Source organism: Rhodamnia argentea, chromosome 10 (genome assembly GCF_020921035.1).
Source record: "Rhodamnia argentea isolate NSW1041297 chromosome 10, ASM2092103v1, whole genome shotgun sequence".
Lineage (NCBI taxonomy): Eukaryota > Viridiplantae > Streptophyta > Magnoliopsida > Myrtales > Myrtaceae > Rhodamnia > Rhodamnia argentea.
Genome location: NC_063159.1, coordinates 13843216 through 13983192, shown reverse-complemented (window position 1 = coordinate 13983192; position 139977 = coordinate 13843216). Strand labels below are relative to the sequence as shown.

Below are 139977 nucleotides of genomic sequence, written 5' to 3'. Positions count from 1 at the left end.
AAAAAAAATAACTTTAGAAGTGAAAATTCACTTCAAAAGTAAAAATTTCTTTCAGAAGTAAATATTTTTACCAAATGGATTTCTATTTCAAAAGTTAAATTATCAAATGGATTTCTGCTACAAAAGTGCTTCTGGAGCATAAATTCACTTTCAGAAGTGTTATAATGCACACGCTAAATATGGAAAGATCAAGACTTAGGTGAACCAGACACATTTGTTGCCTTTCCGATGATTGGGCATGCTCGAGCCGAGCCCCATCTGTTGTCCAAGTTTTGCCCATCATATGAAACTTAATGTGGAAATATTCGGGTCGAGGCGGAGCATGTCTGAGCCAAAGATGGGCGGGCCAGATTTTCTAACGTAAGAAAAGAGCATTGTCTGAGCCAGTGCTTGGGTTTTGGCCGGGTGGGCTTGGATCACCTTGGCTCAAATTTTTTTTTTTGTGTGTGTGAAAATAGTGACCGAATGGTCATGCCTAAACACAACGTGTCGATTGTTTGTGTTAATTGATTTTGTAATTATAAATAGTTTTCCTTAAAAATAAAAAAACAGGCCTCGGCCTAGACAGTGGGCCGGCCTGGCCCATCATTGTCAAGGCATAAATGTATCGGGCCATGTATGGTCCGGCCCAGGCACTGGCCATCACAATTATTAATTTTCGGGGAGAACAAACAATGTTCGGGGTCAGTTTGAAGCTGCATAAGATTCGAAGAGGCGGATCATACCGCATTGTTTTTTTTTTTTTTCCAAAAAATTGTCCAAAAAATCATAAACATATTGCACTTTTGACCAATTCAATCCAAAATCTTATAACCATGCCAATTGAGTCATAAACCTTTAGACAGTTTGCCAATTTAGTCCATTTGGTCAATTTTGGCCGGAAATTGATGACGTAAATGTTGTTTGTCTTATCTTGCATGGTTGACATTAGAGTGAAATTTTTTCTTTATAATTATTATTTGTTTGTTAATTTTTTTATTTTATTTTCTATTTTATTGTTAAGGACCGACAATGGCTGCCGACCACCGGCTACTGGGTGAGGCCCATGAAGCCCTCGCAGGGCATAGGGCGGGGCTCGCAGCCCTTGCTTACCACCGGGCGAAGGCTCATTGCCCTCGCATGTGACCCTCACTTAGCTCAGAGCGCGTCGGTTGGATGCTAGGGTAGCAAGCCTCGCCAGCTACTGGTGGGGGCTTCACGGCCCTCGGTTGGCCCTTTAGGATAAACAAAGAAAAGAAAGGAATTTATTTAAAATTTCAAAACAATTAAAAAAAAAAGCAAAAAATTTGGGTCGGCGTCGACTATGCCACGTAAGAATTATAATGTCTATGTCAACAATTGGTTGGAAAAACTAAATTAGCAATATCAAAAGTTTTAGAACTAAATTGATATAATTAAAAGGTTTAGGAATGAATTGGCCAAAGTGTAATAGATTTAGAATTTTTTGGTCAATTCTCATGTTTTTTCCGGTCGGGAATTCACAACGCATTCTAAGGTGTTCCCGATTCCAGCGGATCCTCTTGGATCAAAACCTCGTGGAGCATCTCTCATTCGATGCAGCTTTGTTCAAGTGACTCCGTGAGTTTCATTCTCTGCAAAACGGCAAAGAGAGAGAGAGAGAGAGAGAGAGGCATGGGATAAAGGTGAAGCCCTCCCCGGGTATCAGGTGGGACGTACATGCATGTGAGAGACAGAGAGAGAGATGAGCTCGTGAAAGTGGAAAATGTGGTGGAGGTGGTGAGCAGCTCCTTCCTCGTTCTTGGAAACTCCATGCATGGTCTCCTCTCTTTTCTTTCACACATGCCATCAATTTGACTCGCTGCCCTGCCTTTGGAATCCAAAGCTAGCCAGTGTCTCATGCTTCACTAAGACCGGCATCCTCGTACATCGACTCAAAAATCGATAATTCTGTTCGAACGAGAAGATGTTCGGCCAGCCCCATCCCCAACGTACGCGAGCGTCATTGGCAAATTTTTGTCATCAGTACGAGTGTAGTAATAGAACCGGCTATCTATTCATAAACACATTGAACAATGGTCATTTGAGCGGGAGCCTAAGGGTCGAATTAATATTTCCGGGCTGTAATTGACTTGAGCTATTAGAACGAGCACGCATATGTGTATATGCTCTCTCTCTCTCTCTCTTTCTCTCTCTCTGCGCCCGACTATGCCAAAAGAGATAGAGAGGAAGGCTAATTTTGACTTTCGCAAGCTACCCGTTCCCATTAAAGATCAGAGGATGACATTCATGAAGGGTCGCAGTACACTGTAACGAAGCAAGCTATGTGCGCGACGACTCCCGCTTGAGCTTTCTTTTTGTCTCTTTCTCAATGTTGAAACCTGGTTGCCGATTCACATCTCTGACTTCGCTCGTGCTTCCCGTTGACTTGTGACTCCTGACCGGACGACCGAAGCTTGGAGTCGTTCTTCTTCTTGGGCCCGACAATGGCCATTACAGATCACCTCCTGGAGCTAGTGCTGTAGCTGTAGGAAGAGGGCAGTGAGATGGAACGTGTGTAGATGATGGGATGAGCTGGGAGGGATCATTCTGGTCGCTTACTTGTCTTAAATGTACAAACTTTATCTTCCTCAAGAAGATGATAAACTGGTTTCCTATTGTTGGTACAGACTCTTTCAAATACAATTGGCGAATCTTCACGAGGATTTTGTCTTTCCATGCTAGTGATATTGCATATGCTCATTTTGCTAAAGCCTGGCTTCGCGAATATTAATGAGGCCAAATGGGACCTCGACTTTCGGCGCGACATATTTCAAGACGGCACGAAAGCGTTTGTACACGACCCTTATTTGTGCATGAATCTGCGCATTACTTGTTTGATTAACGAAATCGCACACAAACACTCGTTCCCGAAACAAAGATTCAATCCAGGAAAGCAATTAATGGAGATGAATCATCAAAGCAGCACAGAAGGATGATTCAATCCAAGCAAATGAAGGGATTGAAGAAAAGGAAACAGGAAATGGGTTTTGAAAATACTAGGAGCAAATATGCACTCTCTCTCTCTCTCGCTAACGGTCACAGCCTCATGGGCTTGAAAGAACTTTTTCCCCCGAAACGTGACTTCATTTAAACCCAAGGCCTCAACCCCCCCCAAATCTCTACATATCCCGCGCCCTTTCACCACAGAATTCTTGCACTATCACTCTGCTCACTTCACTTCACTTCACTTCACACTCTGCTTATAGAAACAAAAGAAAGATGGACAGCTCAAGAAAATCTCCGATGAAACCGTGGAAAAAAGGCCCGGCTAGAGGCAAAGGCGGCCCTCTAAATGCCTCGTGCTCATACAGGGGCGTGCGCCAGAGGACGTGGGGCAAGTGGGTTGCGGAAATAAGAGAACCCAGGAAGAGGACCCGACTCTGGTTGGGCTCTTTCGCCACTGCCGAGGAAGCAGCCATGGCTTACGACGAAGCCGCTCGGAGATTGTACGGCCCCGATGCTTATCTCAACCTACCCCACCTCCACCATCAACAGCCGCCCAACTCCTCCATTTTCTCATCGAACGGGTCTCTGCATCACAAGTTCAAATGGTTCCCGTCCAAGAACTTCATCTCCATGTTCCCTTCATGTGGCCTGCTCAACCTGAGTGCCCAGCCCAGTGTCCATGTCATCCACCAGAGGTTGGAAGAGCTCAAGAAGAATGGAGGCTTTGGTGGCAGAGCTTTTCCTTCGTCGTCTTCCTCAGACTCAAGAATCGACGTTAGGAGGGGAATTGACACGGAAGTCGGTAAGTTGAAGGAGAAGGAGGTCGAGATTTCATGGGAGAGAGCCGCGGTGACGGGGCATCCTGAAGAGAAGCCTCAGATTGATCTAAATGAGTTCCTTCAGCAGATGGGAGTCCTGAAAGAAGATAGCCAGTCGGAAGAAGTTGTTGACGTGAGTGGAACTGAGGAAGGTCCGTTCAAGGATTATGAACAAATAGTGGCTTTTGATGAGAAGGGATTCAATTGGGACAGTTTGATGGAGATGCATGGTTATGCTGATCAACAAGTTTATGCAGAAGGCAGCACTTGCCAGGTTTGTGACATTACTGAGGAGCTCACTTTGCCTTCCACCATCTGGAATTTCTGAAAGGAGCATCTGACACTGACACTAGGAGAATAGTTTTCATACAGTTCGAAACCAGTTTACAGAGTTCAATGAGAGAGAGAGAGAGAGAGAGACTTCTAGAGTCTTATGATTCGTCGGAATACTGACAGTGTAGAATGTTGATCCCACAATTTCGGCATTTATTTTCACCTTGCATTAAATACTTCAGTCTTCAAACCTAAAGAATTAACAGAAAGCTTCACTAAAGTTGGAATACAGTTACAAAGGTTCTATAACTTTATACTGTCTATTGGGTGAGAAATACATTGGTTGTCCAGAGCCAAAAAGAATCCAAATGCTAAGACTGCCAAAAGAGAGAGATCAGCAACTGGAAATGAACCATCATAGATTTCTTTATAATATAAAGCAATTGCCATCAATGTCTCAATATGCAGCGTTAGATATAACTGTCATTAAATCAAGATAGACTGCTCAGGCTTGGCAAAGCAACCTTCAGATTACCTGGTACACTCGATTCACATAGCATTCTTTCCTCGGGTGTTGAAATTCTAGGCCCTAAAAGTTAGTCCAAAAAACCTGTATGACAAGTACCCCAAAGGACAGCAATGACAAAGGCTTCACCTAACCAGACAGTTTGCTTATTCGTTGCAATACTCTGAGGCACTTTGATACTCGCCATGCTCCTCAAAGTACTCAATTAGTCGCTTTAAGAATCCATCACTACTAACCGTTTCAGTATCACAGATGAGACAACACTGTCTTCTTGCCCGTGTAACAGCCACATTCATTCGCCTGTGGTCACTCAGAAAACCCACCTGCAATGAAAACAGAAGGAAGATGAAAACACGTTTCTCCATATCGGTCCTATGCTGAAGTAAAATGAAGCGGGAACAAAAAAACAGACTCATGGATTATAAACAAGAACTACCTCTTTCTTTGAATTTGAACGGACCATTGATATAATGATTGCTTCCTTTTCCCGACCTTGGAAACCATCCACTGTTGAGATTTCCATATCCTTAAGTTTGTTTTCATTGCCTTTCAGCATCTTCAATAAAACAACCTTCAGGACCAATGAGAGGCATAGTGAGACTACTCTGTATTAATCAAACATGACTTGCATGCAATCACATTATTCAATAGTTGTGGTTTGGAAAAAAAAAATCTACTAAATAGTTTGCAATTTTCAACTTCAATCCACATCAAACGTCGAGGTATCTATGGCAAGATCAGGTACCTGTGCAGCATAAGGTGTTATGACTCCAATATCAGAAGCAGAGACTCCAGAGGAGACAAGTCTTTTTGCATGAGCAATTGCAACCTCAGCTTCGCCCTCGTTCAATGTGCTTTCCTCTTCATCTTTCTTTTCTTCCATGTCACACCTAGAAATCCACAAGAGCAGAGAGAAGTTTTCAGATTGAACAATCTTGCTCAGCATAAGTGACGCAATGAAATGAATAATTTGTTATTATACTGAAACAGCTTCAGTTGTGGAAAAGCTTGTATCGTCGCAATTACTTGTTCACAGTTATGGTGATACTATGATACTAGCTGTCATTTGCATTAGTTCTTTATATTAGAAAATATGTATATATACACAGACACATCTACAAACGACGAGATTGTAACTAACAGATTGCCTGATACCACCAGACAAGTAGATTCGATATTGTGATTTTGAATTTGCAGTAGGGAAATGCCAAACATGGTTTGACCTCTGGAGAAAATCATATAAGCAAGCATATAACAACCCCCATACCCAGCTATGTCAATGAGAAGGAGGGTCGGTTCAGTTGAACTTGATGACTTCACATCCTCAAGATCAAAAAGCCTATGGGCAGCAATGCTGGAATGAGCTTCAATCTGTCACAGATATTCAACTAATCAAAATCAACAACATAAATAATATTGTCCATTCGATGAAATGAAGCCCACTTTCAAAATTCTTCTCTTATCATTAATTGAATAAGCACCTTACTGTCATAGAGCTCCTTCGAAGACCAATTCATGATGAGCTCATGCATGCGGTACTGAACAGTAAGCATGGATGTGACTTCATCTCCATATAAAGTTGCCAGGCGTTCAAAGAGTGTTCTTCCTATACCTTTCTTCTCAGCCTCAACACTTTGGATGGTTGGTGGAAGCTGAAGATGGTCTCCAACAAGTATACATCTAGAACCCTGAGACACCAACACAGATCATATAATGGTGCATGAGTGCCGGCATTCCTAGCACTTCAGATTCAGCTGTTTTTTATTTTTTCACAGTATCTCCTGTCCTTGCTGCCTGAGATTGCTGTTAATTTGGAAAAGGAAAACCGTTCGCTCACCATGAGACTATAAGATCCCAGTTTGAGAGCACGTTCATGAATTTTCGCTTCTATTTCCACTTGAAAATGAAAAATAGTGGTGATTACTTAGGTGACATTTGAAAAATTGCTTTCCCAGAAAATTTCAGACAAGTGTTTTTGGATTTTTCACTCACCAAGTGAAAACAGACTTTAATATTTTCACTCTTTCAGCAGAAAACGAATATCACAACGGAACACTTTCTCACAATTTGCATTCTTGTTGAGACAATTTCTCTCATGGTTCAATAAGATTCTATGCACACAAGCAACCAGACCATAGGAAAAAAAACGGCCGTTATTTCTCCCCCAGAACAATTACAAGAAAACTGTGTTTGACCGCAAAAAAAAAAAAAAAAAAAAATATGCCCTGTCCAAAAACAACACAGGTACTTCTACTCAAGTTAACAATCATTTCAATCACTTACCTTCAGTATAGCCATCCAGCATGCTATCTCAAGTGCCTGAGCTGCTTCATCAATGATCACTAAATCAAATGATGTATTTTCCAACTTTCGAGAAAATGCACCAGTCAATGTTGACAATACCACATCCGCATTCTTAATAACGTCTGTCACAGCAAGCCGCTGTCTCTTGCGCTCTTCTTTCGAAAGAGCCCTAAGCTCCCTCTGGATGTCCCTCCTGGTGTTCTTTTCTTTGGTTTTCAGCAGCTTTCCATTCAATGCCTAAATGAATACCCCCAAAAAAGTTCATAAAATACAATAGTTTGACCGCAAGGTGGGGAAGTAAGAAGAACAAGAAATCCAAACTGAAATGGATTTTAGCATAGATTCAGTCTTGTCCTATTTTCCAAGTGGTTGAGGCCTCAAACCTGAACAACTCAAAAGCTAAAATATAAATGATTTTCCTCCCACAGAAAAAGAACAATGGATTTTAGCATAGATCCAGTCTGTCCTATTTTCCAAGTGGTTGAGGCCTCAAACCCGAACAACTCACAAGCTAAAATATAAATTATTTTCCTCCCACCAACCCTCCAGTGGCCGATTCGGATTTAAGATTCCACAAATGCCCAATGTCTCTCATAATACCATTTGCAAGCTAATAGTGAGTACATAATTAACAAGCAACATCACACATAGAACTTTCATCTGAATTTGTTCATACCTTCATCTCCTTCCGAATGTCATTTGCAAGCGAGCTATTATCTGCTCGAAGGACCTAACAGCAAGAAAGTAGCCATAACAACATGAGACTGAGCTGATGTAATGTATATATTCTGCTGCACCAGCTATACTTCACTAAGGACAAACTAAATGGAGGCAAATGAAGCATAAAGGATCTACAACCAAGGATAGACGTATAATTTGAGCGTATAGGACACCACAAATTTTAGGAGATTGCTACCAGCCTCAAGAACAAGATCTAAGTTAGTTTCCAAGGAGTTAAGCCAGTAGTTGAAGCTCCAGATTATCTTAAGCTTCTCTATTGGAATACAAACAAAGTACCTGTCATGTCCGGTTAAGCCAGTAGTTGAAAACAACTTACACACCTGAGCATCAAGTGCACTATCCAATACTTGAGGCAGCAACCGGGCAGGATGTCCCAACCTCACCAGCTTCACTCTGGTGTTACAAAAGGAAAAGTTCCAGAAAGTAATGGAAGGAAAAGCTTTAGCTTGGTTAATAGAAGTCTCAGAAGTGAAGAACTTAAATCCACAACACTCATAGGGTCTAAAGTATAAAAAATTTACAAAAACACATTGGATGATTTTCCATCAATCAACCGTTATCACTTCTAGAACATACAGAAGATATTGACACTTATCACAAACATTAGCCATCGGGGCTGATCTACGATGGATAGAATTCCTATAGGATGCCAAAAAATTAAAGAAGCTGAAGAATAAAATCAAACATCTAGATAGAGCAGAAAGAAAAATGAAAGTATCACTATATCATGTCTAGCAAAGCATAAAACAGAAAATGCTTGCTTAATGAATCTTTAAACCTAATCTCAAACTTTACATGTGTCTGTGTGTGCGCATGAGAGAGAGAGAGAGAGAGAGATCTCAAGCTGTTAAGTTCAAGATTTGAATACCTGTGAGAAGCAAGTCGCTCAACAATGTTATCCACAGCAATGTTTGAAGCCGCACATGCAAGGATTTTTGATCCACGCTTTACTTCCTGTAAGATTATTTCTACTACTGTTGTGGTTTTCCCAGTTCCAGGAGGACCATGCAGCAAGAATACATTCTTTGATGACAAAGCCTTGGATACGGCATCTTTCTTGGAGAAAAAATTGGAGAAAATTTTTAGTCCAGAAAGATGAAGCATAATGAAGATCAACTATAAATGCATAACATCAATAGAATACCTTCCCACACTGAAGAAAAATGCCCCAACACGAACTTTAAGAAAAAACAAAATAATGACATAAAAGTTGAAAAAAAGCAAAACAATGTTTTCGGCTGCCCTCTAAGACCACCTAAAAAAAGAATTCAGGTACCCATCGGAACTTCTTTAGTCAGATCACACAAGTGGGATCTAAGATACATTCAAGTTAAAATCATGCAAGGAAAGATTTATATCAGCTCCCATATTTTGTTCCATTTTGGAAATAAGTTATAGCTCTTTAGAAAATGCAGTCTCACAGTGCACAAAACTACAACCTGCACGGATGAAACTCAAAAGTAGACAAGAGATGACATAGCGATCGTATTGAGAATATCAACCATATCTTGATGTGTCTTCTTGGTGATAAGTGATATTCATATAATTTTATATACAGCTAATCAACCATATCCAATGAAAATTGATGCTGATGCAAATTGTTGAGAGTATGTGGCCGATGAGGGCATATTTTTCTGTTTTCTTTATTGTTTTCTGAATAGAGCAATAAGGGCAATATTGTAATTATTGGCATTTTTGCTTTAGTATAAATAGATAGCTTGGGGTCAAATTGACCAAACCAAGCATTCGGTTCAGTTTTTTCCTCTCATCATGGTATTAGAGCAAGGGCTGAACTGAAACCCTAACCCTAATCTTTTCTCTATGCAAGCGTTCTTTTCTCTCTATCTCTCTCTCTTCTCGCCTTCAGCCTCTCCCACCACAGTTCCTTCTCACCTTCTTCTTTGCTCTCTTTCACAAGGTAGAACAACACTTATGAGGTGATTCTTTGATTCTAGTGTCGGCCCTAAATCACACCTCTATGAGATAAATTAAGCTTCTTTGCGATCTGCGATAGGTGGTTCACCCTCTTCTACGATGTTTTTGGATCTTCTTATTTGAGATTGTTTTTGCCTTGCGGCCGGCCTACAATTATCTCGTGTGAAGACCAAAGTATTGCAGATCGAGGACTACCATATTTTTTTTCAGATTTTGTGGGAAAAATCAGAATGATCGATTTCTTTTTCAGGTTTTCAAAACCCTGAAAAAAGATTGTTTTTTTTTTGCCTTCCCTCGATCCGATTTGGCTGATTTTTGGAGGACAAATTCAGACTACTACCAGAGAACTTTGTTCCAAGTTTTTGGCCTGTTATGGCAAGGTTTTAGTGGTTGGATTATTCCTTTCACACTTTTCGAGTTGACTTCTAAGATACAATGTATGAGGGTTCGGGGCTCTACAACTACTGGAGATGATCGTATAGATTATATTACTTTTGCTACGATTCTCGTGAAGCTTGATGGCACAAATTATTTGATATGGTCTCGATCGACATTTTTTACCATTGCGGGCCGCGGGCTTACGGGACATATCAACGGCACTTTTGTGATGCCAACTACATCGGGTACTACTCGGAAAAAGTGGATCTCGAATGACCCTTTGATAATGCCCTTTTTGTTTAACTCGATGCAGCCACATATTGCAAAATGATATTTGCTTCTTGATAAAGCGGCACAAATTTGGACAGCTACAAGGGACTTATGGTCAACTCGGGAACGATGCATAGGTGTATGAATTTCAGAAAAGGGTTCATGACACCATTCAGAAGGAGATGACTATAGTCTCAATATTATGCTGAGCTTCGGAGTTTGTGGCAAGAGCTACATCATTATGTTAATTATCACCCAACCAATGATGCGGAACCCGTCATATGGACAAGATCAAAGTTTTGAATATGATTAGATACGTGTCCAAGTCCTTAGCCGGTCTCCATTCCATACTCCGGAACAGTCCTATGTCCTAGTTCACTCTGAAGAAAGCCATAGGATAGCAATGCTTCATCCCTCTACGCTTGATCGATCCGCTCTACAAACCAGGTCTGCCACTATTACCAAATCCGGTTCGTCCTTTCATTCTAATGATGCCTCTAAGAAGGCGGTGAAGTGTGAACATAGTCATAGGTCGTATCATACTAAGGCTACCTGCTGAAAGTTACATGGAAAACCTGCAAATTTTGAGGCAAAAAGGCCACAAAGAAAGGCAAAAAACAAGGCAAATCATATTGAAATTGTTCCTGCTGCACCTACTACCGATATCGTTTTATCCCAGGAAGAACTTCAAGCATTTCGACGTCTACCGAAAGCTTCTACTACTGCTGCCTCCTCCACGGTTGCCAATTCATCTTCTCCTTTTGCTTCAAATCTAGCCACTTCAAGTATCTTATTTGGGGGGTTAAATGCATCTGTTGTTTCCAGCCCGTGGATCATTGATATAGGGGCTACAGATCACATGATAGGTTCTTCTATTCTCTTTCATCAATATACCCCTAATTCCGATAGAGACAAAGTTCGAGTAGGCGATGGAACCCTCTCTTCCAATGCTAGAAAAGAGATTATCAATTGTTCCTCCACTCTTCCCTTGTCTTCTGTTTTACATATTCCATTATTCTCTACTAATCTCCTTTATATCGGTAGTTTGACTCGAGACTTAAACCGTAAAGTAGCATTTTTTTCCTTCTTATTGTGTTTTCCAGGATCTAGTAACGGAAAAGGAGATGGGATAATGGTAGATTGGATGGTGGTCTTTATCTGCTCGAGGGTAGTGGGGTTTCTACTTCCACTTTGTCTTCTACGCCTCATCAAGTCAATTCGGCATTGACGGATCCTCATTAGTGGCATTGCACATTAGGTCATCCCCTTTAGGAACTTCAGAAAAAGTTTTTCCTAATCTCGTTTCAGCTTGTAATAAAAACGAGTTTTTTTATGAAGCCTATGTTTTGGCTAAACAAACTCGTTCAAAATATTCATCTTCAAATAATAAAAGTCGTTTCCCTTTCACATGATTCATACTAATGTGTGGGGTCCTTCCCCGACATACTTTTATTTCCGGTCATCGATGGTTTGTCACTTTTATCAATTGTCATTCTCGTACAACTTGGGTTTATTTGTCGAAACATAAGAGTGACATTTTTCACTGTTTTCAAAATTTTCACAAAATGGTCCAGACTCAGTTCAATGCCACTTTGAAAATTCTTCGCAGTGACAATGGCACCGAATACATTGAGAGTCGGTTCAACAGTATCTCTCCGATCATGGCATTATTCATCAGATCGGTTGTGTTGATATCCTTGCACAAAATGGTGTTGCCGAAAGAAAGAACCGACATTTGTTATAGGTCGCTAGGTCTCCTATGTTTGCCCGTCATGTCCCAGCTCAACATTGGAGTGATGTTATCTTAACCGCTGCCTATTTAATATATTGGATGCCTAAGAGAATTCTCGATTTTCGCACACCTACTGATGTTTTGCGGGAATCAACTTTTATTCTTACTCCAAAAATTTTTGGTTGTGTTTGTTATGCTCGTAACACCACCTTTAAGAGTAAGTTGGAATCCCGTGGTCTCCGCTGCATTTTTCTTGGGTATTCACCTACTCAAAAAAGTTATAAGTGTTATCATCCTCCTTCTAGGTGCACCATTGTATCTATGGATGTGGTTTTTCACGAGTCTAAATCTTATTATTCGGCTCCACCTCTTCATGGGGAGTGTCCTAGTGTAGAGGCGTTCCCCACTCTGGATGCTCCTATGAATATTACTTATCCTTCTTCTCCAATAGTTTCTGATGGTTCTCCTCATTCTCAAGAGTGTTCTCCTTCTTCCCAAGAGGAGAACACGGTTTCTCCCCCTTCCCTAGAGGAGAACGATGCAACACAAGAAGAGTATAGTACAATACCATAGGGGGAGATAACAAAGCAAACTCTTCAGGGAGAGTCTACTCCCACTTCCGTTAGACAAACTATAAATAGTAGCAAGACATTGAAGACATATCATCGTAAGGAGCCCACTACCAACAAGCGGGTTAAGATCACCGATACATTGCATGTTCAATCATCATCTCCGGATTCGGATTCTACTACTCCTGGTAAGGTTTCTTCTTCTAATCTTCCTATTGCACTTCGAAAAGGTACTAGAACTTGTACTCAATACCCTATATCTCGGTTTGTCTCATATGACTATTTGTCTAGCTCTTATCATACTTTTGTGTCTTCTCTATCTTCTGTTTCTATTCCACAAAATTGGTAGGAAGCTTTTGCCGATCAGAAGTGGAAGGCAGAAATGGTGGACGGGATGTATGCTTTGACGGAAAATGACACGTGGGATTCTATTGTTCTTCCTCCTCGGAAACAACCGGTAGGATGTAAGTGGGTGTTTGTAGTCAAACAAAAGATGGATAGTACTATGGACAGATACAAAGCACGGTTAGTGGTAAAGGGATTTACTAAAGAAACCTTTGCTCCTGTTGCCAAGTTGAATAATGTTCGAGTGCCACTTTCGTGTGCTGTTAACCAGAGATGAGATCTTTAGCGCTTAGATGTGAAGAATGTCTTTCTTCATGGAGTTAGAAGATGAGGTGTATATGGAGATTCCTTCGGGTTTTTTTTGTGACAAAATTCAAGGTAAAGTGTGCAAGCTAAAACGTGCACTTTATGGTTTAAATCAGTCACCTCGAGCCTGGTTTGGTAGGTTTCAGAGAGCTATGGTCTCCGTTGGGTATAAACAGAGCAATGTTGATGACATTTTTTTTTAGAATTAATCATGTGCTAAAATCACTATTCTCATTGTCTATGTAGATGACATTGTTGTCATAAGAAATGATAGTGATGAGATCAACCGGTTGAAGAAGTTTCTCGGATAAGAGTTCGAGATAAAAGATCTTGGAAAGCTTCGATACTTTCTTGGAATTGAAGTTGCCCGATCTTCAAAGGATATCTTTCTATCCCAAAGGAAGTATGTCCTTGATCTTTTGACAGAAGTTGGGTTTATTAGGATGTCATCCCTCCGATATGCCTATTGAGGCCAATACTTGTCTTCGAGAAAAAATTGTGATTCGGTGGATAAGGGTCGTTATCAATAGTTAGTGGGCAAGTTGATTTATTTGTCCCACACCCGACCCGATATTGCTTTTGCTGTGAGCTTGGTGAGTCGGTTTATGCATGATCCATACTCTACTCATATGAATGATGTTCTTCGAATCATTCGGTATTTGAAATCTGCTCCTAGGAAAGGGATTCTTTTATCTCCTTATGATGGCTTGAAGGTTGAAGCTTATACGGACGCTAATTGGGTTGGATCTCCAGGCCGGAAGTCTATTTCCGGGTATTGTACTTTCTTATGAGGGAATCTTATGACTTCGCGCAGAAAAAGCGAGAATGTGGTTGCTCGATCTAGTGCTGAAGCGGAGTTTTGTGCGATGACACGAGGAGTTTGTGAGTTGTTATGGCTTAAAGGATTACTTGAAGATCTTGGTGTATCCGTTCATCTTTATATGATGCTATATTATGATAATAAGGCCGCCATTAGTATTGCTCACAATCCTATATAGCATGACCGTACAAAACATGTGGAGATTGACACACTTTATCAGAGAGAAGTTGGAGAGTGGATTAATTTGTATGCCCTTTGTTGAGTCCGGTGATCAACTTGCTGATGGGTTCACTAAAGAACTAGGGAGTAAATCATTTCATCCTATTTTAGTCAAGTTGGGCATGTGTGATATTTGTGGTCCAACTTGAGGGGAAGTGTTGAGAGTATGTGGCTTTATTACCTTTTGAATGGCAGCAATAAGGGCAATGTTGTAATTATTGGCCTTTTGGCTTTATTATAAATAGATAGCTTGGGGTCACAATGACCTAACCAAGCATTCAGTTCAGTTTTTTTCTCTCAACACAACTTAATTAAATCTTCCTCATGTGCTAATGGAACACACCCGAGAATGATCGAGGTCGGTGTTAAAAGGGCGGACTGCAGTATCTTTCTTTGAAAATGAAGGGGGTCTTTCTCCAAAGAGAACAGGAACTAAATCAGCAGCTGGCCCCCGCTGTACACCTTTACTTAATTGTATTAGAGCATCCTTGAACCTTCGGTATGTCACCTGCATGGAAGTCATATATAGCATCAGTCTATAGTGGATTTTGATCTGATTCTACATAAAGGATCTGTTGAATGAGAATGCTAATAACATAATCACACTCCTGTTTTACTGTGTTCGCTCTCCGACAAATTAATTTAGCAGTATTTTAATCATGAATTGTCCTTGAATACTACAAATTAACGAACTAATAGTCCTAAGCAACTTTATACATCCAGGAGATAAATAAGTTAGTACAGGAAATGTGGAATGCAACAGTTAAAATTAAGACTACTAGAAATGATCTCTAATTGAGCACTCTCACCATACCTCATTTGCGACCTTCTCTAGTCGCAGGGGGCTATTTAAACCCTCTTCCGGTATATCATCAAAGGCCACAGTAATTGAAGAATCCTGATATTATTCCCGGCAGTTCACAGAACTAAAAAAAGTCAGACTTTTGTCGACCTTCTAAGACTAAACATTTATCAACACAGCAACCTGTTTCAGGCTGAATTACCTTCAGGCGGTAAACTACACCTTGTCCAAGAGAAGGAGATCCTAAATCAGCCTTGTTAGGTTTTAGAATGACCACGTCATGAGTGCCATACTGCAACCAGTGAAAAGTTAAATAACAAGTTAAAGAAAGAAAATATGGAAAACAAGGACACTGAAGACAAGCTGAAAAAAGGAAGCTTGGCTTGGGTATGCATCAGTACCCCGTGGTTTGGATGGTGTGGTAGGCATAAATTTTAAGATACAAAATTATACATGCAAAGATAATTATTCACTAATCCTGATGCGCAAGATAAATTCCTTAAGGTTCCTTACTAATGTAGCTAGTACATGTTCTTCTGTACTATGGATTCATGTCTTGAACCATGCATAAATAAAAATTGTCCCAACATCCGAAACTTCCATCCAGAAGCATTTGTACTCTTGTCAATGATAAGTTCACAGAGTAATCTAGAAAATTAAATGTGCAATGAAAAGGAATCTCTTATCCACAAAGATGAAAGGAAACCAGATACTAGTACTGTTGTTCTGAAACAACATCGACCAATCAAATAGAATTAGCTCAGATTGGAGAGGATCATGCTCTTCAATATGGGATACCCAATAAAAAAATACACAAGTAGATGAAGATAAACAAAAAATCAATTCCATCTGCAGAAGGCTCACCTTGTGAGCAGGAAGGACATCCCCTTTCGTGGATTGGAATTCAAGAAGCGTTTTCCCCATTAAACCTGTCTATTGAAGAAATGCATTGAATCACACAGCGCCCTCAATCCAGAAAAATGCAATCGCTACACTATTTGCTGAGGATGCACTGGACTACAACAGCTCCCCAAATTATAGAAAACTACCAATAAGGTGCTCGGCTAAACACTTTACCACTCCTGCACCTCGCCGCAGCTTTAAAACACATGTTGCTACAAGCAACACATGACAATGCAGCTACACACACAGCTCAGTTACTGTTACTGCATAGCGACAGCCATACCGAACAGGCTCTAAGATACTAAAGGCAATCAAATGCGGATAATTTCATCAATCCCGATCAAATCAAATGAACATCGCAAAAGAAAAGAAGCAAAAGGACCTGAGCATCGACGCACTTCAAGTTGAGCATTACGGAGCCTTTCCTTTGGGCGGCGTCTAAGCTTCTGGCCGCTCCTGAACTAATTGAGGCCGATATCTCAGCTTCCTACAGTTAGGATCACTACCAACGTGAGCTCCAGCGATCTCTCATCATAACTCGAACGACACGTGAGCGAGTAAAGATTTTCCTTTTGGAAAATACAACAAACTTAGTGCGGGCAGAAAGGGAAGGACCTTCTCCAAATCGATCAAAGGGGACATGGTGGAGACGAACTGTTCGAGAGAAACGGAAGCAGAAGCTGCTTTCTTCCTCGTCTTCCCTCCCTCCATTTGCTTCTTCTTCCTCTTTACGCTGATTGCCTCTTGGAGTGGGAGACGTCCTCGTTCTGTGTCTGGGTTTTACTGGGTGGTTCTTCGTTTTGTGCTCGACTGCTCGTCCGATGACCCTTTCGTCTTCTTTCATGTTCTGTAAAATCCCACTTTTGGCACCCCGAAAAACGCTTTTTCCACTTAAGCCCTTGAACTTTTAATTTCTCTGTCTAAATTCCTCAAAATTACCTAACTTCCGTATCAAGTCCCTCTGATTCCAATTTCGATTTGTTGAGGCTGAAGAAGCCGAGTGCAATTTCGTTCTAAATGATCCCATCAGAGAAAAGTTGAGGTCTTCATCTTTCTAGTTTTCTGGTCGATGCATTAGCTGATAAATCCCCGGCAACAAGACATTTTTTTTCGCATCAAACTCTTACTAGCTCCGACAAATTCGTTGGCTCCGACTAATCGGATTTGGAATCCGAAGCAAATCACTTAGGCTGCGTTCGGTCGTCCGTATAAAACTCGGGATAGGATATGTTTTATCTTATCCCGTGTTTGGTAGGTGTCCCGAATAGTATAATGTCGGATATAACTCGGATAAAAAAATCCTAGGGGAGGAGGTAGGATAAGGTCATATAGGATTTCTCTTATCCGTCATATAAAAGCTAACTTTATTGTCTCATTTGTTTCTATTTTCATTTTATTTATTTTTTTTTGCAAAGAGGTTTGAAAATCTAATAAAATGTGTACATTTTCAAGTTTTTTTTTTGTATGAGAACATTATTTTTATAGTAATAAGATCGGAATATTTCATAGCATCACGTATATGTCATTTATATTGATATATAGTTTCTACCAAATGCGGGATAGGATAGGATATGAGAATATCCGACTTTAAATCCGTAGTTCACCAAATGATGGATATGATATGGCCAAATCCCTAGATTTCTTATCCTATCCTATCTAATCCTATCCTGGCCAGAAATCCCGACGACCAAATGCAGCCTTAGTGGAAAAGGAATTAATATGACCGATGTAAACCAACCTTGCTGACTTGATTAAAAAAAATTGTGCAAGTTGAAAGACTTGATTTGAGAAACTAAACGTTGAAGGACTAGATTGGAAGAAGTATGCTAATTTAGGAATCAAAAGTGGAGCGTTTACAATTTTCCCCTTTTGGGTTTGTTAACCGGAAAAGAAGTGCACTCTTTTTCGTAGTGTCGTGTAATCAATGCTCCATCAAAAGCCTTTGGCTGCGTTTAGTCGTTCGTATAAAACTTAGGATAGGATATGTTTTATCATATCCCGTGTTTGGTAGGTGTCCCGGATAGTATAATGTCAGATATAGATGGGGTATAACTCGGATAAAAAAATTCAAGGGGAGTGGGTAGGATAACGTCGGATAGGATTTCTCTTATTCGTCATATAAAAGCTAGCTTTTATAATGATGACAACTTTCTTGTCTCATTTGTTTTTATTTTCATTTTTTTTTTTGCAAAGAGGTTTGAAAATCTAATAAAATGTGTATATTTTCAAAAAAAAAATTTGTGTATGAAAACGTTATTTTTATAGTAATAAGATCGGAATATTTCATGAGCATTACCAACAAAAAAAAAAATATATTTCATGAGCATCACGTAGGGGCATATATGTCTTTTATATTGATATACGGTTTCTATCAAATGCAGGATATGATAGGATATGAGAATATCCGACTTTAAATCCGCAGTTCACTAAACAGTGGATAAGATATGGCCAAATCCCTAGATTTCTTATCCTATCCTATCCTATCCAATCATATTCTAACCAGAAATCCCGACGACTAAACGTAGCCTTTGTTTTTCTCATTTTGTCGGATTTTATCCCTCTTTCTTTTCTTTTTTTTTCCCCTTCATCACTTCTTATAATTGAATAGGAAAAGTGATTTGCGTTGGTTGTTATTGAACGTCATTATGCTTTGTTTTCGTACTTTGCTTTCAATATTCACTTATTCAGTACTTTCCAATACTCTGATCAAAATTTAGTCAATTTCGCACTAAAAAGGGCAAAACCAAGTGACAACCGCAAGCAACTTATGTACAATCGAGGTATACTAAATAGTTAAATCTATTGCTTGAATATACCCTACTATTAGTTTACTAACCCATAGTGCTCAGAAAAAATTGTCCAAAAAATCATAAACATGTTGTTCTTTTATCAATTCAGCTCTAAACCTTTTAATTTTGTTAATTTAGTCAATTCAGTTAATTTTAGCCGAGAATTACTAACGTGGATGCATGTTGTCTTACGTGACACTCATGTCAATAAAGAAAAAAATATTGATCATATTTTAATTTTTTTAGAATTATGCACTTTTTTTCCTTTTCTTTTTTCTTTTTCCCTCCGTCGATCACCGCCGAGCCTCATCGATGGCCGGTAGAGGTTGTCGGCCTCCGGCAAGGCAGCCCTTCACCAAACAATATAAAATATCACTAAAAATTGCCAATGTTATCGTCGGCCATGCCACGCAAGATGATCGGTATCCACATAAGTGATTTCAGACCAAAATTCACCGAATAGACTCAATTGATAAAATTTGAAATGTTTTAGGACTCAATTGATAACATTAAAAGTTTCGAACTAAATTGGCAAGAATGCAATAACTTCAAAAATATTTGGATAATTTTCCTTGCGACCAGGAGAAAGCAGCCGCCAACAACAGTCGAGTACGCATGTTTCGTGCGTCAAATCCAGATGAGTAAATGCTCCATCGTTTATTTAATCTGCAAAGTTCTGGAGTTTTTGAAGTTTCTGGCTGTTAGCAACTTAGCATTGGGCCGTTGAGCTGACGAGCATGTAATGGATTTGGTCCATCCAAATTTGTCGGTGAACTGCATGGAGCAGCAGGCCTATTGAAAAAAAGTACCTTTCTCTAGTTTGATTGGAAATATTTAAGATGCATTTACGCATTTATCATTCTCTTTTTTTTTTCGTTTTTTCAACGAGGAAGCCCCATCTTAGATAGGTAAACCCCGTCCACAGAAAAAAAACAAAACACCAATCTATGGACTTTCCAAAGAATTACTGAACAGGAAGATTAAACCTCTAGAGAAAAAATGCGGTAAAACCATTTGTAGCATGATCTCTTGGTTGGCTTTATGTTTGCATATCAAATTGAACTTGGGGTCAAAGATGGGAAACCATCGGTGAGAGCGAATCGCTCTTTTTTTCACTCCCTTCTTGCGGAGGTCGAAATAGAAGCAAAGTTCGACCTGAAAAAACGAAGTAGAAGTAAAGACTGAGCAAATCTATCCTCTGGTTTTACATGGTTTGGGCATACTGTATCGCGATTGCGCCTACATACACATTACCATCTTTCTATAGAATGCTTGATCAGCATATCTTCTTGGACAAGAGAAGAAACCGATCTTTTCATCTAAAGACCGGGAACATAGGTAGGAGCATCTGCTGGACTTTTGTAATGCAATAACACGTATTCGGGAGTAAATTACAGGGAAACGCGGAAACTCAAGTAGGTTTACTAAACCATCGTGGCCCCTCAATGGCGATCTTCTGGGTTCAGATGAGGGAGGTTTCCCCGATAAGCAAATTAAGACAGAAAACCAAAAACCAGACATCCAAGGAGGTCACCCATACATAAACCTTCGACTATAACACACACAAACAGATAAGTATGTTACTAGACAGGAACCAGACAATGGGAACTTCAAGAAGGAAAATTGGAAGAAAAAGAGAAGTGTGCAGAAGAATTCTAAGAAGTGGCCTCCCGAAGACTTCAAATAGGGAATTATCGAGGAGTCATTCTACTAGGCCTCACCGATTACATGTCAAGAATCAGTTAGATTCAACCTTCCCACCGAAAAAAAACAAGTCCTGAATAGTTGTAGCACTATCATCAGCCCTATCCACCACGTTGTTCTTCTAATAAGTCGAACCAATAACTTTTCCCAAAATGACTCACATAGGCAGTTTGTTCAAACCAAGTTCTTCTCAGAAATCTTTGTGAAAGCATTCACAAACATCCCAGAAGACAAAAACATCAATTTTTTAAAATAAGTTATCGCAAATGTTGTTTTTTTTTTTTTTTGCAACCCTTACCCAAAAAAAAAAATGTTGTTTTTGCAATTGTCTGGAAGACACTTTGCAAGTCAAGATCATCTGCTCCTATATAGATGTTGTCTACACTGTTTCTTCTCTCTCGCTAATGATTAAGCAAATTATGTGTTAGGTATACCATTCTGTGCAAACTACATCCCACCGCACTTGCGATCTCATAGGAAGAATGCATAATGAGATGATAGAAGGATAAAATAAGTACACAAAACATAGGGTGATCAAACAAAATTCTAAGGCAAACCACAATCAGCAGTACATGCAATGAGCAATAATAGGACATCAAAACGCAGAAAACCTCGCGTAGAATCATCAGGTTTGGGCTATTCCATATATAAAACAGGTTGCTGTCAAACACAACCTTTTCTATTCAAATAAATAACAAAGAGATGAAGCAACTCTACACATCTATAGAATTAAAGCTCCATAATTACAATATTGGAGAATGACAAAACAAAAAATTTATATGTATGCACTGGCACAAAATCATTTGACCTTTCCTTTCCGAGTTTGAGAAATGTGACCTTCCTCAATTTTCCGAGTGACAAGCGAAATCCAATAGTGAGATGCACTCGAGGCAGCGTAGTACGAGGTCACAGTGAGTTGAGCAAACTTGGGGAGGGCGTAAGCTACAAGATCGAAAGAGTAACATTATTTACAAGTCTAATAAGCATGAAAAGTACATTTCTGAAAGGACAGTTCGACGCAGTTGTTGGGAATAATTGCAATTCCAAGAAGTAATTGGCCACTTGCTCCATCCAATGTTCGATAGTCATAACCTCTTACGCTCAATAGAAAATGGCTGTGTAGTCTGCTGCTTTTACTCCTCACTTATTTCAGCATAAATTCCCTTGGGGGGAAAAAAAAAGCCAGGATCTTCCTAGATTATTCTATGCTTTTCCTCAGCAGAAAATCTACATCCCTCTCACCTCAAAAGCAAGAGTTAAATACCAATAAAACTCTGCATTATAAAACCCAACGAAGGGTACGGATAGATCTGGGACTTTGTCAGACCTAATAAGTAACCATTGTCGATAGCCTCGAATGGACAGTTGGACCAAAATGAGGCCGGTGGGCTTTGCTGCTAATAATATTAGTGTTAAAAGGTGAAAGGGCTTTTTTTTGTTGATTACAAGGTAAGCTCAATTTTTTTACGTCAAACTCCAGAACTTCCCCACACATAGCAAATCCCTCATATGCTAATTAGCATCACTCAATATATCCAAAAGTAAATAAACAAATAATAATGCAGCCCACACAACCTGCAGAGAAGGCATATGTGGTACATGTCAACCTATTAACCTCAGCTCTATATGTGGCGACCAAATCATAGGGCGTAATAAGAAGAATCAACAGCTTGAAGAATGCCAATGATTTTAAACATTCTGTAGTCTTTCTGACTGAAGAGATGAAAAAATAGCTGCTGGATGAAAATAGTTATCTTGAAAGCAAAAACCTTTTCTGATCAACCCTTTCAACAACATATTCATTAAAAAAATGTACAGAAACATTTTGCCATGAGTACTCCGACAAATATGCAACAACGAGAATAGATGTGCGGGAGTGCTCTTTGTGGAGGTGCCCCCTAATAAGTAAGACTCTTCAAAAACGCCTTCAAGACACTAGAGACGACAATTTTCTGATGGACCAAGAGAATCAGATTAACAGGACATGATGGACGCAGTTAACTTCTGTTCATAACAGGGATATAAATCTGGGCTCCTCTAACTCAATACGGAAAGTAAGCTCGTTAAAATGAGGGAAACCAAACATTTGCAAATCTAGGTTACTATATCTGTTACCATGAACAGTGTCATAAAAATAAAAGTTCGACAACAGAAAAAATGTTAACAAGGAAGAACGATCTGTGTATGCATTTCCATGTGGTGAAATGAATTTATGGGAAGTAGCATCATCTGGGTCATGACAGTATCTTTAATAGGGATGTATTGAGTAACTTCCACAACTGAAAAATACTAACGAGGAAGAATAATCTGCGTATGTATTTCCATATAGTGAAATGAACTTATGGGAAGTAGCATCATCCGGGTAATGCCAGTGTCTTTAATATGCATGTATTGAGTAAAGCAACCTTCCTAATTGTATTTGGTGGAAAACAAGAGTGGGTGAGCAAAATCTATGCAAACCAAGATCAGCCAATTAGAGAAAGCCCAGAAGAATCTGTTCATACCTCCAAATGCAGCACTGGCCCCTGAAAAGAGAAAAAGCGGGGGAAGCTGTGATAAAAGAAAACAATGCACTCGTTATTCACAAACAATTATGCGGCCATGGCAAGGAAGCCAGAACAATTTGACTTTAGAAAGTACAAAAGTAGACATCCAAGTCTAGGAAGTACCCCGACAACAAAAGGAAGCCATTTGGGTCCTCTAACATGATTCTGTACAAATGGGATTCCTGTTTCAGAAGGACATTAAATGGAGGATAAAATTCAGAACTGAGATGTAAGAAGTGAGGTAGAGAATCTCACATTACCTGTATTAAAACCATGAACAGCACTAAGCAGTGCACCTAGTCCAGAACCAGCCTGTTGAAACAGAAGAGATTAGTGAGAACCAAAAGTAGCTAGAGATGACCATCTAAAGCACCAATCTCCTCAAAGAACATTATGATACTGCTTAAGTGTGCCGAGCCACTTGAGAAACGTAGTGGTACAAGCCTATTTTTTATTAACTATTGAGGAATGAGACCCACTTTATTTAGATTTAACGGCCACACAGTCGATAGTCAACATCTTAATTTGGCCTTCCACGCAAATGGAGTAAAAGCATCATCACGCTTGGCTTCACAGATCAACGAATGTTCAAACAGAGGATCCAAAAGTTCACCATCTAATTATACTTTCCAAAACTTAAAGCTTTATTGGCAGGCTCCCACTATTAATTGGGTGCAAACCACCCCGCAAACTCCAAACTACCGGGAACAACTGAAAAACGTGACATTTGAGAGGACGCAAATGATACAACCGGTGGAAAACAGAGGCCCCCGCATTCCCCTAAAAAATCTTGACACAGAACGGTAATGTCTCTCCAAAAGAGCAGAGGAAAATCGAAACTATTGATGCCAACGTCAAACAGGACTAAAGTTCCTTCCAATTCTCAAAAACACTAGGGATTTCTCACCAGGAATCGAAAACAGCACAAACAACTCCAAATTGACAAGAAAGAAGAGAGAACTGACCACGGCGGTGGTGTCGTGCAGGACAGGAGTGATGGTCCACTCGCCATTCCCCTAAAACACACCCAAAAAAAAAAAAAAACGCACGATTCAGCGAACGGACAACACGCACACAACAGACAGAGGATGTCATGTTACAGCTTGCGGGTTTATGAGGGAGAGGCAGCGAGGGCAACGAGGCGATCCAAGGCCGGGATTGATGGTGGGTTCGTGGTAGAGATTTCCGTTCCTCAGCTTCTGCTCGTACACCTCTCTAGTTCCCATCTCTTTCCTCTCTCTCTCTCTCTCTCTGCAACACCACCTGCGGTTGCAGCGAAACTCACTGCCTGGCCTGCTGCCCGCTTCTGGCTCTCGCTAAAAGCGTACAAAAGAAACTCTCTCCGAAAATAAATAAACCCTCCGAAAGTCCGGTCCGAATGAATGTGCCGAACGAGCCGGCACGGCATGGGCTTTCCACTTTAGACAATGGCCCCGTCACTCGAGAAATCTTTCACATTGATCCACGTAAATCTCATTATGCATGTAAGCAGCTACATGAGAAAATTCTCTTTTTTCTAAAAAAAATTGAAAAGAGGAAAACATGGAGAGAGGGGAGGGTGAAGGTAGCGGAGCCGAATCAATCAAAACCCAAAAACTCTATTGAATCGTAGTGCCTCATATTAGTAATTTTTTCCGTCAATAAAATTAGACAAAGTTAACGAAAGAATTTAATTACACCAATTTGATAAGTTTTGAGACTTAATTATACTTTCCTTGAATTTTAAGACTTTCAGTACACTTAAATTTAGCTAAAACAGAATTAATATAGCCAACATATATAGCCATTTGTATCCGACGTTGCATTATTCATGTTAGGGATGGTACTGCCACTAAGATAGGTTGATCAAGTTATATTACCACCACTAATCAGCCATCAGATGGCTGGTCAAATGGATAATTTACTGGAGCAAGTGGCATCTCACCATTGGAGTTCGCTTCTCAGTCTGAAAATCGATATAAGCCACGCTTGCTCAAAACGCGAGAATGAAAGATCAAATTATTGTGGCTATGTCCTTTGCTCATTGCCAAACAGAAGGAATAGCTGATTTCAGTGACTAAGCTGGACATAACCATGAGAAAGCAGCCACCAGTAAGAATCGAGGGCACATGATTCCAACGTTAAGCCCACATGGGATAATCTTCTTACCCAAGAAAATACAGAAGAATAGTGCAAAATTTTCCTTCAAGTTAAAATATATTTTGCTGTCTTTGGCAATGCACTAATCCAGCATGTTGGGGGAGGAACAGATCCTTCATCATTTGTAAATAAGGGCATCCCGTCCAGGTCCGACACCAATGTAATGGATCGGTATACCCACGAGCTCTTCAATCCTTTCCACGTACTGCCGTGCAGCCTTTGGAAGGTCGGAGTAGCTTCTGACAGAAGAGATGTCACACGTCCAACCAGGTAAAACCTCATACTTCACCTGAACACATGAAAGGAACATACCAAACAGACATTTGAATTATTCTCTAAACTGGACTAGTGTATGCGCTCTACAAGTTAAAATTACTTTATTTGTAGATCTCTATTTAACGCCATAATAGCCTCTAATTTCATTTCAAGTAAGATGATAGGTTGCCTAGTCCATGTTATCGAGAAGGGCACACCCGGGTGTCAAGCAATTAACTTTATCACCTTTCTCAGGCAGACTTGTATATCAACAACTAGCGAATCATTTTTTTTATCGCCCAAGATACAGGACACATCATGAAGTCAAGTGGACAACGGGAATGCTTGCCTTCAATTGCTCAAGGAGACGCAGATCTGCTGGAAAGGATTCGATCGGTGTGCCATCAATTTGTTTATAAGCAACCCCTAACTGAACTTCGGGAAGATCAGATAGAACATCCAGTTTAGTTAAATTTAGAGATGAAAAGCCATTAATCTGACAGCAGTACTTCAGTGCAACAATGTCGAGCCATCCGCAACGACGAGGACGACCAGTAGTTGTGCCAAACTCCTGCCCAGCAAATCTGAGCACGTCACCCCCTTTTCCCAATATTTCCGTTGGGAAAGGACCGGAACCAACCCTTGTTGTGTATGCTTTAACCTGCAAAGTAAATTTGAAGTAACTAATTCAAACTTCCCTTGCAAATTACTGACATGAGCACCAATTCCATTTAAAGGAACGGGATGAAGAGGAAACATTGTACTGCATGGCAACAAATTTGCAGGGAAATGATTATTATTGATAGGTACTCACAACTCCAACTAGATCACCAAGGGCTCTGGGTGCAATGCCAAGACCGGTACAGATTCCACCAGCTGAGGGGCTTGAGGAGGTTACAAAGGGATATGTTCCAAAGTCAACATCTAACATGGTAGCTTGACCACCTTCAACTAATATCTTTTTCTTTTGCAATATGGAATCATTCATGAAATGCACAGTATCTGCTATGAAAGGCTCCAACCTTTCTGCATATCCCTTGTATCTTTCTACTTCCTCCCGGAGCATGTCAGGACCATAATTAAAGCCTTGAAATCTTGAAGCTGCATCTGATAATAAAAGGTCAAGCTTTTGAGGAAAAGTATCCATGTGCCTGAGATCACTCACTCTGATTCCATTTCGAATCATTTTGCTGGAGTAACAAGGTCCAATTCCTCTTTTGGTTGTTCCAATAAAAGATTTAGCAAGCTCTGCTTCTCTAAGGCCATCCACTAATTGATGGAAATCAAATAGCAGATGAGCACGATCGGACACTAAAATCCTTCCCTTGCAGGAGACTCCACTGGCCTCTAATCCGTCAATTTCTTTAAATAATCCAGGCAGATGCACTACAACTCCGTTTCCAATGACACATAGAGTATCCTCATTAAGAATACCTGATGGAACAAGGTGAAGAGCAAACTTCTTACCCTCTGAATTATAAATTGTATGCCCAGCATTAGCTCCACCCTGGTGTAAAATGTTCAAAATAGAAAGTATTTTCACTCCACAAATTCAGTAACACCAGCAACTTAAGAATAAGATAGCTCTTCACTGAATAGATGATATCTACACTCAACATGGAGGAATATGAGCTATACACGCGAGATTACCTGCAGAAGAGAAGTAAATTTATTCCCCAAGAATCAAATTATCAGCTATATTTCTCATTATATCAACCATGCCTCATTAGAAAGACAGCTGATAAAGAGCTGCACAACATATAGGCTCGACCTACTGTGCGAACTGACCTTTTCTGCTGGTCAACATCAATTAGTAGCAGTACCTCAGCCTTATGAAGAAGTTGCTCAAGTAACTTATCTGTTAGGTAACATAAACTTCTCGTGGTTACTGCTACAAAGTAGAAAATATAAAATGGAAGACCCATCATTGCTCGCCTGCTTCTTTCTAATTGATTGAAGGGCTACATAGATGAACACATCAATATTTTAATCTTCAAATTCTGAGCAAGCAACATTAGAGATAACAAATGCCTACCATACGGGCATCCTCTGTATGGCCTTGTTTCAATAAATTATCATCCTAATGGTAGATGGAGATATAAACTCCATCTAACATCCACAATAAGAAAAAGTAGATGTTGTGATGTGACGAGACGGATGGTCACTAGTGCTAAAAAACATATAAGTTAGATGTTATGACGTGACGTGACAAGATGGATGGTCGCTAGTGCCAAAAAACATATAAGCTACCTTAATTATCCAAATGGGAGTGTGGAATGTGAAAACCTTCCAGTTATCTAGTGAATGTAAAAAATATGTGCACGCTTCCCTAAAAAGGAAAAGATATCCACATTCAGGGGTCAGTAGAAAGAAGAAGACAATCACTAGAAATAATGGACCATGAAAACCTTTCAGATAACTATTGTAGTTAAAGATCTTTACAACCTTCTCTAAAACACATAAAAGGTAAAAATATACATATTTAGTGGTCAGGAGAAATAAGAAAAACCATCACTGAAAAAAAAAAAAAAAAATTTAACCCTTGGAGTTGCATAAAAAGCATGAAAGCCATTAGCATCAGTCACCAGATACAACCTTAGTGTCATTAACTCCTCAACAACAGTGCTCTTTCCAAGGTCTGATTGAGTCGAATCAGTCAACCAATTAAGTGCATTTCAGTAGATAGTATGTAGTCCCCTAAAGTCTTGATGCTAACCGACTGAAGTAATCTATCATTGCCATGCCAACAAGCAATCATAACAACAGCACCATCTGGGCATCTCCAGATGCCTCATCAGCGGAACAACATGATGTTGTTAATTTCTTGCATATCGCAGCTGCTGCCACATTGATTAGGCCACCAATCTCAGGACACTGGAGACTGTTTCAAGTTAAATCTTCAAAAAATTTCATGAACCGACTTTCTCGATGCAAGCAATTGCCCCAACCCAGCGATCCTTAGCAAAAGAATTTTAAACTCTGTTCCGAATCCAAAGAGGCAGATGTAGACCACGATTGAGGTCATCTAGACCTCAAGTTCCCTCCTCTCCCCACCCATCTCAATGAACATACCCCTAAATGCTCTGATGTTCTTACACCATAGATTTAATGTATGCCATCCGATTCCCTTCCAAGTTCATCCCCAACTATCTCGAAATTTACTTTTGAATTACATTTTGTAAGCATTCATTTGCTGATTTCCAGAGGTTCCCATACTCCTTATAGTCATTCAAATCATTTCGGACATTGCATACTCAACATGTCAAATCCAACGGCCTGATCACTATCAAGTTCAAACAAGAACAGAATACACTCACATTCCTTTCTCGAAAATACTCGCACATGGACTCCGTGACCTCACTCGAAACACAAAAAGGCCGAGCGTCATGCGCTTGTACGATCCAAACAATTGCAACGGATGCCGTGACTCACCTGGCAACGAGCGACGATGTCGAAATGGCGGGCCAAGATGTCGACGAGCTTGCCTTTGCCTTCGTCGCCCCACTGGCAACCCAACACGGCGGACACCTGGCTCAGGCCTCCGATTCGGCCCGCCGGCGACTCGGGGGCGACGCTGACGGAGGCGGCGGCCCCCGGCCGCTTCACCGAGCAGACAATGACGGGGCAGGTGCGGCGAGTGGAGAGAGAAGGAGGAGGCGGCTTGAGAGGAGTGAAAGCCCCGTGGAGAGGGGTGGAGGTGGGGTTGGAGTCGAACCTGAGAGTGGAGATGTTCATGGTCGCAATGTCGACTCCGGTGGAGAGAGACAGACTCGGGGTGAAAAAAGTGATCTTTTTACTCCGGACTTCGACAGCGATAATGTCACTCGTGGAAGCACGAGCAAATGTAGGTGTGTGTACTTTTTTTTTCAGGGGGTCAAAGAAAGGAAGGTGTTTTGAGAAGGAGAAATTATTACACACATATATGTGTTAATTGTTTCTTTTTCGGTCAAAACATAAATGTTAAATATAGTGCGGCTAAAATACATCTGTTTATGTCGACCCGTCCTGTTAAGTTTAATTTTGTTGAGCATAAATAGATAATTTCATCACACATTTTCTAGAATGATTAATGACTTTTGAGTTGCTACTTCGTTTTAGTTATAAAAAAAAATTATTTTTTTTTTTTTTACACATTAACGTCGATCGTGTCACGTAAGATGACCGTTTATAATAATGATTTCTGATAAAAGTTGATCAAGAGGAAAATCCTAAAAAAGTATAAAAATTAAATTGACGTAATCAAAAAGTTAATCAATAAAAGTGGCCGGGTAATAAGAAATTTAGAAATTTTTTTTGGTAATTTTCCCCATGGTTCGGTGAAGTCAAACCTCTTTGGGCCACCTAAATCCGTTCCTTCATAGATATGGTGAGCTAAAAAAATATCATAGTGTTAAGTGAAAAATGGTCAAATACCTTGAGGGGCTGCAACAAAAAAAAAATGATTTTTTTATGCTGGTTAAAAGAGTTGACCCATGTACGAAAATAAGTTCCATTGGGACGCCCTAAGCCATATATCTTCCGGTTGATGTGAAATCAATCACGTTGTATATCCTCGGTCCTAATGGTCAGACACTTACTTAGCGCAGATCCGACCCATCGGCTAAATTCCTACGATCCGGAGTTCTGAATCACGTGCGAAAGGCGTGTCATCCACGGCTATGATTGCATTTGGCACATCAACTTGGATTTCAAGAAATTGGAGGCCGAGTTGGGGGATGGCGTTGGGCGTACGCTGACTCTATGATTCGTTTTGTAGGGCCTGCGCGCTCTCTGGCTAGGCCTGGCGGAAGGGGATATCCAAAGGGGACCATTTATTGGTCTATGTTCATCACCGGAATTAGATAAGCAATCTCAACAATTTCAAGAAAAATTACAATTATTTTTTTCTTCACACGTTTCAATTCGGATTTCAATTTTCATGTCGAGGTGGTTCGGCATACTTCATTGCCAAGTTCTAGGCAAATTTTAGCCTGCGTAAATTTCTGCTTCGGAAAAGAAAGTTTATGCTTCGGAAGATCCGGCAATAAATGAATATCAGGAAAGAACAGCTTCAGTGTTTAAGCTCAACCGAACCCTTCATTCACTGCTCAACACACAATTGCATAGTATACAGTGTTTGGGATTCTGAATTTCTTTAATCAAATGTCTGTGAAGTTTTTGGGACTACCCTCTGGCTTGGTACTCCCATATAATGGTATATCGAGCAAGGACGGGATATAGCTTTCTAGTTATGATGACTTCTGACTGTGAAAGAACGAATAAAAATATTGGCGTTTCTTAGAAAAATCGACATCCTTTCCTCTAATTACTGATCCTGAAAGAGAATCTATAGATTTTACGTGTAAGAGGGGGAAAAACACCTGTATTTGTGCTCGCCTTTGGTTAGAAAATATGCCGTAGTTTGGCGCCGTCTTCACAAAACTGTGGTTCTGGAGAAGGTGTGAACTGCATGTGCTTTCTTCAATCCGAAAAGTCGTCGGCATCTGTAGCTCATTCGAAGAAGAGTTGTTGCTACTATCTGCAGTTTCTCTTCAATTGATATACACTTAGCTCCCGCAATACCGAGAACTCCGTCAGCAATTGATATGGTTATTCAGGTGGTTTTCATGAGGCACTCTCGTGGCAGCCCAAACTCCTTATTCTGATGATCAACTTGTTGCCTCCATGGATCATGGTGTAACTTATAGTGCAAGACCTTGTAAGGACGAAAATAGACGAGTCATTGTTTTTTTTTTTTTTTTGGAAAAGAATAGACGAGTCATTGTTCATCCATATACCCACCAAGAAATCTTGGATGGCAATAATATGCAATGTACACGGTAACATTTCCATACTCCTCATGATATGGAACTGGAGAATGTTCAAGAATGAAGATCATTGCAGTCTACTAGCAAGCACCATGAAAGTGGATACCACAATCATTTGGGATTGGCCCACTTTGCTTCCACTAATATTGGCACAACTGCTAACGCATGGTTCTCAAATTTGGGAAGTTCAGCTATGAATGGGTTGTGACAAAACAAATAACCTGAGCTAGAAAAGGAGAAAACCTGAAAATTTTCTCCTAGAAAGTTTTGCGGCGGTAGCAGAAGGAGTGGGCAAGTTGTCAACAATGTGCGGACAGAGTTATACAGAGAAATAGAAGCTCAACCCATTTTAACAGTCCAATTGGGCAAAAGGATTTATAATTTGATTTTTCTTGCTTATTTATGCTGTTTTACATCCAAACCTCTTGGTTCTTCTATGAGGAATAGGATCATAACAGTGATTATGTTTCAGACATAAGCTTTCCACGATCTTATGTTGATTTTCAAGCTTTATAAGAACAGGAGTCTTTTGCTAACAGTAAGTTTAGCTAAGCTCGCTAAAGTTGAATGAACGTTTAAAGAAGAAAATAATCACATCAAGAACTAAGCATATTAATCCTATCCACGTTTATTTCCTGCCATGTGGGTACTGAAGATACATTATGTCCTTTTCCCCATTGCTGTCCATGGTGAAATTGCTGTTGCTCATCTATGATAAGCCTTTAATCCACAGGCAACAAAATTGAACATGCAATTGTTTTGTGGTTAATATTGAGACGTACCTGCAGAAATGTAGCAAAGACATCATCTTCACTGAACTGCAGAAAAGCACTTGCCCAGTCGTCCACTCTACCCAAAGCATTTCTCTGCCTCTCAGCCTCAAGCAGAATTGAATCTCGGTACAAGAACCTCTGCCAGATTTTCTGAACATTTGCCAGCTTGAACGTCACTTCTGTCTTGTTGAATCCCTTGTCACATAAATGGAGTACCACAAGTCATCATCAGTAAGAGAAGCATGTCTTTGGAAAATGACGTAGTATTAGTGTCGTTTCTCCTATATGTGTCCCATATAAATTTGTTAGCATGAATTAAAACTATTACCCGTAGAATCTTTATCATGTCAGGAATTTCATCTTCACGTATACGAACGGCAAAGCTTTTATAGTTGAGCACATTCTCATATGGCAAGTATATCCCATCCTGAGGATGAAGAATTTCAAACAAATATAAGAAAAGGATAAATTTCAACTTTTTCACACAAGAATTAGGAAAGGGGACTCTTAATATAGTATATAAATCGTCAAAAGCAGAAAGAAATAAATAAGCAGGCTAGGCCAAAAATATAGGACGAAATTCAACTTGCTCTACTAATAATCCAATTTTGTACTGTATCATCTTCTCTTGTTCATTGTCAAGTGATGGAGAGGATATGATTTAGTAAAATGTGTTCTTAAGGGAACCCATCTTTCAAACAATTAAATCTGACTAGACAATCACTTCATGTTCATGTAGCAACACTAACATCAGATGAAGGAAATCAAATCTTTAAGAAGAACTTAACCTATGACACTAATAGGACATGTTCTGTCCACCCTACTCACCCAGGATCTTCATGCAGAACTACTTCAGTTTCATGAGAAAAGCAATAATTAAGTTTAAGAAAATTATTCTCTAAATCCTCAGTCTGTTGCAAATGTGCTTGGAAAGTGTGCCAGTTAAAGTAAAAACTCTCCAAAAGGTTAAAGCTCCTTTACAGGATAGTAGTCATTACCACTCAAAACCTCCAAGTTGCTTTGACAGGATAATACTCTCTACTATCCCCACCCCCCTTTTCCTTTTCCTTTTCCTTTTTTCCTGGCCAGCAACATTTTCTCTACTATGCCAAATCATAAAACCCATATTAGTACTGTTTTTCAGACCAAATTCAAGATCAGAAGATGCATAATAAGCATTTCCGATCTTGCCAGCCAACCATATACAGATGCAAAGAATAATAGACCCAACAGCCCATGCTACCCCATCTTTTGCATGCTGAAAATACATACTTTACTTAGGCCCGTGTGAAGTATTCTTTAATGTCCACAAGATAGCATCATCAGGAGAACAGAACAAAAATAAATACCTGAATGACCACAGGAATGCATCCCTGCAAAATACTGTCTTCCATTCGACCACTCCAACCATCTCCAGGCAGGACCCCACAGAAAACAGAACTAGCTAAATCCTCATGATAGTTGTCAGAACGCAGGGGGGTCACTATTACATCTTTAGCATGCTGTCTCCCAAGCTTCCCTTCCTTGTTAGGGCTTGATCCAAATTCTTCTGCCAACTTCTGTCTGATACCCATGCTATAGCTGCACATAAGGGGAAAAATGTAGGAAACATGAGATAAAAAACTATGCCATGGAGTAGGCACTTTAAACACTATGTTTCAAAATGAAAAACACCATAGTAAAATAATGGAAGAATCTAAAAAGGTCCTCGGATTACTCACGTGTCCTCCGGCCTTCCATTTGCATAAGCTGGTCCCAAATTTCCATTGAAAAAGAAAAGTTTTTTCCTTCTCTCATAGGGCCTATAAATGATTTGCATTGCTTAGATATAGTAAAATGCTCCTCACTTCTTCACTCAGACAAAACTAAAATGAATGAGAAATCTGATGAAACAGAACCCAAACCTAGCCCAAAGTTTCAAGGTTACAGCATTTGCATCAGGGATCTTCCATGCAGGAAGAACTAGATCTTTGTCAGGGTCAAAACATGGATGGTCCCCCCTTCTATCCGAAGAAATTCGATCCCAGTTATCAGCCCAGTAGGCTGTGGTTGAGTGATTATGCTTTGAATTTGAATTACCCCAGTGAACCAACATCATGCTGTTCCATATCTCCTTGGGGGCATAGCAAGCACCTTCATCCCAGGAAAAAGACTACAAGGAGATACGAGATTCACATGATAAGTGTATGCACCATCAGTCCCTTCCACTCTGTCTTCTTATAGGATAAGGGAAGAGTTTCTTATTTCATACCCATATATGGTCCCTTCCAGATGAACGGGTCCAAAAAGGATATTGGGAAACTATGTGATTGTATGCCTTCTTGTAAAAATCCAAGGTGAGAGAGCTCCTCAAACCCATGTGGTCCTGATAAGCACATACAAAATTGCACAAAATAAGACTATCTATACTCCAGAATTTAAAAACGGAAGCTCCCAAAGCACAGAAATACTCATGGTCAAACAACAAACAGCAGGAGATAATTTCCCATAACAGTCACAAGCTAACCTTAACAAATGTAGGAAAATTAAACTATGCATTATGCATTCATCTGCACATAAATAATATGATTATATCCTGTACCAGATAGGTCAAAGCAACTGCTAAGAAACTGTACCTTCATACTCAAATGAGGTGCATCGTCAGCACGAGTAATTATGCATGAATCAAGAACAGGCACAAAGAAAAAATCGGCTTCTTCACCATTCAGTGTCCTGTGTGGACTAGCTAAGATACTTTCATAGAGAGCCATCTGCAATCGCCAGAATAGAGATAAATGACCGTCACTACTGTGGAAGGATTTAGCTTCGAATAACTGGTCATAAAACTACTGAAAAGGATAGAAATCTCAACTTTTCTACGGATATGATTCGAAGTGTATTATAATGTTTTACCTGGGAGCCATACAACTGATCTGTCCACAGAGTTGCATTCCTGTCATCGTAGATTCTGTTGACGCATTCTAACTTGAAGTGTCGTCCCTGTAGATTCCACCTAATTGTGAGAATTATATGTACGTGATCCAAATATCTCAAGAAAAGAAAAGGCAACTCTCTTTCTCTCTGACCTCGAGAAGTAGACTGTTATATTCTGGGGGCAGATCATACACATATATAAGTGGCCTCTTCCTTCTTAGAGAAGCTTTGAGACTGACAAAAGTCCCCGTGAGATTCTTGTTAGTAGGGACATCAATTTGAGCTGGGCGTAGCCATCGAGGCCAGTCTCCCACAGATGACACAATTGATGGAATACTACAATCAGCTCCATACCAACCATTCTCACACTGGCAATTAGAACACGCTCAGTTATAATTGCAGACCATCAACATAACACGAACAAAATGAACAAGATGTGATATGACTAATTTGACCTGACTAGTGTCATTAAGTTCAACTAATATAAAATGATGTAGAACCAAAATTCAATGATGTTACAGACTATATCTTCACTTCCAACCCATAAATAAAGTATACACAACAACAACACACAAAGGACAAGAAAGAAGTTCTTCCCAAGAGGTAGGGCCCTTTTACACCAATAAGTGTCCTTAGACCACAATGAATGGAGCGGTCCACTTGGAAAGAAATCAATAAAACTCAATTGTTTCAAGAACAATAAACAAGATCCACCAACTAACCATTCTAGAATATCAAGTGGAACTATTAGCACAAGATGCAGAGGATTTTTTGAAATATCAATCATCTCCGATCAAAAACCATTTGCTCTAGTGTATACTTTGCCACTTTGAAATCAGAAAGGATCATCAATCAACTTGTCCTATTTGAATTCGAAATGAAGTTGAATCGTCCTGCACAAGAGAGTGTGAAACTTATACCTGACAGAATCCACCACGACAGTATCCATGTCCAGAGCACTGATTTATACAAGTGCACAGCACTGGCACTTCACAGAACCTACCCCATAGGCCATCATATTTACAGTCACAATCCTCCTTGAAATGTACCTTGGAAGAATAAGCATCAGCTGGATCCACGTTACACCATCCTGGCATGCTACCATTCTTTGTAAATATATTATTGAAGTCAGCTTTTGCCCAATCAGTTACTTTGGGACCTCCATCTTCAGAAGGCAGCCTAGAAGATATTTCCATAAGTTGCCACTTATTTAGTCTTATACAGCATGCGAATCAATGCCCATACAGTCATTTCTTTTACTTACTTCACTTGAAACCCGCACGCCTCAGCCACTGGACGGTTTGGATACTTGGTTCCTTCTCCACAAAAGCACATGGCTCTAGTTGTATCGCAGTGAGCGGAGCAAATTGAGACAACCCATCGCCCATATGGTAGCTCCGATGATGCTGGGTAATTGCAGTCCAGATGCAGTCTCTCAGAGCATCCTTCCCCTGTCGCAGGCAGTGATTACTTTATTGCACAATGAGGCAAATAAAAGAGTCACAGAAACGAGGGGATTTCTATGAACAAAAAATAATTTTGGAATAACTAATCGCAAAAGAACAGGAAATTATCCACATTATTAGCAGCGAAAAACAACTCCCAACTAGATAGAGCATATGTAAGCAAAGACTATAGTGAATTTAGCAACAACAACATATCTTCAGGCATGAAGAATATAACAACATGGAAATAGTTAACTCCAACATCCCAAATCTGTGAAGTCGTGGACATTCCATACGTCTGGATAACGTAAGCAAATCTTGTGAAACATTCCCAGTAAACAAATCTTGGAAATTGGTAGCGTGACACACAAAAGTACTCCATGTTGTCCCAAAAAGGATTGTAGTACTCACAGAGGATATAAAGTGAAGCTACTAATTGTGCCATTTCCAATTTAAGGTAGATCACCAGCCATGAAGCCATACTTTGTTCACACATTCTTCTACCTAGCAAATGTCATAGTTGCTAATACTCTAAATGCGCCAACCCCAGGAATTAGCTAATGCCAGATCCATATGTTATCCCTGTGCCTAAGCCAATGGGCAGCACTACTTTTCAGCAATTTGAGTTCTATTGATAACAGGACAGGAATATGAAAGAAGAAGCAGGACTTTAAAAAACTCCTTCAAATGCTTTATATTTAATTGCTCCGTACGTCCAATATCGTATCCCATGTGATGAATTCCTTTCTCTCAGTTCCCAGGTGATAATTAAGTTGACTGGTTAGGCAGATAGGCCTGCAGGGAAGATTAGTCTTCCATATGTCCTGTAACTTCAGTGCAGATGATATACGCTTAAATTGGACTCTTGGTTAGATCTAGACAATGAGAGAACTAAAACCAAAGGACGGAACGCCAATCTTTATTTGATTAACTCAAACTGGTATTATTGATGAGATTGCAGAATCCTCGAGATAATACTAACCACTGAAACCATGAAAGCAACGGCATTGCCCTAACTCGCGGTTACAAATGCCTTGACCACTACAATCGTCTTTGCAGCTCCGGCCACCTATAACCTGCCAAAACAAGAATAAGTTATAGACAAGAGTACAATAATGCACACCAACATCAACTTCTATCCAGGATCCACATAGAAAAGGAATGTGTTTGCAGTTTCCGATACTCAAGTATCCAAAGATGCCATGCCAACCAAGCTATTTTTGTTTATTAGCTGTAACTGCTAAATATACGCAAGAATTTACTCCTCTAAGCTGAAAATGCTTTAACAAAAAATCAAGCGCTGACAGGGAAAAGGACAATTTTGGTTGTAATTACCTCAACAACATTGACTTCCTCTGTTACAGAATCACAGCCAGAGAGCCACCTACCTATCCTGGCCTTCCAAGGTGCACCACGGTACACCACCGCGTTGTGAGAATCGGCTGGGAATTGATTATCCAGATCAACACGTGATTTTATTCCCTGACCATTTCTTGTGTCTCCTTCACTTGATTCATTTAATGGCAGGCACGAGTTTCGAACTCTTTGAGCACTAAAGTAATCCAGAGAAGGTACAACGGGATACACGAATAGATGAACCACTGAAATCAATGCCACAATAGAAGCAATCACTCCGGCCAAAGACCATGAGAATTTCAGTTTCTCAATATGAAACATCGCTTCAATAACAACTCGGGAACCAAATTCCAGTAGATATATTAACTCAGAATCACCAGTGCTTCTCTATGCACCTGTGACCTGTCCGATCAAAAATCGGTACCTATAAGACCAATACAATGGTTACTAAAAAACAAATCTAGTAAACAATGCTAATAACCTCACATAAGCATGGAGACTAGACATTTCAATCGCCAGCTAGTTCATTACAAAGCAATTTGTAGGTTATGTGGAGCAAAATGTCCGATAGCCCGGCAGTCGGTCACATCGACAACAGCAAGCTATGAGGAACAAAGTAAAGAAAAGGGTGACAACTTTTTCCAACCCCAGATATCGAATAATTTCCAAGTGAAACCAACAATTACTTGCGACACTCGTGTTGAAATGCACAACGTTTAATCAATCGTAAAGCAAGGGGAAAAAAAAGCGAATTCCAACAAACAGATAAAGGTCGACACGAATGAAACTGATGCGATAAGATGAACACGTTCGCCGTAATCAGTCCATTGGGGACGCAGAGCAATCAAAGCTGAGCAACTTCCAGTGATTGAAGAGAATCAACTGACCGATACTATGAGATCTAAAATGGAGTGAAGCACATATCAAACTCAGCTCACGACATCCCGAGCACGAAGAGGAAGAAGAAGATGCTGAATCAACGTGGCGAGGCCCTCAAACAATCACATGAAAGAAAGTCACAGAGAGAGAGAGAGAGAGAGAGAGAGAGAGAGAGAGAGAGAAGAGCTAGCCATTTGTATACTCGCGCAATTTGCATATGCCACCAAATTGCTCCCGAAAAACAATTAAATAGTCGACGCCAATGATCGCCATAGATGTCAACTGGTTCCCAGATGGAAACAGAGAGGGGGACCAGAAAAATTCCTTCTTTTTCCACCGAACGACCTCGAGCGAGGGGAGCGGAATTACCGCCAATACCCCTCTCGCGCTCCGAAGATGGAAGTCCCGAGTTGACCTGTACGTGAGGGAGGAAGCCGTTGAATTTGGCAGCAACTGACGAGGGTAGAATTGTCAATCCCTACTTGTCTAGAAGCCGAAGGCTGCGAAACAAAAGTGCGTTTATAAAGAGGACGGCTTTTTGGGCTTTCTGGTTTGAGCTCGTTTACCATTACGTGCAAGATTGACCATCAAATTGATAAAGTACGAATTTCAAGTGACAATTTATGCAAATAAGCTTTATTTCTTGCATTTTTAGCCATGATATTGAAAATGGTCATGACATGGTTAATTATGATACAACAAGTTATCCCTTTTTTATTTCAATTAAAGTTGTTTTGCATTTGATTAAGTATGTGGTTCGAATCGGATCAAAAGGTAAATATTTGTATCAATTGGCCGACAACGTTCTAACCCCTAAAGAGATTAGGCCAAATAGGAATTCACCATTCTTGGCATTGAGCAATAGGCTAGAGGTCATTTGTTCATCTCGATTCCATCATTTCTTTGTTAAAAGTGTGTGAGTGAACTTCTCTCTATTTTTCAAATAAAAAGAAATCATCTCTCTATTTGTGTATCATGTGCTTGTTTTTTCTTTGTTTTTAATTATTTAGCAAAAAGGAGTTTTCTTACGAATTACAATCAAGTCGGGCAAAAAGATTAGTCCCGAGATAAGAATTAAGGTAAATTAGGTGTGATTAGGAAATGGAAATCCTATTCTTTATAAGATAACACTGTTTCTAGGGGTGTCAACGAGCCGAGTCAAGTCGGGTCTCGGCCGAGCCCGAGCCGGCTCGAAACTAAACAGTACCTAGCTCTAGCCCCCCGACCCGAACCCAAATTACATATGCCCCAACTTTTCAAGCCTAGTCGGGTCGGGTTGAATTCTTTTTTTTTTTCCCTTTTTGCTTTTTCTTAGAATCAAAAGCACTTGACAAGTATGTCAAATGAAAGAATATAAAAAAAATGAAAAGAAAATAAATTAAAAAGAAAACATGGGTGTCAAAAAAGTTGGAGCCGGCCCCGCTCAACTCGACCCAAGCCTTACACCGACACTACCAAAGCCAGGCCCAAAAAGGGCTGAAAATTTGGTGAATTTTCGGGACGGGTCGGGTCGGGCCAGCTCAGGCTTTTTTGATGCCCCGAATTGTTTCTTGTTCTGCCAAATTGGTCTCTTAATGTTGAGGATTTTGGGTCTAGATTAGGGAATAAATCCATAGGTTTCCCATCTTCCACGGCGTTGATGAGTAGTCAGATAAGGAAAAGACAGTTGCTACTCATAATTGGTAGTTTTAACTTTCCCTCTGAAATTTTATAATAGAAAAACTTATTTAAGACTCAGCAATTATGGAAATTTTGAAATACGATTATACATGCCAATAATTGAATATTCCAAATATTTGAAGAATCTCGGGTTAACTAAAAGCCAGACTATAAAAAGTTAAAAAGAGAAGTCACAAGAGACGGGCCAAATGGCCAAAAATAAACATATTTTTAAATCAATGCCATCGGTAATTGGCCCAAAAAAAAAAAAGGAATATATTCACTGGAAATCATAAATATTGTCACCAAAATGCAATTGAGTTCTAAAATCTTTAAAAAGTGCAATCAAGTTCTAAAACTTGACAAATCGATGCAATTGAGTCCTTCCATTAACTCCGTCCAATTCGGCTAACGAAAAATGCTGACGTAACATATTTTTTTACTTTCTCTCATGGACTTATCTTTCTTGCTTTAACCACGTCAGCACCATATAGGAGAGAAAGTAATAAAAAAAAATGCCACGTCAGCATCTTCCGTTAGCCGAATTGGAAAGAGTTAATGTAAAGACTCGATTGTCCCAATTTATCAAATTTTATGACTTGATTGTACTTTGTGAAAGTTTTAGGATTCAATTGCACTTTGGTGACAAGTTTTAAGACTGCCAATGAACATATCTCAAAAAAGAAATTCCTTCTCTCTTGCGGACGTAGAGTTTGGTGGTGGGCCCCACCCCTAGCTCCAAAAATTTTCTTATATTTCGGGGGGTTGGGCAAAAAAAAAATCAAAGAAGTTACATATATATGACTTTAACGAAAAAAATTGCATCTCGTCCCTCTAAATTCAAATTCTTGGTCCGAGATTGTTCATTGCAAAACTAGCCAATACTAGTCGGGCGACATGGATATGGACATTTTGCCATACTATGGATGGTCCTTCAAAAATCTTCTAAAAGAAAAAGTTCTAAGGTATAAAATAAATGTACAAACACTAAACATAACTGCGTAACCTAGAATTCGTGATGAGATTTTTCTAAGGTTTTGGTTTACACTAACAAGCCAAGTCAAAATCTGCTTGATTACAAAAGTACAAGCTCCTCGATCCTTTAGGACACCATATTCGAACAGGTGTCACCTGCATGCTAAAGTCACCGGGTATAGGGATCATAGGATTGGGCATATCGACCTAACCTAGGACATGTACCATTGTTCAATCTCCTACCATAATAACAGTGCACGCATGGCAACACTTCTGCTTTTAATCAGAAGTTGATTTTTTCAGTTCCGCTCTAAAAGTTGATTTATGATAAGAGAAAGACATATGATAACAGGACAAAAAATTCTACTTCTAAAACAGAAATTCGTTTCATAATGATTGAAAATTTCTACTTCTAAAACATTATTAACATAAAAATTTTTACGAAAAATTATTGATCCTAACCTAAAATGCATGTTATTCGAGAAAAGTGAAATGCAAATATTGACGGATTTATGTGTAATTTTTCATTTAATTATTTATGCAAACGACGACCAAATTTAGTGGGAAAATTATATTAATGAATATCCACGCTAATTCCGATGCTTCCTCGCTGTGCTTAGATGGAGGGAATGCATCCCGATACATACATAGCGAAATTACACGAAATGAATAAACCTTAGAATCATCTCGAATCACCGATTGAAAAAGTATATCCCGCAATTGACATACCTTGTTTTCTATGGATTAAATGTCTCCGAAATGCGGCCTTTGCGAGAATTCATTGTCACTTCGAGTACAAGGGAGATTTGAGAGCGTATGTTCTTAGAAAAAGAAGAAGTGAAAACAACGTAAGTTTTCCTCCTTTTATCCAAAAGCAGTAATCGCTCTAGGAAACCTCCAGTAAGTAACCGCTCAAGGGAACCACCGGCAACAATCCTCCGATAACCATCATTTGGTTTAGCCCATTATGGGCGAATCAATTAGTTCTAATTAATTAATTCCAACACTATGGTGGGTCGGGTTGGGTTAAATATGGTCCAACTCATATTGACCTATTTAACCCTTTTTGATCTATTTTTGTATAGTACAAATTTAACAATACATACCCGACCCGACCCGTATTATCTAAATATTTCCATATTTTACCTAATCATAAAATATTTATTTCTAATAATTTATTAAGAAAAATAATATTGTTAAAACACTCTCATGCAATTGATTTTTTTATTTTTTAAGGAATATTTTTTTATTAATAAATATTATTTACTTAAAAAAAATATTATTATTTATTTTTCACTCCGGCAGCCGGAGACGACGAGCAATGGGTGGTGGTCACGGCGTTGGCCACGGCAATGGTGTTCGGCAATTGGTGGCGAAGGCGTGGTTGGGAGTGAGTTTATACAACGATTCGCAGCGAAGAGAGAGAGAGAGAGAATGAAAATATGCCGAAGTGAGAGAGAGTTGGAGCACAGTGAAAGAGATTGATGTTTAGATATTTCTATTTCCGAAAAAGAAGTAATTTTTTTTTACTTCTGAAAAATGGGTCGAAAATAACTTCTAAAGCGAAAAATTACTTCAGAAATAGAAAAATAAAGTTGTGTAACCAAACGAATTTGTACGTCAGAAATGTTGTAATGCGCGGCTAGAGAATGCCATTTGGGCCCGTGGGCCCGGAACCGGGCCCATGGTTCCGAACCATAAAAAAAAAAAAATTAAAGGGCCATGGGGCGGAGAGCCCAACGGCTCTCTGCCCTAGGCCCCGCCCCTCCCCCCCCGGGCCCTCCCCCCACAACGGCTCTTTGGCCGTTGGAAAAAAAAAAGAATTAATTTTAATTATTGCTTATAAATATATATGCTCCCCCTTTCATTTTTCTCACAAATTCTCCGAACAATTCTCTCAAAGCCTCTCAATTCGCTCGAATTCTCTCAATTCTCTCAATTCCGACTCAATTCTCTCAATCAAATTTCCGATCAATTCTCTCAAAAATAGCAAGTGGAAGCAGAAATGCCGACAATGGCAAGATGACTATGGGAGATTCCAAGCATCCCATTCCTAAATATGATCCTCGTGAATATGCATATTGAGAAGACGACGACGATAATATCAACTATGTCCCGATTCCGAACGTCGAGCACATCCCAACACAAGAAAGTCTTCATCCTCCCACCGATGTCGAAGAAACGTCAACGGCAAACGAGCCGGAACGGAAGGGCCGAGATAATACATCCAACTTGTGGCTACACTTCGACAAGGTACGTGATGAAGGCGAAAGTAAGTATAATATAAAATGTAAATATTGTTCGCAAGTATATAAATTTACGAAATGAGATGGATACGGAACATTCCGTCGGCATTTGACGAAAAAACATCCAACGCAAGCGGGGATCGACAATACGCAACAACAAATTTCCGGCTACGCCACTTCTAATCCTCATCCTATATTCCGTTACACCGATGCACTTTATAAACAAACATTAGCTGAATATGTTGCCCTTGATCATGCTCCATTTAATACTGGTGAAAATTTTAATATGAAATATTTGATAAATACTGCGCTGGTTCCGCAAGCGCCAACTATTCCAAAAAATACTCTTAAACGCGAAGTTTTTCATCTTTATAAAAAAGGAAAAAAAATCTTTAGCAAAATTTTTTACGAAATTCAATTGACGTGTGCATATAGGTAGCGATATTTGGAGTGATCTTTAGCAAATTTATTCTTATATGGGTGTCACGTGTCATTGGATAGGTGACGATTGGACTATTCAAAAAAGACTTATTGCATTTCGAGTTTTTGATGAAGGACATTCGGCTCACAATATTTATAGAATAATTAGGCAAGTTTTAGAAGAATATAATTTGATAAATAAAGTATTTTCAATTGGTTTTGATAATGCCGCCGTAAATACCGCTTCTATTCCAGAATTAGAAAATATTTACAAACCCACTTTTGGCGGACAATTTTTTCACATTAGATGTGCTTGTCATGTTTTAAATTTATGTGTACAAGATGGTTTACGAACTCTTGACACTTCTCTCGCCCCAATAAAGGGTGCAATTAAATTTTTATGAAATCGTCCCCATTTTATGAAATCATGAGGAAAATTTTGTAAACAAAATGGGAGAAGGGCAAGAAGATTTTCAAAAGATATTCCAACTCGTTGGCATTCTACGTACGAGTTGCTTCGACAAAATTTTGATTATAAAGATTTATTATTTATGTTTATTTCATAAAATATTCCCGAAATTACTTTACTTCCTCAACATTAGGACGTTTGCAAAAAAAAATTTAGAGTTTTTGAAAATTTTTAATGATGCTACTAAGATTTTATCTGGTATTTATTATCCTACTACGCATTTATTTTTAATAGAGTGCATTAATATTGGTAATGTTTTTAGTGAATATGAAAATGATACCGAATTAGCTCGAACTATTTTAGTAATGCGAGAAAAATAGTTGCATTATTATTTGCAAATTCCTCTTGTCTATTTAGTTGGTATTGTTCTTGATCAACGTATTAAATTAGACGGTTTACTAGATTATTTGAATGTGTATTATCATGATTGTTTACATTTGGAAGATGCAATAGATATTTTAAATAGACTAGGATATGTTAAAGAATCTATAGTAGTATTATATGGAGAATTTTGTAGTAGATATGATTTAAGTGATTCTGGATCTTTACAATCTACTGTCTCACGTAGCGAAGGTAGTAGTTCACTTAGTAGAGGGAATAATATGCTCAAGAGTAGATAAAAAAAAGGGGGGGCAACATGTAGTATTTCTGAATTATAAAAATATTTAATCACTCAATTTGAGTTTCGTGATTCAGAATATAGTACAGATTTCGAAATCCCGAAGTGGTGGAAGAGTCACCAAATCGATTATCCAGTTCTCGCCCTCATCGCTCGTCAGATATTAGCAACCATTTCTTCAACGGTTGCAGTTGAACAAGTATTTAGCGTTGGAGGATTAATTTTGGATTATCGCCGTTCAAGATTAAGCCCGGAGTCTGTGGAAGCTCAAGCTTGTGTTGACGATTGGACGAGGGTGAAATATCGACACAAAGAGCCGGATCGTGAACACGAATTTTTTAGCGATGATATTGGAGATACCACTGCCACGGGTACCACAACGGGTAGTGACGATTGACGATGAGGTAAATTGGGGTTATCAAAGGTAAAAGAATTACATGAGCTTTGATTCTTCTATCTCCAAGAAGATATGTAGGCGCTTAATGATAATTCATTAAGTTCAAGCCCATTCCTCATCTCTCTCTTTTTTCTCCATATTTTATTACAATGTACAATTTGATTCTATTTTATATTTTATAATTTATTATATTTAATTTATTATTTATTATTTTAAAAATTAAAATTAAAAAAGGAATCGGAATGAACCGCCGATTCCGAACCGGAACCGGAACCCGGCCGGAACCGCCGGTTCTCGAACCAGAACCGGCCACCCCTATGCGCGTCCATAAACATTGGAGTCCTTATAATCCTATGAACTAAGAGTCTTCAAAGTCCTTTTAGTTTATTTATGCTTTTTAACGATGCAGGGATTAGTCAAATGCAGTGTATTTTTTTGTACATCAATAGCGGGATGTTTCTTGCGAATCCCGTGGTCAATTAGAGAATTTCGATAGTCGCCTGTTTTTAAATAAATTACCAATTTGGTCCGAGGGGGGGGACTTTTGGAGAAATATATTCCAAAGGTTTGGATTAATCCATGATGTCCATTTCCTTCCTTGCATGTGTAAACTTTGAATTAGTTTCGACGTAAGTATTTCTGTGGGAGTGAATGAGACTTTTCTTGCCATTCGAGCAAGGGAAACATGGGTACCATATGGATTTCCTTTCAGATAACATTTTGGAAGAAACACTTTTTTCGATATGTATTCGAAAGTTCGGACATGGATATTATCACGAGGGAAAAAAAACGACGGTACTTTATATATGTGCTAACCCATATGCTGCTCTAAGCCGAATAATTTCACTCATTAACCAATATAAAATCAGTATAGACCTAATGCAGGGTGAAGGAGTCATATAGAAAATATTGATAAATGACAACACGTATTTTTTTAAAATAACACCAAGCACCAAGCAATCCAGAGGGGCGACGGCTCTCGTTATATAGTCGATTTCATTATTATTAGTTAAAAAGGTATATTGGATTTGGAACCAACGGACCCAATAAATCCGAAAGGCCCATTGGGCTCGTCATGGCCCTTAGCAAATTACCACTTTCTGTCCCGATGTTCAAAGATTGGGTCGAAACACGAATGTTTCATCTTCCTTGGGAAGCAGAGACATGACCCAAGCCAACGAACTAGGCCTTCCGGTTCAAGTCCGGTTGGGCCGAACCGCGCGGAATATGATTATGAGGTCGCGACCTTTTCCCTTATTGGGAAAAATTTACAGAATAAAAATGTTTAAGCTTTCTCCCTAACAATAATTCTCTCTCTCTCTCTCTCTCTCTCTCTCTCTCATCATCCCTTTGACTATACTCTACATCCCGAATCTCAAAACCTATACAAAACCCGTCTTGTTCGAAAACTCACTTTGCACCCTCTACTGTTTAAATAATGCGGGTCTATACGTGCCCGACATAACAAGTATATCATCCATCGTGGCCGATCAGCAATTATGTTGAGGCCGCCAAGTCGCATCTATTTATATGAGCAGCTCGAGCTTGCGTCAAGTTGAGTCGCCGGCACATGCACATGCACGTGTGAACTTCACACAATGATTTCCTTTTTTTTTTTCGATGACTTTTGAATTAATATACACTTTCTGAGTTTCCCCTAGCAACTTGCTTCGATGGATATGTTAGCAAATCTCTATTTCCAGTGTGTATGCTTGTTGGGTATTTTGGTTTGACATTGCCTTACACCCAAAAAGAGGGGAGCTATTTCTGAGTTTAACTTGGAGATGAAAGTCGTCTTTCATTTATGGACGGTGAAATAAGAGCTTTTGACAATGCCCCTCTCGCATGGTGACATGGGGGTGAAAAAGAGAGAGGGGGGATGAGATTTCTTTTGCTTTTGACATAGCATGCCCTGATGGAACGCCCACACTAATGGGTCATTCTCCCAGGGAGGGCCAAGTTTTCTTCGGCCACAATGAAGGCAATTTGCCTTATTAAACAAAAGAGGCTAATCGAGAGCCTAGTTGTTATGTATATTATCCGTTATTGACCTAGGTTCATTGATGACATCGGTGTTTTGTAACGAACGATAGAATAGAAGCAGTCCAACTTTTTTTTTAATCTAACCATACTCTATCCTTATTCCACACTTGATTCCAATGACTAACGCAATGCAAGACTTAAATACGACACAATATTGACATTTTATTCAGCAACGAGAGGGAAAAAAAAGAAATATGGGCTTTGCACCTTTTCCACGTCACAATTTGGACCGGAGAAGGCATTTGATACCAATTGCACATGGCACGATCTAAATTGGAAAGCCCCGTTTGAAGTTTGTCCCTAACCTAACTATAGTCAACATTAATTGTTAGCCGTTGGGGTAGTTGAGTTCTTCTCGGTCATATCGATGGTGATTGAACTCCATTGGATTTCAATTGGAAAAACTAGGAAAGATAGGAGAATTCGTTGGCCAAACCGAGCACGATGAAGTTCTTCACAAAGGGCGTGATTTAGAGAGAAGATGTAATTATTTCAAAGTTATGGTTGCACCTCCTAACCAATTTCCAACACATCCTCTTAGATGTTGACTAAACAATTTCATGCGAAGGAAGGAGGTTGTCCCACACTTGTAATAAAAAGGGAAAAGTACAGAAAAGAAGTACCAAGTCTATTGCATTAGTGGTGCCAATTCGGTTATAAAACTTTTAATTGTGCCAATTTAGTTCTAAACTTTTTGTATTTGTGTCACCTGAGTCTATCCGGCCAATTTTGAGTAGAAATAACCGACGTGGACGTTGACCGTCTTATGAGGTGTGATTGGCGTTGATGTGGATAATTTTTAAGATTTATTTTTAAAAAATTAGTTTCTCTTTTTCACGTTCATTTTGGTCCGTGAGGGCCCGCACGGCGCAAGCCCTCTCCCAAAGCCGGTGGGGCTGCGAAGGCCCTCTACGAGACCACCTAGGCCTCATTGGCCGCGGACGAGGCAGCCCTTGCTCGGATCCGGCGAGGGCATGCGGGCCCTTGCCAATCAAAATTAAAGGAAAAACGATAAAAAAAGAAAAGATAATAAAAACTTCATCTTTTTAAAAAATGTCCACGTTAGTGCTGATTACGCCATGTAGGATAAATAGCATCCACGTCAGCGATTTTCGGCCAAATTAGTCAAACAGACTCAATCGGCACAAATGCAAAAAGTTTAGAACTAAATTGATACAATTGAAATGTTTAGGACTGAATTGATATCAATACAATAGGTTTAGACCTTTTTTTATACTTTTTCCTAATAAAAGCAATACAACATTGATTTTTTTTTTTTGGGTCGAAATACAACGTTGATCGGGAAAAGTAAATCGTTTCAAGTCTTCACTAGGATGCGATGAAATGAATAAGCAAATTGCTTCCCCTAACCTCGGTGAAGGGATTTATCGAAGCCGAATCGGACGATCACACGTAGAATCGAGAAAAATTGAAAGACGCACGAGATTACCCAGGTTCACCCCAAGATTAGGGCTACGTCCCGCAAAGAGATTTTCACTATCTTTTTCGGTTTTCTGCCAATTCACATATTACAATAATAAAACCGAGCAAAATATATATGCCCAAAAAACGGGCTAAAAAACCTAAATCTCTTAATTCCACCATACGGGTCAGCTTAAATAAAAGCCCAAACCCGTAGAGGTTTTGGGGGCGCTGCCCCCGAACCCCGCCCCTCTGACCGGGCAGGGACACCCGTGTCGGGGGCGCTACCCTCGAACCCCCGCATCCCGCGCGTAGGGGTCATATGTCGTTGGGTAACACTTCGGTTTCCCTAAGCTCACGTGGGCGTACCCCGTGTGAGAAACAAGGGTCCCCGAAGTATTCGCCAACTCCAACACTCGGGAGCGGATCCATTGAGAATTCTTCCGAACGCTGCAACTTTCTAGGATAGGCATGACGCGTCCACCCGAGACGTAGTGTCAACATAGGTTTCTTCGACAATGCTATCTTATGTTACCAGAAGAAATCAAAGACATAAATCATAGTAATCATCAAATCCATCCGTGGTTTTTAAAACACAACATGGTAGGAGTGGGCCAGTTCCAGGATAAGTCCACGTTTCATCCAGAACACGGAACTTACTCTATAGACCCTGAAGTTAACCAATTCCTTTTTTTTTTTCTCTTTATCTTTAGTCAAGCAAAATGAAAATTAAAGCAACAATTCCCTTACAGATAAAGTTTCATCGACAAGACAAGACTACTTATCCCAAACAAAACCATTTATAAGTGAAGTAATATGTCCAACTTGATAAGAGAAGTTGCATTATGTCGTTGCGTAGAGTTAATGAAAGGGGTTGATTCAAGAGTAAACATGTGATGATCAGTTAATTTTGAGGTTTCCAAAGTGCATAAGATACTGTATTTCTCCTGTAATGCATATACATATATGTTGTAGGTGGATTTTAACGGGTACATATATTCCACCTACACCAGAGCAAATTTATAACAAATCCTAGTAATATCGTAACGAAATGGTATTCCGAGTTATGAAAGTTTGATGCTACTAGTAAGAAAATTGGTGAAAAGATCCACCGATACTACTGATTTTAGGGTTATCTCGATTCGATTCGGTTCTACGATTCTTTGTGTGGTTTGTACTTTTGATTTGGGAATCGGATCTCACAGTTCCAATTTCGAAAAATTTGGAATCGGGAACCCGACCGAGGAGTCCGAAAACAGGGAACTAACCAATTTTTAGGGTCGGTTTGATCCGATTTGCAGTTCTACTTGAGACCCATGCTCAACCCTAAGACATGGTAATGAAAAAATGATCTCCACCTTACTCCGATGAGTACATTATATCGATCATTAAAGTGTAAAAGTTTACGAAATTAATGATAACCGTTCAAGAAACTTAAACCGTCGGATAAAGACGTGATTCGTTTCTTTAATTATTCTAACACTTTCTCCGTTTGTATAGGCTGGATTTTGGCTTAAAAGTAGGCATGGAGTTATGTATCATGAAGACAAATAAAGTTTGAAAAGATTTGAATTCAGCTCTCCCGCTTTAATACTGTTAAAGTTAGATGAAAGCATCGTTTGGGATGGAAACACTCCAACACAAATTTCCTCGATGATTCAAGACACCATTAGTTGCATTAATGACGGGGATGGGAGCCAGATTGCGCAAACATGACAACGACGCACATTTGCCTTTCCTGTTTTTCTTTGCCTTCCTTTTTAAGTAACATTAGTGCATAATAATATAAATTAACTTCAAAAAAATGACTAGACTTTTCTTATTTGGAGGTACGGTGACTTATTTTCTTTCATATGAAATGAAAATCAACCACATCATCTCATGTCCTAATCGTAAAATATCTAACGAACTCATGATGTGGATCGGATGTTTGTGTTAAAAGTCCATCACGATGAAAATATGATCATGAATGTTAGACACATTGTATATATCGGGATTATGGTTTTCCCTTTAGTGTATATATTTATATTTATACGCTTCTTTATGTGTATATTTATATCGGTCTTGTGCCTAATTATAATTAATCATTCCATTATCTATTTCTCTAGATCTAATAGTGAAGATGTTTAATGTCTTTTAACGAGTTCTCAAGTTCAAACTATAGTACACTCGCGAGCAACATAGCTGCAAGCAATGGCCCTTGCCTTTTGCGATATCATGACTACAAGGACCACAAATCGAGATCGCGTGGACACTAGCTATGGCGCAAATTATCCAATTTGCAGTCGGTACGAGATGCCTACGGTAGCAAGTGGCAGCATCGTACCCTTTTTGCATCAGATTAAGTTCATCCTTCATTGATCTGATCAAAGGCGGCAGATTCGCGTGGAACTATTTGTTCGTGATTTGACCCGAGCAAGAATGCTGCGTAGGAAACGGCACTTTGCACGTCAACGCCGGTCATGCAATATAGGATGATCGGCATCTACGTCGGCGATTCCCGATCAAAATTAATCCGATTGATTCAATTGATAAAATTAAAAAAAATAATGATTAAATTGATGAAAGTATAATAAATTTAAAATTTTTTGGATAATTTTTTCGAAGTTGCGCGCTTCTCGAGGCGTGAAATCCCGGCCATTAAAATCTCAGAACCGCCCATTATGTTTGGTGGTGCCGGCAGTGTCAATGGGGTGGTCAGTTGTGTCTCTTACCGGTCCACATCGGACGCCATTTAATTAGGCATCGCATGTCGACCCAAAAAAAAGATAGGCATCGCATCCAAGGTGGCCTTGCCCCGAGAAAAGTCTCCTTCTTTGTCCATCTAGCACGGTTTACTTCTTTCCTTCCCTTGATTTGGGAAATAGAAGAACAAGGCAGGTAAGAAATTGACGTCGTGTATTGTTAACATATAGTCTCGATCGCATTAGTGATAAGGAAACTTTCGTTTGATTATTTGCGTCGTTATTTGGTCGGAAATTACCGACGTGGACCCCGATCGTCCTATGAGACACAATCTAACATTCATGTTTTTTTGTAACTTTTAAATATTTTTCCTTTTTTCTTTTCTTTCTTTCTCTGCCGGCTACGACGAGAACCGACGACCGGCCACGGGCAAGAGACGAGCCTTGCAGTCTCGGGAAAAATGATGTCATTTTTTTTCAAAAAGAGGAAATCATTCTCTTCGCTATTGAATGTGCCTTTTTCATTGGTGGAAAACAAATGTTTTCTTTGACTAGATTATTTTTTATGAAAGAAAATCCGAAAATTATTTTTTTGGAAGTTATTTGCTATGAAACAAACAGCTGCTGAATATTTAAAGCTAAGGAAGGTAAAAAAAAGGTAACTAAAAGACAATTTTTTTAGAGAAAGTCTAGTTTTGGGATAGATTTGATGCGATTTTGAAAGGTGAGGATTTATTTTGATAAACAACAATGATGGGGATGAAATTGAAAAAAGTAGAAAATGCGAGGACTTTGTTGCTAATTTGGCATTTTGGAGACGCATGAGGTTTGCCCCCTCCTCGAGAGATTTGGGGCTAATGCCGCTAAGGGATGGCATTCCTCACATTTAATTATGGCAGCCGATTTGTATTTAAAAATAATCTCATTTCAATCTCGACTCGATAAGATTCATTTCTATTTGAGCAAGACAATTATACGATTTCCCGATATGTACTTAAAAAAAAAAAAAACTAGCCATTAACCCATTTTGCCACCTTTAACAATAAACCCCAACGATGGATTAAAAGTTCATGTGAATCGGATTTTTTCTTCGCACTGCCATTCATGCGAATTTGATTGATCGGGTAGATCTCAACATGCTTTTGCAATTTTTTTACCCTTCTAGTCATAATAGGACCGATGTGGCTATGGATCGAAAGGGCAAAAAAAAAAATTTTAAATAAGGACTTGAAGTGCTTTATTGTTTCAAGAAAGGCTTGGTCAATGGTATTTTTTTCATTTATATTTTTTCAAAATTTTCCTTTTTTTTCCTCCCTTTTTGTCGATGGCCGGTTTTAGGCAATGTTTGGTCACCAACGAGGGCTGGGCGAGGTTGCCCCTAGTCGGGTCCCTTGCGGGCGACCCCACCGGTCGTAGCAAAGAAAAAGAAATTGAGAAAAATGAAAAGACAAAAGTAAAAAAAATTAAAAAAGTAAGTTATGAAAATATCTTTAATCAGGTCATTTTTCAAAATAATGAACGTACTTTAAGTCATTATTTGAAATAAAATTTAATTTAAGCATTTATTTAAAAAAATGACGGCATTTCATACTTTTGTTAGGAATTTTAAAAAATAATTGAAATGGAATTCATTTCTAGGGGTCAGCAAAATGGAAAATGGATCCACCTGGCTATAAGACAGACAGAAAGATTAAAGAAAAAGAGAGAAATGAAATTGCGATCTTCTAGTTCTATTACGACGCCTGAACTGATAATAAATTGAGGAATTGCTCTCCATCGTCGTCGTTCCTGATGCCTCCTCGACAGAGCAGAACAGAAACGCTGTTGCGTTTAAAGACCGGGGACTCTCTGGGCTTTCTCGCCTCTTCTTCGATTCGGTCGTCCGTCGTTGATCTGACGAATCGCACCTTCTTCCTCACTCGTCACTAAATCGTATCGCCTGCCGAACCAGATCGCTCCCCCCACCCACCCTCTTTCTCTCTCTGAAATTATCCCCACTTAATCCTCTCTCTCTCTCTCTCGCTGAATCCGTCGTCTACGGAGGTGCGGTGTGGGGAGGTGTTCGCGCCATGGCGGTTGCAGCGGCAGCTGTCGTCGTCCCCTTGAGCATCCTCTTCTTCTTCTCCGGCCTCGCTGTCAATCTCGTCCAGGTGACCTCACTCTCCACCTCGGTGTTCTCGCCAGATTCAAGCTTTGCTCGATTGCCTCGCCCCACTCGGAGCTCGTCTCGCGAGGCCTTTGAGCTTGCTTGAATCCCGTCGGTGCTTTGTCCGAGGCTTCCTCCTTTTTTCGTTCGGACTGCGATTGCGTGTTGGGAAGTTGTTCGTTCCTACTGTGTTGAAGGAGATCGATTGGGACATGAGCTGCTTCTTGGCGACCGCTTTTGATTTGCTCTTTCGTCTGTCACTACCCGCTGTGTTTGTGTTGTTTCAGTGTTGCCGCTTTCTTCATTTGATCGCCTGTCTGTTTGATTGCCGTGAAATTGCTGGCCGAATGATTGGCTATTGTGCATTTGTCGTTCCACTTGTTTGGCCGGGAAAACGTTCCCCTCTTTCCTTTCCTTTTGAAGTTATTCGCAGTGCATGTAACTCCTGTGTGGTTTTTGTTTCAGGCAGTGTGCTTTGTTCTTGTCAGGCCGCTGTCCAAGAATACGTATAGAAGAATAAACAGAGTGGTGGCCGAACTGTTGTGGCTCGAGCTCATATGGCTAGTGGACTGGTGGGCAGGAGTTAAGGTATTGGCACTTTCATCAATCTCTGTTAACTTGTTTGGTGAATCTTTCCCTATTGACCAGTAAGGATGGTGTGGAAAAAATGCTAACGCTGGTAATGCAAATTAGTAGAAAGCAGCTGCGAGAGTTTATTGTTCTTCCCCCTTTGAGGTCATTTTGGGAGACCACTGGAATCCCCTCATCGGTCAAGAGTGAAGGGGGTTGCAGAAAAGTTCTTGCATAGCTTTTCTAATATTTTTACTTTCTATTCTATACTACTGCGTACAAAGTTTGCTGGCTTTGGATCATCTGTAATGACTGAGGAGGATTACGATACTCAACTTTCGGACTGCTATCTCACTACGGAAGGCATATTTAGGATAGATTATCCAATAAAATGGGCTTATTTCATGAACATGACCCTGAATATTACAGATATACTTCTCCTTTTCCTCCTAGAATTGTTGGTTCATTTCTACTATTGCTTCTTGTCGGTCTCAACTGGTGTCTGTTTTAAGTAATATTTGCTTCTTGGAATTTGTGCCTTTATGCGGATTGGCCATTCTTGGTTGGCAGTATATTGAGAATAAGTTTTAACTTCTCTCACTCTTCACCTACTAAGAAACTGTTCAAGAATTAGCTCTCTCCCGTCATCCTCATCTTTAGGTACGGCCATGGTTTTCTGCGTGCTGTGTTTGTGAAATCCAAATGCTCCAGCATATCTTTTTATTGAGTTCTTCTTTTGGCTTTGATAAATAAAGGTTTCTTCAGGAGGTGCCAAGCATGGTAAAGCATATATTCTATATCTTTAGCTGAAACTTATTGCCTGCTTACTTGTCCTCTGAATGCTGTCTTGACAAGTGTTATTGGACAAATTGTGTGGCAATTCAATAGCAGTCCTCTTTTTGTCTTGTAATTCTTTTGTCATTATTCTCTTTCTCCGAGATGCTTTTGCATGTTCATCACTGCCTAGTTGAGGACTTTGAAATAGATCGTCTGGTTAAAATGATCATACGATTTTGTGGTAGTATGCATTACTCTGTTTTGTCTCATATGTACCATAGTACTGATTATGTGAGTCTTTATTTTTTTATGTAGATCCAGATATTCACCGATCGTGAAACCTTTCACTTAATGGGTATGATTGAGACCAATGGATTGCTAATCCTATTTTTATTTTTATCTGGAAGAAACTGGATAGTTTCCTTGCTTCGAAAGCTATAAATGGCTAATTTTATTTCTTTGGTTATTACAGGCAAAGAACATGCGCTTGTCATATCAAATCACAGAAGTGATATAGATTGGCTGGTTGGATGGGTCTTGGCTCAGGTGAGTGTCGGTCATGAAAATTATTGGAGACATATCTACTCTTTGTTTACATAGGAATTCATGCATCTGCACAGTGCGTGCTTGTCAGATCATCATTGAAATTGGGTACATATCATTGGCCCTGTAGTGAATTAGGTCTCTGACATACACATTTTCTTTTCATTATTTTCCCTTTTTGCTGGTTTATTACTTCCATGGCTTTTTTCTTTTTATTTACCATTTAAAGTCAGCTTACATAATGATCTGCCGTTTTTCCATATTGATTTATAAAAACTCATCTGTATACAGCGATCGGGTTGCCTTGGCAGCACATTAGCTGTGATGAAGAAATCATCAAAGTTTCTTCCGGTATGTTTCCAGTATTGCTTGCACCAGAGCTAACATATTTTGCTTACTGCGGAAGGTTAACAATTTAATCGTCACTTCTAGTGGCAGGCCCAACATGTTCACGGCTGTAACTTGCTCACATGCATATAATTTAATTCATGAAGTCTGGTGTTTTATGGAGCAAACTGGCTTGTAATCTTGAGGAAAGAGATGAGTTGGCTTTACTTTTCTGAGAATAGGACGTGTCTTGCAAACTGATTGTTTCTGTTGCCGTTACTCTTCTGTCATACCACACCTTCATCATTTGATTTTATATATAATTGGACAATGTGATCTATGGCGGTGAAAGATGGAAAGGACTGACATAAACACACATTTTATGTCAGTTGCTTGATTCCTCCTTATTCTCCCTCTTGCCCAAATGAGGATGAATCAAGTCAAGTAGGGAAGCGAGTCTTCTTATTTCTCCTTCTTAAGGAGTTAAGGAAGCCCTTATGCAACTCACTAACCTCAGTCTATAGCTATATAGAGTAAAGGCAGTTCAGTCCCATTAGCATAATTAATTGAATAGGAGATGACTCCATGTCAGGAAAAGTAAGCCCCACTTGCCTTGAATGAATTTGGCTTCGCTGCATCAGGCTCTTCTCATAGGAGTAGGGATGTGACTTTGACTTTCTTGTTGGAAGGACTTTCTTTTGAAAGAGCAATGGGCATACATAATGAAGTTAAGGGCTTTTGCCTACTAATGCCACCGAACTAACCTTCCATTTCCATTGAAGAAAGAGAAAAATATATAGATATAGGGTTTATCCGATTTCTCAAAAGCAGGATCGGGATTATCAATGCTTGCAGGTACTAGGTTGGTCAATGTGGTTTTCTGAGTATCTTTTCCTGGAAAGGAGCTGGGCAAAGGATGAAAGCACCTTAAAGGTACTAAAAGGAACCTTATGTTATTTGCTCTCTATAATTTGTTACCCATCTAGTTAAATAAAAATGCTTTTCTGATGACCATGTAAGCATTTATACTTGTGGAGTGCATTAGTTGATTGTTGGTTTTTGTGGTTTGTTTGCTGCAGTCAGGTCTGCTAAGGCTAAAGGACTATCCCCTGCCCTTCTGGTTGGCGCTTTTTGTTGAAGGAACTCGCTTTACTCAGGCAAAGCTTTTGGCAGCTCAGGAGTATGCAAATTCAACAGGACTTCCTGTACCTCGAAACACTTTGATTCCCCGTACCAAGGTTACTTTCAGCCCCTCCTCTCTTTTTTGGCTAGAGAAAATCGATGAAATTGTTTGCCTTTCTCATATCCTTCTATCTTTTCCTGCTTTTGGATGGGATTGGCTGGGGTGGCTTTTTATTTTTCATGTACTTCTCAGTTAATATCTTCCATGGACTGAAAGCAGAAGTCTCTTTAATAGGCAGTGGCGGGAATGTCAGTTTCTGCCTAGAGCGACCTGTGATGCAACAATTGTCACTTGAAGCATAGAAATGTACATAAAACCTGATTGTATTTCATGCTGTTTTATTCTATATGTTAAAAACTAGTTACCGTCGGTGATCGCCAATGCACCAAACATTGGTTTTGCTATCCAGAAAGCTGATGACATGGGGAACCATCACAATAAGACAATGATCATATCAAACGCTCCATTATTATGTATGCATTAGCCTGAAAGATCTCTCCTCTTTCTTTGCTGTTGGAGCAAGCCCTTTTTCTTAGATCTATATTGTGTAGTACATGACCAAGGAAAAAAAAGTTTGTGGAAATGCCCCATTTCATAGTATGGGTAGCCTGCATTGTTCAATTTTTGGGGTATTGATGGGATTTGTGATAGCAAGATTGTCTTCATGTATACTTAAGGTTGGTGGATAGTGTTCCCTTTGGCTGAAAAACTATTGTTCTTTAGTGTTTGTATTTATGGACGGCTGAAGAAAGCCAACTGGGGGTCTCGCTTATTTCACCTATTTGAACTATGCTAGGTAAAGGAGGAAATACCTCCAAAGATGGCATTCGTACTTTCTAAACTGCCATTCATCTTCCCCACAATATGGCTCATCATTTATAAAGATGTTCAGTATGTGCTAGTGACTTCTAAGCATTCTCATTTGCAATTCTGGTCTGCTAAAGGTCATTGATTACTGTCTCATGCATTTTAAGTGTGGTTGCAAAAAACGTAGTGCTAAATTTGTGTATGCAGAGTAGTAGATTAGTAGCATTTGATATAACTACCCAACCAAAATTATATGATAGGTGTAGAAATATCCAAAGATTCTGCAAAGGCTTTATTTGAGTTCTCTACTTGAGTTAAGATTGAAATCTCGATGCTAACTACTGGATAATAAGTGGGTTTGATCTACCAAGTTCTCTTATATCTGTTGAATCATTGAGGTACACTGTAATCATAAAATACATCCCACAAACAAATGTGCCTCATCGAAGTTTGTCAATTTGTTGTTGGTAAACTCTTTCTGGTCTTTTTTTCTAGTTTCATTAGGATCACTGCTTTATTAGAGTGGTAGGATATTTTGATGACAGTGGTATAATCAATTATACTCAGAATGGAATATCTTCTAAACTATTTCTTTCTTTCAGGGTTTTGTTTCTGCAGTGAGTCACATGCGTTCATTTGTTCCAGCCATTTATGATGTCACAGTGGCCATTCCTAAAAATTCGCCTGCACCTACAATTCTAAGACTTTTCAAGGGGCAGTCATCGGTGGTAAGTCAAGTCTTTCAGTTGAAGCTGAGCTACTGTACTCACTGCTTAAATGAAGGATGCTGAATTGGCATTCCTCAAAAGCTCTAAAAGTTTAAACAGCAATAATTTTGTGGCATTCATTTGCCAATAGTGCATTTGATTTAGACTTGAGTTTTATAATTACTGACAATTATGCACTGCATGTTTGCTTGTTCTATCAACGTCATCTTGTCTAAGACCAACCCATGGATGTCAAGTGTCATATCAGTACCATCTTGATACTTGGATCAGGTTTGGAATTGGAATCGGAAGTGATGGATGTGTTTAAGAAGTATGTAGTTATGATGCTAATGGCTTTTTGGAAGTGGCTGTAATCACTTATTTCTTTATCAGCCCGGTACAGATCAACTGTTTCTTGCTCCGTCAGCTTATGGTGTCCAGCTCTAGAGTTGGTAGACAATGAATGTTAGTTGTAATTTCCACATGGTACATCTACATATATTAATAAACAGAATCTCACTGAAGGTACCTGAACGCAAGTAGCCTATCTTTTGTGAAATTTCCTGAATATTCTATGGCTGCGAAAACTTCCTTTACGGTGTAAATTGTTCAACCACTGCAGTTAGTTGGATACTGGTCTATGGGATATGATGACTTTCAGTGATGAATACATATTTCTTAATACAAACGACCATCGCCTTCCTGCAGGTCCATGTGCGTCTCGAGAGGCATTTGATGAAGGAATTGCCTGAAACAGATGATGCAGTTGCACAGTGGTGCAGAGATATATTTGTGGCTAAGGTGACAGTAACTTTGTATATCGGTCGAGTAGTGTTAACCTGATGTGTAATCCGACTTTTTAGACTTGGACTAAAGAGGCAACTATGCTTTATCAGTTTGCTTGTCTTAATTACCATTTGCCCTTTTGAGTGTAGGATGCATTATTGGACAAACATGTAGCCAAGGACACATTTAGTGACCGTGAATTGCAGGATACAGGCCGGCCAATAAAGTCACTTCTGGTCAGTTTTTTCATTTAACAGCGAGCAATATTCTTGTTCATGACCAAACTATTGACTCGACGTTCCATTCTTTTTTGGATAAACCCTCAATTTCTGTTTTTGGCATAGGTGGTCATCTCTTGGACATGTTTGGTTGCTTTTGGGGCTTGGCACTTCCTTCGCCATACCTCATTCTTATCATCCTGGAAGGGAATCGCATTTTCCTTAATCAGTCTGGCAATTGTTACCGTTCTCATGCACATATTAATCAAATTCTCACAGTCCGAGCGATCCACACCTGCAAAGGTTGCACCATCGAAGCAAAAGACCAGAGGAGAGTCCTCAAACAGAGTAGAAAAGAAAGAGAAATAATGGACAGATGCTCCAGTACTTTCATTAGGTCGGAGGCTTCGTCGACAACCCTTTTTTTAATTGCTGATACGTGTAATTTTTGTTTCTTTGGGGTTTGTGTTATTCAACCTTTTACCCCCTCTCTATAGTCCTTCCATTTTGTATAATGCACGCTTGTATGGATGCCGATTTATTGTTTGCTTACTCTCGCCAAAAGTGGAAACCTGCTTACTGCCATTTAGTTTAGTCTATAGTTTCTGCAAATTATGTAGAAATATCATAAGCGATTATCAGCGAACAGCTATATCGAATATATTTACAAGCGATTCAGGGAACCTACTAGCTGCAATCAAATGGAAAGACAAAACTTGTACATCTGAGATCCATGAGTCATGAGCTGGCCTAAGCTTCAAAGCTTTCATCTTTTGCCCTGTTCCCTTGGAAATTCATCATTTCGATATTCAAAAGACGAGACAACTTGGACGGTCCAACGCTGGCAACTTATGTGCACTTCGATCCGCAAAGAATGTGATTGTTCTGACATCAACCAACTTTCTTTACACAACGGAAAACAGTCAGGCCCCCTGTTAGTGGATTTGCGAACTAATGCAAGCTTAAGCCCCAGGTTCTTTCCCATGTCAGCATGGAGACCCTTCTGCACCGTCATGGAGGGCACAGCAAGTAGTTGCTTTATGATGTCCTTGATACACCCTGATATCCTCACCGGTTGACATGGACCAGAGTCTTGCTGTTGTATCTGAGGAAGCTGCACGCAGAAAAGAAAAAAGTTCGGATGAACTCTGGAAGGAAAAGAGAGAACAAATTAAAGGACCACCTCTCCGTGGAATGACACCGCATTATCCTATTCATTCAGAGACTGGTCGCTGGGCTCCAGATCTTAAGTAGGATGAGATGAAGAAAGGATTCTTAGCAAAGGGATTTAAAGATTTTTTAGATATGATTCAAGTAGTCACTTGCCAGAATAAGTCTTTTTAATGACAGATGCTCATGCTGATCTAACATTCACAAACCAATTATACTAAACAGATGCTCATGCTGATCTAACATTTGGTGATACTGCAATATGGTAAGCACCACAAGATACCCATGAGAAGATGATGCTAATCACAATTGTCAATTTTACATTTGCATCGTTCATGATTTCTTTTTCTAGATAGAGTTTTACTTCTTTGGAAAATTCAGCTCCCTCCCCTTTAGCCCTATGTCCAGCCCAGGCTGTGTATAGGAAAATAGAGGACTGAAAAGGTGGCAAATCTCAGCTAAATACCTAATTAAGTTGGATACCCACCATCCCATTATCACTTGGAAGCCCTTCTTCTGACACATGAACCCAGAATTGGGAGAACAATAGTATAGTATAATGCAAGATAGCCCAGGCTGTGTATAGGAAAATAGAGTACTGAAAAGGTGGCAAGTCTCATCTAAATACCTAATAAAGTTGGATACCCACCATCCCATTATCATTTGAAGCCCTTCTTCTGACACATGAACCCAGAAATGGGAGAACAATAGATATAGTATAATCCAAGACTAGTCCCATGTCACTAATTTCTAATGTTTAAGCACAGCTCTAGCCAACCAACTGGACAGTGATCAACTATCAACCTCTTCCCAGGCATTCAGGGATCAGGACCAAAATTTACTTGCCTCCCAGAAATATCTGCCAGGACAGCCCAAGACAGGAGTCACTTACCTGTTATAAGATAAGCACCATCTACTGAGAAAACACAGTCCCACACCCAGCGTTGATGTCCTAAAAAACAAGCGAAACAAGGAATCAGCTAGGCAATTGGTTCATCACATTGGTTTTTTCCGAATGTGATTTTAAATGCAAATGGAACAAAACAGAGGCGGAGCGAGTTCCAAAGGTACCTATCAAAGTCTTTTCTAGAGTGAAACCCTCAACATTCCAAATCTTGACGGTATGGTCAGAAGAAGCAGTAGCCAAATATCTGAAACATAATTCAAGTCCCATTATGCTATTAATATCAATATATAGGTCAGAATTGGAAAAAGGGCTCCCAGATAGGAAAAGAAGCTAGCCTGAGGGGATCACAGAACTCAGGTGAAAGAAGACATTTAAGGATACATCCATTATGTGCTTGTAGCTTATGAAGTGGCTCAAAGTTGGTCATTGTCTGTAGAGATAAAAAAGACATGCTACATGTGAGGAATGAGTAAAGGGGAAAAGGCAGAAACCATGGTGTTTCGTGGCATAGTTTCATCACCTGAGTCCCACGCAACAAGCGCCAAACATAACATGTTCCATTATTATTTGCAGCAACCACCAAACTCCCATCCCACATAACTGTTAAGGATCTGACTGCCGTATCCACCTCTGGTACCTAGTTCACTCTGGAGAGGTTAATAAGTAATCCACAGCTACTCAAACAGTATCTGAATGTCAGCAGTGTTTCAATGGAAAAAATTTCTCTTTTACAAACATCACAATCATACATTAGACATACCAACTCACAGCTGCATGAATTCGCTGTCAAATCCCATACACGGATATTTCCATTTTGGTCTCCAGATATTAGTTCAGTCTGGATAATCAAACCGTGAACACTAGTCAATTCACAATGTACAACCAAAGCTAGACTGATGATCACCTAGTTCAATTACAGGTGGAAAAAAAAAAAACCAAGTATATAACTAGAAGGTGATAATGAATAATAAAAGTCCTAAAACTTGTGGGGAAAGTACAATTGAGTTCTAATATTTTCAAAATTTGCAATCAAGTTTTAAACTTATCAAATTGGTGAAATCATATCTCTCCTTTAACTAAGTATAATTTAATAAAAATAGAATGCTAATGGGGCCTTTTCTATAATTTCTCTCCTACGTGGTGACCGTTAATGTTAACTAACGAGCACAACGAACGAATCGACACTGTTTCCCGCAAACCTTATATAAATTTTCCAATTCGTAATAAATTGGATTAAAAAGTAAAAGCAAGCTAAAAAGGTAAAAGGAAAAAAAGAAGACAGAATAGAGACTCAAGCGGGGGAGGGGCAGGTTGGCCAGTGGCCACTGCCCCCTACTTCGCCGGCAGGGGCCGGTGTTGTCCGCCTCTAGACCAACCCCAGACTACTCCCTCTCTTTTCCTTTTCCCTTCTTATTAAGACATTTTCCTTTTAACTTTTATCAGTTTTCCTTTCTGTAATTTTTTGCCTTTTTCCCAATGCATGTCTCTTCAGAAAACATTAAAATATGCCATATTAGCATTTTTCGTTAGTCAAATTGGACAGAATTGACGGAGAGACTTGATTGCACTGATTTTACAAGATTTAAGATTTGATTGCATTTTTGAAAGTTCAGGATTCAATCACACTTTCGCACCTAATTTTAGAACTTTAGGTGCACTTATCCCTCGTCTAGAAAGATTCAGTTACGCATCACAACATACAGGATCCCCTTTAAGCCGAACAAGAAACCATATATTAACTACACATGTCACCAGTTTTGCACGAGAGATTTCCCTGCCTTATGATGAAAGCAAGATAAAGTTGTGATTTTAATCCAATTGTTTACGTTCATTAGAATAACCAACCAAAGGTCTTAAGCTATTAGTGAAGAAAGATTGCCATTAGAAACCATTTATTTGAGGGATGTAGGAAACTGAACTTTAGCAAACTTGACCAAAAAGTAAGGAGTAAGGAAAAACTGCAGGCGAGTTCAACCAGTCTTAAAGTACAAGATACTGTACACTAAGGATTAGTGACATGAAAAGAATTTTGGAAAAAATAACTTTGACATTAATCCAACTCAAACATGGATCAAAATATGCCATTTCTTTTTTGTCTTGAGAAAAAAAGGGGTCTGATAGTCCCACTAAGGGAAGGAAACTGTACAGCATTTTTCTTATAGATGTCCAGAAACCCGGTGCAATGAACATCTGACCTGATTTGGGTGCAAAACAACTGTATTTACCGCTCCACGGCTCTCATATTCTCTTTGGCAACCACGGGCCCTACATTTTGCATCAAGAAAGAACAAGAAACAAGGTTCTCACTACAATGTATATCATATCACACCAAATTAACTTGAGTACTATCAACAATTTCAGCACATTTTTCTACCTCAGGTCCCATATTCTAACAGTTCCATCTTCAGAGCCTGAGTACATCCAATTCCCATCACACTGAAACCCCACAGCCATGACATTATTTGTATGGGAGTCGAAATTCATCACCTGCCATGGATTTCATGAAGTTCTTGTAAATTGAATAGAACATTCTAAATCAGTACGAGTTGAAATCACATAACATGTATCAAGAAGGGTTAAGAGATATACTGGTTGAGGGCTGTTTGAGTTGACATCAAACAATCTTATGCTGGGATTTCCAGCCGCAGCCAGGAACCGCTTATGTGGAGTTATCTCCAACCGGTTGACTTGCTGCACGCAGCGCACAAGGTCAATTCGCTCAGAGTTTCATTTCCCATGCTAAGGATTTATACACAAGGCAAGTAAAAGAATTCATCTTTGTATTAACGCACGGCTTTCACTTGCTTCGCGGAACAAATTCAGCATTATGAAGTGACCAACTCCACGAATTTAGCAGGGGAAAAAAATGCATTTTGCGCCCACAAAACGGAAACATAAAGTTGACATTCCGGGCGCAAACACAACTCATGAAATTACACCCAACTAAACCTTCCATTTATCAAACGGGTTAACTGCATAAAAAATCCTCAACCGTGCACTCACACTCACATAGATCTCTTTTAAGTTACAAACTTACAAATTACACATCTTCCTGAACTCACACGAAGAACATTGCAAAACCCAGCTAAATACTACGTTTAATAATCGCCGAGATAAGCAGACAGACCGAATCTGGGTACTGGATCGTTCTGTAGCATCGTCCGCTTTTGGCCTCCCAGAATCGAATGGTGTGATCGTAGCTAGCGGTCGCGAGGATCACCGACGGCTGTTGACTCATTCTTAAACCCTTCCTGCAACCAAATCAGATGAAACCGAGCAAGACTAATCAACAGCTGCAATCGCCACCTCGATCGCCAAGACGACCGACCATGATCGGACAAATGAACATGATTAACGACAACCGACTGCCTTTGATCCCGTCAAAGAGAGAAGCAAAGGTTAGAAGCAAAAGTTGGGGTTTCGAGTGTTTTTAAGCCTATTGGGAAAAGAAATATTTTATGAAAAAATTCCAAATAACACCATTATTACCTTTTTGTTAAACAAGCTCCACTTTTTTAATTTTAAAAAAATCCACTTTATGCTTTTATTTAAAAATAAAAATAAAGGCACTTTCATGCCTTTATTTAAAATTTTCTCTTATTTTTTTTACTTTTTAATCCAAAATTTTAAAGGATAAATATAAATTTTTATATTTAACAAAACAAGTTATCATACGTGATTATACATAAAAAAATATGGCAATTAACAAATCACTCCAAACAATACTAATTCATTCCCAAATCTAATTATTGATGTTAATGTTTTGATATGCAAAAGTAAGCTACAACGTGGAATAAACTTTCAAGGACAAAGGTATATCTACCGTTACATGAAGCAAATACGATTTTATACTTTTAAAAGATCTCGATCTCTTTTTTTTTTTTTTTCAAATATCCTAAATTACTTACTTTACATATATTATGTCACTTAATGCCTAATGGTGACCGGTTCAAGCCAGTCAATTCCCGTCATAGAAAAGGGAACCGGATTGAATAGGGTATGTGCCTAATCTGTGGAAACAAGAACAATCAAGAAGTGATCCTATCCATCTTGGAATTGGCAGTGTTATTGTTCTTATGCTTTTTTTTTTTTATATAAATGCATTTTCTTCAATTTTTTTTTTTAGTTTCTGCTAATAATATGAATATATATTAGTAGTTTAGGCTGGTTCCACCGGTTTGGTTCAATCGGTATGATTCCTCCTCGGGACTCGGGCACCGAAATGGTTAATTCTAGTTTCAATTTTCTGAAATTGGGAACCGCATCGATTCCCCCGAAAACCTTCCAAAATTGACCAGTTTGGTCTCGATTCTCGAGTTGGGCCGGATCGATGCACACCCTTAGATTACCCTATATGCTTAGTGGCTTCGACAATTTTGCCCTTTTATTGGTAGTTTCCGCAAGAAGAGTCATTTCGAGTTATGCTATTATTATTTTTTTGGCCAAAGTTCGATTTAATTTTATTTTTTTGGGTCGGAACAGTTACATTATTTATTAGGTAATTATACGGGGTCGCTATATTTCCACTCTAATTTTGACTTTGACACTCCTAAAAATAGTAATTTTTAACCATCTTGCCACTTTGTCATTTATGCTTCGGTCGAATTTTACCTTCCCTTTCGTTTATTTATTTCCTTTCTTTTCCTGCGGTTCCACATTCCTCCTCCTTCCTTTTATTTTTTTCGCAAAATCTTCGACAATAACAGCTGGAAACTTTTAACTCCTGAACCTCCCGTACAACGCCTTGATGGACGGCAAACTTCCATCCCACCCACCGCCGGTTACACGGAAACCGTCTCCGCAAGTCGATCGAAATGCTCAATGAGGTTCGGTGCTAGCTGCCCAAATTGCCGGTTGATCGTGCAGGCGACGCATGATGAGGACGTCCTTCCGCGTGCGATGAGGACGAGGATGAAGGCGATGCCGACGAGGAAGATAATGAAAAGAACACTATTCGCGAAGAAATGAACGAGGCGAAGGGGAGAGGGAAAGTAATAATCAATCGGATATACAAAATGGAGGAGAGAACAAAAACGAATACGACGAGGATGATGCGCGATGGAGGCGGCATGACATGCTCGGGCTCCGGATTCGATACTTTGCGACATGTTGGGATTTACCATCGAAGAATTCGACTAACCTTTATTAATATTCAATTGCGGAATTGCCCAAGAACTTCGTTGAATCACCGACGCACGGTCCAAGATCGAATCTTCAACCCACGATGGTCCCAATATAATCACAACGGAAAATATTCATGCTCCACAATGTAAATGCCGATCATTTCTTAAAGTAATGATAGATTGGCTTTCGTTTGTTTGTGTGTGTTCTTGAGAGAGGGAGAGAGATTAAAGAACGTACGTTGATTCTTCTGTCATCTATTTTCTGAACGTGCCTCTTTGGAAATTATCTTTAACTTCCTTATAGATAAGAAGATGGTGCCCTTTCAAACGCACCTCTTCGTGGTGCCTCTCAAACGATGCCTCTCACTTTTTCATCAATACACTCCATCATGGAAGTAATATTACACAACGCAAGCTCAATGCGACTGTGATGAGATTGTCAATTGGGCTAAGATTTTTATGGGATTGGATGATAACTCCATCAAATCGAGATTGGAAGTACTTGAATCGGACTGCTACATAGCCATTTTGGAGGGATTATGCGGACGACGCTAGGTACCAACTATTGCTACAAAAACACTGGAAGAAGAGAAGCTCCAGCCGCTTTGGAGCTTCCAATCGAGGAGATCAAATCCAACGACGAAACTTTGATGTGTGGGATCTATAAGGTAACAGTGATTGTTGGTGAGATGACGAAGAAATTGCCCTGTGGGCATGGTCACCATGGAGATGGCATTGTGAGAAGAAAATGAACTTGAATGCAGTGGGGGCGGGGGAGCTCGAGTTTCCTTGTCCAAGATTCCGCAGAAAATAGAAGAAAGAAATGAGATGAAGTAACTTGGGTCCTGCAGAAAACAAAATGAATAAATAAATAGAAATGGAGGAAAATTTGACCAAAGCATGCATACAAAGGGGTAAAATGGTAAAAACACTATTTTAGGGAGTGTCGCAGCTAAAATTAGAGTGAAAATAGCGCGGCTCGTGGTATGTATACACACTTCTGAAAATTCAAAACATAGCAAACTGAAATAATAAAAGGAAAGAAGTACAGTCAGGAAGTAAACGGCACGACGAAGGACGGGCCCCTTGACTTGGAGCCCGACAGGCGACGACCTCTTCGGAGACGCTGAGAAGCACCGCGCATGCTCTCGCATCCTCCTCTTCAGGTTACGTGGCCATTTTGCTCGTCCTCCGCCGCCCTCTGGACTCGGCGGTCATCACCTTCGTCGAATCATTCGCGACTCCAGCGGCCGGCGGATATTTTTGGTCGCGCCGACGGGCTGGGTCGGGAGGAATCGCAAAAATCGCGCCCCCGACACAGAAAGCTGCGAATGCCCGTCGTTTGAGCCTCATCCTTTCCTTGTCCTTACTCACTTTGCTTCTGTAAGGGGATTCGATTTTGGTTGACGTTTCTGGCGAGATATTCCGCTCGCCGATCTCTGCTGCTCGGCGCGTCGTCGGATCGTTAGACGATGCTGCGTTGTACTCTAGCCACCTCGGAAATGTGGATTTTAGGGATTGCTCTCTCTGGATTGAGCTTTAGTGAAGTACTGTTCGTTGCTCTTTGGAAGATCTGGGGTATCCAATGGAGAAAGATCGTGCGAAAAATTAGTTATAGAAGTCGAGGGACTTGAACAGCGGGAGATGCAGACACTTCACACTTGACATCAGGGGGTGCCAGGTGAACAAATTTCACAGGCTCGGAAGAGGGGGGAGATATTAGAATTGTGATTGAATTTCACCGGCTCTTATTGTGTATGACCGCTAAAAATGCGCCGAGCACCAGCCGGCTAGGGTTGAGTTAGGGGCCCTCCAGCCACTCCTTCAGGTCCTTCACTGGACTATAGTAAGAAAATTCCTCCCAGACAGAGGGTACGATGTAAATGTGTCATTGTGTCGATGCAGATTTATAGATAATATGTTCTATGGTTAGATATCATGTGACTCTGCTTGCACTCGATCTTTGAATTTTGCTTCCGATTTATAGGGTGTGGTAGATGAGACATTCTTTACGCTCATTGGAACCGGAGACTTCGTTGCTTGAGATATAATAGTTTTGTCAATATGGAAAATGGTCCGGTCAGTCACTGTAATGCCAGGAACGGTTCATATCTGAAAGTTGAACGGCACTAGGAATAAATGGTCATTTTGGTATTAGGCGATTCCGGGGAGGTGGAGGTAGTCATCTTGAACTGCCAATTCCTTAGGCAGCAAAAATACCTTAGGCACTATTACTAAAGGAGGTTCGGCCCAGGAATTCTTACTCGTGCACTAGATAAGGAGCCTCAAGTTAGCCAAGTTGGCACCTATTAACTATGTAGGAATTCATCCAAATAAATATGCAAAAGAAACATTCTTGTTCTTCGTTACTTCTGGTTAAGACAATCATGTATACTGATGTGTCCTTTGTATTCTGTTGGAAATGTGTCTGCTCATCTATTTTTCTGGTTTTTTGCTTGTAGCATATTGCTTACTGGTTGCACTTTTGCCTGGTGATGTTGTGCCATTTTGAAGGAGGATCTTTACTGAATTTTACTTCGAATTGTTTCAGTCTCTTCATTAATCTTGATCCCTTTGTGGCTATATTCCTCACTATGTTAAACCTTTGGTCAGGAAGCTCGAGTTGGCAATGTTAGAATTGTTCATGGACCTTATGATGCAACTTTCTGTTTCACAACTTGCGTTGAGCTGAAGGTTGATCACAGTGTCACATTGGAGAGCGTGGTTAGAAAATCATAGCCTGTCTCAATCATCTTGGATTAGATAAGTAGATCATGGCATGGAAGTAAGCGCAAGAAAGAGGATCCAACAGAAAATGACACGCCAAGATACAGAGGGCAATAGGGCAATCAGTTCTTGAACCAGGGATGGATGGTTCATATTGGCCAGTTATTTGACATGTATGTTCTTTGAGTACTATGACTAATTTCCAGAGAAAAAGTGCGCAGCACTAGGCATTAATGCTTATTTGTTCTACGAACTTTAAAAAATTGTTGCAACACGAGAATAAATTAACCTTCCATCATGATAACATTGAGAGTATTGCTGACGGCGACGTCTGTGACTTCGAATGCATGCTCATGGGCGACGCCTTCTTAATGCATGCGACAAGGACATCGATGTATCAAGGGGGATGTCGGCAGAGGTTGTCACATTTCCATCTTACATTATATCGTTGGAAATTTGTCTCCATAAGTTAGTTCTTAGTTGGATTGGGGACTGTCGAAAGTTTTTCATGGCTACTATATTGTGAGGCTGGAATTTGTTTCATCACCGTTGTGGTTGCCACCAATAAAGTATCGCTTTTCAGATTGGCAATGCAATTGTGGATGGTGGAGATGGTTCAAGCTGGACAAGATGCTTTGCTGGAGATACTATTGCCTCAGGGGAATAGGACTGAGAATTTTCGAAAAAGGGTACCCGGGAGACTATTGGATTGTCTCAGGGGCACTCATGACTCAGCGTGGTTTACATTGGATTCTCCGGAACTACGGTTTGTTCTCACGTTTCTTGCTCCTACAGTGTTATCTGTCATAGTTCAGACCAGGTTCGGACTAGCTGTCTAGTTCATGATCTATGCTTGTTCGCTATCATGTGGCAGTACACCCGGTTTTTTTTTTTTTTTTAAAATATATCATGAGAGTGATATGTGCCTTTCGCCTGGCTTTTTGCCCCAATGACTGGAAAGCCTGTAAGTGGTCATTCTTTGGAGGTTTCACACCTCCGCCCTAACGGCATAGATCTCTCAAGGCCTCTAGTCGAATGATTAACCCAATCTTAAAGGCTATTTATGAGTTAAATGAGAGACAGAGTACCGAAATGATGAGATCGTTCTGATGACTGTATGAACGTCGGACTTTCCATTGTTGAATGAAAGAAGAAATTCCTAATCCCCGTATCTTCTCCCCCCTTCCTGATTGCCACATCTTTGTGGTTGAAAACAGGGGTCCAATGCGACTGTGCGCTACAACGATGCTAATTGTGGAACCTTCATTTAACCTAAATTGTGTCCATTTTCTTGCTGAAGTCGATGCGAGACTAGTGGTGGACCCTTCTCACGGAATTCGCAAAGCTGCCGGGGCTGTGGCCCGCCGCGCTAATGTGTGGTTACTCCGCCGATTGAGGAATATGTAGCCAAGATCTCAAGCATGTTATCAGCAGTCGCCTTCTTGCCTCACGGCTCTCTTTGGGAAGTGGATTGCTCATGCGGGTCACCACCGTGCTTTGAATGCCAAGGCAATTTTGAGTCCATGATCTGATACAGGTTAACTTGTGCTTCCATATCAGTGATACGGGAGCTTTCATGCTCTCTTATTCTCCTTAAAGCCTTTGTCTACTGTCATAGGATTTTGTCCCATCCAATCTGCTCCGGTCAGTGATTCAATATGGATCATTTGAAGGGAACTTAACAACGAACAGGTGCGTTTCAAGCCACAACTTTGTTCGAAGCTCCCATATTGTGGGCATCATATTGGAAGGTGTCCTGGCCTCTGATGAATGGAATAGTTACAGCATGAGAAGCAGATGGTCTTTTATGGCAGAGTACAGCGCGCAGGGCCGAATTACGCACCTCCTGCGGATGGTTATACGGGGCCAGAACGGAGGCCCCTCGTCGTTAATCAATGTGGGAACAGAAGAGAGAAAGGGACTTGAAGAAGGCATTGACTCTCCGGTGATGTCACGCATTTCCATGAACAGTTTCACTCAATCATCGTATTCGTGTTCTCTTTCAACTCACTTGTCTGTCCTTCTCTCTCTCTTTCTCTCTGTGTAAGCTGTGGCTACATTGGAGATAAAAAAAAAAAGCTGTGGCTACATCCAGATTATGGACGAGAGGTTCATCGTGTCCATTCTGTACTTTGGTGCCTAGAAACCTCTATATTTCAATAAATTGGCTTTAGGACTTGTCCCTTTATTTATTTATTTATTTATAACCGAGGTGTTCGGGCCAGCTTGCGCTCACTTCGACTATTCCTCGGAGGAGACTAGCATAACAACTCATTGCTATGACCCCCCACTTAGGACTTGGCCTCTTTTGCTCCACAAATATCTATAAAATGACACGAGGGCCTTGTTTTTCCTTTTCCTTCTTGATTCCACATCTTCCCTTTGATTAAGCAAATTTTGTTGCAGCATAGCCTCCTGACATACAGGAGAGGTGAGGCCAATCGGGTTACGTTCTCTTCGTCTCTCTGTATAAAACTTTGTTGACTAGCTCGGGTTCCTCATACCAAACTTGGTCGAAAACCCAAGCATTGATGCCAATGTTGGCCTGCTATTTTACACCCTTTGGTAAATGGGGAGTAGAGGCACTAGTGCTTCTTATTAGTCCTAGTCTCGATATATTCGCCATGCATTTGGTGTTCAATGGATCGGGATGGGGTTCTTCCGTCACCTTAATATGTCCTAATTTGTGTCATCTCGACACTTCGTTGGGTATGAGTTGAACTATTAGAAAATTGACTGGCATGTGCAATCGTACAATGCCGGACGACATAGAGGGTATCGATTAGCTTGGAGTTATGATCCGCTCATTGTCCAACCACATTAATTGCTCACTCCTCTCTCTCTTGCCTCCTCTTAGCCTTGTGCACTGTACAGCCTTCCTTCTTTCATTTCGTTTTTGGGGGCAAGCGACACGCGTTACAAATTATGAATCGTAGAGCCTAAATGACCGTTTAACAGTTTTTGGCCTAGGGTTCATGGGGATTTGCCAACGCAAGACACGGACAGGGAGACACAAAAAGCGGGGGTCTTATCTTTTGCACTAAACGTCCAACACACTCGTGCCGTCTCGGAAACTCGACATGTTTTCATCGAACGAACAAAGTCAGCAGAAATGCTCCTCGTGCTAAATGCTCGGTTTTGTCCGTATCGACCCCTAAAGCTTACGTTATTGATTCTTGGAAAAGATATTCACGTCGCACGAGTCTCCTAGACCTTATTATAATATGTCATGTGCCATTTTTACACGAATCGCGAACCCAAATGCATCCTCCTAGTGCTTCCCCCTTCATGTTACCGATGAACCCGAAAAAAAATTAATAATCTTGCCTGTCGGACTTCCTAAGAAATCGCTGCCATATTTACAAATCCCAAAGATATTCCTTTTATTAATTGGAAAATGTCGCGTGCGCGCGAGAGAGATTGCGCAAATGGGTACTGTATTTGACTTGTCTAAGTACGAACCGTTTTATTGTCGAGCGATGAGAAGATCAGCTTTCCATCAAACGACATTTCCATTCTGAAAACTGACCTTCGAGATGATACAGGCCAGAAGCGTACATGGAAAAAAATTCTCTACTGGGACATCTAACTGAAGAAGATGGAAGGATCTGAAGGGGCGCTGTCCGTGGTTGGCTTTTTTCTATTTGGCTTTAAGCAAAAGGTAAAGGTCTGTAATTGATTTGCTTTCGAAAACTTTTTAACTTAGACCAATCAACCTCCCAACAATATGCGGACTCTGCAACTCCTGGAGAAATGAGAAAACCCTTTAGATCCCATTGCCTTTAGTTCTGGAGATACTGAATGGTGATATGCGATGGAGGAGAAAAGAAAGAAAAGAAAAGAACATAGTCCACACATAATCATACCAATCTCCATCAATTTACCATTGAAAACGACGCGAGATTTGCAACTTCAGAAAAAAGAAATGGACATGTACTACGTGTTGAAGCCACATGAATTTTGTGCTCCTAACGTGATTTTAAGAAATAGAAACAAATACGACAGTTGTTGAAACATAGCTTTTAACGAGAAAGACAGATACAATCGTCACTTAAGCAATTACCTTTTGGAGCCACATTTTTTTCTCCTTTACTCTTATCACCAATTTTGTTCACAATATCATGTCATGCAACGTTGAAAATCAACTAGTCTCATGCTTGGGCTACCTCCGGTAGATTTCATTTTTTAATTGCATCTCTAACGTAGAGAAACCTTGCGCATCGTTCTCTCCTAGTAGATGATAAAGAGAATCTACCTTCTTCCCATTCATTGTTGTCATGGCACCACAAGAAATATTTAGTACTTCTTTCAGCAATATACTTATATCCAACATCAACGAATTTACTTAGAGTAATAAGTCTCTTCTTGAGCTTTGGAACATGTCTCACGTCTATCAATGTATGCTCTATTCCATTGCACATTTGAATCCCAATCGTTCCTATCTATAGAGCTTTGTGGGCTGCATTATTCCCCGTCAGAACTCTACAACCTTTTTTTTTATTTTTATTTTTTATATTGGTAACTAGTAAACTAGTTTCTATGAGACGTCATATGATAAGGACACATCCAACACCAATTCATCTCCTAATGATTTGGTAGTCACATACAACATGGGAAAATCATAAAAAAAAAAAGTCTTAAACCTATTGCAATTGTGTCAATTCAGTCATAAACTTATTTTTTTTGCCAATTGAATTTTAAACCTTTTGTATTTATGTTAATTCATTCCATTTGACTAGCCGATATTGACATGGTACCATTGCCACCGATGTGGATAATATTTTATTTTAATATTGTAGACTATTTTCATTATTTTTTATTCCCGTCTTTTAATTTTCTTTTTTTTTTTTTAGGGCCGTCATCCCACCGACCCTAACAAAAAAGAAAAGATAAGAAAAAAATTATTTAAAAAATTCAAAAAATTCAAAAAATATTATTAAAAACTATCTACGTTAGCGCAAGCCAGCCAAATGGATTGAATTAGCACAAATACAAAAGTTTTATTACTCAATTGGCAAAAGAAAAAAGTTTAGGACTGAATTGACACAATTATAATAGGTTTATGATTCTTTTGGTAATTTTCCCCACACAAGACAATCTCCACATAATTGGTGCTCTCCTAGGCAAATTTCTTCGTGGCATCCTCGCCTCTCCGACTGTTTCAACTTTCTAAGATGCGGTTTTGTATTGCTACTACTTATGCTGTTCGATCCTCGATGCTCACCTCCACACCGAATCATCAATGCCCGCACCACATCTTGCTATAGACTGTCATCACGCAGCTTTCTCTCTCATGCATTGGAGAGCTAGGCGGCCTTTTAACTCTTTAAATTTCGATGCAATTGGCGGTTTAGTTTGGTTTGGAAAAAAAAAAAGGACTGAACTCAACTACGCTTACTTGGTTCTATTTCACTAAAATTTTTGAAGAATCCTTTCAACAGTGTATTGAGGCCAACATCAACATGCCTTCCTTAAGAAAAACATGGATTTGTTGCAGCAATTCCGTGATCACTATCACGATTACCATGGGATTTGACACAGTCCCTCGTGGAAATTCACTCATTTTTTTGATTACTCTGCAATAAGAAACAGAAAATTTAACCTAAGCACTTCTACTTTGGCTTTCCTTTGCAGTTTTGATAGGAGGAGACTCTCTCACTAGCATCATCGAAACAGTAATCGTACAATTCTAAATCATTTGCTTATTTTCATACGATGATCAAGAACCCTCTGAAGATAAAGCTGCTTGCTAACTACCCGAGTTAGTGAATCTTGAGGACCTCCGACGCCATTATTTGACATTTGAGAAAGATTTGGAAGTAGTTTCACGTTCTTGTCCAAATTAGCAGCCGACCTGTTATGTGTGCGTGCATAAGTTCGGTAAGCATCATGTCATTGTTTCATGGCCTTTTATCGGTTTCAAGCATACGGTTTTCAGTTCATATGAGGGCATCTTAGTCAATATGAGAGATTTTTCAAAGTAGATCAAGTATTATTAGCTAGGGTTAGGACTTATATTTCTTACACTGGACATGTGGGGAAAGAACCTAATTCCACGATCGGTGTGTCATTAGACCCTTTATTATGTATGACCAAGTGTGCTAGATTAAGTTCTGCTCTTCAAATAAATTACAAGTTATTCCATGATCCACACTATAGCCGAAGGAATCGTAAGGATTCACTTTCATTGCGACCATATTCCTGAAACGTTTCGTGGAGCTAGAATTTAATTAAAATCACATTTCTCAAATATATTAAAGTCACAAGCTATTGCAATTGTATCAATTCAGTCCTAAACTTTTTGTTCATACCAATTCAGTCGTAAACCTTTTGCATTTGTGCCAAGTCAGTCCATCCAACTAATTTTTCAGGAATTTCAGACAAAGCTTCTGATAAAGTAACCAGGATTTTTGGCTAGCCCAGCACCAACTCTTCGATATATTTCTTGCCGGAAGTATCCCCGATTCCACTTATTAAGTTAAGTGGAGCCTAAAGTAAAATTATAATTTTTTATTTAGTTACATTTTTGTATTTGTAGCGAACAATCGGGCAGTTTATTAGAATCAATGTACAAATTCTAAGATTTTACTGTTTTTTTCTGTAGTTTTCCCCTCCTAGTCCTTAGGGCTAGCAAGAGTCGTTGATCGACCATCACCGGCCCCGGGCAAGGGCATCGCGCCCAAGACCGCGACACCCTTACCCAGGGCGGATGATGGCCGTGGTGCCCTCGCCTAACCAAATCTAGTGAGGGCGTCGTGGCCATCACCGGCCTTATTGGTTGGGGAAAAAACTAAAGAAAAGAAAATTATAATAAATTCATAAAATATTAAAATATTATGAAAAATTGTCACGTCAGTTCCGGCAGCGCTACATTAGCACCGATCAACCAAAATTGGCTGGATGGACTTAATTGGCACAAATGCAAAAGACTTAGGACTAGAACGGAAAAAAAAAACGTTTAAGATTGAATTGACACAGTTACAATATGTTTAAGGACTTTTTCAATAATTTTCCCTATCATTCAATCATTCGCCAGCTTGGGCAATTTTTCTTACTAGTAGCTAAAACTTCTTTCTTCTTTCGGTACAATAACTAGAATTTTTGTATACATGCAAATTGTACATAGTTCATAGCTGAAACTTTTGTGGGAAGCATTGAAATGATTGGAATGCTACATTCAAAACATTGATTCGACACGATGGGCCAGTTCAGTAAGCATTCTATCGCGTGCAATTTCTGTGAATCAAAAAGTCTTTTAGGCCTGAGCGCCTCAAGACGGGAATCAATGTTGTCTGATCTCCATTGGTTTCCATTTTAACCCGCAATAGACTCATTTTATAAAGAACAACAACAACAATCAAAATGCAGAAATACGAAAATTTATGCCCTTCGTTGGGGGTAAAAGTCCATTTGTTGGCTTTCTTAACTTGTGCATTTTTTCCAATCAAATTCTTTTAACTTCAGCATGTCCAATTAAGTCTCCGAACTCGCATTAATTTCCTAATCAAATCCTTCTGGTTCCCGGAGCTGCCGATCAAGAGTTTGACGTGGAAAAACATTTTGTAACCACAGATCGTGTTAACGCGCGATACTAAAAGAAAATCTTCTCAAAGATGAACACCACATAGACATCGACAATGAGATTTTTCAACATGAATACAACATTTGAGTATTTTCCGAAAATAGACTTTATATAAATATTTTCAAGACCCGATATGGACTTTATTATTATCATCATCATCCTCATCATCATCATCGCTCCATCCAACAGATATTTCTTCTCCTATTTCATTGTCACCATGTAAAGGGTTATCCTTTCCCTAGGTCCCTATTTTTTTGACCTTCTTTTGCCTATGTCCCAACCCATTAAAGTGAATATTTTCAACAACAATAATTCAAACATTAACTTTCCTGAGGTATGCGTCCAAAAAAAGAAGAAGAAAAATAAATAAAAAAATAAAGAGCACCAAAAAAAAAAAAAAAAAAAGAGGAGGGTCTTCTGCGCTGGGTGATTTTATCTTCCTCGCCCTTTCACTCCTGCTCTCTCTCTCTCTCTCTCTCTCTCTCTCTCTATAAAAGCAAACACCACCAAGCCATACTATTCCCTCTCTCTCATCAAGATTGATCAGAGACTTCACCATGACCGACCCTTTCTTCAAACTCAACCCTCTCCATCGCCACCACCACCACCGCCACAACCACCACCACCACCATTACTTCTCTCCACCTTCAAATCCTCAACCGCCTTATTACTACTCTTCCCCGGCTTATCACAACTTCACCTTCATCGACCACCACCATGAACAAACCCCATCTCCTCCTCCTCCTATCAGAGAAGCTCTACCTCTCCTCAGCCTGTTGAGCCCCACGAGACAACGAGAGCAAGATCAGGAACAAGGGCAAGGGCAAAATCAAGAGGAGAACTTTCTCATGGAAGTGGACAAGCCCAAACAGTCGGTCGAAGCTCAAGATGAGGATGATGATGGTGATCAAGATGATGATGAGGATGATGATGAGACCGGAGTGACTGTGGCGCTCCACATAGGGTTACCAAGCCCGAGCGCTGCTGAGCTGGCGTCGGTGATGATGCTCGCTTCTTCTTCCTCTTCATGTTCTTCGTCGGAGATCATCCCGGCTCGCGATCATCACGGCAAGCCAGATCAGGAACATGGTGGTGGGGAGGATTGTGGGTACTTGATGAGCAGGATAAACAAGGGGCAGTACTGGATCCCAACCCCTTCCCAGATCCTCATTGGCCCGACCCAGTTCTCTTGCCCTGTTTGCTTCAAGACCTTCAACCGTTACAACAACATGCAGGTAAACCAAAGCTACGCCACTAGCTTAGGTTTTCTTTTCACAATTTGATCCAACTGATCCATGGTTTGTGCTTCTCTCTCTCTCTCTCTCTCTTTAGTAAGTGAGAATATGAAATGGAAAAGAAAGAAAGACAAACGGGCTTAATTCGGGTTTCATTAGCGACGATCTTGGATGTTGCCTTGATTCAGATAACGTGTACCGAAAGCTCTCTCTTTCTCTCCTCTAACAAGCATGGGGTTTCAAGTTTTCTCTAACATGGGTAAGATGGGGTAGTGTTTTAATTTTGTGGTCATGGGCTCATGGGTGTGTTCGATGTCTGATTTGCATGCTTTTTTGTGGGGGTTTCTTGAGTTTAAATATCCTTTTTTTTTCTGAGACCCAAACTGAGAGAGACAAAGAGAGAAAGAGAGAGAGAGAGAGGTCAGTATTTAGCTGTAGCTTGGCCTTTATGGTGATTGAACAACACAGGCCAATGTTCCTTATGCACCCTTCCCTTTCTTGATCAGTTTCTTGAAGTCCGTGCCCTCTTCGAGCTCTATTATGGCAAGTGCTTGTACAACTGAAAACTTCTACAGATCCTTCAAGCCAGAAGACACTGATTGGCCTTCGGTTTAATCTGGAACTTGCATTCTCTATGTATGAAAACATTCTACAGTCTGCGTATCACTGAAACATGATATAAGAGTGAAAAATATATTAGCGTCTTTCATTAAAGATCTCTCTCTCTCTTTCTCTCTCTCTCTCGGTTTCTTCCTTTCATTAGATTCTGTGCTGAACAACCTTGGTAAGACAATGCAAAACATGGGGCTGAACAAGAACCGCCAACCTTGGTTTCGCCCTTAGATTCAATTCTTGATCTTCTATCACATAGCAAATGAATAGGTTGGAAGCAAGAAGCCATCTGATGAGAGCCTATTCTTCTTGGATCAGGTTCACCCAAGAGAACATGAGAGATTCCATTGACGAACATCTGCTTTCTCTCCATATGACTAAAAGCCATCTGTTGTCCATGTTCATTCTCCGGTCAAGTGGATAGAAACTTTGGTAAAGGAACATTCTCTCCCCGCATTATCTGAGGAAAAGTGTTTAACATAGACACTAGGCAACTATCTCTCGACGATGCTGAGAGAGAGAGAGAGAGAGAGAGAGAGAGAGAGAAGACTGTCGTTCTTTTCAGCTTAGTAATTCGATTAGCATAAGACACATAAAGAAGTATGCAAAACCGTCCATGCCAAACAAACCTGTAATTACCTTTTTCCGACCAATAATTTGTCCTTGGACATAAGCATGGCAATTAAGAGACCGATGCCATTTGAAAATGGTCTATGTTGTCTGATTTTGCCGATCTATTTGAGCATATATAACTCTAGGACAGTGGTTTTTTTTTTTTTTTTTGGTTGGTTTGCAGATGCATATGTGGGGGCATGGATCTCAGTACCGGAAAGGCCCCGAGTCTCTGAGAGGCACACAACCGACCGGCATGCTCCGGCTTCCCTGCTACTGCTGCGCGCCTGGTTGCCGGAACAACATCGACCACCCAAGGGCCAAGCCTCTCAAGGACTTCCGGACGCTACAGACGCACTACAAGCGCAAGCATGGGATCAAGCCCTTCATGTGCCGCAAATGCGGCAAGGCGTTTGCGGTCCGGGGCGACTGGAGGACCCACGAGAAGAACTGCGGTAAGCTCTGGTACTGCATTTGCGGGTCTGACTTCAAGCACAAGAGGTCGCTCAAGGACCACATCAAGGCCTTTGGAAGCGGCCACGCCGCCTATGGCATTGACGGGTTCGAAGAAGACGATGAGCCAGCGTCTGAGGTAGAGCAAGACAACGAGTCCACGCAGTGAGAAATCGGAAAAATAGTAGGGGAATTAGGTTATGGCAAGCAACTAAAACAGGATGATCCAGTCTGATAAGTTTAGTGGTCTTTTGAGAATTTCTTTTAGAGAGTTTGTGAGCTTGCCCTCCAATTGTATAGCCAAGGCCAATGATTAAGAAGAAATTCATGAAATGTATTAGTGTGTGACCCCTTTTTAAACATTATATATATCATGGACTCCTTTACCTTGAAATTGTAGATTCTGAAACATCTGATGGTTGTGACGATCTTAATTTACATGATGATCATAATATATATAGATATATATAGTTGCTTTACTTGATGCTTATTAAGGCTTTCAGTATGGGGCTCGAAAAACTTAAATAAGCCGCAAGCTGACTAATGAGAAGCATTCTCTAGGAAAAGGAAGGATATGTTAAGCTTATTCCCCAAGGAAGTGGCTTGTGACATGTTATATCATACCGGGTTATCTTGATATGTTCTGGAATGAAATGTCACCGTGTCAATACACGAGAAAATGAGAGTAAAAGAGACACACACACACATATATATACACACGTATGCATGCTTAACTAGCTTATGCATTCATGGAATAAGTAGCTATACGTCCCTACGGCGGCTCGGAGAAACTATTTCGTTCAACCAGGTCACATATTTCAAGCTAGCCCACCACCTTTCACTTAACGCCTCGATGCCTTATCCTATGTTTTCAAATGAAAGTACCTCGAGATTTCTTACTTAATAATAATATATGGTATCTTCTCGGCGTATAAATTGAACCTTTTGGAGTGACCTACACATTGCCAACAATCATCCGTCCAAACGAATAAAGGCATACCACGGAGGCCAGTCAAACGACAAAGAAGATCCTTTAGAAGGAGATCATGACATGAGGCCACTAATTAATCAAAGACAAGTCATGAAGTGCCCCTAGGATGTAATAAACATTCCGCATATTTGGGGGGTGTGTTCTTGGCTTTTGATAACTAACTGCCCTTTTGAAGATCCTCTTCTGCTTAGTCTTCACCAAATCATGGAGGCTCTCTAAGTTAGGGAAGAAGGAGATGAACATGAAAACTATATGTTATACACAGTCCTAGCAAAAAAATGCACCAGCTTTCTGGGGGGTGCATATGATGCTCTTGTGCTTTGGTTAGTGGAGAGATGAACGGGTTAGTAGATCGATGGGAAGATACACCCTTTTGAGACTCACCATTGCTTGGGGAAATTCGAAGCAAATTACTAGTTTTTTGGCTAGAGGGAGGGGAAAACTAGCTAGGGAAGTATATAAGTGACAACAACACAATCAATTGCTTTGAACTTTTGGTGTAACGCGTGAAAATCTATTGAGTAATCACGGATTTTTTCGTCTCGCTTCAGGAAATATCGAATCGAAAATATTATCCAACTCAACAACGTCTCTCTCGAGTTCACTCAAAAAATGGACATCCAATGAACTAACCAGCCATGAACTTTCGTGGGTGTATTTTCTTTTGCGCTTTAACCCATATGTACTTCAGTGAAAGGAAAAGAAAGATCGCTCCTTTGATACGAACTCCATAAAGGAGCATCGCCCATGAAAAAGTTTCTTTTCCCGAGCGATCTCCAGACCACGACATATATGCATTGGGTTAATGCCACGATCTTGAGGCCACTTGTGGAAATGAAACTTTCCAAATATCAATTGTACACTTCACTGCAAAAGTAAATAGCAATTTTTGTATGTTGAGGAAGCTCATCTAGACATGGGTAGATGAACCGGCAGGAAAGAAAAAGAAGAAGATACTGTTAAGCACAGGCTCTACTGCTACCATTGTTAACAGAAATGTGTACTTATATCTATATTTTCTGTGTAAGATTATTTGTAGGGTTCATTCGCTAAATGATGATTGATTCAACTACCAATAAATAGATATACGCAATTCGTTTTTGGGAAAGATGAGTGTGATATATGTTAGCATTCGACGCATAATCACGACGAAATATAACGTAAAAACGAAAAAGAGTAATCGAAACATAAGGTTTTCTTTGATATACCTTTAAACTAGAGTTACATCTAACAAATGATTCCATCAAAATTAACATCATACACTTATCTGTTATATCGCTCAATTACAAGCGAAAAAAAATATATAAAACAATAGTTATTTGTAGGTTCAATCTCAAACTACCAATAAAATATAAGTTTAAATTATAAGAGCTCTATGAAGTCTGAGGGCCTCGCCTGGTAGCCCTCCGGATCCTCGCCTGCTCATCAGACATACTGAGAAGGATGAACCCCACCCCCAACAATATACCTTCACCGTAAGAGAGAGAGAGAGAGAGAGAGGGGAGAGCAAAATGGGGGAGAAGGGTGAAAATGCAATCAATTATTAAGGGTATGGACTAGACAAAACTGCCGGTCATCAGTTGAGCCACACAAATAATATTTTCTCAATATGGACAGCCTTCAAAATGGGCTCGAATGAATCTTCGTTCGCAGCTTTATTTCTTGTGCTTTTGCGTGTGTAGCGAGAGAGAGAGAGAGAGAGAGAGAGAGAGAGAGAGAGAGAGAGAGAGAGAGTCTCGAGTTTCGGGGGGAGGCAAAAACAAAGTTTCTGGTTTGTAGGGCTGGTTTCTTGCTTCACGACAGTGCAGAGACAGCCCCTCCAAGCTTCGCTCTGACGGGTAAACTGTAGATTGAAGAGACCTTTCAATAAATCTTTGACCTTCTGAGTCTCTCTCTCTCTCTCTCTCTGTTTTGCCTGGCAAACCCGCTGCGGTTTCTGCGCGGTTCGTAACATGTTTTTTATTGCAGGAAAAGCACTTCCGGTATGGGCATTCAATGGTGGCAGGACACTGCGGAACTACTGTTGCGAGACGAGAGAGAAAACCTAACGAAAGTTTTTTTTTTTTTGTGAAGTTCTTCATGGTCTTGTCTGCCTTTTTGTTCTTCAAATGTGTCGTATCGCCACCGTCTTCATCGTCGTCGTCGTCGTCACAAGAAGATGTTCAACTGACAAAGTGTCAGTGGGATTGGGATGATGACACCATTGGCAGAGTTTTTTCCTTTTCCTTTTGTACTGATTTCTGTGTCCACTGTGGGGCAAAAGAGTACCCTGTGAATCAAGAGGATGCTTTTTTTTTTTTTCTAAGAGGATGCTTTTTTTTATTATCAAAAAAACAAAAATTCAAGAGGATGCTTCGACCCCAAAAAAAAAAAAAATTCAAGAGAATGCCAGCGAGAGATCAATTTACTGAAATTATATATTAAGTGAAACCATGTTAAATCGCAAAAATATGTCTAAACACATAAGGTACGTTTACTATTATTATACCAAATGCGGGTAGGAGTGCTAAGGGCGTGCATGACAACACTTCTGAAGTAAAATTTATGTTCTAGAAGCATTTTTTAGAATTACATCCGATAACGCAACTTTGAAAGCAGAAATTCATTTTTTACTTCTTGAGCCTTTTTTTTTTTACTTCAAAAGTAGTTTTGAAACCACTTAAAGAAGTAAAAAAAATTTGTACTTCTTTTTAGAAATTAATTACTAGAGTAGAAGTGTTATCATACGCGTCCTAAGTTAACCATTATCAATCCCTTGCCGAATCCTAAGAGAAAGAAGAGCAAATTCATGTTTTCTCCTTAACAAGGTTAAATGTTCAGCAAGGGCACAGCTTCCCAGAGCGCTTGAAATCCCCATGAGCTTTCTCCTACTCCTTTTTTTACCCAGTAAAATAATGGGACTGCATGCAATAGTGTGAGTTCGAGGAATTGTTTCTTGATTTAATTTATTCTGTACACAAAACATTATTATGGCTTTGCAATTTGTCTAAGGAGACCGACCAAGCATCCAGGGATAAATGTGTGTGTTTCTCATCCGTCAATCCACGCTCCGACGCACATGGGGACAGCTTTGTCTCCTCCGGCTCGAATCACACCCCTTGGCTTTCAAGTTCTTTCAGACAGCATTTCGAATTTAGGGCCACTCATTTTGTAATTACAAGGCATTTCAATATGAAATAGAGAAATTCGGCGCTAGGGCTTGACACAGAAGCCCTCATATGTCAACCCCTTTCAGCTTTGATTAGCAAGCGATGGAGTTCAATCTCAGCTTAGGGTTTGATATAGAAACCCCGATACGTCAATTACCAGTGTTGATCGCGTTGCCTTGCCATTGAAGGCTTTTAACCTCAAGCTCGATGTATATACACATGCCGGAGAAAAAATATCAAAGATTTGAAAGATCAATATATGTCATATGTATCTTGTCTTTTAAACATTTTAATTTCACTGATTCTGCGCAATTCAGATTGCTTCGCGAGGGTCCTCATGAAGAAGATACAAGGAAAGAGGAGGTTGAGCATATGGACATATATATTTTGACATACGTCTCATCGTCAAGGGAACAATTGTACTAATATCGCGTATCGACTCTAGATCGATTGATCCCTCGATTCTCTTTGGGCACTAACAAGACAAGGTAGGGGACCAATGACGCATATATTCAGGTAGCTAGTAAAATTATTCTCGAAGGTTATTGAGTGATGGAGAAGAATGCAGGAGAATTTGAGGTATGGTGGTGATCCCCCAATGGGTGAATGAGACAACTTTTGTTTTTGGGAGGTCCCATTTGAGCAAAAAGAAAAAGGCGAAAGGCAAAGAAAACCAAATAATCTCTTGACCCATAATTATCACCTTTGAAAAGGAAAAATTGCAAGGGGGAACACCCAAAAAAAAAAAAATTCCCTCTTTTGGTGCTGATACCCCAGTAGAGACTCTCTCTCTCTCTCTCTCTCTCTCTCTCTCTCTCTCTCTCTCCCCCTTCATTTTTCTTCATCTAAAGTTAACTACTAATTTGCTTTGATGCTTGGAGATTCTGCAAATTGTGGGTGTGTTGGGGTATCTTTCCATGGGGAATATCAAGAAAAGCTTCACGGAGAAGAAAAGGAGCAACCTTTAATGACAACCCAGATATAGAGAGAGATGATACAGATCCAGGCCTTTCTCTCTGCTAAAGGTTGGACAAAAGCTAGGGTTTGACGTTCATGTCGATCAATCAAGACATAGGTATATCTTGTTAATTTCTCTAAAAAGATCCAATTTTTTAGCACATAATCAAGTCTACTTGCAGAAGATCCTATTAGATAACGATGTATCAATATAAAGGCGAAAATGCGAGTATCCAAGGACAGGGATTGGGAAGAATATATCGAAACCCAACGGGAATGATACCCTTCATCATAATCACCTCAAATTGAACACAAGGAGATTCCATTCAAGTTTAGAAAACTAAAATGTCATGAACTCTCCAGGTGATAATCATTCAAGTGCTTTATTCCGGAGACCCCATTATGCTATTATTCTCATCAATTAAACTCAGCTCACGGTCTTTGTCAAGTATGCGGCGAAAATATATACATGCGTTGTCCATATGGTTTTCGCATATTTACCATCACTATAGTGATAATTTCGCGCGCGGTGAATTGTTATGACTTTGTAAAAATTTACTGACTCTTTCGTATTAGTATGCTACCAAAATCGATAATCTCTCACAGAGTATATGCCAATTAGGGTTTCGGTTGCATGCAACATCACGAAAATCGGGTGTTGACCGGCTGGTTGGACGGCTTAAGTTGATACTTTCATGGGACATACATTAGTACATGAACCACGTAGGACGCTCCAAGAAATGACAATTACAGGCCAGGATCATTATTCCCTTTCCCAGAAAGAAATCTTTAAACGAACGACAAACATAATTGACTTTTACTTTAAAAAAATAGCACTTTCGCCAGTTTCCCATAAATGTTTTGCCCGAGTATTATTAGTTCCCGAAATTCAAAGCATAAAGATCGTATAGGTTAGCTTCCAAATTTTTATAAGGGTTGTCTAGATTGACTATCTATTTTTTGTAAATACAAAACTTTGAGGTTCATCATAATTTGACTATTTTTTTTTATTTGAAGTTCTTGAAACTTTCACAAAATCTAAATGTTGACACGTAGGTATGCATACAATTATCGTCTTTGTACTTTTCCGAAAATGTATTTGACTCGGTAAAGGCAGAGCCCGGGATTATTCAAGACTCTCGTTAGATATTTCGATCTGTAATTTCTGTTAGTAGGTTAAGTGGTAAAAGAAAATTTGCAGACGCATAGTAGCCGCAACGACTAATTTTCAATCGTCAAGAACCATGATGGTCTCGATAAATCCGACATAATAATTAAGCACTTAGGAAAAAAATTCTTCGAAACCCAAATGAACATCATTTGGATCTGTCTAGTAATATTTTTAGAACACTCGATCTTGATACTTCAGAGTAATTATTTGTTTTGCAATATTCTTCTTACCTACTTGTGAATTTCCTACGTCGTGCAGATGAAAAAGAAAGAAGCATACACAATTTTACTCATCTTTACAGCTCAATTAGGTCTCGAAGGACGAATTATTACTGCACCGCACAGATGGTAATTATTTGGTCCTTGTTCAACTAAGTAAAGGAGTCACGTTATCTTTCAACCCACAGTAGTCTTGTACATCACCGTACTTACAGTAATTGTTTTTATTGATGCCTAATCAAAAACCCAAAATCATCTCCAAATCTAAACTCTACAATACATGCCCTGCAAAAAAAAAAGGAATTGGGCACTGATAATAAAAAAACAGAAAATTAGCAAACTCGCTTGTACTTTTCGAGCGACGGAATATTTATTCTTAATCTATGGTCAAATCTGCTGTTTTCAAGAGTGCTGATTTTGCTCATGCACTAATTGCACATAACTATATCTGTCTATACTGATAAAACCAAACCAATCATTGAAATTTTTCCTTTTAGATGCTTCAAAAGTGCTTTATCCATCCCTTGAAATGAGGGGATGAGAGCACTTCACTTTGGAGCCATCTCCACACAAAAGGAATAAACATGCCCTAGGCCCAAACTGCCACAAGAGAATAGAAAAGGGTGAGTGAAACAATGTCACAAAATGCTGAAAATACTGGACAAGACCTAAGATTCATAGGACCTTCGACAATAAATATGAGCCATGATGTGCAGGTACGTTGAGTTGAACCAGGAGTCAAGGGGAAGAGAAGCCGGGTTCACTCGTTTCGTTGTACACCGTCGATTTGTCAGCTTTTGTATTGAGAGAGTGAGAGCACATTTGCGAGTCCCCAGCAACTTCTCGTGTGGACCCTTGGGAAATAATTTCCTCACCTTCCTGTTTTGCGATCCTCGCAGAGATTGTCGTCTTTATCTCTAGTAGAAACACTCAGCGCTCTTGCAGTGCTTGGCTTTCTCGGATAGGAATGGGAGATGGAGTTCCTCTCTCTCTCCCTCCCTCCCTCAATTATTTGCTTGTACCTCTTGCTTGTTCTTGACAAAAGATCATGTCGCTTGTGAAGGAGTTTGCTCTAGGGTTTGGTAGTATGTATCGAACTCAGCTAACTTCGTTATGGAAAGGAATCGGTCACTAGAAAATACGGAAATCTGAAGAGATTTATAATCAATATCATAGAATTATTAAATATTAAATTACTCATTCATCTAATAGCTTAAACTTTTAGTACAATTGGCAACGGTCCTGCAAAGATCTCACATGATATTAAAGTAAGAGGTCTTGAGATCAAATCTTTTTTAGACCCCATATGCCTCCCAAATTAAATATTGTCACTCTCAGTATTAGGCAAAAAAACCAGACTAGGCATGTGAGAGAGTGGAATAATTAAAATATTAAACTATTCATTCATCTAACAACATAAATAAGAAGGCATGATACTGTAAATGAAGAGCATATATAGCGGTTGTTTCACTATAAATGGCTCGTGGAGATAAGACATGGACCAACTCCTTTTACGGGTATACTATGTGTTAGACTCTTCCCAAGATAATTTAAAGCGTCGCACCTAATTCTGTCAATTTATTTCTTGACAGAACCTCTAAAGATGCGCACCATCTATCCCATTGGATCATGTCCTCAGAGTGACTACAAGCTTCCTTGATATCCCTTTTGCTCGTTAATCAGCCACTCACTTTTAACTTTTCTACCCTCACCTTTTTTACTCCTTATAAGTCCTTTTACTATGGCTTAGTAACTAATCTTCTTTTGACTGGTCATTACTTGTAATTTTTCCCCTTTTTCTTTTAGGGTTTCTGGATTTTCTTCTTCCAGTTCCTCAGAGCACAACACCCATTTTAAGTTACTTTCTAGTTTTGAACCCTAATGGGTGGATGCCCGCTTCGAATTGTCCTGGAGTGAGCATGAGAAGTGGACCCTTCAGATGAACATCATAGAGAGGTGAATTAATTGAGAGAGAGAGAGAGAGAGAGAGAGAGAGATCATGGGCAAAGTCTGGTATATGAACCCTATAAATCTGCCGATGAATATGTCACTTTCGTCCTTTCATCGGTGTGTTTTGTCGATTCCCTTAAACCCTATTATTGATCTACACTTGCTTGATTTGGAGGTCCAAGATGGATGGCGTGTTCACTTAGTCAGTTAGCAAATCCAGGATGGATTTAATGATCTGTAATGGTATGCCCCTGCCCAATTTTTTGTCATGATTGAGGAAGTCTTTAGATCTGAGTTCAGTTTAGAGTTCCAATCACATGGACATGAAAATCAGAAATGCATGAATGGCGAGAACTATCCGAAAAGTTCTAAACCTATTACGCTTTAGCCAATTCAGTCATAAACCTTTCAATTTTGCTAATTGTGTTCTAAACCTTTTTCGTATTTTGTCAATTCAGTCTATCCAGGTTAATTTTGGCCGAATTCATTAACGTGGACGTAAATCGTCCTATGTGGCACGGCCGGCCTCGCTTGACCCTGGTTGGTGGCCAGCCATTGGCAAAAGGAAGAAGAAAGTGAAAAAAAAAAGGGAAAGGAAAGAAAAAGAAGAAAGAAAAAAAATAGAAAAAATAATTAAAAGATCTAAAATAATATTAAAAATTATCTACAACAACGCCGGTTGTGCCATGCGGGTCAACCGACGTCTATATCAGAAAATATAGATCGAAATTGATCGAATGGACTCAACAGACAAAATGTGAAAATGTTTAGGACTCAATTAGCAAAAATGAAAGATTTATGATTGAATTGGCAAAATTGTAATAGGTTTAGAAGTTTTTGGACAATTTTCCCAGCGTGATTGACTAGAAGTCCGGTTGCTTAATAATTGAATAGTTCATAATGTTTTAGATTTCGATTGATAACCGGCTAATTCATCTCCCACCACTTCGACGTCAAACTATGAAGGATGCATCGCATGTGGCAAATCGTTGTCATTGCACCAAACTTTTGTTTGTCAAATAATTGGACCTCATACATGCCGAGTTCCGCAATCAATTTTCCCGTCAAAAATGACCATAGAAGAACCTCGTTGCCCTCGCCAATTACAGCAACAAGTCGACACATAACATGCCAGGTGTTATAGCGTTCACAAAGTAGACAATGCATAACATTACCATGTTCAGTACCAATTGAGACGTACAATCTGAGTAACTTGTCAAAGGGCTAGCCTGGAGGTGGAATTGCAGGTTTATGATGTTTAGGTAGGTGAACGGTAAAAAGAAATGGTCTCGCCATGGTGATTCCTACATTTCTCCACCAAACCGTTTGGCTAACATAGAAATCACCCTTTGATTAAATCAGGTCAAGTTCACACATCTAGCCCCATCGCACCCTTAATCGCACCAATAAAAACATATCAATATACGGACACAGATGGGCTTCTTTTGAATGATTTGAAAGGGGTGGAAATGACTTCCTCATCCATATAAAAGTACACCTAGTACATAAATACCTAATTTGCTGTTTTTTTTTTATAAATAAATTTCTGTGCTTTTTCCCAATCCCGGCAAAATATTAAATACCCTTCTTCTTCTTTTGGGTTTTCCTCCCTTTCTGCTTTAAGGGTAGGCCTCTTCAGTCTTCTCTCCCCTCTTTCCAATGCCTTTTTCTCTCTCAAAATGTTTTATTTTTCTTTCAAACTTTGGGTAGCCCAATCAAAGCCTTCCCTTTTCTTTGTGTGCAAAATGAAAACTGAAGGGGGGAAAGGTGATGTAGCAGACAGCTTTGGTCCCAATAAGAAAACCACTTTTCACAAGTTTGTGTCTCACATTGGACCTGACAAGTTCGGTTGGGTTCGTGTTTTCTTTAGCAGATGCAACTCACAATCTCTCCTCCCCAAAAAAAAAAAACAAACATTTTTAAGATGAACTGATATTAATCTAACATAACTGAAATTCCGTTTGTGGTCTTGGGAGAAAACAAAAAAAAATTAAAATTTTCGATGGGGGCTCGACATTCTCTCCCTAAATGCTGGGTTCGGAATATGATAGATGTTTGCCTTTTAAGGGCAGTCAGTGGGGTACTGGGCAGTTTTCCTAATCGTGCAATAATTTCTTCTCTCTCTCTCTCTCTCTCCTTTTTTTTTTCCCCCTTGTTGGTAACCCATTGAATCGAGTTCCTCCTTGTTTTTTGTATCGTTTGTTAGCTTCGAACAGACTCCGCACATGGAATGCGGGAAGACATGGAGGATGGGGGATCATATGACCAGTCGTTTTGATCGTGCGAAAGATGTCACGTGCACGATTGCGGGGCTGAGAACGATGGACATCGTCGGTGCCTTTTAGGCGCTGGTGAGAATGTTCGGGAACTACTCGAACGTGTATGCTTGGGCGAACCGGTAGAGGAGATTATTTCTGAGTGTTAACTTTCGTCCAAAACCATTTCGATTCGTTTCTAAACGGCCTTGACTAGTCGCTTAGCGTGCAGCAAGACCACGGAACCCCGAACCACCGGTGCCAACCTAGTTAGATGCCTACGTAATATCGCACTTTTTTTGGGATCAGAACGAATTGCTTCATTGATATGCATTGAATTTTTCCAAGATATGTATGTATGGGGGTATGTATGTATGTTTCGCCTTACTGCTAGCAACAGACGTGATTTAACTTTGGTGGGCTTTCCAGGTGGCCCATTCACGAGTCCGGATCATAATGAAAGACGCGTGGAAACAGGTTAGCTTCCCGAGGGTCGCGCAAGGCCCATATAGAGCATTGCCATCCCGAGCCCATCTCTCGGCCCCAGTGTCACGCCTCGTGGGCTTTTCTGATCTGTCCAAATTCTCCTTGTTCGAGTCGCAATTTGGAAAAAAAATGAACGTTGAACTTTGATCAGAATACACGGATAATGACAGGAATGATCTCTAAACTTTGATGCAATATGTAATGTGATCCCTGAAATTTTAATTTGTTCAAAATGATCACTGGACTTTAGTCCAATATGCAATATGGTCCATGGACTTTTAGTGCACATTTAATTTAATTCATGGATAAGATGAAAATGATCAATATCGTCGTTGAACTAAACTATATGAAAATGTGGAGTCCGGAGAAAGTCTTTTGACCAGTGTGTTACCTCCTAAGGCATTTTCATTTTTTCCAAGGATTAAATAGAATATGTACCAAAAGTCCACAGACCACATTGAATAAAATGAAAGTTCATGAATCACATTATATATTGGGCTAAAGTTCATGGAACACATTAAATAAATTAAAAGTTCAGAGACAAATTTGTGTCTCATCATAAGGAACCCATCGTCGTCTAATATTCTCTAATGTAACAATATTGACTTTTCATTAATTCTGGAAAAAGAAAATTACACAAACGGTCATTGAACTTTGGCCCAATGTGTAATGTAATACCCGATTAAAATTTTTCGACGCGGTTCCTTAACTTTAACATAATATGTAATGTCATCCCTAAACTTTTAATATGTTAAATGGTGTCCTTTCATTAATTCAAAATTAGGAAAAATATTAAATATTCAAATGGTCCATAGACTAAATTGAAAATTTACAAACAGTCTAAGGATCACATTCAATAAATTAATAATTCAGGGAGGACATTACACATTTGGCTAAGATTCAGGACCATATTGAACAAATTTATAGTTTGGGGACCATGTTGCTTATTAGGCCAAAGTTAAAATAATATTTATGTCATTATCCCTAATGTCCCGTGAACTTTGGTCCAATTGTGCAATGTGGCCCCCAAACTAATTTGTTCAATGTAATTCTTAGACTTTTGATACTTGTTCAGTTTTGTCCATAAACTATAAGAAAATATTTAATAGTTTCTCTAAAATTGAGTTAGTAGAATGGACAATATTGAACATTTTCACATATTTCATTGACTAAAGTGAACATTTATCAAAAGTCGAGGAACTACTTTGAGCAAATTAGGAGTTTGAGGACCACATTACATATCGAGCGAAAGTCTAGGGATCGTTAGTATAATTATTCATTTTGAAGATTCATATTTTTTGCTTCCTTTTTCACGGGGCAAACCACTCCATTTTCCATACTAGATATAAATTAGTTAAAGCCACTTGCTAAGACCGGCGGATTATGAGAACTTGATTTGATGCACTACGAGTTCAGGTGATGCTTGACTAGTTTGATTATTTGAGTTCTCACTGGAGTCAAGCTTCAAATACTCACTCGGAAAGCTCCCAGATCCAAATATTCTCAAGCTACTGAGGGCACTTGTGTTAATGATTAACTAGAACTAATAAAGTATTTTGCTTTTTGCCAAAATTTAAATGAAAAAGATTTAGGATAAAAGAAAATTGTATGTAGTAACATTTCTAGTTAGGCGAATGTTTAAAAAATTTAGGATTTAAGAAAAGTCAAAATCCGTGAATTTTGATTTAAGTTAAGCTAAAATAAAAGAGAGAAAGACCCGATATTTTATCTTTGACCGCTTCTTATTTTATTACACAACAACTAAGCTTGTTGCGATTCTTTGGCTGTTTCCCCTCCAAAATCAATTCAGAAAGACCCCGAACTATTTTTTATCCTTCGGTATCACATGAAAGGATTTACGTAGTATTTTACTACACAACAACGAAGCTTGTTTCGATTCTTTGGCTGTTTCCCTCCAAAAACCCCGTTGAATTTTCCACCGGCGAGACAGTTACACGTGCACTCCACGCAAGATCCCTCACCACCACAACTCCCACGAGATTCATGTGGGACCCCCACACTCTCTCTCTCTTCCAGATTCCCCTCGCTCGCTGCACCAAGCACGCCACCCCTCTGGAGTCGCAACACAACCTTCGCCAATCGCCAGACGTTTCTCTTTCTTCGCTTCTCTCTCTCTCTCTCCGTTGACAATGGAGCGACTCTGCTACAAGTTCGACCTCAAATCGCAGCATCTCTCGCCGTCTCACGCCGTGCTCACCAGATACTCGTCTTCGCCATCCCCGCCGTCCTCCTGTTCTTCTCATTCTTGTCCGCTTCTCTTGGATTGCTCGAATCGCCGCGCGAGGAGGCGATGGAGGACCTGCTCCGCTTCTGTTGCGCCCGTCGAGCCGGAGCCTGACTATCGTCGTTCGCTCAAGTCGATCGGGAGAGGCCTCATCGGTTTTGCTGCGGCAGCGGCCGCTTTCGCTTCGGTGTGCAGCGACTCTCCGGCTGTCGCGGAGTCCCTGACCGTCGCTTTTCCGGCTTCTCACGTTCGCGAGGTGACGAGTTCAACTTGCATGGCTACTCGTTAGATCTGCTCTTACTGTTTATTCGTTTCATTATTGATGAGCCAACAGAATCTCTTAGATACTATGGTCCAATGAAAAATGCAAATCTATTTCGCCTATGCAGATCTTGATACGAATTGCGCTTCACATGTACAGTTTGCTTATTTTAGGTATAACTGTTGTAAAATCTCTTGCTGTTTAGCAACCACGGTTGTCTGAGTCACCATTGTTGCTCCATGTGCTTACTCTGTACTAGATTGCAAAAATGTGTTGGCAGTATGATTGAGATAGAAGAGTGTTTCCATGCTAGGTAAATACAGTTCAGAGAACTCTCGTAGAGGCTTGGGGTTTGATCAGGGAGACATTTGTTGATCCAACATTCAACCATCAAGGTACTCGATGATGTTTCTTCATAAAAAGGCACATGCTTAGCGGTGTCATGCTTCTTACTCTGATTATGTATTAAAGTACAAAGTCGAGTTTGGTAATAAATTGGTTAAATGAATGGGAATTTCCTGTGGCAGATTGGGATTCGAAACTGCAGCAAACAATGGTCGAAATTTTCCCTTTGAGGTCGGCTGATGCAGCATACAATAAGATTGGCGCCATGCTTTCTACTCTAGGAGATCCCTTCACACGGATTATTAGCCCAAAGGTCTTTACAAGCTATCCATGCTCTTCAAATATGCTGAAACAGCTAACTTTTTCCTTCACAAGGATTATGGGTTCACAGTGATGGAAAAATCAGATATCTCCCATTGCCACTTTTTTTATTCCCAGAAGAAATCGTCTCTTTTGCTGGTTGTCCTGCTAACAAGTGCATACTAACAGGAATATCAAAGTTTCAGAATTGGAAGTGATGGAAATTTGCAAGGAGTTGGCCTCTTCATAAATGCTGAACCAAACACGGGGCATTTGGTCAGTGGCACTGGAGTTGTTTCTGCTTGACTATAGCACTTTCGTTGTTTATCTTGCTTCAGATATTCAGTTCTATTAGAAGTTTATATGCAGGAGAACTCTATCACTTCAGAGTGCAACAGAACTTTGCAAAACCATCATCCCTTGTTTGATGTTTCTCTAATGGGTTACAGTTTACTCATTGCTTGTATATCGGGTTTATGGTGACCTTATATAGATGTCATTTCCCTCCACCTAGTAACTTAAAAAAATTAATCAGTTGGACTTCCAAACATAATCTATGGATTCGCAAGATAGAATGTGACCTTGTGCTTGTGCAGGATCTTACCTTGCTAATTTGATATCATCTAGAATGGGTTTCCAAAGCTCTGTCCAATGGTGTCTTTTTTTTTTTTGGGCCAAAGTCTGATATTGACTCTCCAAATATGTCTTTAATGTCGTGCTCCAGACCACCTTAGAAGTTCCACATATGTTTATTAGGAGTCCCATCAGTTCCACTTGCATCTCATGAACCGAGATTTTGCCTCCTGAATTTGCTGGCTGGGGGCATAAAAACTTAATGATGGGGGTCGGCAGAAGCAGATGTGCTCATCCAATTCCAATTTTCTTTTTAATCAGTGGATCTTGTTGAAAATTTATTATTAAAAGATGAAAGGCTTCTGGAAACATTATAGTGTGTGATGTTTCTTTGCTATATGCATTTTTATAAAATTTTTGTTTGATATTGATCATCTACATTTCTAAATCTAGCAACTCTTTACATGTATTTAAACAACCTATCAGGAAAAAGTGAGAATGAGAAGATAACTAAGATGTGGTATCTCTTCTATATTGACCACAAATACTCGTTTCGTTGCAGTCACAAATATATATTTTGCCACTACAGGTAGTTTTGTATTGTGTGGACAGTAGCCCTGCTGCTCGTGCTGGTATACATGAAGGCGATGAGTTGGTTGAGATTGATGGTATGTAAATGATCTAGAATCTGAACTTTATATGTCAAATTTCTACTCAAACTCAACTCTGACTTTTGCATATCTTAAAGCGCAGTTGCATAAGCTTTCAAACCTGGACATGATTTATCTAATGGCATAGACTGTAGTTTTTTTTCTTCTTTCGATCTGTTGGTATAGACTCTAGGTTGTTTTTTTCCTCCTATCTGTTGGCATAGACTTTAGTCAAACGATCCTTTCTGGGAAAAAATGGTGAGAAGAAGCCAGCTTACTCAAACTCAGCATAGTATCAAATTTGGTATTTTATGGACTTGGCATAAAAGTTGCTAACAATTCCACTCTTGGAGAACACTCAATATTGAAAACCAGTACATTAAGGGCCCCAGCATCTTGTATTATTCTAGGCGGGTTTGATTGTGATATTTCTCATTGAGGACGTAAATTGTGTACTCTCTGTGCTCTCTGTCTGACAATGATCTAATTTTCGCATGTATGCTCCTTCAGAGATCAAAGAACTGAAAGGAGTCGTTTCATTAAGATTGATGACCAAGATTGACGACAATGTGATTGTGTTACCATGCTCAAATTTGTGTCCCCTTCAAAACTTGTATCCTCCATTTTAACTTAGTGTACACATGCATTTTGGATCATCTGCTTCTTGCTCCAGTAATAGATGAGCTATCAATTCAACTTAGTTCCTCGAAAACTTAGTTGGGACATCATGATTTCCTGTGTTGTTTGTTTGGTAATTTTTTCCAGGCATAGTCTGGCTACTGACTGTCATTTCACACTGCGCTTCCTAGTTGGTATCAGTTTGCTGTGTACACATGTCTTCATACTAAACTTATTATGAGTGCTGGCATTGTGTGATAATAATTGGTTTCTGCTCGTAAGAGAATCTTCTAGATGGTTATTGTCCCTTTTAAGATTTGTTTTGCAAATGTCAAGCTCCATGACGTCAAAAACTATATTTCTAGTGTTCTGAGATCTCTTCATATGTATTCAGGGGAGATACTTGAAGGTGTTAGTAGTGAAGTTGCAGCACAGAAACTCAGAGGTCGTGCTGGCACCACTGTTACAGTAAAAGTGCACAGTGTAATTACTTTCCTTTTGATTCTTTCCATATAAATTTTCGAATATTTAGGTTTTATCCTGGCAAATGGACATTTAGTTTGGTAGTTCCTTTTTCTTTTTGGTGATAGTTTGGTAGTCCATGAAGTGATTTTTCTAGTTATTTCTTTCTTTTATAATTTGTGGTCTTTGTAATTTAAAAATGACTTCCATGCATGAATGTCAGCAAAATAACAAATGCCTGTGCTAATTGAGTATTGTAGGATATTTGGGTGCTGCTAAATCATACGTGCCCACAATTCAACTCCTTATCAAGCTTACAATGAGAGTAGGCCTCATAGATTTGAACCAGGGCTTTATCTATTCGTTGGCGTACAGAGTTTGTTCATCATTTGAACAACTTATAAGTGAACCTGAAGTCCATGTGGCCATGTTTAGCAAAGTTGAAATGAAATTAGACTGCACAGAATTGAGCTAACTTTTCTAAGTATGTAAGGTGTGTGAATAATTTTAGAATATCAATTTTCTGGTCATCAATGACCCATGCATCTAATATAACCGATTTTTTCATGTATTGGGTAGAAATTTCTTCTGTTATCTTAATAATTTTTAATGGTCGTCTCTATCTAATGAGTCAAAAAATGCTGAGCGTGTTCATTTTTCCAGGGTTATGACGGGGGAAGTGCTTCTACTGTCAGAGAGGTACTTTTTGTTCTTGCTTTGCATGGTGGTAATTGATTGCTGGAATTGCTTTGTTTAAAGAATTTTGAACTTCCCCATGTGTATTGTATGATGCCTTGCATATAGAGTTTGAAGCGTCATTATCTATGTTTTCTGAGAAAAGGCATGCCTCACGAGAAGCTTCTAGTCTTCTAGCTAATCACTGACGATGTGATCTTGGATTGTCATCTGCTTGAAGGTCAAACTGCCCCGCGAATACATCAAACTTTCTCCCGTATCCAGTGCCATCATTCCTCATAGAATGCCTGATGGTAATATGACGAAGACAGGTTATGTTAAATTGTCAGCCTTTTCCCAGGTAAGATGCTAGTTTTTTCTCTTTGGTGGGGTTTGGTAGAAATTTATCAATTCCTTAAGTCATGGATTATGTGCTGCCAATTTTTTTGGCATTTATACTAACGGCTCTTTGGCCAAATCCCCAGAATGCTGCTGCTGATGTGGAAAACGCTATTCAGGAAATGGAACGCCAGGATGTTGACGCATACATATTGGATCTACGGAACAATCCGGTAGTTCCTCGGTTAATATTAGAGTGATCTAAGGGGAAACTTGCAAGACGCCATTTTCCTTTAGTTTGCGATCTATATTACCGACATGATGTCCTTGCAACTATCCTTTCAGGGAGGCCTGGTAAAGGCTGGGCTTGATGTTGCACAGATGTGGCTTGATGGGGATGAGACCCTTGTGAACACTATTGATCGCGAGGGGAATTTGCAACCTATCAACATGATCGATGGGCATGCAATAACACATGATCCGCTTGTCGTGCTTGTAAGAATCGGATCTTTCATGAATCATTTTAGAGCAGCCAATCCGGAAGTTCTCTGACCACCTTCCATCTTGCTTATGTGCAAAAAATCTTTTAGTTAAATAGCTGCATATAGAAAGATCAATATGGACGAGAAATGAAGACCAAGAACAGTTACTTCTCCTTTGCCTCATTACTGATAGAAGTGGTAGAATTACCCTGCAGGAATGATTTGAGATGGATGCCTGAGCAGTTTATCATGTCTCGAGCAATGTGGTCTCGAGCAAATTGTTTTGTGCTCTGGATTAAATCTTTCTCACATTAAATTGAATTTGTCTACAATTGAGTAGCTGCAATGACAGCATCAAGCTGATTCTCTCTAGATGGAGCTTGTTTAGGCAATTTGTCAATTCAAGTTTACTTCACAAACATGGATTCAGTGAAAGCTGTCTGCATGCCTTGGGCCTGATAACGAGATATTTAGTCAACAGAGTTGTTAACTCATATTAAGATGCATTCATTCGGTGATGCTTGTCCAATTTTCTAACAAGCTTCTAAGCAACATGTTATCTCGATTTGAAGAAGTAGTGTACCGCTCTTCTATTAGTTCTTTAAAATCTCAGAAACTTTCAACTTTGACCCGGTGACTGAGATCATGTCCACCTACTCTTACTTTGCCTGAAATAGGTCAATGAGGGAAGTGCAAGCGCAAGTGAGATATTGGCAGGAGCTTTACATGATAATGGCCGTGCTATTCTCGTGGGGCACAAAACTTTTGGCAAAGGCAAAATTCAGGTACTTCTTTTAAACGGTTGTCACCAAACTAAATAGCCTGCAGCTGGAATTAGAGAGAGAGAGAGAGAGAGAGAGATCCATTGCATTGTAGAGTTTCTTGAGGCAAAATTTGGAATATCCATTTGATTATAGTCTAAGACACATTGAACCATCTCGTTTTGTTTATTTCAGTTAATGCTGTTACGTTCCATCCTATCTTTTAGAATGCTCGGGTGACTAATTACTGATGCTTTTGTTTGTCATTGCCATTTGCTGAATCTAAACAGAGTGTAACGGAACTCCATGATGGATCCGCTCTATTCGTCACTGTAGCAAAGTACATATCTCCTTCTCTCCGCGACATAGACCAAGTCGGTATAACTCCCGATGTCCAGTGCACGGCTGACATGATTAATGTGCCCAAGGAGTCTTTGTTTAAAGACAAAAGCTCAGTCTTGACCTTGGAAGCCGATTCCTGCATCATGGTTGCTGAACATGAGTTGGACATTCAGGAGTCTAAAGGTACAGCATCCTGACGGATGGAAATGTCGGATCCATACGATCACATAGCCTAGATTGTCTGTGCAGATTGCACATGATAAAACTGTCGGTATATCTTGAAGGGCTTGCCCAAGCGTAGCCACTTTAGCATATAAGAAATTAAATTCTTCCGGAAAAGGAAATGAATTCAACCTCAAGTTTCGATTTCACAAGCCACTTTTGGGTCTGAGTTAGAAGTTTCGGTGTATAAGGGTTATGACTTCCGCTCTTTACAAATACTGTATTTTCAACAGCATAGCGCATACATTTACTCTTCCTAATTCATGCAAGTTCATCGTTCGGAGAACGTAGGATTTTTGTTGAATTTTCAGTCCTATAGGGGGATTATACATGTTGTGTAGTCACCAAAAGTATCTTATTTAGAGAAAATTATGATAGAAGGCTATTCGGTCGAATTTAGATGCGTGAGGATAACTCTCCGCCTCCAATTTAAAATATAATTCCGAAATACAGCTCTCCTTCTCTTTGAATGGCTCTCTACCGAAACGGCTCACCTTGAATTTGGGGAGACGCGGTGTAGATGCACGAAGGTTGAGGTCGGCGCCGGTTAGGAGGTACCAATTCAGAACGTGGGATGCTGGATTGAAGGTTGCTGTTTTTTTTTTTTTTTTTTTGGGGGTCGGAAAGATTGAAGGTTGTTGACCCGTCGTCTTTTGACAGGCTGCTTGTCCTTGCCGAATATAATGTGTTTTACTGTATGACTCACCTCACGTCTATTCTCTGCTTCTTGATGGGAGCAGCTCCCCGCACACGTACTAAAGAAAGCTTAAACATAAAAAAAAGTAAAGAAAAAGTAAAGCACGATCGGTGGAAAGTTACATTTAGGACCCTTTTTCACTTGAATGATTTGAGTTCGATTCCTTAAAGTATGGCTTAAAACATGCCGAAACTTTTTCACTATGCCGAGATTCAGTGAATGCGCGCAGATTTGATCAAATGGGTCTCCGGAAAAGACTTCGGCTGCCGTCAGTATGTCTAATACTGGCTAGCAAATAAGATTCTCACTTCTCTCCGCAAATGCAAAACGATTCTCAGATAAATTGACATACAATTCTTACAAGGCCAACTAAAAAAAAAAATTGAACATTGGCTACGGCAAGTTGAAATTTGTCGGTCCATCTTGAGAATTGACTCTGGGAAATCAATTGGGAGCACATTGTGATTTCGCTAAGCGAAAGGAATGAAACGACTATGAATAATATTAGCTTTAATTTCATGTTGGAATTATATTTTGATTTTGCATAGCAATCGCAATGTGAATAAATATATATATCATGTATAATAAAAAATAAACGATGATCGCAAAGAATCAATCCAATGAACCCCCACCCAAACAAATCACCCCTCCATCGCTCTCCCCTGTATTACATAGCCACACTGTCATGGTGCATACTCCAAAATGAAAATACCAAAACGACCCTCAGTACTTGAGCAGAGCGAGAACAGACAGCGCGACCGAAGATCCGATGACCGCGAACGAGGCCGTAACGAACGCAGCTCCGGACTCCATCGGCGCCTGGGCCGGCGCCATCGCGGGTTCCTGAGCAGAGGCGGCCACGGCCTTGAGGAGGACCGCCGCCACGAAAGCGACCACGAACGACCCGAAGCTTCTCACTCCTGCTGCTGCCATTGCTGAACGAGTAAAATCAGATGAGCGGATCACGAGCGAGAAGCTTTCGAACGGCCGGAGCTTGTAAAGCTGCAGAGAACTAGAAGGGTCGCGGAGCTGGAGGTCTGTGATTGTGGTAGATCAAGCGGAAGGAGATCGCCATTTATAGGCGCGAGAAGAGGCGCGTGGGCCTCGCCGTAGCAGATGAAGGCGGAGACACATTATTCGCCAACGTTCACTTAACAGCTAGATTTACGCGAAAAAGCACTACAAGGCCGTTGAGGGGGTGATGAACGATTGCGTGCGACTCTCAATTTCTGTCGGTACACAGCGGCCGCTGCGATTGCGACACGTGTGTGGGGAGAGTTCGCCTATTTGGGGGGAACGGTCGGTGGGTCCATTGGGCCTATGGGGGAGGCCATTCCGAAGTTGAGCCCAGTGGGCTCAAGATGGGCCCCGCTTTTCTCTTGATTTTTTCTTTTTTAATTTTCTTTTCAACCAATGCATCAACCAGTATCCAGTTTCATGTTAGTAGTAACTGTAATGGAGCCAATAAATTCTTAAGCTGCCAAAAGTAACATGTGAGAATTCAGAAACTCTAGCTTAACCAAAAGGAAGGGGAATCTAATGAGTGGGAATGATATTGAAGTAAGACAATGTATGAAAGAAATTTTATATATCAGGACGATGCTAATCGACCCGGTTTCTATTACAATATCATACCACCGATCCGGAACTACTGATCATAACATATGACAAAAATATCATATCATATCACATCACATCATATCGTGTGTATTTATGAAAAACAGAGAGTGGAGGATGTAGTTCAGTGGAGCAAAACAATGAGAAGAGCAGCAGAGAGCAAGAGGCAGACAAAAGCATCCTGAAGCGGCGAATGAGGCCCGGCCGCCCCCGTATCCAGCTGAGGTAATGGAGCTGCCGCTAGCTCCTGCGCCTGAATGGCTCCGCACAACCACGCCGCCACCATTGCCACCGCGAGCATCGCGATCCCACCTCTCGTGCGTTGACCCCCGGAGACTGCCATCGACCTTTCTGGGGGACAGATGTTGAGTTAGGTCCGATTCCTGCTGCATTTATACAGGCTCTGGAAAGTGGAAACGGCGCAATCAGTTCTGGAGGGGACGTTGGAACCGCATGCGCTTCGAGCAGTTAGTGCATCGGAATCAAATGCTGACTCTTTTTCGCTTCGTGTTCATGCCTTCTTCGCCAAGAATTAAAAAGGAAGTGCAGGGGACCACCTCGCTCCGTCCCAGGCGGTGGCTTCAGGATAATGGAGACTTTGATGGGTCGCCATTGCCGCTTCACAAAGCAAGCTGAAGATTGAGAGATGGATAAAAGGGAGGGCCCAACTGTCCAAGAGAGGAGGAGGGTACACAGTCACTGCTGCGTCTTGATTGTCCGTTGCAGCTGCAGATGGACACTCGCTTTTGGCCCAGCTGGTAATTAATATAGATGGCGAGGGAATGGCGGAAGGTGGAACATCGAGAGGTAATGGCGGAGAAAGGAAGAAGAAAGTCGCGGATAATTTTTTTGTTTCGGCCCTTTTCTTTGATCTATTTTATGAACGTAACAAAGCGAACGGGACTGTTGATTTCGAAGAACAAAATTGTCCTATTGGTCCACAATTTAGAACCTCTACGCCATCCCGCACCTTTTGGAACAACATTTACTTCCATATGCTTTTTGCGCCCCTTCATACAATATCCTAGAAAATTGTCCAAAAAATCCTAAAGCTTTACGCGCTTTTGCCAATTCAGTCATAAAACTTTCACGCTTTTGCCAATTGAGTCATAAAACTTTTACGTTTTGCTAACCGAGTCTTTCCGCCGATTACTGATAGGATATTGCTGACGTGGACGCCGATCGTCATACGTGGCACAACCGACTCTGACGTGGATATTAAATTTTTTTTTTATTTTGTATCATTTCTTTGTGTTCTTATTACAAATGTGCAGGTGAGGGCATCTCGACCCTCGCCTAGATCCGGGCAAGGGTCCAATGCCCTCACCAGTGATCGGAGAGGGCACAAAAGTCTTATCCCATGGCTGGTGAGGGCCGCGACATCCTTTCCTAGACCAGGTAGGGGTTAGCGGCCCTCACCTATGGCCGGCGATGGACGACGGACGACGGACAACCTCACCTGGAAGATTGACAAAACGTGAAAATGTGTATGACTTAATTGATAAAACTAATAAAGTTCATAATTAAATTAGCAAAAATGCAATAAATTTATGACTTTTTAGATAATTTTTCCTATAATAAAAATGGTATTTCGTTCTAACGATCAACTGAATCAACTTAACTAACCCATTATTGTTCCAAATTCTTTCTGTTTCTTCTCCTCCAATATCAAAATTTATACGTCATTTCGAATTTGTGGTATACGAAAATCAATCAGAACAAATATTATTAAATATATTATTTCTATTTGTATAACAGTTCACCTCTTGTTTCTCTACAAGAAAGAGCCATTCTAACGTTGGAGAGACATTAGTGCGTCACCGACTCCTCCACAACCATTAACGATTACCAAATCCCGCCAACTTTCCCCTCACGCCATGCGAAACCAACCACGTACCACGATTTTCATTGCACATTTTCAACTGCTTTTAGCCTAAAAATGGCCTCAACACTCCCCTATAAATTCCTCTTGACCTCCACATCCCATCCTCAGGACAGCCAAAAAAAAAAAAAAGCAATAAGGAGAAGAAGAAGAAGATAAGACATATCTGTTCTTCGTCTCCAGAAAAAAAAAAAAAAGGCTTGCAATTCTCAAGAAAATGGACATGAAGAAGATCTCCTGTGCCGTCCTCATTGCTGCTGCCTCAATGAGCGCCGTCCTAGCCTCCGATGCCTCCCTGGCTCCGGCCCCGGGCCCATCCAGCGGAGCCTCCACGGCGTTGCCCGTCTTCGGCTCTCTGGTGGGCGCCTCCGTCGTGTCTTTCTTTGCCTATTATTTGCAGTGAGGGACTTCAGAGCGCCGGAATGGCGGAATATGAGAGAAATAACGAGTGGGAAGTAGGGAAGGGATAGTTCTGGAAGAGAGAAGTCTTCCGGCAAAGAGAGTGAATAAGGGTCTTGTGAGCATTCTTGTTCAAGTTCTTCAACGGACCGACTTTTCAGAATATCTCCCTCCTTTGATTAAAGTCCTGTCTCTTGATTTGTTATCTTTCCATTTCATACATGGGCGTCGCACATCAATAAAGGATTTTATCGAGCCTTTTCAAATGGAGTGGCTGGTCGTTGCATGATACCAATTCTGGTGTCGACCTTTCTACGTCAAACGCAGCCAGTCACTGCGAATGAATTTAGCCCAATCTTAACATAATCACATGTATATACAAACGAATGAGAGAGGCTAACCTTTGAGGATAGGATCTTAAAAAAAAAAACTGAGCTTCCGAACAAATAATGCATGAGCCAGAGCAATGTATTCAGCAGAAAAGAGATACTTAGGATGCATTGGCCATGGCCCTCCGAAATAGTGTGCATAAAGGACATCTATGCAGAGATTCACTAGGAAGAGGCATGGGAATTTAAGATATCACCTGGCCCCTCTCGACCTAGAGAGGGATCTAACCCTGACAATCCATGCAACAACATCAAGAAGAAAATAGTACAATCGGTTGATAGCCTAGAAGACTTTCCTGTGCAAAAATGCAGTATATGAAGAAATTGTACAAGACCCTGAAAGGGGCTCATCAGGCAGACAATCATATTTCTTGCACATAACTTATCACTCCAACTATCATTTAAATGACAACTTCCTCTTGCAAACAGAGGGCAACTGAATCCGTAAAATCAACAAAGAATGCGTCTCCTTCAGCTCCACCGCTGTTCCAAGAAACACTACTTCAAGAAAGACGCTTCTCATACTTACACTCAAATGAATGTACAGGGGATGAAATAATCAATGCTAAGAGTCCTCATGGATTTTAGCGAAAGAGCACCCTTGAAAAGTACATGCATGTACAAGAAAAGTTCGGCGGATAGATTATTCACAATCATCTTGCTGAGGTAAGTTTCCTCCAGTAAATTTATGTGAAGACATGAGGCTCTTCGTCAACCAGATAGCTGTCTCTTTCGATGACACGGCTTCTCCTCCGAATGGTCTCAGAACACCGGTGAGCTCATCAATCTTATCCTGTTTAAGTAGCTGTGCACATAGCTCGAGCAGAGATTCTAGAGCATCAGCTCTATGTTGACTTGGAATTTCCCAGTTGATCTTGGTTTCTTCTCCGCGTGCAGCAGCATGCGTGCTCAAGGAAGAGGTGTCAAGTGGTGTGTGGTTCACAACCAGAGCATCATCAGCCTCAGTTTGTGTGGAACAGGTGACATCATCTTGTTTTGCCTTTACTCCATTACCTAGGTTCGTCTTATTACCAGATGATAAATTGTCCACAGTAGCACCTTCCAGGTCGGTGAAGTTTTCTAATTTGTCAGAACTACATGTGGGATCTCTATCTTTTCCGTCACTAGTATTGAGGATCCTCGATGAGGGAGTACCATTCTCATGAACTGCATCATTTTTGTAGTGGACTTCATTTGGCATTTGCACCTCGCTGCTCTTTTCTGCCTTAATATTTGATTGACAGTCTTCCTTGTCCTTCTGGTTGCAAACTATCTCTTGAGCGTGTGCTATTTCCTGAGCCTGCATGATGCTATCACTGACATCAACCTTCTTGTATTCTTGAACATACTTCATAGCTTCTTCTCCTCCTCCTCCTCCATCCAGAGAAGGCAATGCGCCCTCAGAGTTGATCTCGGAGGTGACTTCCGTTGAAGTTTGTTCCTTTACAAGCTTAGAATCAGTTCCTCCTTCTCCATTGGAAAGAGTCATGTCAGAATCAGCAGAACTATCTTTTGAACCATCAAAAGAGGTTGATACTTCAATTGTATAGCTGGTTGGATCAACCATCTTGGTTTCAAGATAATCTTCTGTGCTAGCTGTGGATGTCGCTTTGCCAGCAGTTACCACAGCAACCCGTCTCATGTTTCCATTAGCTTCAACATGCTCAGAGTGGCTTAAGGCTTCTACTTCTATCTCCTTGTCTATGTGGTCTTTCCCTGCCTTTGGCTTCCCAGATGATAATCTTCTCCCACTTTTATCCTTCGAGTTGTTTATGGGCTTTATGGGAAGAAAGACGGGGGCAGCATTGTTGCACCGAAGAAGGTATCGCTGCAAATGAGGATGCCTTAGCAGCTCTGCAGCCTGAAAATTCATGGTCAGGGGCATTAGAGTAGGTCAACGAAAATCCACAAATCTTACAAAAGCATAGGTAAGTTGGATTAAGTTGGATTACTGTTGGTCTATGCTCTGGATTCTTTCTCAGCATGCTCTTGATTATTTGCTTCCTGCAAAATGTACCGTAAGCGCTACAGTTTTTTTTTAATAAACTGTCAGATAACTGCTTCAAATGTGGTGGTCTTGGAGAAGCTACTTACAGTGAGGATGAATACCCAATAGGAAGGGGTGAGATGGAAGATCTGTTTATTTTGTTGATGAGTCCAGCCATATCCTATTTAGAAAAGTTCACGTTCTAAGGGGTAGTGCCACATAGATACTAGTCCAGATATAACGGTAGCAACGGGGCATGCATGAAATGTATTTGAAGTTGAGTTGAACTCACAGAGGCTCTAAATGCAGGGTGGTGAGCAGCTATTTCAAACATGCAGCAACCTAGAAAAGCACCAAGTTTCTCTCTCGCTCGTCAAAGCATAAATATGTAATAAAAGAAGTTCAAACAATCCTTTTGATGAGCGGTGCTGGATTTAAGTTATTGGCTTACCAAGTGACCATATGTCAGACTTGTAACCGTAAGGAATATCTGCCAGGAGCTCAGGACACATGTAGTTGGGAGTGCCAACAACCTGTATAATGCCAAGACGAAGATAGGTTGACATGAAGTCAACTCACAAATGTACTTGGAACCGATGATAACTTTGTATGACGTATACAGACACGTAACCCATAGAAGCACTGCCCGCAGGACCGATCATTGAGATTAAAGATCTTATAGATATAAACAGTTTCATACCGATGAAGCGAGATCTTCTGTGCCAAGTAGCTTTGCAAGCCCAAAATCACCTGCACAGTGACTTACACTGCTTTAAGTAATAATGATATTTAAAGCAGGGATGATCAATCAGTCAGAAGATGGAGTTTAGGTCTACATACCTAGCCGGATGTCATTGTCCTTAGTAAGGAATATGTTGGAACACTGAAATCAGAGGGCTTGGGTCATGTTCACACAAACAACAGCTGTTTCTGATTTCAAAGTATCAGAAGTACGAAACCTTACTTTAAGATCTCTGTGTAGTACACGGTTTGAGTGCAGGTAGTCCACAGCTAACAACAACTGCGTTAACCATTTGCAGAGTTTCTGCACATAAAAAGATCAAATGCAAGGAATGAGTACGGACTATGGGTTATCGCGAGAAGAAACCACTTAAGATACAACTAATTACCTCCTCGGAAAAAAATATCCCCCTGGCCTTCCTTATAATCTCAGCCCTGATTGTGCCCAAAAAAGGGGTCTCCCCTAGATCAGTTACTTGTGCCAAGCATTTAGAAGAAAATATTGAAAAATTTAATGCTTACCCACTGAAAAATGAATATTAGCTATAGCAGGAGAAGTCAGCGTTATCTGATTCTTTCAATAAATCGAGAAGATGCTTTTAAATCATTTCCTACTCAATAATGTCTTCCATCGCATCTTATATGTATGTTTTGCAGCGACATGCATCATTGCAATTGCTAATAGTATGTTCCACTCCATCTATAATGTGATAATGTCATACTATCAGAACTCTACTCATCCAGCATTCTAACTTGTCAATAGTCAATAATGTGAGTTTTACATGTACTTACATGTCCCCTCCTTCACAGTAACCAATGATGATGCATATACAGTTTCCCTGTTTACCGAGCAAAACATAGTGAGATTCAACATCAATGTCATAATTTGACCTAAAAAAGAAATGTCACATTAAAAGCAATCTCACGGAGTGACATGTCTAAATGTGATGTTCACCTTATCCACCCATGCATCTTTGAACTCCACGATGTACGGATTGTGTAGTTTCGCAATCAACTCCATCTGCATGTTTACGTAGAAGCAAAATTCTCACCAATTAGCATTGGAAACACAAACAGCGAGAAATTTCATCGCTAGAGGAGAATAGAAAGCCCAGTTCGCTTGAATGTACATGAAGACTTCAATGCCAAATAAAGAATGCGGACAAAAAGCTTCTGATACTTAAAACATCTTGCAAGACCAAAATTGCAATAAGAATAGCTCTGTTCCACATCATGTTCAGCTTAAGTCTTTGAATGTCCTTGGAACCGACACCTAGGGTCAATAAAGGAAATGAGTTCCAGGCACGTACGGACTCAGAAAGACAGCACAGCATCCGAACAGAGCAGAAGGAATGAATCTCATATCAGAACGCTCTACACTAATCAATGAGTCAACCAGTCGGAAACAATGTAATGCAGAAACATGTGCAGCTGACTCCATTTCTACACTGAAAAACCCATATTTATCAGAAAAGAAAGTAACCTCCTGGTGTGCTGTGCGTTTGAACTTATCTGTTTGCTTGGCCAGGCGAATTTTCTTCAGCACGTACCTGCGGAGAGACAAAAATGCGAAAAACCGACCGATGAAACTCGAAGTTAAGACCTTACGCTCGTGTTCGACGCCATGCTACTACAAATTAAACAGGGGACTGAGGATTTCGTCAAATTGTCGATATTAGCGCCACAGACAAACGAGCCTAACTGAAAATTGCGCGTGCTCAGCAAACTTGACCTCTTCAAATCGCCGTGCTTTTTCCGATGAATTTGCCCGTACATTCTCGAACGGCAACAATGCCGAAATTGAACAAAAGAGGAGGTAGACTTACTTCTTCTTCTCCAATTTATGGAGGACGAGGAAGGCCGATCCAAATGCTCCTCTCCCAATCTGCTCGATCACCTCGTACGCCTCCATTTTCGAGCTGGCGTCACTGTTCTCCGACTCCATGGGCTCGATTTCAGTCCTCGACCTCGACGGTTTCCGGCTCCGGTCGCAGATCTGCTACTTCCCGGCGAAGGAACCGAAGCTCCGGTTCGAGCAAAGAACCCCGCGCTCCTACCAGACCAGCTACTGAAACAAATGGGAGTGTGCAGAGCCGAGAGCTCTCTTATAGCGAAGAGAGAGAGAGAGAGAGAGAGAAGAGAGAGAAGCTTCGCTTGCAATTGCAGATTCACGGAAATGGACTGACTCTCTCTCTTGAAGCACGCACAGGGAATGTTTTGGCAGCACGAAGGTGCGAGGTCGCCATCATTAGCGCCTAACTGTACCTGTAGGTCCTGTACACTCCTTGTCCGTATTTTGCGGGTGGAAGATCTTCCGAGAAAGTTTCTCCCGTCTGGTTTTGGCCTCAAAGAAGAAGAGAATTTATTGAATTAACTTTATTAAATGATGAAGTTAGATATATGTCATTCCTGTATTAAATATATTTATTAAATGGGCTTTTTTTTTCCATTCCTTTTTAATATTTCGGACATAAAAGCATGTAAATATCACGGGCCGACAGATCCTTTGCCGCGGAATAGCCCATAAAGGCCCTTGGGGAGCAGAGGACGCCAGGCCAACCCTCCTTATTTAGTTGTTTCTAAGAATAATAAGGCGAATAACTTCGGGGTAATTTGTACTAGGAATTCTAGGTTAAAATAAACATTACCCTCGGGAGCTCCAAAGGCGAGATTGACATTTAGTATACAAAATGATAGGGAGCTAATGCCGCTCTCTAAATGAGGCTATGATAGGCCAAAAACCAATCGTTGCGACTAAAGTTTTCAACTCATCTTGCTCGATGGACTAGACACTCGAGCTTAAGTGGGCGTACTACGATTTAATACGGGGAAGTTATTCGCCTTACTGTTCTTAAGAACAACTAAAGAATGAGGACTAGCTTGGCGTTTTCGACTTATCGGGAGCCGCACGGGCTATTCCGTGATCGAGAATCCGTCGGCCCGTGACACAAGCTCCCCATCAAGTTTAGACCTTTTTAATGCAGGCAACCTCGATCAAGAACGGTTTTAACGTGCAGCTTTTTAGGATTTAAAATCGGATGATTTTGAATATCGAAGCGGAGGATTTCCACACCTTCAGATTAATTGCGCAAATTCTAATATTTTTATGAACATCTATTTTAAGAGTAATTTATGGTCGGCACTAGCATTATTTTTAAAAGTGTATTTCTTGGAGTCACTCAACCACTGACCCACCTAAAAATAAAAAAGTGGGGGAGAAAGCTATTGTAATAATCAAACGGCATCTGCGGGTGTAATGATGATTGATTTTGTGTTTTGGGGATGGCAAATTTTGATGCGAAGAAGAATAATTTTGTCTTTATTTTATTTTATTTTATTCTTCTTGTTGGTTGGTGGCTGTTATAACGAGCCTCTTTTTTGAGTGGGTAGGCTTGATAATTTAGCAGGTGAGTGTCCAAAAAATTAATCTTTTCTTTTCCCTTTTTTTTTTTTTTGTCTTCTTCTTTTCAGCGACGATTTGGCTCAACCAATTAGGTAGGGGGTGTGACAGGAAACATAAGACGACCTGCTTTGGATAAGACCATAGGACAGCTCGAAAATAGCTTATGCAAGAATTCTCAAAAAGCATAATTTTTTCGGGCCGCGCTATTTCCACTCCCATTTTGATTGAGAGCCTGTTTTTTTTAATCAATCAATAAGCTTAAATACCATTCTCTCTTTTCAATGCATTATTTCTTTTTTATCATCTTAACCAATATAACTGCATTTATTTCTATCTCTCTTAAATTATCATTTTCATAATATAACCGTTAATTACCCTCCAAAAAATATTATCTCATCATTCATCATGTTATCACTTCGCCTAGAGAAGATCGTTATTTTTAATTGACCGTCACATTTTTTCAGTTCTAAAAGTTATATAGAAGGTCAGAAATTTCTAGTTATAATGGCTAATGAACACCCAATTAACTGCCTATTTGTCAAAACTTTATTTCAAAGTTGAAAATTATAACTCAATCTAACTATCTAGCAGATTTTTGACCTTGTGCGTGATTTTACAGAATAAATTTATTGGTTTCTAACGTTAAGCATCACAAATTTGTGCTTTTTTTTAAGCTTTTTATATCTTAACATGGATTACAAGATGGCGTTGAAAATTTATTTACACATTTTGCACTTTCAAGTTAGGGGAAATCTTTTAAGCATGTTCTAAAGTTTTGATCCATTTGCTATGCGATTGAATACACAATCGATGTTAACTACTTCCTTCATAATAGGAGTTAAACAGCAAGAAATTTCATGTTTTTCATTTGTGCGTTTATCCTTTTTTATTATTTACGTATGGTTTGAATATAAATATGATTGACATTTCATCACACTTTTAACAAATTAACCTTTTTCATATTTTGATCAATTTTCTTTTCCCCTTTTATCAAGATCGGTTAAATAATTAAATTCAAATTTCAACTTCACAATATAGTTTCACTCACACACTGTTCGAAAAAAGTCACTTAATTATGTGTTCATAAGCTGTTATAAACAAAAATTTCTTATGAATGAAAATGTGAGACCATAAATTAGAATTCACAATATTCTCTAGGCAAAATAATAAGAAGATAAGGTAAATTGATATGTTGATACACAAGCATTTCTATTGTGAAATTAATGAGACACATGATAGAAATAAAGGCAATTTTGTGTATTAGCTTGATAAAAAAAAAAGTAAAGTAAATTGAAGAGAGAGAGGAGGTCATTTCGGTAAGATAACTGAAAGTAGGAGTGTTTTAACCAAAATGGGGGTAGAAATAATGTTGCCCATTTTTTTTTCATTTTTGTTATTGGGCGACGAGCAAGAGCATGCTAGTCATTTGCTTAACAAACGAAAGAGCTTTTGCATACCGACAAGGTGGAGTCGAGAATGAATTAAAAACTTTGCGTTTCAAGGGAATAAGTATAACACAAGTACTATAACTTTCGTGCGGCACTCACTTGATCGTCATAACTTTTTTTCGATCATTTGAGTGTCATAACTTCTAAAAAAACGTTCGAATAGAAATAGCGGAAGCCCGAGATGGCATTTTATTTACTAAGTGATAAATATTTTTTTAAAACATTCACCCCAAGTGTTGTAAATCCTACGTGGCATAGCACTTACGGTGAACGTTTTAAAAAAAAGTTATGGCACTCAAGTGACCGATTGAAAAGGTATATGCCACTTAAGTGTTTGAAAAAAAAAGTTACGGTATTCAAATGATCGAAAAAAAGTTATGGCACTCAAGTCATCATGTTTTAGCACTTTTGAGATGCCTCGGCCTTAATACGAAGAACCTCGACTTTGTAATCTTGCAGTTTCTTCGAGTGGCATTATGCAGCTTGGAGTGCAATGCGCGCACCACCAGCAAATGACAACGCAAGCACTCACCACGATGCGAGCTTCCTCGCTCTACCCTCACTAGCCTTTCTCAGCTCTACAACAACGGCAGTAGCAGCTCGATGCGAGCTCCGGTGGAGTTACATGATTTAACATGCTCCACGACGAGGCAAGACATTCAGGCATTGGCCGCTCGACGATTGGCGGCGAAGGTGGAGGGTTCCCCGAGTTCACACCTGCCTCGATAGGGATGTCAAGTGAGAGCAAGAACAAAGTGGACAATGCAACTTTTTCCGAGGGTCGAGGAGTAAGCTCACTGAGCTGCCTGGGCGACGGTGGTCTGCGGCGACGGTAGCTATCGGAGATGGTAGGCGGCGATTGGCAGCGACAGCGTTCCAAAACAGTTTTTACGTTTTTCAATTTTATTTTTTTTTTATATTTTTACTTATGAAAAAATAAAATATAAAAATATAACTAATATAATTGAGGCTCATTTATAAGTGATGCTTGGGAAGCTGCAGGCCATGGACCAAAAATGGGTTGAAAATAGATCAAAAATTGATTTGAGTTGAAACCCATATTTGAATAGGCTTTATAAGCCTAAATCCATATTTGACTCATTTTTTAAATCTGCTGAATCCATATGTGACCAAAGTGAATAGAAGTGGGTTAAAAAGCGGGTCAAATACCCATATTGATACCTCTAGTTCTGAGATTGTCGACACCCAAAATTAACCAATACCGAAGCTATAGAAGATGGCGTGACTTTGATGGGAAGTTGATAGAAAAGAAAGGCGTTCTTTGTCAGTTATGTGGAAGAATAAAAATGGGAGATGCCGAACGTGGTAATTTCGGTTAACTTCGATGAAATCCATTGGGAACATGCCCTATCGGGGAGCAAACCAGGATTGACGCCGACAACAACAACCACTTATGGATAAGATAGTTCGGATATTTAACGTGAAGCTATCGACAAGAGTCTTGAAATTTCTTGGTATCGGAGGTAAACGATCAATGTGAAGATAACCGTTGGTCGATTATGTCTTAGCCGTTTGTGAAGTAGCTTCTAATAATCATCGAAAGGGAGTTGTTCGAAAATAACAGTTGGTTGGTTATGTCTTATACGTTTGTGTCGTCGTTCTAGTAACCATTGAAAACGAGTTATTTGTCTTTCTAAATTGGTAACCGTTATGTGTAACTACCGCGTGTAAGGGTTATAAATACCCAAGTGTACTCTTTGTAAATCCTCTTCAATCAATGACAAAACTCAACGTTTTTTACCTCCCGCAATTTATCTTTTCCGCAATTTTACATTCCCGTACCTTTCAATTCCTCCGCTTTGTATGTAGTTTTAAATACTTTGTCGTCGATTAAATTCTAGTGTCGCATCTATCTATCATCTTACTTGGTTGTTAATCAAACTCCGACAAAGTGTTTTGTGCTTCGCCATCAATTAAATTCAGTCGAAGCGTATCCATTCTTTGTGATCTATTGACCCTCTTGTCCGGAATTGCCATTAGGCCCATCCCTTCTTAATAAAATCGAAGAACTAATTTGGCGAAAGATATTTAGCCGATCGATGTTTCCGGCTAGACAGAGATATGAAATCACAATCGCTTTTATCAACTCGACTGTTCCCTCGTGATGAATCGATGAAATCATGAAATTTAATTTTAAAACGCATAATTTTTATTTATTTATTTTTTTTTTGTGGCCGTGACTTGTTTTTGAGGGGACCATTAGCAGTCTTTCGATTTGTGTTCGCCCCATTTTACAGATCATTACTCATAATGGCCGCATCGCACCCTTTTTCTCGCGATTGCCAAGAACAGGCGAGGCGACATTCCATTGCATCTCCCTCTTGTTGCAATGATTTCTAGCCATGTGTCTTTTAGTACCCGAAAAAAAAAAGGCCAAAAAAATAATAAAAATTACACTCATTATAACATAGACGAAATATTGACAGAAGGTAAATGTGTCACACATATGCAAGTATGAGATTTTTTGGGTCACAAAAAAAAAAAAAAAAAAGAGAGGATAAAAGCATCAAAGTAGGCATAATTTGAAGATTTTGATGACTTTCACTTAAAGTAAACTAATTAAGGATACGGCATGCCGATCTCCTTCACACCGCCTTTGAACTTTGTTGCTACCTGCACGATGCGCAACACTTCTCTTCTAGACACGACTTCAGTGAAGAATTCGTCGATTATTTTAACTATTGAAAAGTCAATCCGTCGATTGGCAAAGCATTTAATTTAGACGGTGGCATATTTCATATTGAAATCGTAGCATATTTCACTCTGAGCAAGTTTGAGACCAGTCCCGCGATGTTCATAGCAAAGTCTTACTCGATACACTGTGGATGAACCGGTTTAAATGCATTTATCAAAATTAATGGAAAAAAAAAGAGGAAAGATTTTTTTTTTTTTTTGGTCAATGGAAAAAAAAAAGAAGGAAATTTTTTTATAGCCGCATTATAATACAAAGAGGAGGAGGATTGGTTAATTCATGAAAGTGGGGGACAAATGCTGTAGAAATGATGGGCGAGGGATGTTTGATTTCCACATAAAGCGAAAGCTTGTGAGATGTCCTTTTTATTTTTATTTGTTTTTTATTTATTTTTTTGGATTTGGCAAAGCATATAAGATGTCAATATTATAAGAAGCACCGTACGTGCAAAGGGGTATGTTATCGTTGTGCATCATGTAGTTTGGACCGATTTGCACAACTCGGTGACGTCATTGGTGGATAGACTATTGTGCTTGATTGGGCTTTTCCGCCAACTTTTCGAGAAAATGCAAAGGAGTTCAGGTCAGAGGGGTGCATCGAAATGCAAATGATATTTGATAAACCGTAATTTAAAAGTGCGTTGGGAAGTAACTTTAATTTAAACGGTATCCGAAAAAATCACGCTTTGTAAAGAATTCTTGCTTTTTTTTTGGGGGGTTTGTTTGGAAAAGCTCAAACCGGCAAAGCGCTTAGGCAGCCGGCAGTCGGAGGCCTTCGCCGGCGACGTCGTGCGAGGTGAGGGCATTTCCGAAATTAAATAAGTTTTGCGATAGTAAAGTTTGAAGAAAGGAAAAATATATCCATGGTCCGAGAATGCTCAAAGCCCGGAGCTCATCCGGACGATATTTTCTTTGGGCCAAAGGCCTTTTCCCGAATGCGGCCCAAGGGCTTTCGATTAGGATTGGCGATCGGGCTAGTGATTGCCAAATCCAGTGCTCGGAACTGCCACGGGATGAGCAAGCGAAACGAGAGTGCATCGAGGAAATCTATCCTACACGAAGGCGGGAAAATCAACCGCGCGCCTACTTCGGCTTCATCTGTTAGGAGCGCAAGAGCGCGCTCCCAGCGAAGATGAGATTGCGTCGCTATCGAGTCTTCCCCTATGGCGAAGATGATATCGTGGGCCCGGCCTCATATCAGGAGACTCTCTCCTTCAACCTCAAGTCGCATGACAGTAATTCAATACAACACCCGACTGAGGGAGCTGATCAAGACGGGTTATTTGGGTGATGCTCGCTCACTGTTCGACAGTATGCCTCGCAGAGACGAGATATCTTGGACCACCCTGATTTCTGGGTATGTTGGCGCCATGGATATCTCCGAAGCTTTTGCTTTGTTCTCCGTTATGCGCGTTCAGCCAGCGCTCCGCGTAGATCATTTCGTGCTCAGCCTTTTGCTCAAGGCTTGCACGCTCGTTATGAACCCGAATCTTGGCGAGTCAGTACATGGGTATGCCATCAAAACGGGGGAGGCAAACTCGCTCTACGTAGGAAGTGCCCTTCTTGACATGTACACAAAAGCCGGCAGAATCGAGCTGGGTTATAGAATATTTGATGAGATGCCACTGAAGAATGTTATTTCTTGGACTGCTCTGATAAATGGACTTATTAGCTGTGGCCACTGTAGGGAGGCGGTGTCCTGCTTCGCCGAGATGTGCAAGTCAGAAGTGCAATGTAACGGGCACACATTTGCTATTATTTTGAAGGCATGCGCTGATCTTGATGCTTTGAGCTGTGGGAGGGAGATACATACACAGATAATCAAGAAAGGATTTGATGCGAGCTCATTTGTGGCTAATTCACTTGCCACAATGTACAACAAGTGTCGGAAGTTTGACAATGCTGTGCACTTACTTGAAAGGATGGCCACGCAGGATGTAGTGTCATGGACGACTATAATCACAACATACATTCAGATGGGTATGGAAGAATCTGCATTTGAAGCATTTTTAAGGATGAAAAGATCTGATGCCACTCCTGATGAATACACATATGGAGCAGTTATCTCTGCATGTGCTAGTCTTTCAAGGACTAAATGTGGGGAACAATTACATGCTCAAGTTCTGTGCAAAGGTCTTTCAAATTCCTTGCCAGTGGCAAACTCCATAATCAGCATGTATTCAAAACTCGGCCAGTTATCTTCAGCACTAACTATTTTTCACGAAATCACCAAGAGAGACATTGTTTCGTGGAATACTATAGTCACTGGGTATTCTCAAGAAGGTTGCGGTGAGGAAGCTTTTGAGCTTCTGTCGTGGATAAGGATTGAAGGACTCACGCCCACTGAGTCAACTCTTGCAGTTGTTCTTACCGTGTGCAGTAATATGGCTATTCTCAAGCAAGGGATGCAACTTCATGCTCTTGTCCTGTCCTTGGGTCTAGAACAGGCACCTACGATACAAAGTGCTTTGATTAATATGTATGCCAAGTGTGGGAGTATAAAAGAAGCATATAAAATCTTTGATGCGGCAACAAAGTATGATATTGTGGTGTGGACAACAATGATTAATGGATATGCAGAACATGGTTACAGCCATGAAGCAATTGATTTGTTTGAGAAGCTGGCTAGTGTTGGGTTAAGACCAGATCCCGTGACGTATATTGGCATTCTTACTGCATGTAGTCATGCTGGACTAATCGATCTCGGTTTTAACTATTTTGATTCAATGAGCAGGGAACAACGAATTAATCCCTCAAGAGAACACTATGGCTGCATGATTGATCTTCTCTGCCGAGCTGGAAGGTTGGACGAGGCAGAACACATGATCAAAAGAATGCCATATGAACACAATGATGTTGTCTGGTCAACTTTGTTGAGAGCATGTAACATCAATGGTGATGTGGACCGTGGAAGGCGAATCGCTGAGCATATTCTTGAGTTAGACCCAAATTGTGCAGGAACTCACATTGCCCTGGCTACTGTCTACTCTGCCAAGGAGCGGTGGACTGACGCAGAGGAAATGAGAAAAATGATGAAGTCAAAAGGAGTAACTAAAGAGCCTGGATGGTCTTGGATTATGGTTAAGGACTGTGTGTCCACATTTGCGGCAGGTGACCAGTCTCATTCGCATAGTGAGGAACTATATGGTGTTCTGAATTTTCTTTGCTCGCAAGAAACTTCTGTTCAGGATGTGGTTTCACTCGTGTATGATATTGAGGACTGAAGAGTAGCGTCCTTACATTGTTCTGTTTGGATTTATCTTAATTATTCTCGTTAATTAGCAGAGTCGGCCGTAGAAAAGGATTAATGGAAAAAAGTTGAGGTTGCCCAACAATGCTCTCCAACAACAGGTAAGAGAAGGGTGCATTCATTCTTCATGATTGTCTTACTCTTAGAGCATGTGATTTACGATCATTGATGTTGCTTAAGTCATCTGTGTGTGTGTGTTTTTTTATTTTATATATTAGTAACATAGTAAGCTACATAAAATGTATATTGATTTTCTTTTCCAACAACAGGCTCAAAGTGGTAGCATCCTCCTTTATAATGATCGAGGCCGATAAGCCCATCAGTCCGCATAGTGTTGTCCATATACCGGTAGAAGAGTTCCAATCAAATTAGATATGAGAAGAAGGTGTATTGCACATAGTTGTCTTGGTCTTGGAAAAATGCTTGATATACAGTAAATGACGTTTCTTGGACCACACAGTTCCAATTACAATCACATCTCCACTAATCACTTTACTCTAGCTAGGTAGTTTACACGTGTCCCAATATTGTCTCAATAAACACGATCTCAAATTTGTCATCCATTATCTTTCTGCTTCTTGCTGTAGACATAAAAAGACAGATCTCACCTTCGTCCCATAAAGTAAAGATAGTTCCATTAAAATGTGCAATCACTATGAAGCTTAAGTCCATTTCCTCCTTTCAAATACCCCCAATCTTCTGCCTTCTCTGCTTAAAAATTTGTCATGATTTAGTATTTGCAGGTTTTCAAGAGGAGTTTTGAAAATGAAGCATTTTGCATTGCCTTTTCTCTTAGCCATTTTCATACACCAAGCATGTTTACATGTCCGGGTAGAAGCAGGTGATTGTTTTGTAAGATCTAGAGGAATATATATGATCCTGTATGTAAGCCTTGATTATGCCTATGGCTTCAATGCTTGTTGTTTGATGACACAGCTTCTGTTGACGCATACAAAGATTCAGCTATATTCCAAGAGCTTTAAGCCATGGCCTTACCGTAGCAAGAACCTGCGGTTTCACTGATGATGTTACAGACTCTACTGTACTCTTTTGGTTCCTAAAATGGAGGTGATTTACTGTCATATTAATTCATGTGGGAATTTTGGGTCTTCAAATTTCTTAGAATGTGTTTCTTAACACAAGATCCCGGTTGCCCCTCTCTAATTTTTAATAGATTCCCTAAATACTGACTAGACTGACCTATTTTGTCGAAGATGTCGTGTGCACGACTTGTTAGATGATGATTAGCATGATTTATTGCTTTTTGGGCTGTTGGCGATAGAACATCTGCTTTCAAGTGGGAGGAAAGGTGACACCAGGTGAACGGGGTGCAATTGCCATCCTAAGATGTAGGGCGTTGGACTCTTTGGGATAAATTGTGTGATATTGTCGAGGAGGCATGTGGGGAGGAAGAGACTGGAGTGGCTCTTGCTTCATGAAGTTTAGGGGAAATACAAATTGAAGTTGCTTACCTCGTGTTTTCGACAATATATGTGCTTTCTTTTTTCATCATCTTGAGTTTAGGGCCATTTATGGGCAGGCCGTGCCGATAATGTACCATGAGTTGTTGCCGTAGCTGTTGTTCCTTTTCTGGTAGAGTTAAATTTTGTGACTAAAAAACATAGTAATTTCAATCACGGAATCTTGAAGAAAAAAGAAGAAGCCAAAAACAGCTGCTTCTGGTTAAACAAACTATGAGGAAAAATATTCAACAGAAAGATATTCCTAATAATTGTGTTGATGTTTTTAGAATGCAAGAGAGTCTAGGGAATGACAATAAGCAAGGACTTACCTTTTCTTAGCTTATAAAATTCAAACTGACAAGGCAATTGTCTGTGCTGTCGCAAAGCATAGTTGCAAGAATGATTGAGTGAGAAGTAGGGCATTGTGAAATATTTGTTTGCTTTTGCTATCCATTTGTTATGTTGGGTCCACAGTCTTTTTGTTTATCAGCTTGCACGCTCTAGGTATATTCTGTTAGGTGCTAGCAATACCTGTGTTGATGCTTTATTGCGAACTTTTAGTTATCATGTCAAAGTTGTTGTGCTCTTGTGCTTGGGAGCAGTTAGAAACTCATTTGACTTCTTGTCTTCTTCCTCTCAATGGTCTTTGTGAAAGGGGCCTTTATTAATGATTATGCCAACGAAAGAATTCACTCTGATTTGATATGGTTTAAGAATCCAGAAGCCCCTGTTTACTCTCTCTCTCTCTCTCTCTCTCAGAGAAGGATAAAGGATCTCGTCAGCCCCCTAACTTATCCAGGTTCTTCTGATGACTCCTGCCATTTCACATTAAATCTAACCTGAAAATGCCTGGAAGCTTTTCCTCATTATACATTCCTTAATGGAATTGATTTTGTGTCATCTGGTTGTCCGAGAAGGCAAGAAATGGATATTTGTGTTTCATCGTCAAAAGATATCTCACTGCAGGAGCTGGAAGCTATAGGAATCTTGTCAGCGAGTTAGGATACCACACTCCAAGAGGCCCCATCCTTTCCATCAATAACTGAGGCAAGAACAAGCTAAGCTTGCAGCTTCTCCTGGTAGCAGCGTTGTCACGGGAAGCTCTAGCACGAGTGGGAAAGAGGACACGGATGCTGGTGCAGGGGCTGTGGAAGGGGTGCGGTGGACATTGAAGTCCTCTCAACCGGGTCTTTTCCAAAACCCACTTGAACTGGTAATTCACCTGTATTGTTCTTCAAGACTATTGGACCTAATGGGTGCTCCGCATGATGAAGACAGGTGGATTTAATCGAGTTCAACTGCAGGGGCTGCAACTTTTCTTTTTTCTATAATTCAGGAGCACGGGTGATAAAACCGGCTACCAGAGACCATGCGATAATTACAAATCTCATGAACCGATTAAAGATAGACCTTTGGCCTGTGCATGTGGCCCTAAGATAGCGTCACTATTCGGATATCCATGACTGCCCTGCTGATTACAGGCCAGGATGCTACCGCTAAAGGAAACCCCATCATCAAGGCGATAAAAAATCAATAATATCTTAGAACGCAGGAGCTGCGTTGAAGGGTCTTAAAAGACTTGTCTGATGCTAGTCTGACTTCCCGTGAGCACGGCAGGGCAGTTGGCTCATGTCTTGAAGCGTAGTATCGAGGACATTTTCTCACGTAGGAAGCATATTGCAACACAGCTCATGATAACGCAATTTATTTGTTGCTGGGTTCGGTATTTGTGTCATTAACAACATGCCGCCTCGCCACTCGGAATCTCAGATGGATGATGTCATTCTAGTCGCAAGAACTAATTAAGATTTGGCAAATCTTAAGCACGCACATCGTCTCTCATGCATTTCAGCATGTGAACTGGCCTAGGCTCCGCAAACAAAAGCTGCACACAACGGATATCCATTTCCCAACTTGCTGATCGTCCTTGTCCTGGGCACGCAGTCAAATACTAGTTCTCGTTTCAATTGTTCCCAGCTAAGTCAAGTAGGACACATTGCTTCTGACCCCGAGATGGGGCCACAGCATTATATTCAAATCTTGATCGCGTGCTATCTGATTAGACCAGACATTGTGCTGATAATTTCGGCTGGATCACATAAGCTTTGACCTTATCCGTCTCCGAATCTGAGAGATTGGCGCAACTTAAAATTGCATGATGCCCCCTTGTTTTGCGGGAAGCATCAACAAGTTATGTCTTGTCAAGCTAACAAAGAGATTCGAGCTTTTGGCTCGATTAATACATTCAAATAAAACCATTCAGTCTTATATTTCTCTAGACCCAATTTGAAATTGGATATGCAACATACTTCGAATGTGCCTTCACTGTTTTATGACAACGAGTCAAAGTATGTTGAGCAAGTCTTGTGCTCACCAGATCATACACACATCCCCCCTCTATTTAAGGATAACATAAATATCGAATTGGAATTGGAAGTATCAACGAAAATTGTTGAAAAAATCATAAACTTATTGTACGAAAGCTAATTCAATCATAAATATTTCAATTGTGCTAATTTAATTTTTAACTTTTGAAGATTTGCTAATTTTTTCCTAAACTTTTCAATTGTGACAATTTAGTCCAAAATCTTTTGACGATTTTGTCAACATAGTCCTTCCGGACAATTATCCAAATAATGGGTTTAGGATTAAATTGACACAATTGAAATGTTTAAGACTAATTTGACGAATAGTCAAAAGATTTAGGATTAAATTGATACAATAGAAAAGTTTAAAATTAAATTGGCCACCGTACCATAATTTTAGGATTTTTGGACAATTATCCCAGAAGTGACGGGCCACGTGCAAGTCCTCAATCACCTCATCAACTCAACTAATCTCTAGAGACTTATCAACCGTATTTTCAGTTTATGTTCACATAGTATTCACTACAATTCGTTCTCTAGTCATGCCATCACCTCATGCAATAGACTGACTTTAAACAGGCGGTATTAATGAAATCAAGAAAGCAGAATTGAGAGCTAACCAAATTCATAATCCAAAACTCGATCTTCTCTAGTTTCTCTTCTTCATTTAGAAGTTGCTGACTACGAATCGGCAGGGGAGCACTCCGCCTTTCCTCAATACTCATCAAATCATCCTTTTTAACGATGGAATGAACCGTGGAGAAAATATCGTTTTATCTTATTTCCCCGCCCAATAGCAGCATAATGATCAGCCATTTAGTAGAAAAGTAGTCTAATCCCAATTGGGAACGAAAAGAAAAGTTCCCGTAACTCGATGCATCTCATTAAATCCTTAAACCTATTCAGCCTAGATGCATCTCAGTAATGCCAAAAGTTGCTCAGAGAGGCCACCTATTTTGCACTAATAAATACTTTATCGGACAAATTTCCAGTATTACGACAAATCTAGTTCTTGCACTGCCAGAAAAACAGGCAAACAAACGAGAGTGCATTGAGCAACTGTCATCTGAAAACGCACACCAATTTTGGCGACATAAATTAGGAGCATAAGAGAGTGCTCAAAGCAACAAAAGCTATATACATGGGGTTAATCCAATAGAGAGCTACATCACATGTTCCTGTTATTTCTGCCTGGACTTTTTGGCAGACTTCCGGCTCTCAAGTTTCTTTCTTGCAGCCTCAAATTCTTCTTCACTGGGTTCTGAACCCTGCGTTCCCCCACCATATTTATTCACCAGAGATGAAAACATGGAATCAAAATGCTCCTTTCTTTCACTTCGGCGCTGAGATATAATTGTGAGAAGATCGTCTGACTTCTTTTTCGCTCTATCGAAATGGGAAACAAAGGTTAGTGTTCCAATTCAAAAGAAGAATATGCTACTAACAGTACAGTGAAGAAATCGAAACAAAAAATATGAATAGAAAGCCCAGTGCAGCTGTGTCACTCACTTCCCCCTCTTTCTAAGAGGATCTGTAGGTGGTTCAGTTTTAGAAATTTGCTTTGCCCACTTCTGATACGCCTTGGTTGTCTTCAACGTTCCTGTAGGACACAGAGCAACAGAGCATGCAGTAAGCACAGTAGCAGAATAGTGTACACTACACTACCAAGTACACATAAGATCTAAGCTACAAAAGACCAGTATCCTCAGACCAGCAGTGCTTAGAACCATAAAAAGACAGAAAAATAGGCTGCTTTCCATAATAAGTAAATGAGCACCTAGTGCTAAAAACTATCATTGTGGAAGCATTTTTTCGACATCTTAACCTCAGCGTTACTAAGCTCTATAAAACACGATGAAGCCCCAGCCTTGCTTGAAGTCTCAAATTCTGACTGAGGTTTGATAGTAAATCTAACAGTCAAGAAGAGATCAAATTGTCAAACAACCAACCTGCTGCTATTGCATCATCGATGATATCCTTAAAGCGGTGGGAATCAAGCTTAGGATCTGAGCAGAGCATCGAACAGAAAAGTCTGAAGGAAAAAGTACAAAAGATGTCACACACTTTGATGTCAGATAGGCATCTACAAGGAAGGGAAAAAAGAAGGAAAAAGGACATATCAACACCACCTGTTCATGTTACCCTTGAATTTCTCGTACAGATCAATCAGATCATTCTTTTCAGAATCAGAACCTCTATAGTTTGCCTCAAACTCTTCGATGTCTGCTTCAGTAACCACCTGGATGATGCAGTGTCAGATAACTTCAAACATAGAGATATTCATGCAAGAGAATGTCATTCACATCAGAAAGATGTCATTCCAGATAGAACTGAGCAACCTTGTATACAGCTCTAAAGTACTCATGCAGATTCTGAGCGACTTCCCCTGCAAGGTCCTAAGTAGCAGGAAGATAGATGTGAGAAAAAAAACTTGCAATAATTGAAGAAAACTCTAATTGCTCAATAATCTTAACTATTAAACTCGGGCTTGAAGTATATCACAATTTGATCGTCATTCGTCACATTTTAGCTAGGCCATCTCAAAGCACAGAGTCAATGAACTATGCTATCTTAAATATATTCAACTAAGTAACATAATTCCTCTTTTTGCTTGCCACAGCTATTTATATGCCGGATAGAGATCAAAGACTTAATTCTCTCCTGGTTTTTGTGATTATGCTTGTGCAGAGATTCAGGCGGAACTCACAGCATCATCGACACAGCCAGTCTGATCATATAATGCCCGTTTCTCTTCATCACCTAGAATCGAGATCACCTTTTGTAATTGCTGAAATTTTTCTTTGGCTTCCTGATGAAACAAGAACAAGACAAATTATGACAAAGCGATGTTAGAGATTGCACGAGCTAGCCCCATGCACACTATTTCAATTGTCAAAACATGGGGCCATCGGAATTAACTTAACCTCATCACCAGGATTCTTATCAGGATGGAGTCGCAGGGCCAACTTATAGTATGCCTTCTTTATTTCCTGCTGAGTTGCTGTCCTTTCCATACCAAGAATCTGCAATGCATAGCATCTTCATTGAATAACCTCCCATTAACCCTTAAGCAAAAGCAGCTACAAAACATGGCAAATGCATTCCTAAATAGGATGTGAAAATAAACATTGAGAAACCTAGTAACAAGAACGCTCTCATTCCTGATATAATGAACATAACCTCTTTTCCGATCCTTATTCATCCAACATTCCTACAAAAGAGGAAGCTAACTCGCCAGAAGTATCAGGCTGTGGCTAGTGACTGCTTACAGATCATAAGCTTTCTAAGAATACCGAAGAAAAGGAACTGATCCTCACAGTTGCCTCGTGGATGGAGTAACCAGCTTCCGTGGGAACAAAGCATCAGAAATGACAGCATGTCAATCAAAAGAAGGTTCCAGAGGCTCCAAGAACACTTTGACTAACCATCTAAGAATGCGAAAAAGAAAACTAGGAAAAGGAACCAGCGAAGCGACTCTCTGTTTCAGGATCAGTTCCTTTCTAAGCTCTACATATCTCTGGATCTCCAACATCGGAATTCTAGAATAAAGTTTCCAGCATCCTCTCAGCAGCTAAAATGGAAAAACAAATACTGCATCTTCCCAGCTAAAGAATACCTCCGCTTACACCATGTGGGCAGTTAATAGCGCTGAAACTTAAACCTAATGAAAAATTTAGCAAAACCTTAGGTCAAAATCTCAGATGCAATTTATATGACTGTCGGAGATTGCGGCAGCCCCTTAATTGTCCTTCCCCGCCATGCGAGAGTGATGAACTCGAGAACAGGAACAAATCGAACACCGAAATCGGACTCAACAATGGTACCAAATAACACGTCCATCCAAAACCATGACCAAGGGGAAACCCATCGCTGCAGACGCGCAACGAAGTAAAAGAGAGGAACGAGGGTTTCCGAGCTCACCTCGTACAAGCTCATCCCAGCCGCGGAAGACTCCGCGCGATCCCCGTCGTTCATCTCCTCTGCGTCGTCCTGAGGAGCCCTAGATTCCTCCTCCTTCTTCTTCCTCCCCATGCCTGCGTGGCCTCGGAGCCAAACTAGAGCTGGAGATGGGGTGAGGGATCGCTTGCTTGCCGTGAAAGAAAGAGAGGAACTAGGCCGAAGCGCTCCTACTCTCTAGGTTTTCTCGGATTAATATTTCCGCGCCGGGGATCGTTCCCGCCATTTCGCGGTTCTTCGTTCGTTCGCCCGCCCTTCCTTTTTCCCGCCGGAATGGCGTGAATTGGTTTTGGGAATTGAAAATCGTCTTCCCTAAAGATTCCAGTCACTTCATCCGCGTCTAAGGTAATTATCCTCTAAGCTTAATAATTGGAAAATTCTACGTAACAACATGAAATGCACTCATTTTTTTCAAATAAGAAAATATAAATAAATCTTATTTTAAATGAGACATGAAGTAATCACATCATCTCAAATAAAAACTTTTGGCTGGCCATCATTTGATTTTAGCCAAAAAAAGAATTATGAGTTTATTTTTTTAATGTTTTGATTTTTTTTTTTTTACTTTTCTCTTCTTTTCCTTTTTTTATTATTTTCTTTTTTTCCCTCTTCCCTCCTTGGCTATCGTTGAGCCTCATCGATCAATGGCTAGTAGAAGTCCCTAGCCTCAAGCAAGGGCTCCCTTGCCCGATCTGGCAAGCACGGGCCACCCTCACCCTCACCGGCATCGGCGAGGCTAGCAAAGGAAAGAGGGAAAAAATAAAATAAAAAAATAAAAGAACGAGCTAGTAGAAGTCCCTAGCCTCAAGCAAGGGCTCCCTCGCTGATCTAGCAAGCACGGGCCACCCTCACCCTCACCCTCACCCTCACCGGCATCGGCGAGGCTAGCAAAGGAAAGAGGGAAAAAATAAAAATAAAAAAATAAAAGAACGAAAATTGCACTTTCTTTAGTATTGACATAATCACTTCAAGCTATTATTTGAAATAAAAAAAAATTAAATAAGGGCATAAAACGCTTTTGTTTTCTCCGATAAGTTCTGAACATTATTTTCAAAAGTTGGCCTACGCTATTTCATGGTGTTGAATGTTCAAACACAAGGCGAGTACTACTACACAAATAGAGCAGAAGAGACTTCGTGTCCCACAAAGGCTGCAATCTCAAATTGTACAGTTCATCACTGTCGTCTAACTTCTTGCCACATGCCAAAAACACAGACAAAGTCAATGTCCACTGCGTCCGCTCCCATGCAGTACTGAATCCCATCCTAACCTACAGAACCTCAGTGAATGGCCCAGAAAAGGGTTTTCACTTCCTCAAAAGCATTAGGCGACAGGCATACCCTACGGCATACCTTCCTCTTGTCTCTTTTTTCATTGGGTCCGTTATGCAACTCTCAAGAATTTTACTGGGTCGATTTGGAACTCGACACTGTCTCCAATCCAACAGGGGTGGGGTCGATTCTTCATGGGGTTAAATCCCATCGTCCGAAAAGAACTTGGTTCCAACAAGAAAATCAAGTTTCCAGTAACGTCCACCTACGCCAGCTAACTATGATAACACATCACCTCAAGACACCAAGGAAATGGTCCCCCACTTGGGAATACCGAATCTGTGACCAGTGCAAGTTGACGGGTTTACGATCCTCATCACTCTATTTATCGAAAGAGCATTACGATTTCACCCCCAGCTTTTACTTTACAAGGACGTAGAAGAGCATTCTCCTTGCTTTTACTTTGAAAAATTGCAGATACACTAAGCCAAACTCTGGAATCCTGAAGCACATTAAAGTTAAATGGGGCAAAAAGACTCACATCTTAAAACAGAATCGGCTGTCTAATAACTCTGCGTCCATAAAAAAGAAAGAACTACTCAAAAATATCTTGTCATTCATCCTAGAGTTTCATATACAACAGCAATCCAGACCAGACTGACTCCTGCCTTGACTGGCGGCACCTCAAGAATAAATAAATAATGCATTGGCAATTCATAAAGTAGAAGCTACGAAAAGGGGGGGAAAAAATCATCTGTTTCCAAAATTTACAATCAAGTAGAAGGGAAAAGGAAAACTGACATAATACTGACATAAGTCCGAAGAGTCTAGCACCAGCTTTACCCCAAATTAGTTTCCGCATCGGTGCTATCAGAAGAATCCAGCTGAGGAAGTATGATACAGCCGATTGAGCACCAGAGATGAAGGGTGGTAAACTCTGTATTGACAGGGGACCAATTGTCAACTAGAGCTTGGCAATAGGGAGCTAAGTCGGGCTGCTAGCTTTGCGCTCTTATAGTCTTCTCTAAGCTGGATAAACCTGTTTTTACAAGCAAACTAAAGTTATCTCTCATGCAAAAGTGATTTGCATTTCAAGAAATCAGAGAGAGAGAGAGAGAGAGAAGTAAGATCTAAACAGACTCATCACCGAGTTCTTTTCTTAACCATTTCATAACCAAGTTACTTGACTACCAATTGAGTTAAATCTACTTCTCAGCCACACCATGCTGTAGAAAACAGATTCAAGGGTTTGCCATTGTAACTCTTTCAACTATTGAGCACACCTCATCATGAGACTGTATTCTAGAATCTAGACCACCAGTCCAACAGCGATTTATCCATAAAAAACAACTGCATAACTTTGAACTTTTCAGGAATACCATGACATCCACTTAAATTGTTACTTGTTCCTTGGTATTGCCAGTAGCTTCTATATACCTTTGTGCATCTTTCCGGATGCTAGGAGTTCCTTCAAACAATGTGGAGAGGCTCTCAGGAGCAACAATAAAGACGTTTGCCATGCTGGAAGCGTAATAAAGTAGTGTTATTAAGAATACAATGATGTCAGAGCAAATCATGGAGAATAATGGCCTTTGACTTACATGCCCAAAGTCTCAAATTTTTCGTCAATGGAAGGAGCATTAAAACTACGGACAAATTCTCCATATTCGGTTATGTCACGCTTCAGCCGCAGACCTCCACTGTAGAAGAGGAGACAGGAGAAAAAGTTATGTTTCGAAGAGGAAAGATGTCTACACGGAATTAAGCAGTTCGAGTAATAAGACAATACAACATTCACATGTGCTGGCCAACACACCCCACAAAAAAGATAAGCGTATACAACTATCATCATGTTGCCAAACATCAAAGCATGAATCAGGACAAGATTCAATATTCAAAATAAGTGATCCAAACAGAGTGCCACTTACCTGGGATTAAAGGTGAACTTTTGCCAGTGATTAAGCAGCCCTTTGTACAAGCGATTTCCCTGTATTCATAGCATCAGAAAGTTAGATCCAAACACATTGACAATTCAATAAAACCTGAAAAATCAAAGGCACTGCTTGATGTCAAACAAGGTCCAGATGCTCATTTTGTGACCAATTCACAAAACTTGTGGCTATGTGATTCCACATCTATGTATAAACACCTAAATGGGCATATATGTACAAGAATGAAGAGCCTATGGGGATGGCTCGCAATAAAGTTCTGAACTTTTTTGAAAGCAAATATAAAGATATCAATTAAGCAATGTAGGAAAATTCAGAAATAAAAGCGAAGTCCTTTTGAAGGTATGTAAGTATGTAAAGACAAAATGACACACTACTAGCTTAGTTCAGAACCAACAAAAGCAGATACCAGTTCAGTGAGAAATGCTTGCTTGTTTTGACTTTCTAATCCAGTGAATGCAGCTTCAAGCACACGAGAAAGATAGGCCACAACCCTAGTCAGTACAGAAGAGAAATGTTAGGATGAGCCCGCAAAAACTCACAAGAACAAAAATTTCAGATTCTTCTTGTAAGTGTAGTAGATTGAAGGAGAAACAGAATGTCATCTAAATAAATAAGGATGGGACATGAGCATGCTTTGCATGCTTTATTTGCTCCTAAGGTTCGTGTCAAACACAATAACAATGTTCTCAGAGGTTCACATGAGTTTTGACTCTCACAAGTTGAACTAACCTTTATCAAAATGAACCTACCGTGAGCAGGCATTCGTTGGCCGATGATCAGGAGCTATGCCATCATCCGGTGACCTATAATCTGTTGTCTTTTGCTCAGCTGATAGCAATCTTTCAACCTGCATGATGGTGATGAATAACCCAGAAATTTTTGGAGGGGTTAGGTTTGATGAACATGTGGAAAAGAGAGCAAGAAAAATAAAATATGAAGGGTGTATTTTTTTTCTTTTGGTCAAAATAATATGAACGGTTTATTACAAGGCAAAAATTTTATAAACAAACACCTACTGATTTCAAGAACCACCTGCAGAGCTAGGATAACCTACTTCACAATTTTTTCATTAATGGAGGAGTTACACATAAGATATGAAAATTTCATTTTATGTAAATTCTATTCATCAGATAGAACAGTCAATGACACACACCTCAGCCATTACTGTCTCGATGCACAGTTGAAGACCCTTGTAAGCAGCAGATTCAGCACCAGACATAGCAGTCGCCATTTCTTCACAAGCAGCACCATGTGCACCGTCCACTGGTAGTACGAGCCGTGATATTGAATTTGCGAAGTACTGGCAAAGAATTCGAACCAGTTCAAGATATCGATCAGCAGCTATTTTCTCATGCAGCTGATTTTAACAACACAAAGAAAAGAGCATCTGGACATACTTGCTGGACTATAGCCACACTACTACCACTGCGTTGTACGGCAACCATGAAAGATCTGAAACTACTCTCACCAGCGGCAGCAGCGGCTTCAGCCTACATAAAATACATTCTCTTTTTTATTGGAGTAGTAAATTCACAAGGAGATGCAACAAAGTGCATAGTCATAGCGAGTGGACACAAAATCCAATGGAAGGCCTGTGATCAGATAATTACAGCAGAAGCAGCAGCAGCAGCCACCCTTCGACTAATGTTGGTGCCCAGCACAAACTTTTCCCTCAAAGCTGCAGCTTCAGTGAGGCTGTCTCTAGCCCGATCAAGCCCTTCTGTTAGGTACTGACTGACCTGGATCGCAAGAACAATATAAGTACTACGAAAAAGAGAATACAAAATGTGCAAGGTGATAGGAGGCAAAGACCTTACTTGGTCTAGCAGGCAAGTAAAAACTGTTTTCACATTAGCTGCAAGTGTAGCAGGCTGCATATAAATAAGAAAATGTACCAATCAGAAACCAATGTTCATAATTAGATGATTCCATCATTGCACAAGGCAAGTAAAAACTGTTTTCACATTAGCTGCAAGTGTAGCAGGCTGCATATAAATAAGAAAATGTACCAATCAGAACCAATGTTCATAATTAGATGATTCCATCATTGCACAAGGAATAACTAAACTTCTGACTAAGCAATGTGTTTCTCAACACAGAAATCAAGTAACAAACACTATCGTGCCATTGATGATATTCCAGCATTTTTTTTTCCACAATTCTTCCTGTGTATATTGAAGTTCCCGATGAGAATTACCACCAAAATGCACAATAGTTGATTCATTTGTTATTCTTAAGATCTTGGAATCATCGCACAAGGAATAACTAAACTTCTGACTAAGCAATGTGTTTCTCAACACAGAAATCAAGTAACAAACACTATCGTGCCATTGATGATATTCCAGCATTTTTTTTTCCACAATTCTTCCTGTGTATATTGAAGTTCCCGATGAGAATTACCACCAAAATGCACAATAGTTGATTCATTTGTTATTCTTAAGATCTTCTCCCAAAGCATCTTTCTCGTCTGTAAAAATTTTACTTTGAGCAATCTTCAGCACAAACCACACACAAAAGGAGATGTAGAAGAGAAAAATAGACACTATGTAACTTTATTGCATTGGAAAAAAAAATATTCTAAGGACCTCCCCTTTTTAGTAATCAGACAACTGCCACTGGGATCTTTGGAACAACTTACGTATGTTGTATTAAACGAACATTCAAAATATCTCTTTACGCTCAAAAGGTCTTAATGCTCATTAGGTACTCTGATCTTTTGGCCATGAGAAACTAGTTATTGTCTCAAAGTGGTCCCGGAAGATCAATACCCAGGATGCCTACAATCTATTCCCCTGCCACAATTAAGATCTAACATAAGAGACACTGCCTGGTTTTGCATGTGATGTCAGCAAGAGGCTTTACTTGAGAGGAAAACAGGGTGCATCTTGATATAGATTCTTCATTCCAACGCACAAACTCTGTTACAACAGTAACTGATATCTGCTGGTGGGAAGATGCAACTGAAGCTCCTTTTGATCGGCCAATTGTTCCAGTTGACTCAGAAAGCTGCTGGCTTTCTGCACGTACTTCCTCCATCTGTGAAGCAAAAGGTATGAAATATGCTAATGAAAAAAAAAATCTGAATTAGGATAATAAAAAAATTGATGAATACCTTGGTTTTATAAAGTTGTCCAAGAGAGGCCTGCTCATGTTCAGGATACTCATCTTTGTGTGAAGAAAACAGAGACTCCGTAAGGCCTAAAGAATTCAATATAGAGTAGCCATTAGAATATGTCTGGAACGAACTGAACATATATGTGACAATGATTGGGATTAGAAGGAAAATACATCATGAAACTAAGCTGTCCTGTCTTGGATAAGTCCAAACAAAAACCACCATGCTTTCGTTTTTACATATATTTTTTCTCCAAGTGATACATAATTTCCTCTGGGAAGAAAGCTCTAAAAATGCAGCAGAGAAATGAAGATACTAATATCAAATCATTACCCTCAATATCCAAGTCACCGCAGCCAACAGATCTCAAGTCTCTAGCAAGTTCTTGTGTCTTCTCATATGCCACTGCTAACATTCTTAGGTACTGAAGCCTCAGAGCAGATGAGAAACAAAACTCAGTTCCTGCTAGAAACGCACAAAGAGTAAGGATAACATTCATCCTGGTGACTACTCACCAATAATAGCCCCCCTTCTTCCATTGGGGGTAAATTTACAAGAGATGGCTTCACAAGTATTTTGTCTAGAAGGGCTGTAACTCGCTGCTCCAACACTCTCTGCGCAAACATAAAATCTTTGTAGCACTTCAAGAACAGATTGTATGTAAAAAAAGGATCCAATATGTCAGAGACAATTGAAGTACAGAGTTACAAAGGAGACACAGTTTTGCAGCACCTGAACCAATATTGACATTACATCATTGGGTGAAGGAAACACAGCCATTATGGTGGCCGCTTCTTTACGCACAGTATCTGCTCAACAATAAGAAAGAAAGAACAAGAACAATGATGTCAATATGCACTATAATTAGGACCCTCGTTGTAGGACTTATGCCACTGCTTCAAACCTGTAATTTCTTTGTACAGGGATGATAGACCACGAGCCACATTGCTTGGGCTCACCTGTGAATTATGCTCACCAAGAACCAACCTTGTATCTGCATTCATGATTTCCACATCAATAAACATAGGTCGTGTCGCCACATAATGCTGCATGGCACTGGTTCCCCTGTTGAACTGCGATACAGAAGCAAGCAGGTAAGATTAAAAAAAAAAGTGCCTTTTTTTATGATCAAAAAAGAAAAGTGCCCTTGACAGACTGGAATTCCGTATAAAAAATCTCAGGTTCATCCGAGTAAATCTAGCAGCAGTAGATGACAAGGAGCTAATAAAAAATGCAAGAACTATTAGAATCTACAAGGTTCAACAAAATCAAGATTTCAAAAGAGCAGGTAGCATATATCTCAGAGACATCTCTGAGCAACCGATTTTCTTCTTTTGTTAATGACCACTCACTTAATTCTAGAGGAGTGGTGAAATTGTTGCTAAACTAATCTTATCCATCATGTAGCAGCGTCTAAATAAGTGTTTCTGCTTATTGTCCATACTTACATGTATGATATAGATGGTGGCAACTGCCAAGGATTTGATTTCAGTACCAGAAAACCGAAGATACTTCTTAAAGTTGAAATCCCCATTGCAGGATGCCATGGAATGAATACTATCAACATGCAAATATGTGAAAGTCCTTGATCTTCACATTGTATCCCAAGATCTTTGGGACATGAAGCAAGATGGTTGTGTGAAGTAATAGCGTTTCCATATAATGACAGTTTTGTTTATGTGATTAAAAATCAAATGCTTTAATACTGACCAAGTTATTAAGGAATAATAAATTAAGGTATGTTACGTTTATCTTCAAGCAATTCCCAAGAGATAGCATCAATAGGAAAGGCAATAAAGAGAGGGAAAGGATAAACATGTCCCACGATAATGAGAAGGCAAGTTGAAGGATAGAGACGTGACAAACCCACAAGGAGTAATACGTCAATTGTGAGTCAGCCGATGGAAGCACAAGAATGTTTTCATGAGCGGACACTCAAGAACAATGACAATGGAAGATAGTAGAAAGAGATTTGCCTGAGATAAAATTTTGGCACATTCACCCATTGTCGACAATTCTCTTCTCTGTGATGCAGCATCAAATCGCGCCAGCAATCTGTTCTCCAACTCTGAAGATTTAACAGAAAACATACAAGTTATTATTAGATTTATCTCACTTTAAGATATTTGTCTAGCCATGAAATATTTAGAATAATCAAGCAATTTACAAAAATAACAATACCATTGCAGTAATCCTGGAGGTTAGCAACAGCAACTTCCAGGCCCCTGCTAGGAGTAGCATTTCCCACTTCTGAGGACACAACTATGCCTTGTCTTCCAATATCTTCTTCAGCAAATGACCCTTTACCAGAAAATAATATCGTAAATTCTACTTGTTCAAAATGAGGGTAACAGATAAAAAATACAGGATGGGTATTTCAGGTGAATTCAATGGCCAAAATGGACAATAGAGCTTGATTTTCATCTTCATGGGATGGTGTTGGCACAAAAACCTTCCTAGACATAATAATTGATAGTGATGTATAACAAAATTGTCAGAAGGTTCATGCATGATACTGAATTTCAGATCATCTGACTTTGTTTCTCCAAAAATTTATTTCCCAAATCCAAGAGAACACTAGGATACTTCATGTACTTGAGTAATTGCACTAAGCTGAATCACTGCACATCCAAGGCAAGAATCATTTAACAAGTGACGACATAAACATTAACTTTATCGGACATCCCTATTCTGAAGGTTAAACCTTTCCAACTCTAACCTTATTCAACTTGTTAAACCTATTCGTTTGATAATTTTTTATGCTCGCAAGTTCCATGTACAAAAGCAAGGGCAATTTTTCAATGATTCAGCAAATATTTGTTCTTTTTAATTTGAGTCTGCGTTGTCATCATCAGGCAACAGCACTCATTGTAGATTTCATAGTAATCCTCTGCTCCCTCTTCCATTTCTGGTGAGAAACGAATGTATGACTTTTTACTAGCCTCAAGCATACTCATTCCTTACAATGATAGGGCATTCATTTCTCCATTAACTAACCACATTTCAATTTATAAACCCACTTACCCAAGATAGTAGCACACACCACCCTTCTACTTTTTTACTATTTTGATTGTGCTTCATGCTTAAAGAAAAACAACAAAAAGGAACAGAGCTGGAGGAACTCACTTCACAGGGTAAAGGGGATGATGGCGGATCTAATTAAAAGAAAGAGTTACCTTAGAAAAGAAGGAGAACACTGGCATACAAATATTTAGTTTAAAAAGCAATACTTAGAAGGTCGGCAGATCTAATTAAAAGAAAGAGTTGCCTTAGAAAAGAAGGACAACACTGGCATACGAATATTTAGTTTAAAAGCAAAACTTAGGAGATTACTTGGAAGAGAAGGAGAACACTGGCAGACGAACATTTAGTTTAAAAAGCAAAACTTAGAAGGTCGGCAGATCTAATTAAAAGAAAGAGTTGCCTTAGAAAAGAAGCACAACACTGGCATACAAATATTTAGTTTAAAAGCAAAGCTTAGGAGGTCGCTCCTCTCTCTCTCTCTTTTCTGGCATACAAATATTTAGTTTAAAAAGCAAAACTTAGGAGGCCACTATTCTCTCTCTCTCTCATAGCGCACACCCACGAACGTGTGTTTCAATACATATATGTAAAAAGGCATGCAGGAATCCAATCATATGATTTTAACAGCGGGAACTACCACTGAAACAATAAAGAAGGCATCTCAGAAAACTTTTCTCATGGATTCCATTTCAAAAATAAAATTGACAAAGATGCAAGCACTATAATGCTACATGACTGAGATTCCACTTACGCAATTTCTGAGCAATTGAAGCGGCCTCGGCAACACGACTGTCATCAGAGAAAAGAGGTGAAAGCTCCATTAGATCACCTGGGCTGCTATTAAACTCCATCAGGTACTGCACTATGCAATAGTAATTAATGTTACCAAACTTTATCAGATGGTATCTCCATGCAATGGAAGATCAAATAAAATACATGCGGAAACACCTTTACAAGATCTATTGTCTGACTTGCGGTTTCACGTTGAGCGTCTGCACTCTAATAAAGAATGCTAAGTTAGTAAAGACAAGGGGAAAAAAGACCCCTTTCACTTTTCAACGGGCAGGGGTGAATTGACCCCGAACATAAATTTATACTGTGGCTGCAGATACAATGGCCATTTAAACAGCTACATAATTATCCAAGTCTCACCTGAAGATGATCTCCAATTTTTGCGGCAGTCTGCCCAACACTGGAAATTCGGGAATCCAATCTCGCAAAGCTATCAAACAAGCCATCTACACCTTTTTCAAGCTGAAAAATAGGTCAGGTAGCAAAGCACATTAAGAGCAACTGAGGTTTATGGTCATAATAAAGTCCACAAAAGCCACATGGAATAGACATGGTAGAAGCTCTATCATGCGACAGGGAAATAACAAAAGGCCAAGGCCATCGCACAACAGACCAAGAAATTCAAGAATCGCCAGATATTTAAATTCGTGTCCCTGGTAAACAAAATATGGAGAGCAACATAACTCCAGATTATCGTGTGCTTTTTAGGATTCAAATTGGCCTTCAAAACTATTAAAGGATGCTATACTTGACATCATGTCTACTAACCTCAGCAAGTGTCTTTCGATGCTTGGAATCTTGAACTGAGACCTCCTTCTTGAGATCATAGAGCCGGCCATCAACCTGGAATGCAGTACTTGTTTTCAGGTTGATGGGAGAAGATCAAAAGTAAACCTGATACAATAATTTGCATCAAACTGTTGAATTACATGATATTCCTTCCTTAAGTCATACTTGTTTTCGAAGATCAACCAACTCCCTACATGAATCCTTGAATAACGTCAGAAGAGCATCAACTTCTGGAAACAAAGGAGTAGAAAGCCCTTGCGCTGATTTAGCAGCATCAGCTGAAGCTCTAAGAGTCCCATTCGGCAAAACATCATTTGCAATGACATTACCATGTCCTTCTGCAAAATCAGTTTCCTCGTCTTGGAACGATGGGAGGAGATCATTGACCAAGTTACCGAATAATGCATCAAAAGAGAAATCCCCCTTCAAGGAAGCAAGCATAGATTTCCGGTTTACCAAACTCAGACAATTCTAGAATACAAAATTTACACAAGCAAAGCACGAATCCACGGTATTTACCTTAAAGTCCTCTATGTCCAAAATGAGCGGAAGCGAACTGACCGATGAAGATTTTGCACTTCTATCGTTCCTGGGTCCATCTCTACTCTCCTTCATCTAATTCACGATCCAAAAGAGATAATCAGCATGAACACACTTTCTAGCTCTAAGTCCAGTCACAAAATTTCAAGCTCTTATAATGAACACAACTTCCAGCTCTAGTAATCAAATTCAACTCAAGTTCCCCCGGTAATGGCTCGAGAATCCTGATGAAGGGAGCATTGCTTCAAACTGAGCTAAACTGCTTTGAAACAACAAAGCATGCAATTCCCGCATCGCGCAAGGCAGATTAGCAGAACCGAGATTAAAGAAGGCTACATTCAGCAGCTGCAGCGGTGCTAACAAACTGGAACCAATACATAACGCTAGGGAAACCCAGGAGCGATCTCGGCATTATATAAGAAAGTAAAAAGGAGGAAGATCAACGAGAAAGGGCACCTCGTCGTGCTAGATGAGCGAGAGAGAGAGAGAGATGAAGAATTGCTGCAGATGGATTCCACCTTCCTCTGTCCTCCGGTAGGAGCAGATCGAGAGACGGAGATACCGCTTTCCTGCGAAAACTGCAATGAGAGAATGACCTATTTTGTCGAACACGTGGTGTGCGCGACTTGTTTTGAAGGGTGTTGGCTAAAGAACGTCTGCTTTCAAGTGGGAGGAGAACGCATGGCCACGGGCCGGGTTGGGCTCGAACCGACCCGGAACCGGCCCATTAATTGGGCCCGCGGTTCCAAACCGGAACCGGCCCGTGGCATACGGGCCTGGTCACGGTTCCTCAAAACTTGTACCGGGTCCGGAACCGGCGGTTCCGGGTCAGTACCAAACAAAAAAAAAATCCGAGATAAAAATAATTAAAAATTTAAAAAAAAAAAAAAGAGGAAGAGCCATTGTGTGCAACGGTCATCCTCGTTGAATGCGATGACCGTTGCAGCAACAGTCATCCCCCCACCTTTATTATTATTATTTTTTTCTTTATTAATTTCTAATCATTATAAATACTACTTCTCATCTCTCTTTTTTTCAGACAAATTTCTCAAATTCTCTCAAATTGTCTCAATTCTCTCAATCCGCTCAATTCTCTCAAAAATGACAAGCGGAAGTAGATCAAGTGGCAAAGACAAGAGCAAGATGGAGGAATCCGATTATCCTCTTAATCCTCATGATTATGAAGATTGGGGAATCGATGTTGATGTAGCTGACAAAATCGACATTATTCCCAATATGGAGCAAGTCCAAACGCAAGAAAGTCTTCATCCTCCTACCAGTATCGAAGAAATGTCAACAACAAAAGAGCTGGGAGCGAGAGTTTACATCCGATATATGGGACCACTTCGAGAGGATAGAAAGATTTGATATAGGTCTAAAAAGGTATGATGTAGTTTGTAAACATTGTGGGATAATATACAAATATACGGGTGGAGCCGGATATGAAACATTTAAACGGCACCTTCAGGCAAAACATCCAACCCAAGCGGGAATTGACACCAAGCAACAACAAATTTCCGGATATGTCAATCCTAACACTTCTCATTTATTTCGTTATAATGAAAAAACTTATAAAGAAGAATTAGGTAAATTTATTTCCGTTGAACATTTATTATTTAGTTATGGTGAAAGATTTAGTTTTAATTGATTTATACAAAATGCATGTGCTCCACAAGCAAAACGTGTTCCTAAAAATATACTTAAGAAAGTTTTCATCTTCCTATCGGTATCGAATAAATGTCAACAACAAAAGAGCTGGGAGCGGGAGTTTACATCCGATATATGGGACCACTTTGAGAGGATAAAAAGATTTGGTATAGGTCTAAAAAGGTATGATGTAGTTTGTAAACATTGTGGGATAATATACAAATATACATGTGGAGCCGGATATAGAACATTTAAACGGCACCTTAAGGCAAAACATCTAACCCAAGCTGGAATTGACACCAAGCAACAACAAATTTCCGGGTATGTCAATCCTAACACTTCTCTTTTATTTCGTTATAATGAAAACACTTATAAAGAAGAATTAGGTAAATTTATTTCCGTTGAACATTTATCATTTAGTTATGGTGAAAGACTTAGTTTTAATTGATTTATACAAAATGCATGTGCTCCACAAGCAAAACGTGTTCCTAGAAATATACTTAATAAAGTCTTCATCTTTCTACCAGTATCGAATAAATGTCAACAACAAAAGAGTTAGGAGCGGGAGTTTACATCCGATATATGGGACCACTTCGATAGGATAGAAAGATTTGATATAGGTCTAAAAAGGTATGATGTAGTTTGTAAACATTGTGGGATAATATACAAATATACAGGTGGAGCCGGATATGGAACATTTAAACGGCACCCTAAGGCAAAACATCCAACTCAAGCGGGAATTGACACCGAGCAACAACAAATTTCCGGGTATGTCAATCATAACACTCCTCATTTATTTCGTTATAATGAAAAAACTTATAAAGAAGTATTAGGTAAATTTATTTCCGTTGACCATTTATCATTTAGTTCTAGTGAAAGATTTAGTTTTAATCGATTTATACAAAATGCATGTGCTCCACAAGCAAAACATGTTCCTAGAAATATACTTAAACGCATAGTTAAAGATCTTTATAAAAAAGAAAAAAAAGATTTACAATTTTTTTATGAATTTTAATTGACGCGCGCATATAGGTAACGATATTTGGAGTGATCATTGGCAAGTTTATTCTTATATGGGTATAACATGTCATTGGATAGATAATAATTGGAATATTCAAAAAAGAGTTATTGCATTTAGATTTTTTTATGATAGGCATACGTCAAATAATAT

General features: G+C 39.9%; 13 protein-coding genes and 2 long non-coding RNA genes across 30 annotated transcripts; 6 read left to right on the top strand and 9 right to left on the bottom strand.

Moving 5' to 3' along the window:
- Nucleotides 1-3029: 3029 nt before the first annotated feature.
- On the top strand, nucleotides 3030-4321 carry LOC115733924 (dehydration-responsive element-binding protein 2F). The gene has a single exon (XM_030664535.2). The coding sequence runs from the start codon at nucleotides 3220-3222 to the stop codon at nucleotides 4090-4092; it is 873 nt and encodes a 290-aa protein (XP_030520395.1). The 5' UTR covers nucleotides 3030-3219; the 3' UTR covers nucleotides 4093-4321.
- Nucleotides 4322-4436: 115 nt separating this feature from the next.
- On the bottom strand, nucleotides 4437-16705 carry LOC115733884 (DNA-binding protein SMUBP-2). 4 transcript variants are annotated; one of them, XM_030664497.2, is made up of 15 exons: nucleotides 16503-16705; nucleotides 16270-16374; nucleotides 15849-15917; nucleotides 15187-15276; nucleotides 14997-15080; nucleotides 14526-14690; nucleotides 8477-8664; nucleotides 7929-8001; nucleotides 7544-7597; nucleotides 6847-7104; nucleotides 6045-6251; nucleotides 5831-5934; nucleotides 5309-5453; nucleotides 5000-5134; nucleotides 4437-4886 (listed from the first exon to the last, which is right to left on the bottom strand). In XM_030664497.2, exons 1-15 carry the CDS (start codon nucleotides 16596-16598, stop codon nucleotides 4710-4712), a joined length of 1950 nt encoding a protein of 649 aa, XP_030520357.2. In that variant the 5' UTR covers nucleotides 16599-16705; the 3' UTR covers nucleotides 4437-4709. The 4 variants fall into 4 exon arrangements, with proteins under 4 accessions (XP_030520357.2, XP_030520364.2, XP_030520372.2 ...); XM_030664504.2 differs by having other exon boundaries at nucleotides 15849-15913; nucleotides 16503-16517; XM_048286112.1 differs by having other exon boundaries at nucleotides 4742-4886; nucleotides 4980-5134.
- Nucleotides 16706-20997: 4292 nt separating this feature from the next.
- On the bottom strand, nucleotides 20998-24246 carry LOC115733936. The gene is made up of 6 exons (XM_030664543.2): nucleotides 24027-24246; nucleotides 23892-23942; nucleotides 23187-23238; nucleotides 23050-23108; nucleotides 22885-22930; nucleotides 20998-21322 (listed from the first exon to the last, which is right to left on the bottom strand). The coding sequence occupies exons 1-6, from the start codon at nucleotides 24150-24152 to the stop codon at nucleotides 21180-21182; spliced, it is 477 nt and encodes a 158-aa protein (XP_030520403.1). The 5' UTR covers nucleotides 24153-24246; the 3' UTR covers nucleotides 20998-21179.
- A 748-nt stretch (nucleotides 24247-24994) lies between these two features.
- On the bottom strand, nucleotides 24995-47505 carry LOC115733907 (adenylosuccinate synthetase 2, chloroplastic). 2 transcript variants are annotated; one of them, XM_048286116.1, is made up of 5 exons: nucleotides 47496-47505; nucleotides 28753-29089; nucleotides 26135-26827; nucleotides 25670-25981; nucleotides 24995-25354 (listed from the first exon to the last, which is right to left on the bottom strand). In XM_048286116.1, the coding sequence occupies exons 2-5, from the start codon at nucleotides 29053-29055 to the stop codon at nucleotides 25184-25186; spliced, it is 1479 nt and encodes a 492-aa protein (XP_048142073.1). In that variant the 5' UTR covers nucleotides 29056-29089; nucleotides 47496-47505; the 3' UTR covers nucleotides 24995-25183. The 2 variants fall into 2 exon arrangements, with proteins under 2 accessions (XP_048142073.1, XP_030520379.1); XM_030664519.2 differs by lacking the exon at nucleotides 47496-47505 and adding an exon at nucleotides 46056-46062.
- Nucleotides 30400-38799, bottom strand: LOC115733866. Of its 7 annotated transcripts, none has more exons than XM_030664480.2 (15): nucleotides 38416-38799; nucleotides 37594-38032; nucleotides 37241-37334; nucleotides 36078-36264; nucleotides 35734-35992; nucleotides 34966-35181; nucleotides 34793-34879; nucleotides 34516-34650; nucleotides 34152-34265; nucleotides 33805-34052; nucleotides 33622-33702; nucleotides 33250-33481; nucleotides 32229-32327; nucleotides 31910-32095; nucleotides 30400-31015 (listed from the first exon to the last, which is right to left on the bottom strand). In XM_030664480.2, exons 2-15 carry the CDS (start codon nucleotides 37933-37935, stop codon nucleotides 30914-30916), a joined length of 2382 nt encoding a protein of 793 aa, XP_030520340.1. In that variant the 5' UTR covers nucleotides 37936-38032; nucleotides 38416-38799; the 3' UTR covers nucleotides 30400-30913. The 7 variants fall into 7 exon arrangements, with proteins under 7 accessions (XP_030520340.1, XP_048142059.1, XP_048142060.1 ...); XM_048286102.1 differs by having other exon boundaries at nucleotides 37594-38038; nucleotides 38502-38799; XM_048286103.1 differs by having other exon boundaries at nucleotides 37594-38038; nucleotides 38685-38798.
- A 5699-nt stretch (nucleotides 47506-53204) lies between the features above and the next one.
- On the top strand, nucleotides 53205-60085 carry LOC115730635 (1-acyl-sn-glycerol-3-phosphate acyltransferase 2). Its single transcript, XM_030661250.2, has 11 exons — nucleotides 53205-53577; nucleotides 54039-54161; nucleotides 55236-55275; nucleotides 55393-55466; nucleotides 55755-55814; nucleotides 56646-56723; nucleotides 56870-57028; nucleotides 58383-58508; nucleotides 59196-59288; nucleotides 59423-59509; nucleotides 59618-60085. The coding sequence occupies exons 1-11, from the start codon at nucleotides 53497-53499 to the stop codon at nucleotides 59858-59860; spliced, it is 1164 nt and encodes a 387-aa protein (XP_030517110.2). The 5' UTR covers nucleotides 53205-53496; the 3' UTR covers nucleotides 59861-60085.
- A 386-nt stretch (nucleotides 60086-60471) lies between these two features.
- Nucleotides 60472-64963, bottom strand: LOC115730644 (target of rapamycin complex subunit LST8). The gene is made up of 10 exons (XM_030661261.2): nucleotides 64696-64963; nucleotides 64158-64259; nucleotides 63943-64055; nucleotides 63764-63833; nucleotides 62329-62406; nucleotides 62089-62205; nucleotides 61904-61998; nucleotides 61733-61812; nucleotides 61554-61613; nucleotides 60472-60605 (listed from the first exon to the last, which is right to left on the bottom strand). Exons 1-10 carry the CDS (start codon nucleotides 64804-64806, stop codon nucleotides 60478-60480), a joined length of 954 nt encoding a protein of 317 aa, XP_030517121.1. The 5' UTR covers nucleotides 64807-64963; the 3' UTR covers nucleotides 60472-60477.
- Nucleotides 64964-77446: 12483 nt separating this feature from the next.
- LOC115732649 (zinc finger protein WIP2) lies at nucleotides 77447-80338 on the top strand. Its single transcript, XM_030663337.2, has 2 exons — nucleotides 77447-78235; nucleotides 79644-80338. Exons 1-2 carry the CDS (start codon nucleotides 77558-77560, stop codon nucleotides 80079-80081), a joined length of 1116 nt encoding a protein of 371 aa, XP_030519197.1. The 5' UTR covers nucleotides 77447-77557; the 3' UTR covers nucleotides 80082-80338.
- Nucleotides 78242-109434, bottom strand: LOC125312582. The gene is made up of 3 exons (XR_007196621.1): nucleotides 109264-109434; nucleotides 84837-84867; nucleotides 78242-78455 (listed from the first exon to the last, which is right to left on the bottom strand). It is a non-coding gene; the product is annotated as an uncharacterized LOC125312582 (long non-coding RNA).
- On the top strand, nucleotides 93139-99502 carry LOC115731944 (carboxyl-terminal-processing peptidase 3, chloroplastic). Its single transcript, XM_030662617.2, has 12 exons — nucleotides 93139-93590; nucleotides 93910-93991; nucleotides 94124-94254; nucleotides 94431-94517; nucleotides 95404-95482; nucleotides 96477-96565; nucleotides 97208-97243; nucleotides 97461-97580; nucleotides 97705-97791; nucleotides 97904-98053; nucleotides 98718-98825; nucleotides 99092-99502. Exons 1-12 carry the CDS (start codon nucleotides 93240-93242, stop codon nucleotides 99338-99340), a joined length of 1569 nt encoding a protein of 522 aa, XP_030518477.2. The 5' UTR covers nucleotides 93139-93239; the 3' UTR covers nucleotides 99341-99502.
- On the bottom strand, nucleotides 104678-109163 carry LOC115734109 (serine/threonine-protein kinase Nek6-like). Its single transcript, XM_030664696.2, has 13 exons — nucleotides 108904-109163; nucleotides 108561-108627; nucleotides 108033-108098; nucleotides 107870-107916; nucleotides 107467-107512; nucleotides 107301-107381; nucleotides 107177-107219; nucleotides 107037-107086; nucleotides 106788-106869; nucleotides 106629-106678; nucleotides 106444-106517; nucleotides 106302-106353; nucleotides 104678-106210 (listed from the first exon to the last, which is right to left on the bottom strand). The coding sequence occupies exons 1-13, from the start codon at nucleotides 109020-109022 to the stop codon at nucleotides 104993-104995; spliced, it is 1995 nt and encodes a 664-aa protein (XP_030520556.2). The 5' UTR covers nucleotides 109023-109163; the 3' UTR covers nucleotides 104678-104992.
- Nucleotides 109435-115595: 6161 nt separating the features above from the next.
- On the top strand, nucleotides 115596-117941 carry LOC115734108 (putative pentatricopeptide repeat-containing protein At3g47840). The gene has a single exon (XM_048286111.1). It carries the CDS (start codon nucleotides 115804-115806, stop codon nucleotides 117862-117864), a length of 2061 nt encoding a protein of 686 aa, XP_048142068.1. The 5' UTR covers nucleotides 115596-115803; the 3' UTR covers nucleotides 117865-117941.
- Nucleotides 117942-120401: 2460 nt separating this feature from the next.
- LOC115734111 lies at nucleotides 120402-121068 on the top strand. The gene is made up of 2 exons (XR_004014609.2): nucleotides 120402-120566; nucleotides 120835-121068. It is a non-coding gene; the product is annotated as an uncharacterized LOC115734111 (long non-coding RNA).
- A 1576-nt stretch (nucleotides 121069-122644) lies between these two features.
- On the bottom strand, nucleotides 122645-125972 carry LOC115734110 (chaperone protein dnaJ 6). The gene is made up of 8 exons (XM_030664697.2): nucleotides 125641-125972; nucleotides 124644-124742; nucleotides 124427-124528; nucleotides 124059-124115; nucleotides 123849-123958; nucleotides 123669-123751; nucleotides 123229-123319; nucleotides 122645-123105 (listed from the first exon to the last, which is right to left on the bottom strand). The coding sequence occupies exons 1-8, from the start codon at nucleotides 125749-125751 to the stop codon at nucleotides 122901-122903; spliced, it is 858 nt and encodes a 285-aa protein (XP_030520557.1). The 5' UTR covers nucleotides 125752-125972; the 3' UTR covers nucleotides 122645-122900.
- Nucleotides 125973-127459: 1487 nt separating this feature from the next.
- LOC115734107 (exocyst complex component SEC10b-like) lies at nucleotides 127460-137826 on the bottom strand. 6 transcript variants are annotated; one of them, XR_004014599.2, is made up of 26 exons: nucleotides 137616-137723; nucleotides 137139-137234; nucleotides 136785-137042; nucleotides 136599-136673; nucleotides 136191-136292; nucleotides 135987-136037; nucleotides 135790-135895; nucleotides 134196-134315; nucleotides 133991-134082; nucleotides 132919-133087; nucleotides 132747-132823; nucleotides 132530-132628; nucleotides 132348-132438; nucleotides 132012-132097; nucleotides 131762-131935; nucleotides 130712-130770; nucleotides 130510-130633; nucleotides 130297-130389; nucleotides 130053-130199; nucleotides 129649-129746; nucleotides 129306-129390; nucleotides 128876-128934; nucleotides 128549-128647; nucleotides 128385-128468; nucleotides 127589-127986; nucleotides 127460-127556 (listed from the first exon to the last, which is right to left on the bottom strand). XR_004014599.2 is itself a non-coding variant. In XM_048286088.1 (26 exons), exons 2-26 carry the CDS (start codon nucleotides 137232-137234, stop codon nucleotides 127908-127910), a joined length of 2490 nt encoding a protein of 829 aa, XP_048142045.1. In that variant the 5' UTR covers nucleotides 137616-137723; the 3' UTR covers nucleotides 127544-127907. The 6 variants fall into 6 exon arrangements, 4 of the variants coding, with proteins under 4 accessions (XP_048142045.1, XP_048142043.1, XP_030520553.2 ...); XM_048286088.1 differs by having other exon boundaries at nucleotides 127544-127986; nucleotides 137139-137170; nucleotides 137204-137234; XM_048286086.1 differs by lacking the exon at nucleotides 137616-137723 and adding an exon at nucleotides 137756-137826 and having other exon boundaries at nucleotides 127544-127986.
- Nucleotides 137827-139977: the final 2151 nt, after the last annotated feature.

Bases quoted from the DNA above. Each gene is read 5' to 3' on its own strand.
- LOC115734108 (XM_048286111.1), top strand. From the start codon at position 115,804: ATGGCGAAGATGATATCGTGGGCCCGGCCTCATATCAGGAGACTCTCT.
- LOC115731944 (XM_030662617.2), top strand. From the start codon at position 93,240: ATGGAGCGACTCTGCTACAAGTTCGACCTCAAATCGCAGCATCTCTCG. The intron at 95,483-96,476 runs GTATGTAAATGA...ATATGTATTCAG, and splicing joins TGAGTTGGTTGAGATTGATG to GGGAGATACTTGAAGGTGTT. The intron at 96,566-97,207 runs GTAATTACTTTC...TCATTTTTCCAG, and splicing joins TTACAGTAAAAGTGCACAGT to GGTTATGACGGGGGAAGTGC.
- LOC115733936 (XM_030664543.2), bottom strand. From the start codon at position 24,152: ATGGGAACTAGAGAGGTGTACGAGCAGAAGCTGAGGAACGGAAATCTC. The intron at 23,943-24,026 runs GTAACATGACAT...GGTGTGTTTTAG, and splicing joins CCCTCATAAACCCGCAAGCT to GGGAATGGCGAGTGGACCAT. The intron at 22,931-23,049 runs GTACTTCCTAGA...CTTTTATCACAG, and splicing joins GGCTTCCTTTTGTTGTCGGG to CTTCCCCCGCTTTTTCTCTT.
- LOC115732649 (XM_030663337.2), top strand. From the start codon at position 77,558: ATGACCGACCCTTTCTTCAAACTCAACCCTCTCCATCGCCACCACCAC. The intron at 78,236-79,643 runs GTAAACCAAAGC...GTTGGTTTGCAG, and splicing joins ACCGTTACAACAACATGCAG to ATGCATATGTGGGGGCATGG.
- LOC115733907 (XM_048286116.1), bottom strand. From the start codon at position 29,055: ATGAACATCTCCACTCTCAGGTTCGACTCCAACCCCACCTCCACCCCT. The intron at 26,828-28,752 runs GTGAGTCACGGC...ATTTTACACCAG, and splicing joins ACATCGTCGCTCGTTGCCAG to GGTGGAGCTAATGCTGGGCA. The intron at 25,355-25,669 runs GCAAGCATTCCC...TCATGTGTTCAG, and splicing joins GTCTCCTTGAGCAATTGAAG to GTGAAGTATGAGGTTTTACC.
- LOC115734107 (XM_048286086.1), bottom strand. From the start codon at position 137,234: ATGAAGGAGAGTAGAGATGGACCCAGGAACGATAGAAGTGCAAAATCT. The intron at 136,674-136,784 runs GTATGACTTAAG...ACTGCATTCCAG, and splicing joins TGGTTGATCTTCGAAAACAA to GTTGATGGCCGGCTCTATGA. The intron at 130,771-131,761 runs GTAAAGCCTCTT...ATTTATATGCAG, and splicing joins GCACCCTGTTTTCCTCTCAA to CCTGCTACACTTGCAGCTAA.
- LOC115733866 (XM_030664480.2), bottom strand. From the start codon at position 37,935: ATGTTTCATATTGAGAAACTGAAATTCTCATGGTCTTTGGCCGGAGTG. The intron at 35,182-35,733 runs GTATAAGTTTCA...TCTAATTGCCAG, and splicing joins GTCGTGGTGGATTCTGTCAG to TGTGAGAATGGTTGGTATGG. The intron at 34,053-34,151 runs GTATGAAATAAG...ATCTCCTTGTAG, and splicing joins CTGGAAGGGACCATATATGG to TCTTTTTCCTGGGATGAAGG.
- LOC115730644 (XM_030661261.2), bottom strand. From the start codon at position 64,806: ATGAGTCAACAGCCGTCGGTGATCCTCGCGACCGCTAGCTACGATCAC. The intron at 64,260-64,695 runs GTCTGTCTGCTT...CGCTGCGTGCAG, and splicing joins CGATCCAGTACCCAGATTCG to CAAGTCAACCGGTTGGAGAT. The intron at 62,407-63,763 runs GTCAGATGTTCA...TTGATTATCCAG, and splicing joins TTGTTTTGCACCCAAATCAG to ACTGAACTAATATCTGGAGA.
- LOC115733884 (XM_030664497.2), bottom strand. From the start codon at position 16,598: ATGGAGGGAGGGAAGACGAGGAAGAAAGCAGCTTCTGCTTCCGTTTCT. The intron at 16,375-16,502 runs GTCCTTCCCTTT...TCCTAACTGTAG, and splicing joins CTTTGATCGATTTGGAGAAG to GAAGCTGAGATATCGGCCTC. The intron at 6,252-6,846 runs GTAAGTGATTGA...TTGGTGTCTCAG, and splicing joins GCTGGATGGCTATACTGAAG to GGTTCTAGATGTATACTTGT.
- LOC115733924 (XM_030664535.2), top strand. From the start codon at position 3,220: ATGGACAGCTCAAGAAAATCTCCGATGAAACCGTGGAAAAAAGGCCCG.
- LOC115730635 (XM_030661250.2), top strand. From the start codon at position 53,497: ATGGCGGTTGCAGCGGCAGCTGTCGTCGTCCCCTTGAGCATCCTCTTC. The intron at 56,724-56,869 runs GTACTAAAAGGA...TGTTTGCTGCAG, and splicing joins AGGATGAAAGCACCTTAAAG to TCAGGTCTGCTAAGGCTAAA. The intron at 57,029-58,382 runs GTTACTTTCAGC...TCTTTCTTTCAG, and splicing joins CTTTGATTCCCCGTACCAAG to GGTTTTGTTTCTGCAGTGAG.
- LOC115734109 (XM_030664696.2), bottom strand. From the start codon at position 109,022: ATGGAGTCGGAGAACAGTGACGCCAGCTCGAAAATGGAGGCGTACGAG. The intron at 107,087-107,176 runs GTATGTAGACCT...GTCACTGTGCAG, and splicing joins GGACAATGACATCCGGCTAG to GTGATTTTGGGCTTGCAAAG. The intron at 106,211-106,301 runs GTAATCCAACTT...ATGAATTTTCAG, and splicing joins ATCCAGAGCATAGACCAACA to GCTGCAGAGCTGCTAAGGCA.
- LOC115734110 (XM_030664697.2), bottom strand. From the start codon at position 125,751: ATGGGGAGGAAGAAGAAGGAGGAGGAATCTAGGGCTCCTCAGGACGAC. The intron at 124,116-124,426 runs GTGAGTTCCGCC...CCTGCTACTTAG, and splicing joins CTGGCTGTGTCGATGATGCT to GACCTTGCAGGGGAAGTCGC. The intron at 123,959-124,058 runs GTTGCTCAGTTC...TGCATCATCCAG, and splicing joins ACTTTAGAGCTGTATACAAG to GTGGTTACTGAAGCAGACAT.